A 135,058-nucleotide genomic window follows, 5' to 3' on the forward strand; every position below is an offset into this window, starting at 1 on the left:
TTCATCTTCAATTACTTGTCTATCACACATAATACAAAATCTCGGATATGTCTCAATATTATAAAATCGACAAGTTTCTATATTCAAACAGTGAGCAGATATATGCGGTATTTACAAATGAATGGTTTTATAAATATAATTTACAGCATGATCTTAATAAAATTGTTGGGGTCAAATACATCTATGCAACATACATTTAGGCGAGTCTTCAAAAAATAGTACATTTCACTATTAAAGCTACCGTTTAATCTATCTTTGAATTCAAATTAAAACAAATTCACTTTTTTTACACCCTGATGTAACCGTATTTTTAAAGTGTTGTCATCCGTATCAATAAATTGTTTAATAAAATTGAAGTGCATGAGTATTATTAACGTCTAGGATAAGTGTGAGATTTCTCTGTTGATGGGAATAAACAAAATTTAGCTGAATTTGTATTATTTAAATTAATGAAAAGGCAAGCTAGTGTGTGTTTGAAATGATATTGTTGAAATGGATTTATAGCATGAAAAATGTGTGTAACTGATTTTACGTTGACCTGGACTGCGAATTTGAAAATAATATATTTGTGAAATCACATTCTACAAGATGACATATTTTGTAAGTACGTTTAATATACTCTATAACCTTTCATTCTAATTATAGTATCTTTGAAATGCATTTTATAGCGGACTATGCGGTATGGGCTTTGCTCATTGTTGACGGCCGTACGGTGACATATAGTTGTTAATGTCTGTGTAATTTTGGTTTCTTTTGGACAGTTGTCTCATTCGCAATCATACCACATCTTCTCTTTTATATTTATATAGCTATTACTTGCAACTGCCACATGTACATGTTCTAGACTCGTGTCGCTGAAAGAGGTCTCCTTTCAAGTTTGAAAAGAGGTGGAAAAAAGCCACACCCACTTATAAGATATATACATGCTCTCAGTCTGACTGTTGCATTTTGAACAAACGAGTGAAAGTCCAGCGCCATGTAGAACAAAATAGTTTCAACATTCATTTATCATTATCATGATCTTGACCTGCATGGATCTATGCATTTAACTTGCAACTGTACGGTTAAACAAACCGGTTATTGATGGCTGCACAAAAATCTTTAACCTCAGACAAAACATGAAATTAACTGTTCAGGAAAAACGAAGTCCATCTAGTAGTAAAATACGGAAAAATGAAAATAAATATATGCAAAATTTTCCCCTGGATACTGTGTTTTGGACGTAAAGAAGCCAATGTCCCAATTTCCCGAAATTCCATTATGTTTGACAACGATTTTGATGTAAAACAAAACTTTAACCACAGACTGAACCTAAATGCTGAATTAGTCGGCGTGAATGCTGACGACGGAACCTTTATTTTTTACCAATTAATTAAATGAAATTGCGCCATATTTACCTGTAAATATTTTTTTACCTATAGCAAAAGAAAAGCAAATGGTATGTTGTCAGAGCTACCTTAAAAAAATAATAAATCCAGAGCTCTTCAAAATTGAAGAAGAAAACTAAGAAAAGAAAGATTTAAAATATGTGCGTCAGTAAATGTATATAGAGAGAAGAAAACTTCACCGGCTCAACTTAAATTCCAGCCGAATTTCACTGAATAGTGGATGCTATTGGTGTTGTTACAAACAAAGATGATGACTTTGTATTGTGTAACGATACAGAAAGCGGGATCATTTTATTAGGATGCAAAGCTAATTTAAAATTTAAAATTTCTGTGTACAATTTCAGAGGAAGTTTTTGCTGGTATCTATAAAATTTGTCCAAAATATTTCAAACAACTTTATACTATACATGCATGGCTTCAAGATAGGACATTATATATGTGTCTATTCTCAACTACAAATACCAGCCTTTAGTTTAAATGATGTACAGAGACATTTTAAGGTGTAACTGTGTATATTTATACAAGTGAACGTTTTAATTCAGCATATTTTTTGTTATTAAAATGACTTTAACTCCGCCAGTCGGTAAACTGCCGATCCCGAACCCAGATAAAGAAGGAGGGAAGTCAATCATTTAGTTATTTTATATAAATAAAAAAAAAATTGGCGTAATTAGATGATTATTTTATTGGCGCAAATGATACCTATAGTTTTGAAAATTAAGTGGCGCCAAAGAAGTATTGGCGCAATTAAGTTGTGGCGCAAATGAGTTACTTTTTGGCACAAATAGATATCGCCCGAAATAATAGCTTAAACCCTTTCAAACTATTCTATTAATCTCTCCATGCCATATGGCATAGGTTATGATTAGCCCTCGGGGAAAAACAGTCAAATGAATGGATAATTATTACAAGTACGTGTATTCCCGACAAACAATGACAATTACCAAATTCGTTCATTACGTGTAAATGAATGCATTTTGTAAAAACATTAAATCTGTATTTATATAACTGTACAAATCACCCATGCAGAAACATATATACACATGGAAAAAAGTATTGCAACACCTTAATTTTTTAAAACATGAAAAATTAGTCTCTTATTTTGGATGGAATATAATAAAATATTTGTAAAATAATATTGAAACGTAGTTAATGATAACATTGGCTTTAAATCGAACAAAAAATGTATGAAAAAAAAGGTTTTTTCGAACTAAAATTTTTATAACAAAATGAAGTGTTTTTTGTACAAAAAAATGCATTTTACAAGTTTTACTGTAGACGAACTTTACAATGTCAGACATTTCAAAATTAGTCTTTAGAAGATTGTTCACATCATGGTTGGTCGTTATACGCCAAAGAATTATTACTTTGAGCGCAGCTTCCATCAATACGACGAAAGCAAGCGATCCATGGTAAAAAAGATATTTAAAGGGCACATATTTATCTTTCGTCTGACAGCACGTATACACCGCAGTTATCGTGAATTATATCAACATATAAAAAAAAAAATAACATTATTTTTTTAAGACAAAACAGAGAAAAGAACTGATAAGTGCGGGTATTCCATGCGCCTTGTCTCCTTTATGTTTCGATATTTTAGAAATTAATTATTCTTTTATCTATTATAACACGTGAAAACTACACCGGCGAGTTCCATATATGTCTTCAACTTACAGCTGGTCCTGAAAATGCATGAAATATTTGCCACTGGACTTTTAACAACCAACAATCAATCACACTACAACTTAAAGTATATATAGTAGTGAAATACAAAATGAATATTATAATGATACAATTAGCAAAATAAATAGAATACAAATACACACTACTTTATTTAACTGACATAATTTAAAGGAATACTCTGTAAACTATATAAGTAGAGAAGCGAAAAGTTTCTTTTGAATACTTAACAAACTTCCGAACAGTTCATGTTTTTTTGCTCAATTTAAAATCTTGAAAACATAAGCATGTATATTAAAAACTGACGATCAGACATCACTAATACGTGTATACACAAATTCATTAATTCTTTATTAACGTTTAGCCCTACGGCACCTTTCTATTAAGAATGATGATGAGAGTAATTGTAATATATAATAGGCATGTACTTTCTTACGTTACGGATCATTGATTTTGTTACCTGTTGACCCCAGAGACATATATACACATGTGTATATATGTCTCTGGTTTAAGTTAACGCCATATGTATACTAAGTACAGTATACCTATCATATGGATTAGAAAATGCATATTATACGGTGATACTTTAACACTGTCCCGACAGAGACTGAATGAATGCAGTATGATGATCAGGTTTCGGGATCCGAGAAGTCTTTTTTCGAATTTCCGGATATCGGGAATATTTTTTTCCAACTTAAATAGAGTAAATCTCACTAAATTAATACACATGCAAACAAAAAGCAACAGCTTCAACGGTTAACTAGGACATATATCAACAGAAAATGAATTAAAGCAAATGTCATACATAAAACAAAAATATGCATGTGTTAATTTGCCTCCGGTGCATTTCTGTGGATCCTTAACTTTTTTAGGTTACGTTTAGGATTTTCCGTTACTAATCTTCAAATACGAAAAACATTTTCACCGGTGTTCACAGCATTTTAAGGTTTATGGCATACATTCTGGTGTGTATACAATTAACATACGTCCTTGCATTTAATTACCAATATACATTTATATAAACTAACATTTATTAAAAAATAAACAACATATATAGACGAATAATTTATTAGTTCCTCGACAAAACAAGAAAAGAAATAAAGAATCAACAGAAGATTTAATTTTTCTTTGTAATTAATCAAAATAATACTTCAAACAAATCCTAATATAAAAAAAACCATATATACAAATTAATCTAAAATGCATTATCGAGTAGAAGGGGCGCAACTCGTGTTATCAAACCGGTATACTAAACGGATCTAAACAGGGTCTGAACATGTTGAACGTAATTTTGTATCAATGGTCTGTTTTGGTCTGACACGGTCTTAACGGGTCTAAACAACCCGCTAGACGATTCAGTCTTTTCCGTCTTGATACGCCTTAACGAACTGATTTACCTGATGAGGCTATCGATCTGAACGGCGACTAAACGATCTGAAATATCTGGACGAATTTCTCTAGCGGTAAATCCAGTCAATCAAGATGTGATCAGACCAAAATGGCCGTTTCAGACTGAAATCGGGCTTCTAGTGCATTGTTATATTATTGTTCGTTTCTCTGTGTGTTGCATTTTAACGTTGAGTCGTTTGTGTTTTCTCTTATTTTTGAGATATTGAGATAAGACGTGGCACGGTACGTGTCTATCCCAAATTCATGTATTTGGTTTTCATGTTATATTTGTTATTCTCGTGGTGTTTTGTCTGATGCTTTGTCCGTTTCTCTGTGTGTTGCGTTTCGGTGTTGTGTCGTTGTTCTCCTCTTATAATTAATGCTTTTCCCTTGGTTTTGGTTTGTTACCCCAATTTTTTTTTGTCCATGGATTTATGAGTTTTGAACAGCGGTATACTACTGTTGCCTTTATTGATGGTTTAATAAAAGACACCACATGTAGAATACTCAATATTGATCTACATGTGGTGTATTTGATTAAAACATCAAAAGCTGCTGAAAGCGTAGATATATTAAATAGTTAATTTTATATGTTTATATAAATTTTAACACTCTATATAAAAACAAGAACATATTGTTTGATGTCATCGTTCAGCTTTCAACAATGATACAAAATAAAGGCAACAGAAGTATATACCGCTGTTCAAAACTCATAAATCCATGGACAAAAAACAAAGTTGGGGTAACAAACTACAACTGAGAGAAACGCATTAAATATAAGAGGAGAACAACGACACAATATTAAAATGTAACACACATACACACAGAAACGGACTAAGCATTAGACAAAATTCAATGAGAAAAACAAATATAACATCAAAACTAAATACATTAATTTGGGATAGATAAGTACCGCGACACGTCTTATACATGTTATAGTAATGTGAACTCACAATCAAAAATAAGACTAAACAAACGACACAACGGAAACACAACGCTTAAATGTAACATACACAGAAACGAACTATAATATAACAATGGCCATATTCCTGACTTGGTACAGGACATTTTTAAACCTGGTTTTGTGGCATGACAAACTTCCTCTTTTATGGCCATGTAAAATACATCATTAAAATGACAACACAGCATTACAGGACTACAATATAAATAATGGAGAAAACAATTGACAAAAAAGAACACGAATAATAGCTAAAAAAAGGCAACAAGTTTTAAATTTTTGTTACGCCAGAAGTTCATTTTGTCCACACAAGACTTACTAGTGACGCCCATATACAAAGTTTGAAAGCCGAAACAAGTACAAAGTTGAACAGCATCGAGACCAAAAGTTCAAAAAAGTTGTGCCAAAAACGGTCAGGGTTTTCTGTTAGATACCAGAACAACCCATGTCGTAAAGCAAGGAATAAATGTCCCCGACAAGGAAAATGTGATACAATTCAAACGAAAAAAAAAGAAAAATGGCTTGATGTATAAATAAAACAATAAGTGAAATACAAATATGATAGAAAATCATAAAATATTTTTCTAGTCCAGTTATAAAACAGGGTCGGATTTGTTCGGAATTACCTTACCTTAGTTTGTTGTTAGAAGATTCACAAGCTTGAAATTTGTACAAAGTAACATATTATTATTTTTTTCCAAAATAAACCATAGAATATATACATGTAACATTAGTGAACGTTACTTTTCCAAACTTAGAAGTAGAAAAATAACCACAACATTTGGCTCCGACAAAACTTATCACAAAACAGAATATTTTATTGCAGTGAAATGTAAGTATTTACAATAAAAGGTTGTTTAAATATCGCCTTATCTGAATTATAGTTTTATGACTTACACATATTGATTTCGTAAAATGTACTATATATCGTGTTTGAAAAGTTTATATGATACGTCCATGAACCCAAACCTGTTATTCAATTAAAAAAAAACGTAAAAAATTCATATGAGTTGAATAGTTTTTGGCAAAATTGTTTAAAGTAGTATATCTGTAAATTTTTATAATCTCATATGATTCTATTCTATTTGATATTCATTTTTTCAAATTCAAAGTTTTATATTATAGTTGGTGAGATAGATACTTTGGTGAAACATTGAATTGAACTGTTTTACTTATATACCATATGTCTTGAGGAAACGATGATAGTCCTACGGACGGAAACAATAAAGGGCTGACACGTTTTAAGGGAGAGCCATATATCTTGCACGTTAAAGTCACCCTTGTAGATTCCGAAAAAGAGTAGACTAATGCCACTACAAGGCAGCACTCGCACCCGCAAAGTGGAAAGGGATTAATTTTAGTTGCAAAACTTGTTTCCCAATCCACTATAGATAAATAAATTTAAGCTAAACTATCATATGACTGCATGCAGGACGAAAATGACACAATATTGCATATAAGATATTTATTGTTAGTGATGTATAAGGAAAACTGAAAAGGTATAAGAGAAACAGAAAACGTATTAGAGAAAATGAAAATATCTAAAATAAACTAAAAAAAACCTAAGAGACCTAAAAAAGTCAACGAGAAACTGAAAAAGTATAAGAGAAACTGAAAAAGTATAAGAGAAACTGAAAAAGTCTAAGAGAAACTGTAAATGTCTAGGAGAAACTGAAAATACCTAAGAGAAACTAAAAAAAGTCTTAGAAAAACTGAAAAATTTACAGGGAAACTAAAAAAGTCTAAGAAAAACTGGAAAAGTATAAGAGAAACTGAAAAAGTCTAAGAGAAACTGTATATGTCTAGGAGAAATTGAAAATATCTAAGAGAAATTAAAAAAGTCTTAGAAAACTGAAAAAGTCTCAGGGAAACTGAAAAAGTCTAAGAGAAACTGAAAAATGTATAAGAGAAACTGAAATGTGTAACAGAAACTGAAAAGTCTTTGAGAAACTATAAAAAGTATAAAAGAAACTGACAAACGTCTAGAAGAAACTGAAAAATAGTCTTAAGAGAAACTGAATATGTCTAAGAGATATTAAAAATGTCTTAGTGAAACTGAAAAAGTCTAAGTGAAACTGAAAATGTATAAGAGAAACAGAAAACGTATTAGAGAAAATGAAAATATCTAAAAGAAACTTAAAAAAGTCTAAGAGACCTGAAAAAGTCAAAGAGAAACTGAAAAAGTATAAGTGAAACTGAAAAAGTCTAAGAGAAACTGTAAATGTCTAGGAGAAACTGAAAAAGTATAAGAGAAACTGAAAAAGTCTTAGAAAAACTGAAAAAAACTCAGGGAAACTGAAACAGTCTTAGAGAAACTGAATATGTCTAAGAGATATTTAAAATGTCTTAGCGAAACTGAAAAAGTCTAAGTGAAACTGAAAATGTATAAGCGAAATTAAAAAAAGTCTAAGAGAAACTGAAAACTTATTAGAGAAAATGAAAATGTATAAGATATACTGAAAAAGTCAAAGAGAAACTGAATAGTCTAAAATAATCTGAAAATGTCTAATAGACCTGAAAAAGTTAAAGGGAAACTGAAAAAGTCTAAGAGAAACCGAAAAAGTATAATAGAAACTGAAAAAGTACAAGAGAAACTGAAAAAGTCTAAGAGAAACTGCAAATATTTAATAAAAACTGAAAAGTCTGAGAGAAACTCAAAAAGTATAAGAGAAACTAAAAAAGTCTAAGCGAAACTGAAAAAGTCTAAGAGAAACTATAAAACGTCTAAGAGAAATTAAAAAAAGTCTTAGAAAAACTGAAAAATCCTCAGGGAAACTAAAAAAGTCTAAGAGAAACTGAAAAAGTATAAGAGAAACTGAAAAAGTCCAAGAGAAACTGTAAATGTCTAGGAGAAATTGAAAATATCTAAGAGAAACTAAAAAAGTCTTAGAAAAACTGAAAAAGTCTCAGGGAAACTGAAAACGTCTAAGAGAATCTGAAAAACGTCTAAAAAAACTGAAAATGTGTAACAGAAACTGGAAAGTCTAAGAGAAACTGAAAAAGTCTAAAAGAAACTGACAAACGTCTAGAAGAAATTGAAAAATAGTCTAAGAGAAACTGAATATGTCTAAGAGATATTAAAAAAGTCTTAGAGAAACTGAAAAAGTCTAAGTGAAACTGAAAATGTATAAGCGAAACTGAAAAAGTCTAAGAGAAACTGAAAACTTATTAGAGAAAATGTAAATGTATAAGATATACTGAAAAAGTCAAAGAGAAACTGAACAGTCTAAAAGAAACTGCAAATATTTAACAGAAACTGAAAAGTCTGAGAGAAACTCAAAAAGTATAAGAGAAACTAAAAAAGTCTAAGCGAAACTGAAAAAGTCTAAGAGAAACTATAAAACGTCTAAGAGAAATTAAAAAAAGTCTTAGAAAAACTGAAAAATCCTCAGGGAAACTAAAAAAGTCTAAGAGAAACTGAAAAAGTATAAGAGAAACTGAAAAAGTCCAAGAGAAACTGTAAATGTCTAGGAGAAATTGAAAATATCTAAGAGAAACTAAAAAAGTCTTAGAAAAACTGAAAAAGTCTCAGGGAAACTGAAAACGTCTAAGAGAATCTGAAAAACGTCTAAAAAAACTGAAAATGTGTAACAGAAACTGGAAAGTCTAAGAGAAACTGAAAAAGTCTAAAAGAAACTGACAAACGTCTAGAAGAAATTGAAAAATAGTCTAAGAGAAACTGAATATGTCTAAGAGATATTAAAAAAGTCTTAGAGAAACTGAAAAAGTCTAAGTGAAACTGAAAATGTATAAGCGAAACTGAAAAAGTCTAAGAGAAACTGAAAACTTATTAGAGAAAATGTAAATGTATAAGATATACTGAAAAAGTCAAAGAGAAACTGAACAGTCTAAAAGAAACTGCAAATATTTAACAGAAACTGAAAAGTCTGAGAGAAACTCAAAAAGTATAAGAAAAACAAAAAACGTCTAAGGGAAACTGAAAAAGTCTAAAAGAAACAGAAAATGTATAAGCGAAACTGAAAATGTCTCAGAGAAACTGTAAAACGTCTTAGAGAAACTAAAAAAAGTCTTAGAAAACTGAAAAATCCTCAGGGAAACTAAAAAAGTCTTCGAGAAACTGAAAAAGTATAAGAGAAACTGAAAAAGTATAAGAGAAACTGTAAATGTCTAGGAGAAATTGAAAATATCTAAGAGAAACGAAAAAAGTCTAAGAAAAACTAAAAAGTCTCAAGGAAACTGAAAAAGTCTAAGAGAATCTGAAAAACGTCTAAGACAAACTGAAAATGGGTAACAGAAACTGGAAAGTCTAAGAGAAACTGAAAAAGTATAAAAGAAACTGACAAACGTCTAGAAGAAATTGAAAAATAGTCTAAGAGAAACTGAATATGCCTAAGAGAAACTGAATATGCCTAAGAGATATTAAAAAAGTCTTAGAGAAACTGAAAAAGTCTAAGTGAAACTGAAAATGTATAAGCGAAACTGAAAAAGTCAAAGAGAAACTGAAAACTTATTAGAGAAAATGTAAATGTATAAGATATACTGAAAAAGTCAAAGAGAAACTGAACAGTCTAAAAGAAATTGCAAATATTTAACAGAAACTGAAAAATCCTCAGGGAAACTAAAAAAAGTCTAAGAGAAACTGAAAAAGTATAAGAGAAACTGAAAAAGTATAAGAGAAACTGTAAATGTCTAGGAGAAATTGAAAATATCTAAGAGAAACTAAAAAAGTCTTAGAAAAACTGAAAAAGTCTCAGGGAAACTGAAAAAGTTTAAGAGAATCTGAAAATCGTCTAAGAAAAACTGAAAATGTGTAACAGAAACTGGAAAGTCTAAGAGAAACTGAAAAAGTCTAAAAGAAACTGACAAACGTCTAGAAGAAATTGAAAGTGTCTAATAGACCTGAAAAAGTTTAAGGGAAACTGAAAAAGTCTAAGAGAAACCGAAAAAGTCTAATAGAAACTGAAAAGTCTAAGAGAAACTGTAAATATTTAACAGAAACTGAAAAGTCTGAGAGAAACTAAAAAAGTATAAGAGAAACTAAAAAAGTCTAAGAGAAACTGAAAAAGTCTAAGAGATACAGAAAATGTATAAGCGTAACTGAAAAAGTATAAGAGAAACTGAAAAACGTCTAAGAGAAACTTAAAATGTATTAGAGAAATTGAAAAAGTCTAACAGAAACTAAAAAAGTCTAAAAGAATCTGAAAAAGTCTAAGAAAAATTGAAAAAGTATAAGAGGAACTGAAAAAAGTCTAAGAGAAACTGAAAAGTGATAAGGAAACTGAAAAAACTCATGGCAGGAGAGTAAGTCAACGTAAAGATAACCGAATCGACAATATACAAAACAAAACAACTAAAGACTTAGCAGCTCAAAGCCTACCAACGACTGGGGTAATTGCATGCACTCTGAAAGTGTTAGCAGATTCTGTCCCTAACATGAAACATGCTATTGTAAGTATAAATGCGGTATCTAAGGTCATTTGGCGATGTTACAAGCTAGGTAAAGAGAACGGCATTGTAGTAGTGACAATTCGAACCTTTATAGTATCAACTGTGATACATTATGGTCAATTATCACCGTTCAAGAGAGATGAAAGATAGCAAAAGGGAACTTTAAACTTATGAGTAGGAAGTTAACTGACAACGCCATAGCTAATAAACTGAAAAGAGACCAGCATACAAACAACAGTACACAAAACACAACATAAAATCTAAAGGCTGAGCAAAACGAAAACCTCAATGTCCAATATCTTATTTCATGCTATTTTGAACGTGTTCTCACCATCAATAATGAACTTATTATAAATAAAAATGTTTTACAAATCCAATTTTATCTTCCATTAAAGTGAGAAAAAGGACAAATTTTACTGAAAAGTATGAAACACAAAATACAATTTGAAAATATACAACCTCCGTAGAAAAATGTTAGTGGACTAGTGAAATCATTAAGACACAGATAGTTCATATTTATCATACTTTTTTTTAGTGAATCAAGGGTCGTACATCCTTTTGAATCAGAAAAAAAAACATAATCATTCTGGATCTTCAATATGCATATTTGGAAACTGGAATGCAATACATACGATTGACATTTTGTTTTCCTTCAAGAAGAAATATGTGATTTAAACTATTTTGTATCTAGACATATGTTTGAAACAGGCATGCTTATTTTCATTAACATTGGCAGAGTAGTAATAGTTTCGCTAGATTTAAAATTCGGCTCATTCTTTCTTATTGAATTGTATGTCCTCTATGTACAATACAAACGAATTCAATATAAATACCAAACTCCAAGCTAAATTAAAAAAGTGGGTATAATTCTATGTAACAATTTTATAAATGTTTTTCAGAGTATCGCTAAGTTAGCTTCCTTATATATGATTTTCACATGCATTATCTACTACCTAGATATTGGTAAAAGAGATTATCCGTCGACGTCATCCAAACTCTTTACCTACTCTGTTTATGACAATGACAATTAATGCTGATGAGAAACCAGGGTCATTAGAAAGAACCCATACTGTGATTGTGTTTGGAAATAAACCCAAGAAATTAGAAGATGGGATGGATATAATCGATGAAGAGTCAGAGAGAATGTTGAGATCTGTATATAGAACAGACATAATACACAGTCAATGTAATTTATTTGTTCATAATTTCAACATTAAACTACAGTTGAACTTTAGTTTTCTTCTCTTAAGTGAGGTTTTGATTGAAGACATTCTTTTCTTAGACAACACTGGACAAGACCTTAAGAATTGATATGTGAGTCTTCTATCAGAATGATGTTTATGAGAACTTTTACTGTGGGAGCTAGAACAAAATCTTGAAATACTAATGTAACAAAGCATGATTTATATTTGTATCAGTTTTACATGATCTCATTGTGAATATTGTTACAAGAAAACAAGTTGAACTTTGCATATTAATTCCCTGTTTAATTTGATTAGGCATATAAACAGTAATGTAAATAAAAATGGTTAATTGTAAAAATTGATTGTAACAATAATGTCAATTTTTGGATTATATTTCCTTACTTGGCTACATACTATAAAAGTGTACATTTTCCTGGTTTTGTATTTTGTCAATTCCGATCAACAATCTTTTGGTGTTTGGATTAAATTCACAAAATATAAACATCAGTAGTATTGAGTTGTGCTATGTATTCCATAAGGGGATATTTCAGGACATTTTATATGGTTAAAATGGTTAAAAAGACACCAAATTGCAATATTTATAGTATTTATTCCTTTTTCAGTTGCAATACGAAGATAGAATAAAAGACTTAGAGGCTCACCTTCACCTCTACAAGAGACCTGATGATGACTCACTGAAGGATTTTGACCACCCACACACAAGTACCTTGGCTGTACAGAGAGAGTTAGACAGTGTCAGGGAAAGATATAAAAAACAAGTCGCTGAACTGCAGGCAGAAAAAAATAACCTTAATAATAAACTCAATAAAACTAAAACGTCACAAGAAGGTAGGATATATGATAGTTAAAGAAATAGATAGAAGCTAGTTTTTGACATTTTCAAAATGCTAGAGTTTTCCAAATGAATAAAATGAATATTTTCAGTTGAATTTTAGTGAAAACTGAAACTCTTTGAAAAGAATAAAATGATGCTACATCATCTCCATAAAAAGTTTGTATTAGATTGTATTTTTGATTTCTTTGTGTTTTTACACCACTTTTTAGCACCTCTTTTTCATGGCAGCCACTATTTATTGGTGTGGGAAGCTGGATTGCCCAAAGAAAACCACAACCTTTGGTAGGAAAACTAATTAATCTCTACAGCTTTAAGCTGGGTTTGAACTCACAACCTCAGTATTGACTGGTTAGTGATTATAGCATAGACCACATGGCATCGAGGCCCAGTTTGTTTTACACATTTCCTCACTGACAGGGCTTCAAAGAAAAAATCCTTAACTAATTATTGATTAAAGTAAAAGTATAATGAAGTTTATTGTTATAAAGAGGAAAGATAATGTTAATGTGGCAAATGATCTATTTAAAATTGTATCTGATTTTAGTATCACTGAAAAATGAACTGAAGATGTCGAAGGATCCAGAGGCAGATTTAAAGAACCAAGTAAAAGTCTTTCGTGCAGAGATTGAGAGTAAAAACCATGACCTTCAAATCTTACAGAAATCCATAGAGAGGCTGAGGAAAGAAAAGCATCTGTACCTTGTCAATGGTTTTATCAATGATACAGGTAAACTTGAAATATATATTATTAAACTGTACTCTTAGAGTGCACTTGATTTAGATGAATAATGTCTCTACAGTGATGATTAAAAAAAAAAGAAAAAAAGCTAAGTTTATTTGACCCAACCAAAAGTTTTTAAAGGGTAACTGTTTTAAAAAAACTTAATTTTCTTTCTATTGAGTTTTTTCAATGTCTGGTCGACGTTATTATGGTATTCTAAAAGGCTTCTTTTGTACAATTTTTTTGTCAGCTAAACTACTGTTTGTCTTTTTATCATGTTTTTTATTTATTTTTTTATAAGATATTTTTTTGGGGGTAGGGAGAGGTTGTGAATGATTTTATGTTCTTTTTATACATGTAGTTGGAACAGTATGCCTTGAGCCAGATAAATCAATTGATTAGGTAATGTCCTCCGATCCTTTGATTTTTCAATTATCTAGTTTTAAAAAAAATAGAGATAAATGTTCTACAAATTGTTTCATTTTACATTGTATTTAAATATTTATAAAGATACTACTACAATATGTCTAATATGTGATACATTGCATCGGCCTTCCTCCTTCAGATAGCAACCCAAAAACAAAAACAAAACCCTGAATACATTTAAAGTGCAACTATGTGTTTTTTATTGTTAGATAAAAATAAGAAGATTCAAGGTAAAGGAAAGATGAGAAAGATGGATGAAGATGAAACAGAAGTTTTATCTGAAATGAATGGATTTTTACAGACAGAGGGAATGAAAAACAATATGAACCAGAAACATTTGCTGATAGAACTCATATATCTGATGTGATAAAAGAAAATGAAGTGTTAAAATCAAAGGTAGGATTTAATCTCTGAGCCTTCATGTATGATGTTGTAAAGTGAAAAATGAATTGAACTTGTCTCAAAAGTGAAGTTAGTGTTGCCTGACACATCCCAATGTTCACAATAGTGAATATGATAGCTGTTTTAAGGAAATTCGTGACCTGTGTGAAGAAATGAACATTGTGTCACCATTTGTTTCCAACTAACAACAAAGGGAAATAATCCATTCATTAAAATTTCGGGTAAACTCAGCACATGACCAACTCAAACCACGACAGGACGAAACTGTTTAACTAAAAATCATGTCACAAAAAATAAAATGAAAAAATAAAACAAAATGGAAATACTTACCTACCAACCCTATTTTGTTGTGGAAGTATGTAACCTTAAACAGACATATATTTTTTTTGGCCTTATATTTGCCATTGGATAAACAGCAGTTATCAATCATACAATGAACTAAAGTCCCTAATAATCACCAATAAATCTTGGCGTTTTTTAAAAGAAATCAGTTGGTATCTGATAGAATAACTGTTAATTAGAAATACTTTAAATGATCATTAAAAAAGCTGATTCATTAAAATATACAAAGAACGCCTCCGGGTGTGGGAATATCTTGTTACATTGAAGACCTGTTGGTGACCTTCTGCTGTTGATTTTTCTATGTTCAGGTTGTTGTCTCTTTGATACATTCCCCATTTCAATTCTCAATTTTATGAATACTTGATAGAATAAGAGTGTACAGAGTTACTTCTGTGACTTCTCACTCAGTTAAAGGGAAATTTCTCTTGATGCACTCATTCAATATAAGAAAATAAAACTTGCTTCCCTCATTTAGTTAAAGGAAAATTACTATTACTAACTAACAGAATGAATAAATTGTTATAATATATCTCTTATTAGGTTGATGAACTGCAGCTAGAGGTAGATACACATAGGATAGAATTACAGAAATATCAGGCTCATTTTGAAGATAAGAATCGTAAAACGAGAGAAAAATATGAAGAACAGGTACTTGTATATACATTTGTAGATTTATAAGAATGAGTTATTATAATCTGTGGAATTAGGGACTTTGTTTGGTAAAATGCAAAGTGTTTGTTAATTACAATGATTTTGTATCTTTTAGTATTTGATCCATATTGTGATTTAAAAGGGATTTGTTATTGTATTTTTTCCTTGTTCTTGTCCTGTAAATGTATGTTTTTGTCACATGACGTTAAACTGCCATCCAATCACCAATCAAAATTGAACTATTTGTTTTATATAGTTTAAATGTCTTGATATTTAACTTTTTACAGATTAGTATACTAAGATCTTCACACCAGAGGGAGCTACAGAAATTTTTGGCTGACAACGCTTTACAACATTCTGCCTCTAAAATGGCAGAGTTACAATCAAAAACAGATGCTCAACAGGTAAGACTTCAACAGAGTTACAATCAAAAACAGATACCCAACAGGTAAGACTACAACAGAGTTATAATCAAAACAGATGCTCAACAGGTAAAACTTCAACAGAGTTACAATCAAAAACAGATGCCCATCCAAGATACAATGATTTAAAAGTAATTAACTAAAGGTCAAAGTTATCTTAACCTTCTTTTCTGTTTTATAATTTTATAAAAAGATATTCATCATTCTGTGGTAATGGCTTGCACATTTGATGATCATGAATAAAGCAGTAAATTATTAAAATAGATGATCAAAAAATTCTTTTTTTCAGGTGATGATAAAACATTTAAAAGACCAGTTAAATAAATCACATTTGGATTCCGAACAGCTCTCTATACTGCGGATACAGAATGCCAGTTTAGAAAACCAAATTGACAGACTAAAAGAGGAATTACGAGAGGCAAAGAAATTCCACACTCCAGTAAGTAATCAATAAGAAAGCCTCTCCATCAGGAAATTTCTCTTTATAAAAAAGAAGATATTGTATGATTGCCAATGAGACAACTGTCTACAAGAGACCAAAATGACACAGACATTAACAACTATAGGTCACGGTATGGCCTTCAACAATGAGCAAAGCCCATACCGCATAGTCAGCTATAAAAGGCCCTGATAAAACAATGTAAAACAATTTCAAACGAGAAAACTAACGGCCTTATTTATATAAAAAAATGAACAAAAAACAAATATGTGACACATAAAACGAACAACAATCACTGAATTACAGGCTCCTGACTTGGGACAGGCACATACTTGAATGATGTGGTGGGGTTAAACATGTTAGCAGGATCCCAATCCTCCTCCTTAACCTGGGACAGTGGTAAAACAGTACAACATAAGATTGAACTATAAAAATCAGCTGAAAAAGTTAAGTTGCACAAAATAAAAGTGGTCAATTGGGACATTTGTTTCTACTTCAAACATGCCTAAATTAAACTGAAATAAATTGAATACTGATAAGAATTTAGGAAGGTATAGTTTTTCTTATAGGAATTCAATATAAACTTTACTACTCTATTTAAATATCCCTAGCATACCTTTCAAATGTTTGGGTTCTTGTAGTCCTATTGAAGGTAAATCACAAAAAGCTCTGTGAATGTACAAAATTTATAGTGTTATTTTCATAACTTACATTGGGTTGATATACCATTACTGGTAGACTGTAAATCCCATAGACTATTATCAGCACAGTAGTTAGTCTTTTGGTACTTTGACATGATTTATAACTAAATATATAGAATAGACTGCAAATCACCTATTTTATCAGCACTGTAGTTAATTTTTTTGGTACTTGGACATGATTTATAACACTTGATAAAATAATGCATTATTAAGAAACTAAGGTTTTTACTCCCTGAAGCACTGAAGTTGGCTATTCTTTTCATGTTATTTAAAGCTCTGTTAAGGTATTGAGACATTCCTGGCTTTGAAATGCTTTAGTTTTATGTGATATAAATATTTCAAGAACAAATTGAAGTATGATTGCTTCTGTATTTTAATCCCTTTACTATTAAAAAGATTGTCGACAAGAAGTGCCTTATCTAAATGTCACCTAGGAGTACCTTGTCTAAATGTCATCTCGGAGTGCCTTGTTTAAATGTCACCTAGAAGTGCCTTGTCTAAATGTCACCTAGGAGTGCCTTGTCTAAATGTCGCCTAGGAGTGCCTTGTCTAAATGTCACCTAGGAGTGCCTTGTCTAAATGTCACCTAGGAGTGCCTTGTCTAAATGTCACCTAGGAGTGACTTGTCTAAATGTCACATAGAAGTGCCTTGTCTAAATGTCACCTAAGAGTGCCTTGTCTAAATGTCACTTAGAATTGCCTTGTCTTAATGTCACCTAGGAGTGCCTTGTCTAAATGTCAACTAGGAGTGCCTTGTCTAAATGTCACCTAGGAGTGCCTTGTCTAAATGTCTCATAGGAGTGCCTTGTCTAAATGTCACCTAGGAGTGCCTTGTCTACATGTCACCTAGACATGCCTTGTCTAAATGTCACCTACAATGTAGGAGTGCCTTGTCTAAATGTCACCTAGGAGTGCCTTGTCTAAATGGAGCAATATGCGCAATTGTTATTCCATAGGCCGTAATGGTAGCGTTTTCTTCTGTTGCTCAGCCCATATCGTAAACTTGTATATGTATGATGGCTTGTTTCGAAGCTGAGACATTTTTACATATGTGGTTAAATTTTCGGGGTACGAAGTGTGATTCTTTTTTCCGTAATTTAGCAAACCCCGAGTATCCTTTTGCGATGTTGCTCCTCATGGTAAAAAATCCCAATTTTAACACAATAAGTTCTTTGAAATTTTAATACTTTGAACACATTTCATAGCTCCATGGTTTTTACACATTTATTCTGTGTTCCCTTATTTTCTAAATTAACACTAATGGTTCAGCTCAGTCATTTGTTTATCATAGAAATGTGTCAAATATCACTACACAGAGATTTTTTGTTTACACGTGACTTTTGACTCATTTCAAGGCGCATTAGGGGTATTGTCCCATATTGAAATCCATATTTCTGATTTTTCCAAATATTTTTAGGTGATCTTCATCGGTATGACATTCTGAATTAATCTGTGTATTTTTGTCCATTTCTGAAAAAAAGGCGTTTCAGCACTATATGGCAATGACACTTTTATCGCTATATTCATTTATTTTTAATACAACGTGTATGTATAAAAAATTTCTTCCAGTATACCTTTACTAGTCAAAACAAGGACAAAACTTCTGATGATAACCTTCAATTACAATACACAGACCCTTTTAAAGCATTCTATAACATTTTCTTGTGTCTTAAAGTGCATTTTGACAGAGACATTATGCAAAAATGTAGATTTCATAAAAAAAACCACACCAAAATAACTATTCTTACTAGTGGACATCTGGTATATAATACTGTGGAAACCCCTCAAAACTACTGGGAAAGTCATTCTTATCATGTAATTAGAGTGCAATGAAGTGCAAATTTTCAAAACTTGTCCATTCACATAATTCTATTTGAGAAAAAAGGCTTTTTACATGTATTTCAGTGAAAACCCTTTATCAGTGAGAAATCCACATGAGGTATTAAAGGAAACATTGTGACATCACACGTATTATGGCGTCATTAAATAATGACAGATCAAAATAGTGCTAAATAGAGTTTGCAGTGTTACATGAGAATCAGTTGCCGCAAGATTTAACTCGAAATGTTGAGTCGAAAAGATCAGTAACCAAGCCTTTTCATTTAATAGCAAGACCATAGCAACAGCTTTCATATAAGCATATTTCTAACATACTGACTGTAATTTCATTTGCACAAATACCATAAATAAATAATTTAGAGCTTACCTAATAAATCAAAATGCTTACCAGTTATTCAGGACCTTTTAAAACCTTTAGTTTGTCATCTCATATTTAAAAGTAATGATATGTCTGGAACTGAAATAAGACAAAAAAAATAACTCAAACTGTGTTATCATTTAATTTAAATACATAAGTATTATTGAGAGAGAAAAATCTAATTCTTGAAAGTTTTATCACAAAGAAAGAAAAATGCTTCTCCTTTGTGGCTTAGCCACCTTCATTTAAACTGTTTATATTAGAAGCAATGAGTAGTAGCTAACTAGCTTAATACATGTAGTTGAATAGCAATATTGTTTTCAAGAAGGTTTGACCCTCCCCCTTTTTCACTGAGAAATGACAATATCTTGTGTTTTGCTCGTGTGCATTAACAATAGTAATTCGTGATTTTCTTAATACATGTACATGTTGTTTTTTTCTGTTTATTTGCATATGATATCTACTGACCAGGGTCAAATCATTGGATAAAAGCACATGTATAATGTATCTCACTTTACTCGTGTGAAGTGTGTTATCTCCCTTGATTATCAGCTATTCCTGTAGACCAGAGTGATAATTGCATAACAAAGACTATATTGTGTCATGTTTACTTACAATTTATTTATATTACATGTAAGTTTTTTCTTGCCTTTTTCAATTGAATAAACAATTCATTTCGGATCTCTCGGGGGTAAACAAAGTTAAGATTGTGCCTAAAAAAAGTGTTCAGCCCCGTGCCAGTAATGCATTTAAAAGTGAAAATTTTATTGAATTTTTGCTGTTCTTTACCAATAATATTTATCTGAAATCATTTATGATAACTAGGTATAAATAAAAAACTACTAACCATCATTTTAACAATTTTCTGTGGTGTACAAGGTGAAATTAGCTTAAGATATCTCTGAATCCTCTCTCACAAGATGGGGCAATATGCGCAATTGTTATTCCATAGGCCGTAATGGTAGCGTTTTCTTCTGTTGCTCAGCCCATATCGTAAACTTGTATATGTATGATGGCTTGTTTCGAAGATGAGACATTTTTACATATGTGGTTAAATTTTCGGGGTACGAAGTGTGATTCATTTTTCCGTAATTTAGCAAACCCCGAGTATCCTTTTGCGATGTTGCTCCTCATGGTAAAAAATCCCAATTTTAACACAATAAGTTCTTTGAAATTTTAATACTTTGAACACATTTCATAGCTCCATGGTTTTTACACATTTATTCTGTGTTCCCTTATTTTCTAAATTAACACTTATGGTTCAGCTCAGTCATTTGTTTATCATAGAAATGTGTCAAATATCACTACACAGAGATTTTTTGTTTACACGTGACTTTTGTGTTCCTCATTTCAAGGCGCATTAGGGGTATTGTCCCAAATGTCACCTAGGAGTGCCTTGTCTAAATGTCACCTAGGAGTGCCTTGTGTAAATGTCACCTTAGAGTGCCTTGTCTAAATGTCATCTTAGAGTGCCTTGTCTAAATGTCACCTAGAAGGTGTCAGACCACCAATTAAAAAACCTATCTGTTCAACCAAATTTTGCAATTTTCACAGCTTTCTAAATATTTTACCTTAAGTTTAACTTCATAGAAACCAGGTATATCCTGAATTGTACATGTATCAGCATTCTACATGCCAATTTCACCATACCTTTAAAGCCTTCTAACAAATTAACTGACCATCAAACAGAGATACTCCAAAAAACAAACCTGGTTTTCTGAAAATCTAAAATTAGTATACCATGGAGCGCATTAATCCTCAATTTGTACTGGTGTCAGGAATGGAACTATTAACTAATCAAAAGTGCAGTCATGGTCATTTAACTGTTTTATTTACTATCAGTCAATAAAATTTAAGGTATAAAACTTTCATTTGGGATAATACATGAGATTTTTGTGAGTTTATGCAGTATTTATAGCAGGCTATGTTAACTGTCATATACATGGTATGTCGCAATGGTATAAGTGGTAAAAATCAAATAATTTCATCAATTTTCATGACGACAACTTTTTTTGGGTATTAATCAATTAGAAATTTTTAATTGATGTTTATATTAATGTTTCATGTTCTGTCCGACTCGGCTTCTGTTAAAATCATTATTTATTTAGGTGGACGATAAACATTTTATTACTAGATTTATTATGTCTGTGGTAGAGACGGCAATGTTTTCTTAACCGTCTCATGACTTGGTGCACGTGTTAAACTTTCAATCTTTGTCAGGTTTATTCAGTCAGTTGCATTGATAAGATAGTAACAGTATAGAAGTGCAAACAATTCAAATCAATATTACTAGTATTTGGTTATTTCATAACTGTTAACTACTTCTTAAAAATGCCGCCAGTTCGTAAAAAGCGTGTTTCCAGTAAGAAAAGTAAGAAAAGTGACACACCAGTTATACAGAATTCTAATACAGAATTGACACTTGACGAAGTTAAAGGAAAACTAAGAAAGCAAGGCATCAGGGCTCCATCAACTTTCACAAAAGAGCAGTTATTGGAACTATTAAATGAGAATTCAGGACAGGATAATACAGTTATGCCCGAAATTCCAGCATTAACTCAACTTACCACCAGTTTAAACAACATGGAGCAAACTGTTCAAAATCAAGGAACTTTAATTCAGTCGCTATTAGTTAGAGAATCAAATATCATTAGTCAACCTGCATTCGTGAGTGATATAAATAATGGAGTACATCATGATACAGGATCTTATCACACTACCAAGGTTTCCTCAGGCATGTTTCCGCATGTTCAAGCAGTGGCACCGAACGTTCGGAAGCAGATTTTAGAAGGCAAGTACATTAATCTGGCTACCCTTCTTAACAATCAAGAAAACGTACAAGATTACAAAACCGTTGATGAATCTGACGGGTCCGTATTGTTAATCAAACATCGCGATCCCCGCCTTCAAAGAAACTTGTCTATACAAGAGTTTCTAGAAGCTTTTAATATTTACAAAAATATTATCTGTGAAAAGCAAGACCGACGAATCGAATTCGATATGTATATTCAAGATATCATTGATATCTCTGCAAGATATAAAGGTCCCGTTTTCTACGAGTATCACAAGGCTTTCGCAAATAAGGTAGCTGCTATCAAACTGACCCATGGTAAAGTTGTAGATTGGTCCATCAGAGACGAAAAACTCTATTCATCCATCACAAGTGGACAAATAATTAAAGAATGTGAAACATGCGGTAGTCTTGGGCATCTCACAGCTGTTTGTCAAACGTTACCAAGCTTTGGTCAATCGAATAATCGACCGAAACCAACTTATAATCAAACTCATTTTCAGAAATCACAAGTTGGGAGTAACGATCGTGTTGATTCCAATACAGATATACGAGGACGCCCTGTTCTTTTCTTTCGTGGTCGGGAAGTGTGTAACAATTTCTTATCAGGAAAATGTTTCAAGGGGACAAAATGTTCATTCGCCCATGTTAATACTAGATCATCTACTGGTGCTACTCCGAACAATGGGCCGTCACAAGAACAAGCGCAGGCCAAGAATTGACTAGTGTCTACGCCTATTGATATCGATCAACTTGAATTTGAACTTACACATTATCCAGATAAAAATTTTGTTTTTAATTTAATTAATGGACTTCGATATGGTTTTGACACAGGCATAAACGTACTACCAAGTAAATCTTTGGAATGTAAGAATTTATTGTCTACCAAGAAATTTCCCGATGATGTTACGAAACTGGTAGATGACGAACTTCGTAAAGGATACCTTATTGGACCATTTACAAAACCTCCGTTTGATACTTATAGAATTAGTCCGATAGGTATTGTTGAAGGAAAATATTCAAAAAAGAAAAGATTAATTCTAGACCTCTCGGCTCCTCACAACAATGATGAGCATCACAGCATCAACGATTTGATAAATAAGGAAGACTATTCATTAACCTATGTAAGAATTGACGACGCTATAAATATAATTAAGTCATTAGGAATTAAAAGTCAATTATGTAAGTGTGACGTAACCGATGCATTCAAATTAATACCTGTACATAATTCTTTATGGCGATTTTATGGATTAAAATGGAATGACATGTACTATTTTTATACTCGTTTAGCATTTGGTTGCCGTTCAAGTCCCAAGATATTCGATACATTATCAGTGGCAATATGTTGGATCTTACAAAATAATTACGGTTTGCGGCACGTGTTACATTTGTTAGACGATTTTCTCCTGATTAACAATCCTTACGTAGATGCTACAAGGAATATGAACACAATGTTATATGTATTTTTAATAGTTTAAAGATTCCTCTCAGCGCTCATAAAACAGTTGGTCCATCTACTTCATTAGAATATCTCGGCATAATTCTCGATTCAATGCATATGATTGCTAAATTACCTGATGAGAAGCTTGTTAGAATTAAGGATATTTTATACAGCTATCTTAATAGACGTTCATGTACTAAGCGTGAAATGTTAAGTTTATTGGGTCATCTCAATTATGCATGTAAAGTAATTATACCAGGGAGATCGTTTGTGTCGTATTTATTGACATTAGCACACTCCGTTAAAGAACTTTATCATCACGTTACAATTACAAAGGGATGTAGAGATGACATGGCAATGTGGTTTAAATTCCTAAGTTAGTGGAATGGTATATCATTTTTTATCAGCGATAACGTTATTAATGCGTCCGATTTTCATTTATTTACGGATGCTTCATCAACAATCGGATACGGAGGTTATTTTAGGAAAAGGTGGTTTCAAGGCAGTTGGCCCGACGATTTTATTCGGCCCGATGAGGAGTCTTTCTCAATGGCTTACTTAGAATTGTATCCGATTGTTATATCTGCTATTTTATGGGGGCATGAATGGTCTACTAAACGCATTCTTTTTCATTGTGATAATATGTCTAGTGTGTACATTATTAATAAGGGTCGTTCAAAGTGTAACGTAATTATGAATCTTGTTCGCCGTTTAACTTGGTGTGCGGCTAAATTTAATTTTGTTGTACATGCTGTACATGTACCAGGGAAAGAAAATAACATAGCAGATGCTCTTTCTCGTTACCAGATGAAGCGGTTTCGACAATTGGCTCCAGAAGCTTCGCCAAATCCATGCACCTGCCCTCCTCATTCCGAAATTGTGTGGAGTTAGACCAAGCAGTCGACAGCTTATGGAATAAAAGTATCAACGTGAATACCCGCAATGTTTATTCAACAGGATATAAATGTTTTATTCAATTTTGTGGCAAGCATATCACTGGATTCAACTCAAGGACTTTCAATATGTCTAAGTTTCGGAAGATTTATTGATCTATTTCGTGGCCCATTGCCAATCAGTGTTAAAACTGAAATATTCAACAATCAAATTATATCTCGCTGGAGTTCGTTTTCATGGAGTTAATTTTGATAATGTGAACCCACTTTGTGATAAATTTGGTCATACATACCAACGCTTGCAAAATGTGTTAAATGGAGTTAAAAAATCTGAGAGTAAGCCATTACGACAAAAGTTACCAATAACGTTTAAAATTTTACAGGAAATAGTAACTTGTTTGCAATGTGGATTTTTCAATCATGATTATATGGATTTAACATTTCAAACAGCGTGTGTTCTGGCATTTTATGGTTTTCTGAGATGCAATGAGTTTACATGTAGAACTGTGTTTGATCCAGATTCAAATTTATGCGTTTCTGACATAAATTTCGTTTCAGAATGCGAAGTAACTGTTAATTTAAAAGCTACAAAGACAGATATATTCCGACAAGGTATTATAATTTCCTTGTTCAAGATAGAGGGCGTCGTTTGTTCGTATAAATTGCTATCCCAGCTGATGAGTGTAAGATTAAACCTAAACGCAAAGCAGAATGATTCGTTTCTCGTTGAAGAAACCGGAAAACCACTTTCCCGGAACTATTTTATAAGCAAGCTGAAAACAATACTCATAGCATTAGGATATAGTGACAAGGATTATAGCGGACATTCTTTTCGATCAGGTGCGGCCACAAGTGCTAGTTCTCAAGGTATTGAGGACAGCATGATACAAACACTGGGACGTTGGAAATCAGATTGTTTTAAACGTTACATTAGAACTTCCAAATTGGATATTAAATCCGCGCTGGAAAAGATTAAATGACAAGATACAATGCCGAAAACGTTTTTTACTATCGGTTATAACTTTGTAATTTGTCCTCCATCCTAGCCTTGTGTCTTTTCTTCTCACGTTGATCTCAATATTGTGGTTAAGGATTTTTATATTGACATTAATTTTTCTCTAGATCAACTTTAATTTTAACAAGACACAAGGCTTCATCAGGCACAACATCTTCAATCTTTTGGGGTTACTCAATATGCAACTTGGGCAGGTAACATAACGTTACATATTTCGTTTTGGGCTATGATATTTTATTTTGGCCAAATATAATATCGTTTCCCCAAAACATTTCTGAGTAGTTAGGGTGCCTACGTGCCTTAACGAGGAATAGTCTCATCTTGATTGCTCAACAGCTCTATTTCACGTCGGTCTATGCCCACAAAGATTTACTCTTATGCGGTACCACGTGAAAAATCAAGTAAGGCTATACCACTCGGGAACGGCTTGCTAAAGTACTCTGAGACAAGTAGACTGGTAGTCGTACACACACGTGTATGCAAATACCCCTATGGTGACGCATTTCTGTCAAAGATATGTGGCTAGCTCAGGCACAGTATTTAAGCGGCAAATTATCCTTAATTATCTGAGAACACACTATCATTTTATGTACATACTGTGTGTTTTGTGTCAACTGCAGGTAGCATGTAATTTGTTTTGTTCTTGATTTACAATATGACAGAACTGAGTGAATTACATGATACTAGAGAAAAAATATCCTCAAGCATTCACACAGTGTGCCGCGCACACTGCTCGGATAGTTAAGTATAATGTTGGCGTCAGTTAGTTTACATTCATCGCTTTTTATTCACTGACGCCAAGGAAGTTTTCTGTAACATAACGTGTTGCCCTTAAGCCCAAATATTTGTATAATAAAAATAATTATTTTATTATGTTTTATATTCTTTCAGTACTCAAACAATCAGACTGGGTATCTTGAAATACTTCCTGCTGGACGTTTACAGGCTTTATATCAACAATAACTACTTTCGTAATTATGGTATATTGTCTGTGATCGTTCTTATAGACGGTCATTAAAAGCTATCAATTATCTGCGGTCAAGGTTAATTTATATGTATTTGTACATATCTCTAATCATTGTTCACGCCTGTAATTCTCTTATCAAAGGTCTATTAAGGTCAACGCATTGAGGTTTTATTATAGTTAATTGGCTTTGGTCTGCTGTGTCGGTATTAACTTTGGATCATACGCTTGATGTGTATTTATTATGTTTGAAACATGTTGTATAAATTAGAAATTTTTAATTGATGTTTATATTAATGTTTCATGTTCTGTCCGACTCGGCTTCTGTTAAAATCATTATTTATTTAGGTGGACGATAAACATTTTATTACTAGATTTATTATGTCGGTGGTAGAGACGGCAATGTTTTCTTGACCGTCTCATGACTTGGTGCACGTGTTAAATTTTCAATCTTTGTCAGGTTTATTCAGTCAGTTGCATTGATAAGATAGTAACAGTATAGAAGTGCAAACAATTCAAATCAACCCTCCAGCCGCCCCAACACCGCCGATTATTATGAAGATGTTGTGCCTTTATGGTTCACGTTATGTTACTATAATAAATGATCAGGCCAGACATTTATGAACATTTTCTGAGTAGTTAGGGTGCCTACGTGCCTTAACGAGGAATAGTCTCATCTTGATTGCTCAACAGCTCTATTTCACGTCGGTCTATGCCCACAAAGATTTACTCTTATGCGGTACCACGTGAAAAATCAAGTAAGGCTATACCGCTCGGGAACGGCTTGCTAAAGTACTCTGAGACAAGTAGACTGGTAGTCGTACACACACGTGTATGCAAATACCCCTATGGTGACGCATTTCTGTCAAAGATATGTGGCTAGCTCAGGCACAGTATTTTAGCGGCAAATTATCCTTAATTATCTGAGAACACACTATCATTTTATGTACATACTGTGTGTTTTGTGTCAACTGCAGGTAGCATGTAATTTGTTTTGTTCTTGATTTACAATATGACAGAACTGAGTGAATTACATGATACTAGAGAAAAAATATCCTCAAGCATTCACACAGTGTGCCGCGCACACTGCTCGGATAGTTAAGTATAATGTTGGCGTCAGTTAGTTTACATTCATCGCTTTTTATTCACTGACGCCAAGGAAGTTTTCTGTAACATAACGTGTTGCCCTTAAGCCCAAATATTTGTATAATAAAAATAATTATTTTATTATGTTTTATATTCTTTCAGTACTCAAACAATCAGACTGGGTATCTTGAAATACTTCCTGCTGGACGTTTACAGGCTTTATATCAACAATAACTACTTTCGTAATTATGGTATATTGTCTGTGATCGTTCTTATAGACGGTCATTAAAAGCTATCAATTATCTGCGGTCAAGGTTAATTTATATGTATTTGTACATATCTCTAATCATTGTTCACGCCTGTAATTCTCTTATCAAAGGTCTATTAAGGTCAACGCATTGAGGTTTTATTAGTTAATTGGCTTTGGTCTGCTGTGTCGGTATTAACTTTGGATTATACGCTTGATGTGTATTTATTATGTTTGAAACATGTTGTATAAACCCTTGTTTAAATGTTTAACACCACAGAAACAACTTACTGTGCATTTATAACAATTTATAACATTTTTTATATGAAAGCATATTGTCAAGGTAGGAAAAGCTAAAAATAGCACACATTCAGGTTTAATGCTCTAAATTTGCAACTTGTGAATTTTTGCTCCAAAAAAGATTGAAATATGGCTTCTTTTATTTCAAATGATCAGTTAAGACCAAAAAATCAATTATTTTCTGAATTTTGGGTTTCACCGCATTTCTGTTAAGGGAGTACGCTGCTCAGGTTGATGTAATTAGAATGCTTTAAAATGGCATAGAAAATAAAGATATAACACTTTTTAACATGTTTTCATGTTTAATTAAGAAATCCATGACAAAATTTTTTTTTATCATACAATCAGAAAAGGGAGGTAATTCTTCCCATTTTCAATAGAAAAAATACCTTTACCTTTAAATAAAAAAAATCTCATATAAGTAAAACATAAAACAATAAATCAATTACAATTCATAATATTTAGTATAAATTCTTGTCAAATTGCAAAGAATTTAATACTTGTTTTGCAGAATGATGATAAATTTCAGCACCGCCTATAACATGGATTTTTCCAAAAATCCACACTTCTTACAACTTTTTAGGTAGTAAAAAATAGGAAATTGTAATTAGAACCATATTTCAATAATTAATAATTAAAAAGGAAGATCTTGTGATCTTAAAAACTGATACAAGAAAAAAATCCATGTTGGGATAAAAAAAAAATCTTCATTTCAATTTTCAAAAACTGAATTTTGCCCAAAATCTTCACTTTTCACGACCTTTAAAGGCTTAAAAAATAAGAAATTGTAATCAGAACCACATTTTAAAAATTAATATTTAAGAATGAGGTCTAATGATTCTTAAAACTGATTAAAGAATAAAATCCATGTTGGAATTCCAAAAAAAATCTTCATTTGAATTTTTCAAAAACTGAATTTTACCCAAAATCTACACTTTTTACAACCTTTTAGGGTGTACAAAATAGGAAATTGCAATCATAACCACATTTCAAAGTTAAGGGTTAAAAAGAAAGGTCTAATGATCTTAAAAACTGATACAAGAAAAATATCCATGCTGGAATTCGAAAATTTATAAGCATAATTGAGATTTTCAAAAACTAGATTTTACTCAAAATCCAGACTTTCTACAACCTTTAAGGGGTAAAAAATTAAAAAAATTGTAATTAGAACCATATTTTAATAATTAATAGTTAATAAGGAAGGTATTATGATCTTGAAAACTGATACAAGAAAAAAATCCGTGTTGGAATTAGAAAATAAACTGAATTTGAATTTTCCAAAAACTGTGGTTTTGCCCATATTTTGTTCAATTTCAGTAGTATTAATGCCTCATTTTACTTTAAAAACTTCATAAACAAAAATTAAAGTATATTTATGGAGCAAATTATCATGTGATGTTAGCTAGTAAACATAGTTTTCCAACTTTTTCCTTTTGTCAATCTGTAACACACAGTCATATGTTGACCATCACAGGAAGTTTCTGGAAAATAGCCAAGTTCAAAAATCCAGAATTTTGTTAAAATTTAACCCTTTAACATCATAACTGGAAAAATTAACAAACTTATCATGCATACCATAATATGATACAATTGTTATTATACCTCGAAAATGAAAGGGAATTAAAACAATTACATGTAAGGCACCATTCAGATACCAACGTTCCCTTACAATGTAAATATTGACAAGTGCAGTAAGAGGTCCATGACAATACTCAAAATTATCCCCTTTATTTTTTCAGAATAAATCATTTGTTATAGCTGATATATTTTTTAATTATCAAATAAATTCTTGCTCAATACAGTCCCTATGATCAATTTGAAATAAAGTATTTTCCAAAATATCAATAGAATTAGATGACTCTTCACTCTTGCTTAGACCAGAATTGCATGCTTCAGATAATAAATGGATAGAAAAATTAACATTCTCAATAACAAAAAATACCTGAACATTAATTTACATGCCAATTAGTTTTTTAAACAAAACAAATTTACACTCTGAAGACCATAGTCTATATAATAAATTTTGAATATGAAATAACCTAAAGCAAAATTGGAATGCAGTTCAAATTCGGATATACAAATATGAAAGATACATGCTAAAGTACATCACTCATCTGGTTTTAAACTTTTGAAAAAGTCTGATATGGCATCAACTATCTTCTTTGATTTGGTAACACGCACTTTTCCATTTACATCCTCCTCTTTCAGAACATCTTCTATTCCTTGGCGGCCATCTCTTGCATATGAAATGCGTAGGTGAGAAAAAGACATGCCACTTGCTGCTATTACATTTGCAGTTCTTAGTGTAATTACTTTCTTCTCTGTAAGAGGTGTCAAAGTAGGGAGAAGTAGTTTTGTTTTCTGGTTGTGGTCATATCTCCTTGCAGCTGAATCAATGGAAAAAGATGACAATTGTTTTGCTTCTGTTGATGGAGCCAAGTGATGGAAAAGACGACTCAAAGCAACAACGTCCTCCATTGAATCATGACCGTCATATGTTTCATTTAATACTGTATTGTAGAAATTTGATTGTGCATATGAGGTTAATCCAGGTAACAAAGATTTAAAAAGTTGTAGTGTGTCTAAAAATCCAAGAATGGAACATGAAAATTCATTCATAATTGAACAGTTATTTAAAGCACAAAACAGCACTGGTAAGTCATATGACTTGATGTTATGACCTATAATTACATTTTTCTTGTATTGTGCTAAAAATAATATTAACATCTTTAAAGCCTCTTTGATGCCAACAGATTTCACTTCCTTGTCATGGCAAAACATCTTGCTCCCTTCAACTTTGATCCCTGTTATTTCCTGTGCCTTAGGTGTTATTGGTTTCTTTGGAAGTACATATGTGTTGATAGAACCTTTGTCAGATGTTGCAGAAATCTGTGTTATGTGAGAGTTTCTTGCTGAAATATAAAAGGCATAACATTGCTAAATTACTTTCATGATAGGCATGTCACATGAACTAGCACTACTAGCCAACAGAATCATGCCAATAAGAATTGAAAAATGCATTTACTAGAAATTTTTTAAACTATACAAGCCCAAGCTTTTGAAGCCGGTCATTCATATTATCTATACTATTTGAATGCTCATCCGACCCTTAAAATTCAAATAGTCCAGTCAAACTAAGATTTAACCTCAAACTAATTGCAACAGAAAATGTTTCAGTTAATCTATAGCATTATGCCCTTTATATACACAGAAAAAAGTCCCATAAAATCTAACTTGAGGAAAACTCAAAATCAGCATTTCTAATTTCCTATGGAAATTTATATTGGATGGGGAGATAACTCTTGCACAAATAAGTCTTTTCTGGTCAGTTTTTTGTTGTTTTTCTAGAAATTTATGTAAAGTATGATACTTTGATGGGGTTATAAGTTTGTATTTGACTAAATTATATAATCTTCTGCTCCTGATATATACAAAACCGAAGTGTTCTGGATAGTTTTATTTTTTTCTTGCACCTTTATTAAAGAAATTGCAAATTTGAAGCTTTGTAATCATTTTGAAAAAATAATGTGAAAATTTGGTATTGTTTATATCTGTATATTATACTTAAAGTTGTTTGTTATACTCTAAAGACCGCTAAAAAGTCAAGAATCAATACATTCTGATGAATAGAAGCAGTAAAGATATAATTTTGTATCAGTTTTTATTGATATATCTGCCTTTTTTTGCAAGAGTTATCTCCCTTTTCAATGCAAATCTCCATAACATGGTGATTTTTTAGTCTTCCTAAAGCTAGATTTTATGGCACATTTTTCCGTGTATATTTGGGGTATGATGCCCAAGATTAAAAATTTAAAAATGTACTGTTGCAATTACTTTCAAGTTAAGGTCAAATTTATGCTAGATTGACTGGAATAAAAATTAGCAACACAGAAATAATTCCCTAAAAGATGGATCCTTTGGGAGAACATTCCGCTAATTTCAAAAAGCGTGAAAAGTTTAGGTACCTCGTTGACTTTAAATTTCTTCGTCTTTGTTTGAACCTATAAGTATTTGCTATCGCCTCTCTTTTCCGGTGTTGAATATCTCTTAGGACTGCCAAACGTAGAGTATAATATCCTGGGGATACAGACATGTTCTTGTTAACCTGAAATATAGAAATATCACATTATAAATAATCATTACTATTCATGTTATTATAGAACTGTCATTGTAGTTGCAATACTTTCATTCCTGCATATCAAAAGAGATATATTGTTTTGAAAATATTACAAAGGTAACACAGTTATCTGTGGACACAGCTTTCTTCAATCGACATTGATGTCATAAACAATCAGCCATAATAGATTAATAATTATATTTTGATATCTCCTGCACATAGGTACCTAATTCAACATGATAGATGATTACATTTAAATTCCAATCTTAATTAGTATAACTTAATTCTGATTTGTTTTTCATGTATTTATTCTTTTTTATTTGGGAGAGTGGTCTGTTGTCTTTGGTCAATTGATGTTTAATTTTTGGTTTGGCCTATTATCCTTTGTCTCATTTCTTTCAAGTAAGAATTCATCAGTTATGCTCTGACAAAATTAAATCATCAGTGGGATATTTCCAATTATCATTATCATGGTATTTGTGCAATTTATTATAATTAAGGAGAATAATTAACAGTAAAACCTTACATCTAATATATATTTATTCCCTTCATTCTTCTGAGCAACACAAGCCGCTATTCTATAGTTCAAGGAACCAGACGAACTGTAGTGTTGTTGTGATGGGGCCTTGGAAGCTACAATTCTATTACAAATTTCGTTTGCCTGAGTACTTCCTAATGACGAAAGTTTACCACTATTCTCAGCATACTTGGTGAACACACTCTTTAAATCATTCTGAAGGGCCCCATCTGTGAGTGGTTTACCATGTGGCAATGAGTTAAACTTTTCATTTGGGTTATCCAAGAACCTACACCAAGTGTTGTTACAACGCTCATGCTGTTCAAAAGGGTTACCAGAAAGAGCCAGTATACTTTCTTTTATCATGTCTGGATTTCCATTGCCTTGAGCCAGTATATAGTTGAAACAGCGTTGTAAATACTGAATAACTTTTATTGTCAATGTTTTATGCTTCTTCCTTATTTCATAAAGACTGTTTCCCAGCAGTTTTTTAACATGGTTTGAGTCCGACACCTTTGTTATATTCTTGTCAATATTTGCTCTTAGTCTAGCAATATTAGTGCTGTCTTCATCACCTACTATTGAGCTAACACTAACACCCTTTTTCCCCACATCTTTGACCATTTCTGTGACCACGTCTGCTTCCATACTCTTTGCACTCCCACACCAATTCATGTGACACTCGTGCACAGGTGGTGAGCTTTTAGATTTTTCTGCCAAAGAGCAAACTCTGCATGACTTTATTCGGACTGCATAATTAACTATTTTTCCAGTTTCGGTACCTATCATAGAACAATTACCTGAAAAAAATGCAGATTCAATAAACTGATAATAAATTTCTCACATTTATATAAATATTTTAAGAAGTCCATGAATGTCAGCATACATTTATACATTGTATATTCTAAAATCATAATTCATTACTTTTTTTATCTAGTATACATGTATATTTCCAAAGCAAAGGCATTCCATTCCCATTGTGGAACAATTTATAAACCTCATACACTACATGGTTAAATTCAGCATATTAAAGAACCCCAAGAATTCTAGAATAAAACCCCATGAAATTGGTCATGAAATAAGTAATTTATACAAAGTACACATTGTAAGATAAATATTGTTGTTGGCCCCTAATTCCTAAACAGTTAGGGCCATAGCACCGAAATCAATCTTTTTTTTTAGTGGAACCTTGTGGAACAAGATCCATACACTTTCACACAAGTTATTGTCTTGAAACTAGAAAAATGCTTTTTTTTATACCGTTTTTAGCTCACCTGGCCCGAAGGGCCAAGTGAGCTTTTCTCATCACTTTGCGTCCGGCGTCCGTCGTCGTCGTCCGTCGTCGTCCGTCGTCGTCCGTCGTCGTCGTCCGGCGTTAACTTTTACAAAAATCTTCTCCTCTGAAACTACTGGGCCAAATTTAACCAAACTTGGCCACAATCATCATTAGGGTATGCAGTTTAAAAATTGTGTCCGGTGACCACGCCAACCAACAAAGATGGCCACCATGGCTAAAAATAGAACATAGGGGTAAAATGCAGTTTTTGGCTTTTATTTCAAAAACAAAAGCATTTAGAGCAAATCTGACAAGTGATATTATTGTTTATAAGGTCAAGATCTATCTGCCCTGAAATTGTCAGATGAATAAGACAACCCGTTGTTAGGTTGCTGCTCCTGAATTGGTAATTTTAAGGAATTATTGCTGTTTTTGGTTATTATCTTGAATATTATTATAGATAAAGATAAACTGTAAACAGCAATAATGTTTAGCAAAGTAAGATTTACAAATAAGTCAACATGACCAAAATGGTCAGTTGACCCCTCAAGGAGTTATTGCCCTTTATAGTCAATTTTAACCAATTTTAGTAAATCTTAGTAATCTTTTACAAAAATCTTATCCTCTGAAACCCAATATAACGTATTGATGTTGAATTGGTATTTAAGAAATATTTGAACCATACCATTTACTTTACAAGAATAAAGACCATGTTTTCAGTGTCATGAGTTTTAGTTTGTTGTACTTTGTTGTTTAAAATTTTCTTTGTGGTAATAAGATATAGCAAAAAGAAACTCTTCAATGAAAAGTTAAAATTATACTTCATTTCCTGTTTGAACAGTCTGGAAGGTACAGGAATATATGTTTTGGAAGAGTTTGCAATAGTTTAAAAATATATAATGAGTACACACAAACTACTTAGTATTTTTAGATATGTAATTATATGAAAAATCTGATTAGCTAGCATTCTAAATTTAGAATGTAAAATTAAGGTATAAAATAATACTGATGACAGGGAAGAATACAGATAAAGGACAGCAAATAATATTAACATAATTGAAATAGTTAAGTGATTATTTTGCTGTTTATATTTATTTCACTGTGTTGTGCAGTTGAAAATAAAGTAGCATACAATTAAAAGTAAATGTATCTAATTAACAAACACATGTAAATTTAGCATTTTTTGCATGTTCCAAACATTGGCAATAAATTATGTCAACGTTGTTGATGAGAAAACATTCTTGTAAAAGAGAAGGATGAAGTTAAAACAAGTTTTCAATGGATTTAAATGTTTAATGAATTATCATTATAATTGCATTTAAAGAAATTAAAAATATTTTAAGCATTTGTGTTCTGTTGTAACTTGTGAACTGATATATATTGTAGCTCTATAAATTGAAAATTAAAAGATTTTCTTGCTATTATTTTTATAATTTCTAAAAATATTTGACTATGTAAAAATAGGATCTATTAGTGATAGATCAATGAAATTGTGTACAAAACGGATTGCTGTGATTTCTTATCGGTCATCCCACTGTCTATATTACTCTGTCCAGCTCTTAATATTATTCTATATCATGTCTTTGTGACGTCAAATAAGTTGACCCAGCCCTAATAACTTTGGCTCGGACATATCAGTAATGTCATAATGTTTGAACCGACGTTAATCACTTTGACCCGAACTTATCAAGTCATCTTTTGTGTGCTGGTGAAGCAAAGAAAACACTTCTGAAACACGCAAATATAGTCTAATAAATCGATGATCAAACCAACAAAGACGTGGGGGCCATATATTTTTACCATTGTCCGTCATTCCATCCACAACAAACCTTTCATACACAATTATACCCCCGCTTTAAAAAAAAGGGGGGGGTATACTGTTTTACCTCTGTCTGTCCGTCAGTCCGTCCGTCCGTCCGATGAATATTTTAGTCGCCTTCTTCTCAGGAACTACAATACAAGGATTTCTGAAATTTGGTTTCAGGGTTTATCTGAGTCAGCTTTACTGTGTGATGCGTTTACAGATTGATCACTTGACAACTTCCTGTTTACCGAACACTTGTATGATTTTACTCATGATAACCATGGAATTTCGCATGGAATTTCTTACCACAAAAAGTGATTTGTTCACTCCAGGATTTAAAAGAAACAATTATTTTCTTTAGATTTGAATTGCAACAAGATATGTTTGTCTGTCAATTTATAACAAAAAATGAAACTGTAAAAAAAATGCTTTCAAAATTTAGTTTAAATAATAAAATCAATCATATAAAAGATTTGGCCAAAGTTTCTTAAAATTCGATGCAGATTTGACAAATTAGTTCACGTGTAACCAACTTTATCCCTAGACTGTATACCTGCTAGTCAATCTACTAGTAATTTAAATGTTGACGCCTCTGACAAAATCTAGCATTTCTATGTATCACTTTCGCGACAATACTGTTGCAGGCTCATCAAAAATGCAAACCACATATTGAATCTCGGCAGATATTGATTGCTTCAAACAAATGGAAGTAGAACTAACAGTAGATTAAGACTTTGACAAAAAGTGAATAAACATATACAATCCTTTTTTTTTTAAAAGCAAATTTTATACAGTTAGTTACAATTAATAATCTTCCCTTCATATACATGGATACAATACAAGTAAAAAATAAATAATAATAATAATAAGAGAAAAAGCAAACATACTGTACAACATTTAAACACAATTGTATAGACATAATAGTTCAATGTACATGTACCATGATTAAAAGATATAAAATTGTTACAGATTGCATGTAGTAAATAGATATAATATACACATCATTTAATCATACATTCTAAGAGTAATATTTTTGACTGATTTCATATGTCAAAGTTCAAACTTCTGTACTCATACATATGAATGAAGTAAACATGTATTGTTTAAAACGTTTAAGGGGGCTCACGGGTCTAAATCAATTTTTTAATTTAATATAGGATTTCTCTATATTTTTCTATAAATGGACTTTATCTTATACTTAATAGAAAAATGAAATTAAAAAATGGGGTCACTGTTCATTTACGCTCACAATCTGTCTTCGAAAGAAGCCTACATTTTTAATAATATCCTTTTTTTCTGTTGAACTAATAGGAGAAATAGCGGTGATATCAAAAGAACTTAATTACAGAAATCGCTTAAATTTTACAATTATTTAGTTTATTTAGTTTATGTACAGCTTATTCAAAAACAACAAAAAATTTATGTACAGCTTATTTGAAAAAAAACAATAAATTTATTTATGTACAGCTTATTTAAAAACAACAATAAAAAATATAGGTCACCGATTGGTTAAAAAAGATATTTCAATTTTATTGACAAAAAATGAAATTTTTGCTTTAAAGGGAGATAATTTGGAGCTTTTTCAATGATATCTACATTTCAAAAGTCACCTGGGGCCTACATGAAATGATTTTTTGGAATGATTTTTGTACCATGTGATAAAGTAACAACTACTTTAACATGTTTAAGTAATGAATAAAGTTTGTAATAAAAATTTAATGTTTATTTTTTTTCTAAAAATCTTATACCCGCGAGCCTCCTTAAAACTAAATTTTACTCTATATGAACATTGGTGCATTAATGTTATCACCTTAATATGCCTTATAATTACTTGATTTAGGAAGTCTGTTATAATGAATATATAGATATTTTTAACAATACTGTTTAAATATGTACAAATGCACCAGCAGTACCAATTTCATAAAGCTATACATTTTTTTTACATTAAAAAAAATCCAACATAATATTGATCATTATTAAAAAAAGGACATAACATAACGTTTCCTTTATAGCCAAAGGCAACATGTTTAGCAACTATAATTGCACTTTGATATTTTATTTTATTCCAATACATGAAGCATATCATGCTGAGTTCAAACGTATTTCAAATTGGTTTACTGGCACTCCAAACATTTTAGTTCTAACCTCATTTCTCATTGAAATTGCAATACATGTCAAATTTGCCTTACTGTCTTAATGATGTTATCTTTTAATTCCTATTAACAAAATAGTATTTCTAATGCGAATTGGATAAAATGAATTAAAAAAGAAGAGTGGGTGAATGTGATTAGCGAATTAGATTCGAATTGAATGTACATGTGAACAAGGCATCAGTGTTCTAGATACATGTATAGGTATATCTATAAGTATGTCTTAACAAGTGACAAATCTTTGGCAGAAAACACATATTATATTCATGATATATTTAGAATTACTACTTATATTAGCTCTCATTATGCAATTGTTCATCCAGCCTTTCTTTTATTGCATTAAGCACTTGTAAAATTTTGTCCTCATTATTGTACATTATTTGAAAATTTTGCATATATGTATTTATAGATTTTTAAAGATGCCAAGAAGAAAAAATTGGAGGGTAGCAGAGGCTAAACGTGGTGTGAAAAACCCACAGCAACAGAGACTGACAGACTTGACTGGGGATACTGGCCCCATAAACAGTACTAGAATTGACCTTGACCTGGGTGATACTGACACCCTCAACAACAGTTACTCAAAAAATATGGGGGATGCTGACCTCCACACAAATATAAACAACAGTAACTCAAATAACATGGGGGATACTGACCTCCACTCAAATATAAACAACAGTAACTTGAAACTACTTGAAAAATCTGAATTGAATAAACTTGAAATATCTGAACCACATATACTTGAAATATCAGAATTAAATGAACTTGAAATATCTGAATTAGATAAACTTGAACTATCTGAGTTGAATCAAAACAGTAACAATAACTGTGCAAAAGAATTGAATCAAAACAGTAACAATAACTGTGCAAAAGAATTGAATCAAAACAGTAACAATAACTGTGCAAAAGAAACTTATCATATACAAACAGATTTTCTGTTAAATGAATTAAACAATAGTTATGCAAGAAAAGATTATCATAGTAATATCCAAACTGATCTGTTGCAAGACCAAAATGAACAACCTAGAAATAATTCAGAAGAGGTGCTATCAAAATTTGTCAATTCTTCTAATGCAAACTTTATTAAATTTGGAACTTTTGACCAGTATGCCACAAAATTTGCTGATCAAAGCAGGGGAAACCAATGTACTTGTAATTGCTTAGTTTTCTTATCACTCTCTACTTTAAATTTTGATTCAAACACACTGAACCTGGATTACATTTTAAATAAAGGAGATGAAATTTACAGGAAGCATGTTCAAGAATTAACAACACAGGGATTATTTAAAAATATGCTATTGAATTTTGATGAAATTCCTGTTAAAATTGAAATTCCTGAAGGGATTTTTATAATTAACAAACAAAATATTCTGTTTGGTATAGCTTTACAGTACCAAGAATTGACTGGATTTCTCACATTACAAGAAGCAATTCAAAATTGTATTAAGCAGTCAAACACATTTCTTATAATGATTGGAGCCATATGTTCGGCAGTTTATTATTATAATCATATATACTATTTTTTTGACACTCATTCTCATTCAGAATGTACACTGAATAATCCATTAGATTCCTCTGGCAAAAGTATTTTGATTGGATTTGCTGACTTACATGACCTCCTCAGTTACTTGTATGCTTTTTACACAAGTTTACAAATTGATTTAGACTCTCAATATGAAATTTTACCTATATGTATCACTATCAGTAGTAAAGATGCTGAGAAAGATGTGACCAAGCAGATTAAGAATTATTTCGATGATCAGAAACTAAGGAACATAAAACAAAAAAATAATTCTTACCAGTATATAAAGGTACCCAAATTTGTATATATGAAAAAGTACATGCAAAATAAAAGAAAAGATAAAAATTATAGAAAGACTGAAGCGGATAGAAAGAAGTCTCAGAGAGAAAATTCAGATTTAAGACAGATAGAAAGACAAAGAGAACTTGTTGCTAAAAGAGATGCTAGAAAGAATAAAGATTTCAATCAAAGAGAACTTGCTGCTAAAAGAGAGGCTAGAAAGAATGAAGATTTCAATAAAAGAGAACTTGCTGCTAAAAGAGAAGTAAGAAAGGATACAAATTATAGAAGGGCTGAAGCTGAAAGTAAAAAGTCTCAAAGAAATAATTCTGATTTAAGACAGATAGAAAGACAAAGAGAACTTGTTGCTAAAAGAGCTGCTAGAAAGAATAAAGATTTCAATCAAAGAGAACTTGCTGCTAAAAGAGAAGTAAGAAAGGATACAAATTATAGAAGGGCTGAAGCTGAAAGTAAAAAGTCTCAAAGAAATAATTCTGATTTAAGACAGATAGAAAGACAAAGAGAACTTGTTGCTAAAAGAGCTGCTAGAAAGAATAAAGATTTCAATCAAAGAGAACTTGCTGCTAAAAGAGAAGTAAGAAAGGATACAAATTATAGAAGGGCTGAAGCTGAAAGTAAAAAGTCTCATAGAGATAATTCTGATTTAAGACAGATAGAAAGACAAAGAGAACTTGTTGCTAAAAGAGATGCTAGAAAGAATGAAGATTTCAATCAAAGAGAACTTGCTGCTAAAAGAGATGCTAGAAAGAATGAAGATTTCAATCAAAGAGAACTTGCTGCTAAAAGGGAGGCTAGAAAGAATGATGTTTTCAAAAGAAATGAAACAGAAAAGAAAAAAATTGCCAGACAAGATGAAGACTACAGAAAACATGAGTCCGAACGGGACTCTCATAGAAAACAAGAATATAGATCACATCCGGAAAATTTAGAACATGAGCGATTGAAAAAACAGAGTTCTAGACAGAACAAATTAGATATAGACAGATGTTATGATAAGACAATTAAAAGTACTAAAAGAAAAAACATTGATTTCACAGATCATGAAAAAAAACTAAAAAAGAAAAGAGTTCAAGGTATAACTCTAAATGCTTGCATAAGAAATTTTAAAACAAAAATTAATGATGGTCCTACATATATATGTACTTCATGTGAACAAACTTGGTTTTGTGATTCTGTAGTTAATTCTAAAACTGTCAAAATGACCACTCCTGCTAACATGTCACATGTCTTTACTAATTTTAAATCTGTACAAGACATAGAATGGATATGTCATACTTGTCTCAATGCAATAAAAAAACAAAGAATTCCTCGATTTTCGATAGCCAATAAAATGGGATTTCCCCAAAGACCAAAAGAACTAAATTTGTATCCGTTAGAAGAGAGACTGTTATCATTAAGAATTCCTTTTATGCAGATTCGACAGTTGCCAAGAGGTGGACAGTTATCAGTTAAAGGCAATGTTGTAAATGTGCCTGTTGAAGTTCAACCTACAATAAATTCTCTTCCACATACAATAGAGAAATCAGGTACAATATCAGTTAAACTGAAGAAGAAGCTGGAATTCAAAAAGTGTGATTTTAGTGAAAATGTGAGACCTTTTGCTGTCATTTGTGCATTACATTATTTGATGAGAACAAGTGACTTGTACAAGTCTTCTGGCATAGAAATAAATGAGGATTGGATTACCGAAATCGCTAAAATAAATGAAGAAACACATGAAAATGAAAACAATAGTGCAGAAAAAGAGAATGACCAAGATCAGAATGATTCAGATAATGACTCCGATCATTTCAGTGAAGTAGATGAAAGTGAAACGCATGTTGGAAACACAGATACACTGTTAGATCACATTCCAGACGACAATCCACTATGTGATGCAGGTTTAACTTTTGCTCCTGGTGAAGGTCAACGACCAATTAGTCTCTACAGTGATCCTGATGCAGAGTACTTATCTTTTCCAACTATATTCTGTGGTCAACGAAGGCCAGATAACAAAGACAGGTCTGTCTCTGTTCACTTTACTGATATTGTCAAATGGGAACTAAGGTCCATGGATAGGAGAGTAGCACAGTCTGTACCAAATATATTTTTCAAGTTAAAAAAAATTCAGTTAAAAAACATAAGTGATAAGGTCAATCTTGCTCTAAGAAGGTGTCAATCAGAAGGAAAAAAATGGACAGCAAAAGATGTACTCAATCCTAACACTGTAAATGATCTTGTAAGATTAGATGAAGGTTATTATATCTTTAGAAGTTTAAGAAATTCTCCAGTATACCTTGAAAAGAGGAAGAAAGATTTGTTTGCAATGATCAGACAGTTGGGTCTTCCAACATGGTTTGGCTCTCTTTCATCTACAGACACTAATTGGAAAGATTTGTTACGAATTCTTGGCAAATTAAATGATGGCAAAGAATATACTGACAATGAATTGGAAGGAATGGATTGGCATCAGAAATCTAAACTTGTTCAGAAAGACCCTGTGACATGCTCTAGATATTTTGATTATCGTGTCCAACAGTTTATTAACTTGGTGTTGAAAAGTGATCATGATCCTATTGGAAAATTGACAGATTTTTTTTATAGAGTTGAATTTCAACAGAGAGGTTCACCCCATATTCATATCTTGATCTGGATTGAAAATGCACCAGTTTATGAAAGTGATTCAAATGAAGATGTTGTAGCATTTATTGATAAATATGTCTCCTGTTCACTTTTAGAAAATAATACTAATTTAGTCAATTTGCAGGTTCATAAACATTCAAAAACATGCAGAAAAAAAGGTCACCCAATTTGTCGTTTTGGTTTCCCCCTTCCACCTATGAAAGCAACAGTAATCTTAGAGCCTTTAAAAGAAAATGATGACATAGAAAAGTACAAAGCTATATATAAAGAAATACAAAACGAAATTAATACACTTCACAATTCTGAAGATATAGACCAGATGACATATGACATGTTTTTAGATGATGTGTTACAAATGGATGATGAAAATTATATTAAGGCCATAAGAAGCAACTTGAGTGGTCCAAAAGTTTTTCTCAAACGAAAACCATCTGAAGTCCGTGTTAATGGTTACATGAAAACTGTGTTGATAGCCTGGCAAGCAAATCATGATTTACAGTATGTTTTAGATGCATTTGCATGTGCAGTGTATATTGTTTCATATATAAGCAAGTCACAAAAAGGTATGAGTGCATTACTAGACCAAGCAGCAAAAGAAGCACGACAGGGAAATTTAGACTTGAAGCATCAAGTAAGGCACATTGGGAATTACTTTTCAAATTCTGTTGAAACAAGCGCACAAGAAGCAACATACTTAACACTACAGATGCCTTTAACAAAAGCTACAAGACAAGTCGTATTCATTAACACGTCTCCACAACACAAAAGAACTTTTCTCCTCAAGCAATCATCGGTTCTAGAAAAACTAGGCCCAGACTCTACTGAAATAGAATCAGACAATGATATTAAAAGGTACTCGCGTAGACCAAAACAACTGGAGAACTGGTGTTTAGCAGATTATGTATCTCAGCTTGAATTGCAGTATCCTAAAACTGAGTCCTCAGATGATCACGAAACAGAAGAAAAAGATCATGAATCTGATAATGAAAATGAAGCGGCAAATGCAGATATTATAGAAGAAATCAATAACAAAATCGACATAACCCTGAAAAATGGTATTCGAATATATCAAAGAAAAACACTTAAGGTTATAAGATATGTTAAATACAATTACAAGACTGACTCTGAAAACTTCTACAGAGAACGCTTAATGTTATTTTATCCATGGAGAAATGAACTTTCAGATTTGCAATGCGACCATGAAACATTCGAAAACATGTACTTGACCGTTGCAAGAATTTTAGAAAAAAAAGCTAAGCAATATGAAGGAAAAGTGATAGACCTAGAGAAAGCTATAGAAGAGGCAGAAAACGATTGTAATGAGAATGATCAAATAGCACCTGCCACACAGCAAGTAGAAATGGAAGATGCTGAAATAGGCCCAACAGAATCTGAACAGTATGTACATTTCAATCCAGATAGACCAACAGAACATAGACTGTATGATATGTCCCGTGAAGTTGGAATAGAAGCAAGAACAGTAGAATTGACAAATCATGCAAACAGAATAAGTGAGAGGGATTATTTTGATTTGATAAGATCCTTGAATAAGAAACAGTGGGAATTTTTCCAACATATTGTCACATGGGTTAAAACAAAACATGAACCATTTTATACATTTTTGACAGGTGGAGCAGGATGTGGAAAATCTGTAGTTGTAAGAACAATATTTCAAGCTTTACACAGACACTTATGTTCTATTGAAGGTGAGGACCCTGACGATATTAGAATTCTTCTTTGTGCTCCTACTGGAAAGGCAGCTTACAATATAAATGGTCTGACCATTCACAATGCTTTCCAGATACAACCAAATAAAGGACTTGACCAGTCATTGTCATGCGATGTTCTCAATACACTCAGAATGAAATACAGAAATTTGTCTCTGATTTTGATTGATGAAATTTCAATGGTTGGAAATAAAATGTTCTCTTTACTGGAGAGAAGGCTGAAAAAAATCAAGGGAAGCAACTGTTCATTTGGTGGCGTGAGTATTATAGCTATTGGTGACTTTTTCCAACTCCAACCTGTATTTGACAGCTGGATTTTCAATGATCTAAGCAAAGGATTAACAGCATTAGCTCCTAATTACTGGAAATTATTATTTTCTTTTCATGAACTAACTGAAATAATGAGACAAAAAGATGATTTGGAATTTGCTCAATTACTAAATAGGTTGAGACAAAATCAGCTGACTGAAAATGATTTTGCAGTTTTAAATACAAGAACTGTTTCAATCAGTGATCCAACATACAGAACTAATGCTACTCATTTGTTTGTTGAAAATGCTTTATAGTGGATAATTTTGATTTGCAATACATATCTAAATTAGGCTCACAAAAGGTTAAAGTTACAGCAGTTGACACAGTTTGTGGGGATTTACCAGCATCTGTAAAAACAAAATTACTTAGTTCTTTACCAGAAAAGCAGTCTGATACAGCAAACCTTGCAAAGGAAGTAGTATTAGCAATTGGGATGAAATATGATCTTACAGCTAATATTGAAGTCACTGATGGTCTCACAAATGGTTCAACTTGTGAACTTAAATTGATAGAGTGCAAAACGAAATCTATAAGACCAAGTATCATATGGGTTAAGTTTGAGGATGCCAGAATTGGTGCTAACAATAGAAGAAAATATTCACACTTGTTTGGAAAAGATGTTGAAATTACATGGACTCCAATGTTTGACATTAAAAGGTCATTTACTTATAAATATAAGACCTTTGAAAGAATTCAATTTCCTCTTCGTCCAGCAGCTGGAAAAACAATTCATAAATCACAAGGAGATACATTACAAGAAGTTGTTGTTAGTCTGAAATCAAAACGTAAAGGAAAAATTCCACATATTCACTATGTTGCACTAAGCAGAGTCACATCTTTAACTGGATTACAGATATTAGATCTCAATCAACAAGCAATAGCTGTAGCAGAGTGTGTTCGACAAGAATTACACAGACTAAGGACAGATGCAACTCTACAGTTGTGCTTTAAGCCATTGTATAATTTATCAAGTAACTATTTTAAAGTCGTTTTCAACAACTCAAGGTCATTGCATGCTCACTTTAATGATATAAAATCAGACCCTAACATCTTGGATGCTGATGTTATTGGTATTGCTGAATCAAGACTTATATCAACAGATGAAAATGGGGATTTTCATTTACCTGGTTTTGAACCACCAGTTCGGTTAGACCAAAAGCAAACAAACTTTAATACAAGACCACCCCATGGATTGGTATTATATTATCGAAATAATTGTATTCTTCACAATACAGTCACTTTCTCAACTCCATCTTTAGAGTTTGTTATAGCAGACATAATATCACCTAGCAAAGGTGTTTTTCAGATTGTCTTTGTTTACAAGGCACCAAACTGCAAATTGCAACAACTCAAAGATACTTTCCTTGCAAATCTTCTTCCTGATGTGTATTTAAGACTTCCAAAAATTATCATAATGGGAGACTTTAATATTGATTTAAACACTGGGAACACTTCTTTTTTAAAGTTCATGAGAGATTCATTTTGCTGTTCACAAATTGTGTCTAAACCTACTACATCTTCTGGTACACTGTTGGACTTAATTTTCCTAAATTTTGATAGTAAGATAAACTTTGAAACAGATGTTCTTGATTCCTATTGGTCAGATCATAAAGTTATATATGTAGCCATTGAAACACAATGATTCAGTATAATGATTATTTTATATGCCAAAACCAGCTTTGTTTGTAACAATGAAAATTAAACCCGCTTAAAAACATGACACATTTGGGGTTGCTGAAAATGCAACCTCAAATGTGCAGGAGTGGTTTTAAAGGAAAATGGGTTTCCACTCCAACAGATTTGCCTTTTCACAAGTAGGAATAGAAATGAGATGGCTTCAAGACTCCTGATATCCAGTTTTACCTGTATAAAAGAAAGCTTATTTACAAAGCTTTCTTCTTTATAGGTACACTGGATTAACGGTAGCAGAGGTAAATAAATTTGAAACTGTGTTGCTTTGACTTCCATAAAGCAGAAAGGTCCTTGGTGATTGATCAACCATTTTGCTATGGAGGAAAAGTAAAATTCCATTCATTTCAAGTCAGTAATGATTGGAGACATCAAATTTTAGATCCTCTACTACCTGAATGCTCATTGTATCAGTAGAGAGTTGTGTGCACTTTGCATGTGAACACTCCTGATATTTACCTGTTATTAACATGATTAATGTATATGTATACAATTCTTGAAATATTTGTTTTTGAATACAATCAAAAGCCATTGCTTTAATATAGATATAAAAAGGAGTTTTGAAGACCACAAGTTCCATGCCTCATTTCTCTTCCTACAAAATAATTAGATTTAACTGGCTGTTTGATGAACTATGATTAAATAATCAAAATGTTTATGAATGTTGAGATCCTTGCTGTTATTTCAATTATGTCTTATTCTAAGTACAGGTCTACCAAAATGTGTAAATCATTAATTTATGCAAAGGGTTAAATTTTGGAAAAAAATATCAAATATTGCATTAATTTGTCATTCTACTCAACTATGTGGTTGCTTATACATTTGATAAATATGTAGAAGTCATTTATAAAACAGAAACTAATGAACAATTTATGATAACATTTGCTTCATAGAGATGAAATTTGTGAACATTTGATTAATAGAGAAGAAAATTGTGACATTTGCCTATTAGAGAAGAATTTGTGAACATTTGCTTAATAGAGCAGAAATTTGTGACATTTGTCTGTAAGAGAAGAATTTGTGAACATTTGCTTAATAGAGCAGAAATTTGTGAAAATTGCCTATTAGAAAAGAACTTGTGAACATTTGCTTAATAGAGCAGAAATTTGTGATAATTGCCTATTAGAGAGAATTTGTGAACTCTTGCATAATAGAGCAGAAATTTGTGAACATTTGCTTAATAGAGCAAAAATTTGTGAACATTTGCTTAAAATAGAAGAAATTTGAGAACATTTATTGATGGTTTTATAATAAGCCAATGTAAAGAAATTCAGTAAACTAACTGCTGAAGAAAGAATCATATAGATTGTTTCGGTTGTTCTTATGTTAACATCATACAACAATTGATAAACATATGGAGTAAACTCTAGAATCTTACATTAAAGCAAATCCACCAGAACTAATCTGAATAAAGTTTAAAACAGAAATACTATGGACTATAACTCAGTATACCATGAATAGAAAGGAAACATAAATGACAATTACTTATAGTTGTTAAATGCTCAAGAGAAAATAAATTATATATAGAATCTAGACTCTTAAATTGAAAAAAAAATGGTGAATATTCTTCTTGACAAGTCTTTACAAATTAACTTCAAGTCATTTTGAAGGTTAAGCTATGGAAACAATAATCATATCATGATATAATTGCTGTGTTGCTTTTTATTATATATACTGTTTTTACTGTCATATTTTGACTTTGAAAATGTGTTGTTATAGAATGTAAATAGTGTGCTATAAGTGAACTGTTTTAATGCACAAACATATATAAAAAAATGTATAAGACAATGAATATTATAATGCATTATTTGAAGTATTTCATGTGTTCAAAGTTTTCATAATAAAAAATTAAATTTGATGTCTTTCAATATTTTTCACACCCCATTCATTTTATAAATTGATAAGAACAAAACCTTCAGTCAAAAAGAGAGAAAAAAATGAGTTGGAGACAAACATGGTCACAACCCAAAATGACAAACAAATAGCAGCTTCACACATGATAGAACTACTATAAAGGTATTCTCTATTTAAGCTAACAAAAACTTAGTTGTCTGAGTCTACCTTCTTGTTCAATTCAAGTAATACCTATTCATTTTGAATCTTAATTTAAAGGTCGGGTCACCACTCATTTAAGAATTAGATTATAATCTTGGGTCCAGTAAAAAGATTGATCTGTTGTCCTTCTACATAATGATCAGTAACTTTGCTGTCATAACCAATTGAACAACTTATATATGATGAACATGTCAAAATCAATTCAAGTTTCCTTGATGATTCTTGACCAGTAATGATAGCGTCTGGCGTATATACAAAATGTAGTCCTGGTATCGATGACGAGTTTATATAGAACAAATATATAGATATGTTTGTCAATGAGCATGATGAGAAAACAACACAATACTTGAAAAGTATGTTTTAGACTTCAAAACTGAAAATAATAAACTAGTTGAAAGTAGTTCAATCACAAAAAAGATTAGATATTGGTTCACAACGTTTCCGTTAACAAAAAGTTATTTCATGCAACAATTGTCAACAACAAATTTAAGGTGAGCGACACAGGGTCCTTGGACCCTCTAGTTTTTAGGCCCATAATTCCTAAACTGATGGGACCATAACCCCTAAAATCAATCCAAATCTGCCTTTTGGGATTTTAAACCTTGTGTTTAAATCTAAAATAGACCCATTCACTTAAACTTAAGTTATTGTCCGGAAACTAAGTATCTTCAGACCACACAGACAACGACGATGTGATACCAATATACAGCAGAAAATGGTTTTTGTTCTAAAAAAACAAAAGGATCATGAACTCTCCTGGAAACTATGAATCTATGAGTTGGCGAACAGGTTCTATCAATTTCTACAGTGTACACACGTTATTTATTAGGTGCATTAATTTTGAATTAAACACTGTTTATCCAGTCAAGTTCATTCATGTATGAATAGGGTCAATGCAGTCACAAAATTTTGCTATTCTATATTTTTTTGACATGTTTATGGTTTAAAAATCTAACAAGAGCAAAGTCAGCAATGGACATTTGCCCCTATTCATTATAAACAATGCGCATACTTGAAATTGCATTCATTGTATCGTGACCTTTGGTAATTCAGAGTTGTAGAAAGTAATTTTTTTTTTTGCAACATTTTAAAGTGGAAAATTATATGGAAATCTTTTATTTTATGACCAGTGGTTTGCTGTTTAACATAAATGTAATTGGTTGTTGTGTCATTAGATATAGGAAGATATGGTATGAGTACCAATGATACCTCACTCCCTCCAAATATTAATAACATCTTATTAAAGTAAACAATTATAGGTCAATATGAATATACGGCCTTCAACACAGAGCCTTTTCTTGGACTATTTATACAGACATCATTTAGAGAATTACCTACCAGACAAACTGTTATAAGACCTTCCACTGCCCCTCATTTGCCATCCCGCATCTACAGCAGCTGTTATACTATCTTGGTCTTTATTTCTGAAAGTAAAAAGATCTATTTCCATTACAGATTATAACACTGACAAACTATACAATTTTGTAAGCAGGTCTATAAGTGACACCAAAGGTGAAAGCAGGACTAGTACTCGCCCGTCAGTAAGGTTTCAACTTTTTTGGGATTATTTATTCCCTATTGAAATAACAATAAAAAATTAGCTATGAAACTCTTCTTTGATGAGTAACTGATCAAGTTCGCGTTTGTTTTCGTGGGCAGTTTTATTTTTTGGCAAAATTACTGCTTATGGAGTTTATTTTGAAAATTCCTCCATATAGCTTTTTTTTGGTATTTTTTTCTTAACAGGTTGTTTTAATTGAGCTGATTTTAAACCAGATGCCATTCGCCCGATCCGGCATTTATTAAAACATCATTTCTTATTTACTTATATTGTCTAAGCTATCAATCAAGTTTCATGAAACTTTATTCAATAGTTCCAGAGGAGAAAGAGATGAAAAGAATATATGTTAATTTGTTTCCCTACCAATGTGATGGAGCCATTAATATATAATACTAGTAAACATTTGTCTTACCTTTTAGTTAACTCTACTTCCTCACACAGGGCTTGATCTACTGTTTCTTTTGCTACTTCTTGTAGTGCAACTCCAACATCCTTTTGCCTAGCTGACATCATACAATGGCTCACAGGAGGAATATTTAAACCAGATAGTAATGTGTTCACTTGCCTTTCACCCAGTCCTGCATTTATTGAAGCTATTGAAAAAAAAACCATAAATAATAATAGTGAAGGCAATTCTATAAATCAAAAACATAATCTAATACAATATTTTTGTAAAGCATTTTCATTTAGTAATAACTGACAGTAAAATTCTCTATGTATACATGCCTTGGCCAGGACAGGGCATGTTTTTTACTGCCATTTGGCAACAATTTTGAAATTGCAATATATTTAACACTGATTATACTGCAATCACCTATTTTACTATACAGATAAAGCTATACGTATAAACATTAGCTTTACACGTCAATGCCCTCAATTAATCTATAAGCCCCGCCTTCTTACTGGAACTACTATATTCCATCAACAACGTCACGTCACGACCATGACATGTACTTGATTAATAACATTTGATAAACATGGTTTATAAATAACAATTTAAAGACATAACAGTTTAAGTTCATAAAAGATTGACCATTGTTACTTTACACTGTATGTATGTTATTAAATCAAATACCTGAAGCAAGCTTTACATTTGCATCCCATATTCTCTCCTGTCTTTTCCCAGTTGGTATATTATTGACATGTCTACACACTGTGTTAATACAAGGAATCTGCCAAAAAAGTTAAACCACATCTTTACATTTATTCCATTTTATTCATATATAATTACATTAGATGTGCTTCATACAAAATGTACTTCGGTCAATGCTTTTACACCCAAATGAATTTACAAAAAGAAGCATTCAATTCTTAAATATATTACACTAATTGAAGCAAAAGTCAGTCCATTTTCTACTGTAAAATTTTACAAAGCAAAATAAAGCAAAACAGAAAATAAACTTAAATCTAAAAGTTTAAATTTATCAAATTCATTTAATTTCTGAATGACTTAAAAACTTAAAAAAGGGGCAAAAGTCAGAAACAATGATTGAAAGTGATCCCACATTGGAACTATAAATTTCAAATCATTTTGATGATGCAACGTTAAGTTAGAAAACAGAAAACAATTTCTTAGGTACTGTTGCACCAACAGACATACAAGGGAAAAGTCTATTGACAGTCACACATGTTTCGACTTCAATTCGGCACCAAATTTTTCATCAGTATTATAACAACAAACAATTTCAATGATCACTCAGTATATTTTAACCTAGTTGTACCTTTAGAATAGCAGACAATCCACATGTAAGTATACTGGTAGTGTGTCCAAGTTGTAAAGGAAGTCCACATTTTGCACACCCACGCAATCCATCAGCAAGTATACCAAGCTCAACAACTCTTCTTCCTTCTCGCCATTGTGTAAAGCTTCTTGAATTTGGCACTTGAACCTCTTCTTCATGATCAACCCCAATTGGAAACACTAAAATTACAAAAAGTAACTTGAAGTTAAATAGATGTCATAAAATCTGTATTTGATTCTTTTACATAAGAATTATTTCTTGAGAATCAGGCCATGGAAAATTAATTGTTGGTTTCCCCAAACTAAGGAAAATTTTAAAGACCCGGCAGGCAGGCTATTTTTTTTTTAAATGACCCGATCGGGTTAGGGGAAACCATCAATTATTTTTCCATGGCCTCAGTTGTGATGATAGAGTAAGGAAATATTGTAAATGCCTTCCCTTTCAATAACAATTAATAGATCTAATAGACCACTTTCGAGTTCATCCTTTACCGGAAAAAACTCGTCAATTATACCCGCCTTTATAGCCGTCATTTGTGCGTTTAGGGGCGTCGTCACTTCCTTCCAATGTTGAGCGAGTGGTTGGAAAACTATAATTCTATATTGTACGAATTAATCGGCAAATTGAATTCTCAAAATTGACAATCAACACTGCTGTCATTAGGGAATTGCCAGTAAGTACCTACAGAGCAACCATTATTTCTAGTTTATCTTGCACAAAGACGATCACTAAGACGCTTGACGAACGTAAATAGTGCAGGGATACAGGCGAGCCCCTCTATCTGGTAAATGACGTCATAAAGGCGTGCATAATTGACGAGTTTTTGCCGGTGACGGATGAACTCGAAAGTGGTCTATTATATTTATATTTGCCGTACTCTAATAAACAATATATTAAATACATGTACTTTCTCCTATAATAATAAGCATCTACTTTTAGTTATTCCCAACTAGGAGTGCCTTGTCTAAATGTCACCTAGGAGTGCCTTGTCTAAATGTCTCATAGGAGTGCCTTGTCTAAATGTCACCTAGGAGTGCCTTGTGTAAATGTCACCTTAGAGTGCCTTGTCTAAATATCACCTAGAAGTGCCTTGTGTAAATGTCACCTAGGAGTGCCTTGTCTAAATGTCATCTAGGAGTGCCTTGTCTGAATGTCACCTAGGAGTGACTTGTCTACATGTCACCTAGTAGTGCCTTGTCTACATGTCACCTAAGAGTGCCTTGTCTAAATGTCACCTAGGAGTGCCTTGTCTAAATGTCACCTAGGAGTGCCTTGTCTAAATGTCACCTAGGAGTGCCTTGTCTAAATGTCACCTAGGAGTGCCTTGTCTAAATGTCACCTCGGAGTGCCTTGTGTAAATGTCACCTTAGAGTGCCTTGTTTAAATGTCACCTAGGTGTGCCTTGTCTAAATGTCACCTAGAAGTGCCTTGTCTAAATGTCACCCAGGAGTGCCTTGTTTAAATGTCACCTAGAAGTGCCTTGTCTAAATGTCACCTAGGAGTGCCTTGTCTACTTGTCACCTAGGAGTGCCTGGTCTAAATGTCACTTAGGAGTTACTTGTCTAAATGTCACCTAGGAGTGCCTTGTCTAAATATCACCTAGGAGTGCCTGGTCTAAATGTCAACTAGGAGTGCCTTGTCTTAATGTCACCTTATAGTGCCTTGTCTAAATGTCACCTTAGAGTGCCTTGTCTAAATGTCACCAAGAAGTGCCTTGTGTAAATGTCACCTTAGAGTGCCTTGTCTAAATGTCAGAAGTGTCTTGTGTAAATGTCACCTAGGAGTGCCTTGTCTAAATGTCACTTAGGAGTGTCTTGTCTATATGTCACCTAGGAGTGCGTTGTGTAAATGTCACCTAGAAGTGCCTTGTCTAAATGTCACCCAGGAGTGCTTTGTCAACATGTCACCTAGGAGTGCCTTGTCTAAATGTCACCTTGGAGTGCCTTGTCTAAATGTCACATAGGAGTGCCTTGTCTAAATGTCACCTAGAAGTGCCTTGTGTAAATGTCACCTTAGAGTGCCTTGTCTAAATATCACATAGAAGTGCCTTGTGTAAATGTCACCAAGGAGTGCCTTGTCTAAATGTCACTTAGGAGTGTATTGTCTATATGTCACCTAGGAGTGCCTTGTCTAAATGTCCACTTGAAGTGCCTTGTCTAAATGTCACCCAGGAGTGCTCTGTTTAAATGTCACCTAGAAGTGCCTTGTCTAAATGTCACATAGGAGTGCCTTGTCTAAATGTCACATAGCAGTGCCTGGTCTAAATGTCACCTAGGAGTGCCTTGTCTAAATGTCACTAAGCAGTGCCTGGTCTAAATGTCACCTAGCATTGCCTTGTCTAAATGTCACCTTAGAGTGCCTTGTCTAAATGTCACCTAGAAGTGCCTTGTGTAAATGTCACCTTAGAGTGCCTTGTCTAAATGTCAGAAGTGCCTTGTGTAAATGTCACCTAGGAGTGCCTTGTCTAAATGTCACTTAGGAGTGTCTGTCTATATGTCACCTAGGAGTGCCTTGTGTAAATGTCACCTAGAAGTGCCTTGTCTAAATGTCACCAAGGAGTGCTTTGTCTACATGTCACCTAGGAGTGCCTTGTCTAAATGTCACCTTGGAGTGCCTTGTCTAAATGTCACCTAGGAGTGCCTTGTCTAAATGTCACCTAGAAGTGCCTTGTGTAAATGTCACCTTAGAGTGCCTTGTCTAAATATCACATAGAAGTGCCTTGTGTAAATGTCACCAAGGAGTGCCTTGTCTAAATGTCACTTAGGAGTGTCTTGTCTATATGTCACCTAGGACTGCCTTGTGTAAATGTCCACTTGAAGTGCCTTGTCTAAATGTCACCCAGGAGTGCTGTGTTTAAATGTCACCTAGAAGTGCCTTGTCTAAATGTCACATAGGAGTGCCTTGTCTAAATGTCACATAGCAGTGCCTGGTCTAAATGTCACCTAGGGGTGCCTTGTCTAAATGTCACTAAGCAGTGCCTGGTATAAATGTCACCTAGCATTGCCTTGTCTAAATGTCACCTTAGAGTGCCTTGTCTAAATGTCACCTAGAAGTGCCTTGTGTAAATATCACCTTAGAGTGCCTTGTCTAAATGTCAGAAGTGCCTTGTGTAAATGTCACCTAGGAGTGCCTTGTCTAAATGTCACTTAGGAGTGTCTTGTCTATATGTCACCTAGGAGTGCCTTGTGTAAATGTCACCTAGAAGTGCCTTGTCTAAATGTCACCCAGGAGTGCTTTGTTTACATGTCACCTAGGAGTGCCTTGTCTAAATGTCACCTTGGAGTGCCTTGTCTAAATGTCACCTAGGAGTGCCTTGTCTAAATGTCACCTAGAAGTGCCTTGTGTAAATGTCACCTTAGAGTGCCTTGTCTAAATATCACATAGACGTGCCTTGTGTAAATGTCACCAAGGAATGCCTTGTCTAAATGTCACTTAGGAGTGTCTTGTCTCAATGTCACCTAGGAGTGCCTTGTCTAAATGTAAACTTGAAGTGCCTTGTCTAAATGTCACCCAGGAGTGTTTTGTTTAAATGTCACCTATAAGTGCCTTGTCTAAATGTCACCTAGGAGTGCCTTGTCTAAATGTCACCTAGGAGTGACTTGTCTAAATGTCACCTAGGAGTGCCTTGTCTAAATGTCACCTAGGAGTGCTTTGTCTAAATGTCACATAGCAGTGCCTGGTCTAAATGTCACCTAGCAGTGCCTTGTCTAAATATCACCTAGAAGTGCCTTGTCTAAATGTCACCTAGGAGTGCCTTGTCTAAATGTCACCTAGGTGTGCCTTGTTTAAATGTCACCTAGAAAAGCCTTGTCTAAATGTCACCCAGGAGTGCCTTGTTTAAATGTCACCTAGAAGTGCCTTGTCTAATTGTCACCTAGGAGTGCCTTGTCTACTTGTCACCTAGGAGTGCCTGGTCTAAATGTCACCTAGGAGTTACTTGTCTAAATGTCATCTAGGAGTGCCTTGTCTAAATTTCACCTAGGAGTGCCTTGTCTAAATGTCATCTAGGAGTGCCTTGTCTAAATTTCACCTAGGAGTGCCTTGTCTAAATATCACCTAGAAGTGCCTTGTGTAAATGTCACCTAGGAGTGCCTTGTCTAAATGTCACCTAGGAGTGCCTTGTCTGAATGTCACCTAGGAGTGCCTTGTCTACATGTCACCTAGGAGTGCCTTGTCTACATGTCACCTAAGAGTGCCTTGTCTAAATGTCACCTAGGAGTGCCTTGTCTAAATGTCACCTAGGAGTGCCTTGTCTAAATGTCACCTAGGAGTGCCTTGTGTAAATGTCACCTTAGAGTGCCTTGTCTAAATGTCACCTAGGTGCGCCTTGTCTAAATGTCACCTAGAAGTGCCTTGTCTAAATGTCACCCAGGAGTGCCTTGTTTAAATGTCACCTAGAAGTGCCTTGTCTAAATGTCACCTAGGAGTGTCTTGTCTACTTGTCACCTAGGAGTGCCTGGTCTAAATGTCACCTAGGAGTTACTTGTCTAAATGTCACCTAGGAGTGCCTTGTCTAAATATCACCTAGGAGTGCCTGGTCTAAATGTCAACTAGGAGTGCCTTGTCTTAATGTCACCTTATAGTGCCTTGTCTAAATGTCACCTTAGAGTGCCTTGTCTAAATGTCACCAAGAAATGCCTTGTGTAAATGTCACCTTAGAGTGCCTTGTCTAAATGTCAGAAGTGTCTTGTGTAAATGTCACCTAGGAGTGCCTTGTCTAAATGTCACTTAGGAGTGTCTTGTCTATATGTCACCTAGGAGTGCCTTGTGTAAATGTCACCTCGAAGTGCCTTGTCTAAATGTCACCCAGGAGTGCTTTGTCTACATGTCACCTAGGAGTGCCTTGTCTAAATGTCACCTTGGAGTGCTTTGTCTACATGTCACCTAGGAGTGCCTTGTCTAAATGTCACCTTGGAGTGCCTTGTCTAAATGTCACCTAGGAGTGCCTTGTCTAAATGTCACCTAGAAGTGCCTTGTCTAAATGTCACCTAGGAGTGCCTTGTCTAAATGTCACCCAGGAGTGCCATGTTTAAATGTCACCTAGAAGTGCCTTGTCTAAATGTCACCTAGGAGTGCCTTGTCTAAATGTCACTTAGGAGTGTCTTGTCTATATGTCACCTAGGAGTGCCTTGTCTAAATGTCACCTAGAAGTGCCTTGTCTAAATTTCACCCAGGAGTGCCATGTTTAAATGTCACCTAGAAGTGCCTTGTCTAAATGTCATCTAGGAGTGCCTTGTGTAAATGTCACAGAGGAGTGCCTTATCTAAATGTCAACTAGGAGTTACTTGTCTAAATGTCATCTAGGAGTGCCTTGTCTAAATTTCACCTAGGAGTGCCTTGTCTAAATATCACCTAGAAGTGCCTTGTGTAAATGTCACCTAGGAGTGCCTTGTCTAAATGTCACCTAGGAGTGCCTTGTCTGAATGTCACCTAGGAGTGCCTTGTCTACAAGTCACCTAGGAGTGCCTTGTCTACATGTCACCTAAGAGTGCCTTGTCTAAATGTCACCTAGGAGTGCCTTGTCTAAATGTCACCTAGGAGTGCCTTGTCTAAATGTCACCTAGGAGTGCCTTGTCTAAATGTCACCTAGGAGTGCCTTGTGTAAATTTCACCTTAGAGTGCCTTGTCTAAATGTCACCTAGGTGTGCCTTGTCTAAATGTCACCTAGAAGTGCCTTGTCTAAATGTCACCCAGGAGTGCCTTGTTTAAATGTCACCTAGAAGTGCCTTGTCTAAATGTCACATAGGAGTGCCTTGTCTAATTGTCACCTAGGAGTGCCTGGTCTAAATGTCACCTAGGAGTTACTTGTCTAAATGTCACCTAGGAGTGCCTTGTCTAAATATCACCTAGGAGTGCATGGTCTAAATGTCAACTAGGAGTGCCTTGTTTTAATGTCACCTTATAGTGCCTTGTCTAAATGTCACCTTAGAGTGCCTTGTCTAAATGTCAGAAGTGTCTTGTGTAAATGTCACCTAGGAGTGCCTTGTCTAAATGTCACTTAGGAGTGTCTTGTCTATATGTCACCTAGGAGTGCCTTGTGTAAATGTCACCTAGAAGTGCCTTGTCTAAATGTCACCCAGGAGTGCTTTGTCTACATGTCACCTAGGACTGCCTTGTCTAAATGTCACCTTGGAGTGCCTTGTCTAAATGTCACCTAGGAGTGCCTTGTCTAAATGTCACCTAGAAGTGCCTTGTCTAAATGTCACCTAGGAGTGCCTTGTCTAAATGTCAACTAGGAGTGACTTGTATAAATGTCACTTAGGAGTGCCTTGTCTAAATGTCACATAGAAGTGCCTGGTCTAAATGTCACCTAGCAGTGCCTTGTCTAAATATCACCTAGAAGTGCCTTGTCTAAATGTCACCTAGGAGTGCCTTGTCTAAATGTCACCTAGGTGTGCCTTGTTTAAATGTCACCTAGAAAAGCCTTGTCTAAATGTCACCCAGGAGTGCCTTGTTTAAATGTCACCTAGAAGTGCCTTGTCTAAATGTCACCTAGGAGTGCCTTGTCTACTTGTCACCTAGGAGTGCCTGGTCTAAATGTCACCTAGGAGTTACTTGTCTAAATGTCATCTAGGAGTGCCTTGTGTAAATGTCACCTTAGAGTGCCTTGTCTAAATGTCAGAAGTGTCTTGTGTAAATGTCACCTAGGAGTGCCTTGTCTAAATGTCACTTAGGAGTGTCTTGTCTATATGTCACCTAGGAGTGCCTTGTGTAAATGTCACCTAGAAGTGCCTTGTCTAAATGTCACCCAGGAGTGCTTTGTCTACATGTCACCTAGGAGTGCCTTGTCTAAATGTCACCTTGGAGTGCCTTGTCTAAATGTCACCTAGGAGTGCCTTGTCTAAATGTCACCTAGAAGTGCCTTGTGTAAATGTCACCTTAGAGTGCCTTGTCTTAATATCACATAGAAGTGCCTTGTGTAAATGTCACCAAGGAGTGCCTTGTCTAAATGTCACTTAGGAGTGTATTGTCTATATGTCACCTTGGAGTGCCTTGTCTAAATGTCCACTTGAAGTGCCTTGTCTAAATGTCACCCAGGAGTGCTTTGTTTAAATGTCACCTAGAAGTGCCTTGTCTAAATGTCACATAGGAGTGCCTTGTCTAAATGTCACATAGCAGTGCCTGGTCTAAATGTCACCTAGGAGTGCCTTGTCTAAATGTCACTAAGCAGTGCCTGGTCTAAATGTCACCTAGCATTGCCTTGTCTAAATGTCACCTTAGAGTGCCTTGTCTAAATGTCACCTAGAAGTGCCTTGTGTAAATGTCACCTTAGAGTGCCTTGTCTAAATGTCAGAAGTGCCTTGTGTAAATGTCACCTAGGAGTGCCTTGTCTAAATAACACTTAGGAGTGTCTGTCTATATGTCACCTAGGAGTGCCTTGTGTAAATGTCACCTAGAAGTGCCTTGTCTAAATGTCACCCAGGAGTGCTTTGTCTACATGTCACCTAGGAGTGCCTTGTCTAAATGTCACCTTGGAGTGCCTTGTCTAAATGTCACCTAGGAGTGCCTTGTCTAAATGTCACCTGGAAGTGCCTTGTGTAAATGTCACCTGAGAGTGCCTTGTCTAAATATCACATAGAAGTGCCTTGTGTAAATGTCACCAAGGAGTGCCTTGTCTAAATGTCACTTAGGAGTGTCTTGTCTTTATGTCACCTAGGAGTGCCTTGTCTAAATGTCCACTTGAAGTGCCTTGTCTAAATGTCACCCAGGAGTGCTTTGTTTAAATGTCACCTAGAAGTGCCTTGTCTAAATGTCACATAGGAGTGCCTTGTCTAAATGTCACATAGCAGTGCCTGGTCTAAATGTCACCTAGGAGTGCCTTGTCTAAATGTCACTAAGCAGTGCCTGGTCTAAATGTCACCTAGCATTGCCTTGTCTAAATGTCACCTTAGAGTGCCTTGTCTAAATGTCACCTAGAAGTGCCTTGTGTAAATGTCACCTTAGAGTGCCTTGTCTAAATGTCAGAAGTGCCTTGTGTAAATGTCACCTAGGAGTGCCTTGTCTAAATGTCACTTAGGAGTGTCTTGTCTATATGTCACCTAGGAGTGCCTTGTGTAAATGTCACCTAGAAGTGCCTTGTCTAAATGTCACCCAGGAGTGCTTTGTCTACATGTCACCTAGGAGTGCCTTGTCTAAATGTCACCTTGGAGTGCCTTGTCTAAATGTCACCTAGGAGTGCCTTGTCTAAATGTCACCTAGAAGTGCCTTGTGTAAATGTCACCTTAGAGTGCCTTGTCTAAATATCACATAGACGTGCCTTGTGTAAATGTCACCAAGGAGTGCCTTGTCTAAATGTCACTTAGGAGTGTCTTGTCTATATGTCACCTAGGAGTGCCTTGTCTAAATGTCAACTTGAAGTGCCTTGTCTAAATGTCACCCAGGAGTGCTTTGTTTAAATGTCACCTAGAAGTGCCTTGTCTAAATGTCACTTCGGAGTGCCTTGTCTAAATGTCACCTAGGAGTGACTTGTCTAAATGTCACCTAGGAGTGCCTTGTCTAAATGTCACATAGCAGTGCCTGGTCTAAATGTCACCTAGCAGTGCCTTGTCTAAATATCACCTAGAAGTGCCTTGTCTAAATATCACCTAGAAGTGCCTTGTCTAAATGTCACCTAGGAGTGCCTTGTCTAAATGTCACCTAGGTGTGCCTTGTTTAAATGTCACCTAGAAAAGCCTTGTCTAAATGTCACCTAGGAGTGCCTTGTTTAAATGTCACCTAGAAGTGCCTTGTCTAAATGTCACCTAGGAGTGCCTTGTCTACTTGTCACCTAGGAGTGCCTGCTATAAATGTCACCTAGGAGTTACTTGTCTAAATGTCATCTAGGAGTGCCTTGTCTAAATTTCACCTAGGAGTGCCTTGTCTAAATGTCACCTAGGAGTGCCTTGTCTAAATGTCACCTAGGAGTGCCTTGTCTAAATATCACCTAGAAGCGCCTTGTGTAAATATCACATAGAAGTGCCTTTTGTAAATTTCACCTAGGAGTGCCTTGTCTAAATGTCACTTAGGAGTGTCTTGTCTATATGTCACCTAGGAGTGCTTTGTCTAAATGTCACCTAGAAGTGCCTTGTCTACATGTCACCCAGGAATGCCATGTTTAAATGTCACCTAGAAGTGCCTTGTCTAAATGTCACTTAGGCGTGTCTTGTCTATATGTCACCTAGGAGTGCCTTGTCTAAATGTCACTTAGAAGTGCCTTGTCTAAATTTCACCCAGGAGTGCCATGTTTAAATGTCACCTAGAAGTGCCTTGTCTAAATGTAACTTACGAGTGCCTTGTGTAAATGTCACAGAGGAGTGCCTTATCTAAATGTCACCTAGGAGTGCCTGGTCTAAATGTCAACTAGGAGTGCCATGTCTAAATGTCAACTAGGAGTGCCTTGTCTAAATGTCACCTTAGAGTGCACTGTCTAAATGTCACCTTAGAGTGCCTTGTCTAAATGTCACCTAGAAGTGCCTTGTGTAAATGACACCTATGAGTGCCTTGTCTAAATGTCACCTAGGAGAGCCTTGTCTTCATGTCACCGAGGAGTGCCTTGTCTAAATGTCACCTAGGAGTGCCTTGTCTAAATGTCACCTAGGAGTGCCTTGTCTAAATGTCACCTAGGAGTGACTTGTCTAAATGTCACCTAGGAGTGCATTGTCTAAATGTCACCTAGGAGTGCCTTGTCTAAATGTCACCTACGAGTGCCTTGTGTAAATGTCACATTGGAGTGCCTTATCTAAATGTCACCTTAGAGTGCCTTGTCTAAATGTCACCTTAGAGTGCCTTGTCTAAATGTCAGAAGTGCCTTGTGTAAATGTCACCTAGGAGTGCCTTGTCTAAATGTCACTTAGGAGTGTCTTGTCTATATGTCACCTAGGAGTGCCTTGTGTAAATGTCACCTTAGAGTGCCTTGTCTAAATGTCACTTAGGAGTGTCTTGTCTATATGTCACCTAGGAGTGCCTTGTCTAAATGTCAACTTGAAGTGCCTTGTGTAAATGTCACCCAGGATTGCTTTGTTTAAATGTCACCTACAAGTGCCTTGTCTAAATGTCACCTAGGAGTGCCTTGTCTTAAAATCACCTAGGAGTGACTTGTCTAAATGTCACCTAGGAGTGCCTTGTCTAAATGTCACCTAGGAGTGCCTTGTCTAAATGTCACATAGCAGTGCCTGGTCTAAATGTCACCTAGCAGTGCCTTGTCTAAATATCACATAGAAGTGCCTTATCTAAATGTCACCTAGGAGTGCCTTGTCTAAATGTCACCTAGGTGTGCCTTGTTTAAATGTCACCTAGGAGTGCCTTGTCTAAATGTCACCTTAGAGTGCCTTGTCTAATTGTCACCTTAGAGTGCCTTGTCTAAATGTCACCTAGAAGTGCCTTGTGTAAATGTCACCTATGAGTGCCTTGTCTAAATGTCACCTAGGAGTGCCTTGTCTTCATGTCACCTAGGAGTGCCTTGTCTTCATGTCACCTAGGAGTGCCTTGTCTAAATGTCACCTAGAAGTGCCTTGTCTAAATGTCACCCAGGAGTGCTTTGTTTAAATGTCACCTAGAAGTGCCTTTTCTAAATGTCACCTAGGAGTGCCTTGTCTAAATGTCACCTAGGAGTGCCTTGTCTAAAAGTCACCTAGGAGTGACTTGTCTAAATGTCACCTAGGAGTGCATTGTCTAAATGTCACATAGGAGTGCCTTGTCTAAATGTCACCTACGAGTGCCTTGTGTAAATGTCACATAGGAGTGCCTTATGTAAATGTCACCTTAGAGTGCCTTGTCTAAATGTCACCTTAGAGTGCCTTGTCTAAATGTCAGAAGTGCCTTGTGTAAATGTCACCTAGGAGTGCCTTGTCTAAATGTCACTTAGGAGTGTCTTGTCTATATGTCACCTAGGAATGCCTTGTGTAAATGTCACCTTAGAGTGCCTTGTCTAAATGTCACTTAGGAGTGTCTTGTCTATATGTCACCTAGGAGTGCCTTGTTTAAATGTCAACTTGAAGTGCCTTGTCTAAATGTCACCCAGGATTGCTTTGTTTAAATGTCACCTAGAAGTGCCTTGTCTAAATGTCACCTAGGAGTGCCTTGTCTAAAGTTCACCTAGGAGTGACTTGTCTAAATGTCACCTAGGAGTGCCTTGTCTAAATATCACCTAGGAGTGCTTTGTCTAAATGTCACATAGCAGTGCCTTGTCTAAATGTCACCTAGCAGTGCCTTGTCTAAATATCACCTAGAAGTGCCTTGTCTAAATGTCACCTAGGAGTGCCTTGTCTAAATGTCACCTAGGTGTGCCTTGTTTAAATGTCACCTAGAAGTGCCTTGTCTAAATGTCACCCAGGAGTGCCTTGTTTAAATGTCACCTAGAAGTGCCTTGTCTAAATGTCACCTAGGAGTGCCTTGTCTACTTGTCACCTAGGAGTGCCTGGTCTAAATTTCACCTAGGAGTTACTTGTCTAAATGTCATCTAAGAGTGCCTTGTCTAAATGTCACCTAGGAGTGCCTGGTCTAAATGTCAACTAGGAGTGCCTTGTCTAAATGTCACCTTAGAGTGCCTTGTCTAAATGTCACCTGGAAGTGCCTTGTGTAAATGTCACCTAGGAGTGCCTTGTCTAAATGGCAACTAAGAGTGCCTTGTCTACATGTCACCTATCAGTGCCTTGTCTAAATGTCACCTAGGAGTGCCTTTTCTAAATGTCACCTAGGAGTGCCTTGTCTAAATGTCACATAGCAGTGCCTGGTCTAAATGTCACCTAGCAGTGCCTTGTCTAAATATCACCTAGAAGTGCCTGGTCTAAATGTCAACTAGGAGTGCCTTGTCTAAATGTCACCTTAGAGTGCCTTGTCTAAATGTCACCTTAGAGTGCCTTGTCTAAATGTCACCTTAGAGTGCCTTGTCTAAATGTCAACTAGAAGTGCCTTGTGTAAATGTCACCTAGGAGTGCCTTGTCTAAATGTCACCTAGGAGTGCCTTGTCTTCATGTCACCTAGGAGTGCCTTGTCTACATGTCACCTAGGAGTGCCTTGTCTAAATGTCACCTAGAAGTGCCTTGTCTAAATGTCACCCAGGAGTGCTTTGTTTAAATGTCACCTAGAAGTGCCCTGTCTAAATGTCGACTAGGATTGCCTTGTCTACATGTCACCTAGGAGTGCCTTGTCTAAATGTCACCTAGGAGTGCCATGTCTAAATATCTCCTAGGAGTGCCTTGTCTAAATGTCACCTAGAAGTGCCTTGTGTAAACGTCACCTTAGAGTGTCTTGTCTAAATATCACATATAAGTGACTTATGTAAATGTCACCTAGGAGTGCCTTGTCTAAATGTTACTTAGGAGTGTCTTGTCTATATGTCACCTAGGAGTGCCTTGTCTTAATGTCAATTTGAAGTGCCTTGTCTAAATGTCACCCAGGAGTGCTTTGTTTAAATGTCACCTAGAAGTGCCTTGTCTAAATGTCACCTAGGAGTGCCTTGTCTAAATGTCACCTAGGAATGACTTGTCTAAATGTCACCAAGGAGCGCCTTGTCTAAATGTCACCTAGGAGTGCCTTGTCTAAATGTCACATAGCAGTGCCTGGTCTAAATGTCACCTAGCAGTGCCTTGTCTAAATATCACCTAGAAGTGCCTTATCTAAATGTCACCTAGGAGTGCCTTGTCTAAATGTCACCTATGTGTGCCTTGTTTAAATGTCACCTAGGAGTGCCTTGTCTAAATGTCACCTTAGAGTGCCTTTTCTAATTGTCACCTTAGAGTGCCTTGTCTAAATGTCACCTAGAAGTGCCTTGTGTAAATGTCACCTATGAGTGCCTTGTCTAAATGTCACCTAGGAGTGCATGGTCTAAATTTCACCTAGGAGTTACTTGTCTAAATGTCACCTAGGAGTGCCTTGTCTAAATGTCACCTAGGAGTGCCTGGTCTAAATGTCAACTAGGAGTGCCTTGGCTAAATGTCACCTTAGAGTGCCTTGTCTAAATGTCACCTTAGAGTGCCTTGTCTAAATGTCACCTAGAAGTGCCTTTTGTAAATATCACCTAGGAGTGCCTTGTCTAAATGGCACCTAGGAGTGTCTTGTCTACATGTCACCTAGGAGTGTCTTGTCTAAATGTCACCTAGGAGTGCCTTGTCTAAATGTCACCTAGGAGTGCCTTGTCTAAATGTCAACTTGAAGTGCCTTGTCTAAATGTCACCCAGGAGTGCTTTGTTTAAATGTCACCTAGAAGTGCCTTGTCTAAATGTCACCTCGGAGTGCCTTGTCTACATGTCACCTAGGAGTGCCTTGTCTAAATGTCACCTAGAAGTGCCTTGTCTAAATGTCACCCAGGAGTGCTTTGTTTAAATGTCACCTAGAAGTGCCTTTTCTAAATGTCACCTAGGAGTGCCTTGTCTAAATGTCACCTAGGAGTGCCTTGTCTAAATGTCACCTAGGAGTGACTTGTCTAAATGTCAACTAGGAGTGCATTGTCTAAATGTCACCTAGGAGTGCCTTGTCTAAATGTCACCTACGAGTGCCTTGTGTAAATGTCACATAGGAGTGCCTTATGTAAATGTCACCTTAGAGTGCCTTGTCTAAATGTCACCTTAGAGTGCCTTGTCTAAATGTCAGAAGTGCCTTGTGTAAATGTCACCTAGGAGTGCCTTGTCTAAATGTCACTTAGGAGTGTCTTGTCTATATGTCACCCAGGATTGCTTTGTTTAAATGTCACCTAGAAGTGCCTTGTCTAAATGTCACCTAGGAGTGCCTTGTCTAAAGTTCACCTAGGAGTGACTTGTCTAAATGTCGCCTAGGAGTGCCTTGTCTAAATATCACCTAGGAGTGCTTTGTCTAAATGTCACATAGCAGTGCCTGGTCTAAATGTCAACTAGCAGTGCCTTGTCTAAATATCACCTAGAAGTGCCTTGTCTAAATGTCACCTAGGAGTGCCTTGTCTAAATGTCACCTAGGTGTGCCTTGTTTAAATGTCACCTAGAAGTGCCTTGTCTAAATGTCAACTAGCAGTGCCTTGTCTAAATATCACCTAGAAGTGCCTTGTCTAAATGTCACCTAGGAGTGCCTTGTCTAAATGTCACCTAGGTGTGCCTTGTTTAAATGTCACCTAGAAGTGCCTTGTCTAAATGTCACCCAGGAGTGCCTTGTTTAAATGTCACCTAGAAGTGCCTTGTCTAAATGTCACCTAGGAGTGCCTTGTCTACTTGTCACCTAGGAGTGCCTGGTCTAAATGTCACCTAGGAGTTACTTGTCTAAATGTCATCTAAGAGTGCCTTGTCTAAATGTCACCTAGGAGTGCCTTGTCTAAATGTCACCTAGAAGTGCCTTGTCTAAATGTCACCCAGGAGTGCTTTGTTTAAATGTCACCTAGAAGTGCCATGTCTAAATGTTGACTAGGATTGCCTTGTCTACATGTCACCTAGGAGTGCCTTGTCTAAATGTCACCTAGGAGTGCCATGTCTAAATATCTCCTAGGAGTGCCTTGTCTAAATGTCACCTAGAAGTGCCTTGTGTAAATGTCACCTTAGAGTGTCTTGTCTAAATATCACATAGAAGTGACTTATGTAAATGTCACCTAAGAGTGCCTTGTCTAAATGTTACTTAGGAGTGTCTTGTCTATATGTCACCTAGGAGTGCCTTGTCTTAATGTCAATTTGAAGTGCCTTGTCTAAATGTCACCCAGGAGTGCTTTGTTTAAATGTCACCTAGAAGTGCCTTGTCTAAATGTCACCTAGGAGTGCCTTGTCTAAATGTCACTTAGGAATGACTTGTCTAAATGTCACCAAGGAGTGCCTTGTCTAAATGTCACCTAGGAGTGCCTTGTCTAAATGTCACATAGCAGTGCCTGGTCTAAATGTCACCTAGCAATACCTTGTCTAAATATTACCTAGAAGTGCCTTATCTAAATGTCACCTAGGAGTGCCTTGTCTAAATGTCACCTAGGTGTGCCTTGTTTAAATGTCACCTAGGAGTGCCTTGTCTAAATGTCACCTTAGAGTGCCTTTTCTAATTGTCACCTTAGAGTGCCTTGTCTAAATGACACCTATAAGTGCCTTGTGTAAATGTCACCTATGAGTGTCTTGTCTAAATGTCACCTAGGAGTGCATGGTCTAAATGTCACCTAGGAGTTACTTGTCTAAATGTCACCTAGGAGTGCCTTGTCTAAATGTCACCTAGGAGTGCCTGGTCTAAATGTCAACTAGGAGTGCCTTGGCTAAATGTCACCTTAGAGTGCCTTGTCTAAATGTCACCTTAGAGTGCCTTGTCTAAATGTCACCTAGAAGTGCCTTATGTAAATGTCACCTAGGAGTGCCTTGTCTAAATGGCACCTAGGAGTGCCTTGTCTACATGTCACCTAGGAGTGCCTTGTCTAAATGTCACCTAGGAGTGCCTTGTCTAAATGTCACCTAGGAGTGCCTTGTCTAAATGTCACTAAACAGTGCCTGGTCTAAATGTCACCTAGCATTGCCTTGTCTAAATATCACCTAGAAGTGCCTTGTCTAAATGTCACCTAGGAGTGCCTTGTCTAAATGTCAACTAGGTATGCCTTGTCTAAATGACACTTAGGAGTGCCTTGTCTACTTGTCACCTAGGAGTGCCTTGTCTAAATGACACTTAGGAGTGCCTTGTCTACTTGTCACCTAGGAGTGCCTGGTCTAAATATCACCTAGGAGTTACTTGTCTAAATGTCACCTAGGAGTGCCTTGTCTAAATGTCACCTAGGAGTGCCTTGTCTTCATGTCACCTAGGAGTGCCTTGTCTACATGTCACCCAGGAGTGCCTTGTCTAAATGTCACCTAGGAGTGTCTTGTCTAAATGTCACCTAGGAGTGCCTTGTCTAAATGTCACCTAGAAGTGCCTTGTGTAAATGTCACCTTAGAGTGCCTTATCTAAATGTCACATAGTAGTGCCTTGTGTAAATGTCACCTAGGAGTGACTTGTCTAAATGTCACCTAGAAGTGCCTTGTGTAAATGTCACATAGAAGTGCCTTGTGTAAATGTCACATAGGAGTGCCTTGTCTAAATGTCACTTAGGAGTGTCTTTTCTATATGTCACCTAGAAGTGCCTTGTCTAAATGTCACCCAGGAGTGCCATGTTTAAATGTCACCTAGAAGTGCCTTGTCTTAATGTCACCTAGGAGTGTCTTATCTATATGTCACCTAGGAGTGCCTTGTCTAAATGTCACCTAGAAGTGCCTTGTCTAAATGTAACCCAGGAGTGCCATGTTTAAATGTCACCTAGAAGTGCCTTGTCTGAATGTCACCTAGAAGTGGCTTGTCTAAATGTCACCCAGGAGTGCTTTGTTTAAATGTCACCTAGAAGTGCCTTGTCTAAATGTCACCTAGGAGTGCCTTGTCTACATGTCACCTAGGAGTGCCTTGTCTAAATGTCACCTTAGAGTGCCTTGTCTAAATGTCACCTTAGAGTGCCTTGTCTAAATGTCACCTAAAAGTGCCTTGTGTAAATGTCACCTAGGAGTGCCTTGTCTTCATGTCACCGAGGAGTGCCTTGTCTTCATGTCACCTAGGAGTGCCTTGTCTAAATTTCACCTAGGAGTGCCTTGTCTAAATGTCACCTAGAAGTGTCTTGTTTAAATGTCACCCAGGAGTGCTTTGTTTAAATGTCACCTAGAAGTGCCTTGTCTAAATGTCACCTAGGAGTGCCTTGTCTACATGTCACCCAGGAGTGCCTTGTCTAAATGTCACCTAGGAGTGCCTTGTCTAAATGTCACCTAGGAGTGCCTTGTCTAAATGTCACCTAGGAGTGCCTTGTGTAAATGTCACCTTAGAGTGCCTTGTCTAAATGTCACATAGAAGTGCCTTGTGTAAATGTCACCTAGTAGTGCCTTGTCTTAATGTCACTTAGGAGTGTCTTGTCTATATGTCACCTAGAAGTGCCTTGTCTAAATGTCACTTAGAAGTGCCTTGTCTAAATGTCACCCAGGAGTGCCTTGTTTAAATGTCACCTAGAAGTGCCTTGTCTAAATGTCACCTAGGAGTGCCTTGTCTAAATGTCACCTAGGAATGACTTGTCTAAATGTCACCTAGGAGTGACTTGTCTAAATGTCACCTAGGAGTGCCTTGTCTAAATGTCACCTAGGAGTGCATGGTCTAAATTTCACCTAGGAGTTACTTGTCTAAATGTCACCTAGGAGTGCCTTGTCTAAATGTCACCTAGGAGTGCCTGGTCTAAATGTCAACTAGGAGTGCCTTGGCTAAATGTCACCTTAGAGTGCCTTGTCTAAATGTCACCTAGAAGTGCCTTATGTAAATGTCACCTAGGAGTGCCTTGTCTAAATGGCACCTAGGAGTGCCTTGTCTAAATGTCACCTAGGAGTGCCTTGTCTAAATGTCACTAAACAGTGCCTGGTCTAAATGTCAACTAGGAGTGCCTTGGCTAAATGTCACCTTAGAGTGCCTTGTCTAAATGTCACCTTAGAGTGCCTTGTCTAAATGTCACCTAGAAGTGCCTTATGTAAATGTCACCTAGGAGTGCCTTGTCTAAATGGCACCTAGGAGTGCCTTGTCTACATGTCACCTAGGAGTGCCTTGTCTAAATGTCACCTAGGAGTGCCTTGTCTAAATGTCACCTAGGAGTGCCTTGTCTGAATGTCACTAAACAGTGCCTGGTCTAAATGTCACCTAGCATTGCCTTGTCTAAATGTCACCTAGGAGTGCCTTGTCTAAATGTCAACTAGGTATGCCTTGTCTAAATGACACTTAGGAGTGCCTTGTCTACTTGTCACCTAGGAGTGCCTTGTCTAAATGACACTTAGGAGTGCCTTGTCTACTTGTCACATAGGAGTGCCTGGTCTAAATGTCACCTAGGAGTTACTTGTCTAAATGTCACCTAGGAGTGCCTTGTCTATATGTCACCTAGGAGTGCCTTGTGTAAATGTCACCTTAGAGTGCCTTGTCTAAATGTCACTTAGGAGTGTCTTGTCTATATGTCACCTAGGAGTGCCTTGTCTAAATGTCAACTTGAAGTGCCTTTTCTAAATGTCACATAGGAGTGTCTTGTCTAAATGTCACCTAGGAGTGCCTTGTCTAAATGTCACCTAGGAGTGCCTGGTCTAAATGTCAACTAGGAGTGCCTTGTCTAAATGTCACCTTAGAGTGCCTTGTCTAAATGCCACCTTAGAGTGCCTTGTCTAAATGTCACCTAGGAGTGCCTTGTCTAAAAATCACCTAGGAGTGACTTGTCTAAATGTCACCTAGGAGTGCCTTGTCTAAATGTCACCTAGGAGTGCCTTGTCTAAATGTCACATAGCAGTGCCTGGTCTAAATGTCACCTAGCAGTGCCTTGTCTAAATGTCACCTAGAAGTGCCTTGTGTAAATGTCACCTAGGAGTGCCTTGTCTAAATGTCAACTAGGTGTGCCTTGTCTAAATTTCACCTAGGAGTGCCTCGTGTAAATGTCACATAGGAGTGTTTTGTCTAAATGTCTCCTAGGAGTGCCTTGTCTAAATGACACTTAGGAGTGCCTTGTCTACTTGTCACCTAGGAGTGCCTGGTCTAAATATCACCTAGGAGTTACTTGTCTAAATGTCACCTAGGAGTGCCTTGTCTAAATGTCACCTAGGAGTGCCTTGTCTTCATGTCACCTAGGAGTGCCTTGTCTACATGTCACCCAGGAGTGCCTTGTCTAAATGTCACCTAGGAGTGTCTTGTCTAAATGTCACCTAGGAGTGCCTTGTCTAAATGTCACCTAGAAGTGCCTTGTGTAAATGTCACCTTAGAGTGCCTTATCTAAATGTCACATAGTAGTGCCTTGTGTAAATGTCACCTAGGAGTGCCTTGTCTAAATGTCACCTAGAAGTGCCTTGTGTAAATGTCACATAGAAGTGCCTTGTGTAAATGTCACATAGGAGTGCCTTGTCTAAATGTCACCTAGGAGTGTCTTTTCTATATGTCACCTAGAAGTGCCTTGTCTAAATGTCACCCAGGAGTGCCATGTTTAAATGTCACCTAGAAGTGCCTTGTCTTAATGTCACCTAGGAGTGTCTTGTCTATATGTCACCTAGGAGTGCCTTGTCTAAATGTCACCTAGAAGTGCCTTGTCTAAATGTAACCCAGGAGTGCCATGTTTAAATGTCACCTAGAAGTGCCTTGTCTGAATGTCACCTAGAAGTGGCTTGTCTAAATGTCACCCAGGAGTGCTTTGTTTAAATGTCACCTAGAAGTGCCTTGTCTAAATGTCACCTAGGAGTGCCTTGTCTACATGTCACCTAGGAGTGCCTTGTCTAAATGTCACCTTAGAGTGCCTTGTCTAAATGTCACCTTAGAGTGCCTTGTCTAAATGTCACCTTAGAGTGCCTTGTCTAAATGTCACCTAAAAGTGCCTTGTGTAAATGTCACCTAGGAGTGCCTTGTCTTCATGTCACCGAGGAGTGCCTTGTCTTCATGTCACCTAGGAGTGCCTTGTCTAAATTTCACCTAGGAGTGCCTTGTCTAAATGTCACCTAGAAGTGTCTTGTTTAAATGTCACCCAGGAGTGCTTTGTTTAAATGTCACCTGGAAGTGCCTTGTCTAAATGTCACCTAGGAGTGCCTTGTCTACATGTCACCCAGGAGTGCCTTGTCTAAATGTCACCTAGGAGTGCCTTGTCTAAATGTCACCTAGGAGTGCCTTGTCTAAATGTCACCTAGGAGTGCCTTGTGTAAATGTCACCTTAGAGTGCCTTGTCTAAATGTCACATAGAAGTGCCTTGTGTAAATGTCACCTAGTAGTGCCTTGTCTTAATGTCACTTAGGAGTGTCTTGTCTATATGTCACCTAGAAGTGCCTTGTCTAAACGTCACTTAGAAGTGTCTTGTCTAAATGTCACCCAGGAGTGCCTTGTTTAAATGTCACCTAGAAGTGCCTTGTCTAAATGTCACCTAGGAGTGCCTTGTCTAAATGTCACCTAGGAATGACTTGTCTAAATGTCACCTAGGAGTGACTTGTCTAAATGTCACCTAGGAGTGCCTTGTCTAAATGTCACCTAGGAATGACTTGTCTAAATGTCACCAAGGAGTGCCTTTTCTAAATGTCACCTAGGAGTGCCTTGTCTAAATGTCACCTAGGAGTGCCTTGTCTAAATGTCACATAGCAGTGCCTGGTCTAAATGTCACCTAGCAGTGCCTTGTCTAAATATCACCTAGAAGTGCCTTGTCTAAATGTCACCTAGGAGTGCCTTGTCTAAATGTCACCTAGGTGTGCCTTGTCTAAATGTCACCTAGAAGTGCCTTGTCTAAATGTCACCTTAGAGTGCCTTGTTTAAATGTTACCTAGAAGTGCCTTGTCTAAATGTCACCTAGGAGTGCCTTGTCTAAATGTCACCTAGGAGTGCCTTGTCTAAATGTCACATAGCAGTGCCTGGTCTAAATGTCACCTAGCAGTGCCTTGTCTAAATGTCACCTAGAAGTGCCTTGTGTAAATGTCACCTTGGAGTGCCTTGTCTAAATGTCAACTAGGTGTGCCTTGTCTAAATTTCACCTTAGAGTGCCTCGTGTAAATGTCACATAGGAGTGTTTTGTCTAAATGTCACCTAGGAGTGCCTTGTCTAAATGACACTTAGGAGTGCCTTGTCTACTTGTCACCTAGGAGTGCCTGGTCTAAATGTCACCTTGGAGTTACTTGTCTAAATGTCACCTAGGAGTGTCTTGTCTAAATGTCACCTAGGAGTGCCTTGTCTTCATGTCACCTAGGAGTGCCTTGTCTACATGTCACCCAGGAGTGCCTTATCTAAATGTCACCTAGGAGTGTCTTGTCTAAATGTCACCTAGGAGTGCCTTGTCTAAATGTCACCTAGAAGTGCCTTGTGTAAATGTCACCTTAGAGTGCCTTATCTAAATGTCACATAGTAGTGCCTTATGTAAATGTCACCTAGGAATGCCTTGTCTAAATGTCACCTAGAAGTGCCTTGTGTAAATGTCACATAGAAGTGCCTTGTGTAAATGTCACATAGGAGTGCCTTGTCTTAATGTCACTTAGGAGTGTCTTTTCTATATGTCACCTAGAAGTGCCTTGTCTAAATGTCACCCAGGAGTGCCATGTTTAAATGTCACCTAGAAGTGCCTTGTCTTAATATCACCTAGGAGTGTCTTGTCTATATGTCACCTAGGAGTGCCTTGTTTAAATGTCACCTAGAAGTGCCTTGTCTAAATGTCACCTAGGAGTGCCTTGTCTACATGTCACCTAGGAGTGCCTTGTCTAAATGTCACCTCAGAGTGCCTTGTCTAAATGTCACCTTAGAGTGCCTTGTCTAAATGTCACCTAAAAGTGCCTTGTGTAAATGTCACCTAGGAGTGCCTTGTCTTCATGTCACCGAGGAGTGCCTTGTCTTCATGTCACCTAGGAGTGCCTTGTCTACATGTCACCTAGGAGTGCCTTGTCTAAATGTCACCTAGAAGTGTCTTGTCTAAATGTCACCCAGGAGTGCTTTGTTTAAATGTCACCTACAAGTGCCTTGTCTACATGTCACCCAGGAGTGCCTTGTCTAAATGTCACCTAGGAGTGCCTTGTCTAAATGTCACCTAGGAGTACCTTGTCTAAATGTCACCTAGGAGTGCCTTGTGTAAATGTCACCTTAGAGTGCCTTGTCTAAATGTCACATAGAAGTGCCTTGTGTAAATGTCACCTAGTAGTGCCTTGTCTTAATGTCACTTAGGAGTGTCTTGTCTATATGTCACCTAGAAGTGCCTTGTCTAAATGTCACTTAGAAGTGCCTTGTCTAAATGTCACCCAGGAGTGCCTTGTTTAAATGTCACCTAGAAGTGCCTTGTCTAAATGTCACCTAGGAGTACCTTGTCTAAATGTCACCTAGGAGTGCCTTGTCTAAATGTCACATAGCAGTGCCTGGTCTAAATGTCACCTAGCAGTGCCTTGTCTAAATGTCACCTAGAAGTGCCTTGTGTAAATGTCACCTTGGAGTGCCTTGTCTAAATGTCAACTAGGTGTGCCTTGTCTAAATTTCACCTTAGAGTGCCTCGTGTAAATGTCACATAGGAGTGTTTTGTCTAAATGTCACCTAGGAGTGCCTTGTCTAAATGACACTTAGGAGTGCCTTGTCTACTTGTCACCTAGGAGTGCCTGGTCTAAATGTCACCTTGGAGTTACTTGTCTAAATGTCACCTAGGAGTGCCTTGTCTAAATGTCACCTAGGAGTGCCTTGTCTTCATGTCACCTAGGAGTGCCTTGTCTACATGTCACCCAGGAGTGCCTTGTCTAAATGTCACCTAGGAGTGTCTTGTCTAAATGTCACCTAGGAGTGCCTTGTCTAAATGTCACCTAGAAGTGCCTTGTGTAAATGTCACCTTAGAGTGCCTTATCTAAATGTCACATAGTAGTGCCTTATGTAAATGTCACCTAGGAATGCCTTGTCTAAATGTCACCTAGAAGTGCCTTGTGTAAATGTCACATAGAAGTGCCTTGTGTAAATGTCACATAGGAGTGCCTTGTCTTAATGTCACTTAGGAGTGTCTTTTCTATATGTCACCTAGAAGTGCCTTGTCTAAATGTCACCCAGAAGTGCCATGTTTAAATGTCACCTAGAAGTGCCTTGTCTTAATATCACCTAGGAGTGTCTTGTCTATATGTCACCTAGGAGTGCCTTGTTTAAATGTCACCTAGAAGTGCCTTGTCTAAATGTCACCTAGGAGTGCCTTGTCTACATGTCACCTAGGAGTGCCTTGTCTAAATGTCACCTCAGAGTGCCTTGTCTAAATGTCACCTTAGAGTGCCTTGTCTAAATGTCACCTAAAAGTGCCTTGTGTAAATGTCACCTAGGAGTGCCTTGTCTTCATGTCACCGAGGAGTGCCTTGTCTTCATGTCACCTAGGAGTGCCTTGTCTACATGTCACCTAGGAGTGCCTTGTCTAAATGTCACCTAGAAGTGTCTTGTCTAAATGTCACCCAGGAGTGCTTTGTTTAAATGTCACCTACAAGTGCCTTGTCTACATGTCACCCAGGAGTGCCTTGTCTAAATGTCACCTAGGAGTGCCTTGTCTAAATGTCACCTAAGAGTGCCTTGTCTAAATGTCACCTAGGAGTGCCTTGTGTAAATGTCACCTTAGAGTGCCTTGTCTAAATGTCACATAGAAGTGCCTTGTGTAAATGTCACCTAGTAGTGCCTTGTCTTAATGTCACTTAGGAGTGTCTTGTCTATATGTCACCTAGAATTGCCTTGTCTAAATGTCACTTAGAAGTGCCTTGTCTAAATGTCACCCAGGAGTGCCTTGTTTAAATGTCACCTAGAAGTGCCTTGTCTAAATGTCACCTAGAAGTACCTTGTCTAAATGTCACCTAGGAATGACTTGTCTAAATGTCACCTAGGAGTGACTTGTCTAAATGTCACCTAGGAATGCCTTGTCTAAATGTCACCTAGGAATGACTTGTCTAAATGTCACCAAGGAGTGCCTTGTCTAAATGTCACCTAGGAGTGCCTTGTCTAAATGTCACCTAGGAGTGCCTTGTCTAAATGTCACATAGCAGTGCCTGGTCTAAATGTCACCTAGCAGTGCCTTGTCTAAATATCACCTAGAAGTGCCTTGTCTAAATGTCACCCAGGAGTGCCTTGTTTAAATGTTACCTAGAAGTGCCTTGTCTAAATGTCACCTAGGAGTGCCTTGTCTACTTGTCACCTAGGACTGCATGGTCTAAATTTCACCTAGGAGTTACTTGTCTAAATGTCACTTAGGAGTGCCTTGTCTAAATGTCACCTAGGAGTGCCTGGTCTAAATGTCAACTAGGAGTGCCTTGGCTAAATGTCACCTTAGAGTGCCTTTTCTAAATGTCACCTTAGAGTGCCTTGTCTAAATGTCACCTAGAAGTGCCTTATGTAAATGTCACCTAGAAGTGCCTTCTCTAAATGGCACCTAGGAGTGCCTTGTCTACATGTCACCTAGGAGTGCCTTGTCTAAATGTCACCTAGGAGTGCCTTGTCTAAATGTTACTAAGCAGTGCTTGGTCTAAATGTCACCTAGCATTGCCTTGTCTAAATATCACCTAGAAGTGCCTTGTCTAAATGTCACCTAGGAGTGCCTTGTCTAAATGTCAACTAGGTGTGCCTTGTCTAAATGACACTTAGGAGTGCCTTGTCTACTTGTCACCTAGGAGTGCCTTGTCTAAATGCGCTTAGGAGTGCCTTGTCTACTTGTCACATAAGAGTGCCTGGTCTAAATGTCACCTAGGAGTTACTTGTCTAAATGTCACCTAGGAGTGCCTTGTCTAAATGTCACCTAGGAGTGCATTGTCTAAATGTCACCCAGGAGTGCCATGTTTAAATGTCACCTAGAAGTGCCTTGTCTAAATGTCACCTAGGAGTGCCTTGTCTAAATGTCACTTAGGAGTGTCTTGTCTATATGTCACCTAGGAGTGCCTTGTCTAAATGTCACCTAGAAGTGCCTTGTCTAAATGTCACCCAGGAGTGCCATGTTTAAATATCACCTAGTAGTGCCTTGTCTAAATGTCACCTAGGAGTGCCTTGTTTAAATGTCACCTAGAAGTGCCTTGTCTATATGTCACCTAGGAGTGCCTTGTGTAAATGTCACCTTAGAGTGCCTTGTCTAAATATCACATAGAAGTGCCTTGTGTAAATGTCACCTAGGAATGACTTGTCTAAATGTCACATAGGAGTGCCTTGTCTAAATGTCACCTAGGAGTACCTTGTCTAAATGTCACCTAGGAGTGCCTTGTCTTAATGTCACATAGCAGTGCCTGGTCTAAATGTCACCTAGCAGTGCCTTGTCTAAATATCACCTAGAAGTGCCTTGTCTAAATGTCATCTAGGAGTGCCTTGTCTAAATGTCACCTAGGTGTGCCTTGTCTAAATGTCACCTACAAGTGCCTTGTCTAAATGTCACCCAGGAGTGCCTTGTTTAAATATCACCTAGAAGTGCCTTGTCTAAATGTCACCTAGGAGTGCCTTGTCTACTTGTCACCTAGGAGTGCATGGTCTAAATTTCACCTAGGAGTTACTTGTCTAAATGTCACCTAGGAGTGCCTTGTCTAAATGTCACTCAGAAGTGCCTGGTCTTAATGTCACCTAGAAGTGCCTTGTCTAAATGTCACCTAGGAGTGCCTGGTCTAAATGTCAACTAGGAGTGCCTTGGCTAAATGTCACCTTAGAGTGCCTTGTCTAAATGTCACCTTAGAGTGCCTTGTCTAAATGTCACCTAGAAGTGCCTTATGTAAATGTCACCTAGGAATCCCTTGTCTAAATGGCACCTAGGAGTGCCTTGTCTAAATGTCACCTAGGAATGACTTGTCTAAATGTCACATAGGTGTGCCTTGTCTAAATTTCACCTAGGAGTGCCTCGTGTTAATGTCACATAGGAGTGTTTTGTCTAAATGTCACCTAGGAGTGTTTTGTCTAAATGTCACCTAGGAGTGCCTTGTCTAAATGACACTTAGGAGTGCCTTGTCTACTTGTCACCAAGGAGTGCCTGGTCTAAATGTAACCTAGGAGTTACTTGTCTAAATGTCACCTATGAGTGCCTTGTCTAAATGTCACCTTGGAGTGCCTTGTCTAAATGTCACCTAGGAGTGCCTTGTCTAAATGTCACCTAGGAGTGCCTTGTCTAAATGTCACCTAGAAGTTTCTTGTGTAAATGTCACATAGAAGTGCCTTGTGTAAATGTCACCTAGGAGTGCCTTGTCTAAATGTCACTTAGGAGTGTCTTGTCTATATGTCACCTAGGAGTGCCTTGTCTAAATGTCACCTAGAAGTGCCTTGTCTACATGTCACCCAGGAGTGCTTTGTTTAAATGTCACCTAGAAGTGCCTTGTCTAAATGTCACCTATGAGTGCCTTGTCTAAATGTCACTTAGGAGTGTCTTGTCTATATGTCACCTTGGAGTGCCTTGTCTAAATGTCATCTAGAAGTGCCTTGTCTAAATGTCACCCAGGAGTGCCATGTGTAAATGTCACCTAGAAGTGCCTTGTCTAAATGTCACCTACGAGTGCCTTGTGTAAATGTCACATAGGAGTGCCTTATCTAAATGTCACCTAGGAGTGCCTGGTCTAAATGTCAACTAGGAGTGCCTTGTCTAAATGTCAACTAGGAGTGCCTTGTCTAAATGTCACCTTAGAGTGCCTTGTCTAAATGTCACCTTAGAGTGCCTTGTCTAAATGTCACCTTAGAGTGCCTTGTCTAAATGTCAACTAGAAGTGCCTTGTGTAAATGTCACCTAGGAGTGCCTTGTCTAAATGTCACCTAGGAGTGCCTTGTCTTCATGTCACCTAGGAGTGCCTTGTCTACATGTCACCTAGGAGTGCCTTGTCTAAATGTCACCTAGAAGTGCCTTGTCTAAATGTCACCCAGGAGTGCTTTGTTTAAATGTCACCTAGAAGTGCCATGTCTAAATGTCGACTAGGATTGCCTTGTCTACATGTCACCTAGGAGTGCCTTGTCTAAATGTCACCTAGGAGTGCCATGTCTAAATATCTCCTAGGAGTGCCTTGTCTAAATGTCACCTAGAAGTGCCTTGTGTAAATGTCACCTTAGAGTGTCTTGTCTAAATATCACATAGAAGTGACTTATGTAAATGTCACCTAGGAGTGCCTTGTCTAAATGTTACTTAGGAGTGTCTTGTCTATATGTCACCTAGGAGTGCCTTGTCTTAATGTCAATTTGAAGTGCCTTTGTCTAAATGTCACCCAGGAGTGCTTTGTTTAAATGTCACCTAGAAGTGCCTTGTCTAAATGTCACCTAGGAGTGCCTTGTCTAAATGTCACCTAGGAATGACTTGTCTAAATGTCACTAAGGAGTGCCTTGTCTAAATGTCACCTAGGAGTGCCTTGTCTAAATGTCACCTAGGAGTGCCTTGTCTAAATGTCACATAGCGGTGCCTGATCTAAATGTCACCTAGCAGTGCCTTGTCTAAATATCACCTAGAAGTGCCTTGTCTAAATGTCACCTAGGAGTGCCTCGTGTTAATGTCACATAGGAGTGTTTTGTCTAAATGTCACCTAGGAGTGTTTTGTCTAAATGTCACCTAGGAGTGCCTTGTCTAAATGACACTTAGGAGTGCCTTGTCTACTTGTCACCAAGGAGTGCCTGGTCTAAATGTAACCTAGGAGTTACTTGTCTAAATGTCACCTATGAGTGCCTTGTCTAAATGTCACCTTGGAGTGCCTTGTCTAAATGTCACCTAGGAGTGCCTTGTCTAAATGTCACCTAGGAGTGCCTTGTCTAAATGTCACCTAGAAGTTTCTTGTGTAAATGTCACATAGAAGTGCCTTGTGTAAATGTCACCTAGGAGTGCCTTGTCTAAATGTCACTTAGGAGTGTCTTGTCTATATGTCACCTAGGAGTGCCTTGTCTAAATGTCACCTAGACGTGCCTTGTCTACATGTCACCCAGGAGTGCTTTGTTTAAATGTCACCTAGAAGTGCCTTGTCTAAATGTCACCTATGAGTGCCTTGTCTAAATGTCACTTAGGAGTGTCTTGTCTATATGTCACCTAGGAGTGCCTTGTCTAAATGTCATCTAGAAGTGCCTTGTCTAAATATCACCCAGGAGTGCCATGTGTAAATGTCACCTAGAAGTGCCTTGTCTAAATGTCACCTACGAGTGCCTTGTGTAAATGTCACATAGGAGTGCCTTATCTAAATGTCACCTAGGAGTGCCTGGTCTAAATGTCAACTAGGAGTGCCTTGTCTAAATGTCAACTAGGAGTGCCTTGTCTAAATGTCACCTAGAAGTGCCTTGTCTAAATGTCACCCAGGAGTGCCTTGTTTAAATGTTACCTAGAAGTGCCTTGTCTAAATGTCACCTAGGAGTGCCTTGTCTACTTGTCACCTAGGAGTGCATGGTCTAAATTTCACCTAGGAGTTACTTGTCTAAATGTCACTTAGGAGTGCCTGGTCTAAATGTCAACTAGGAGTGCCTTGGCTAAATGTCACCTTAGAGTGCCTTGTCTAAATGTCACCTTAGAGTGCCTTGTCTAAATGTCACCTAGAAGTGCCTTATGTAAATGTCACCTAGGAGTGCCTTCTCCAAATGGCACCTAGGAGTGCCTTGTCTACATGTCACCTAGGAGTGCCTTGTCTAAATGTCACCTAGGAGTGCCTTGTCTAAATGTCACCTAGGAGTGCCTTGTCTAAATGTCACTAAGCAGTGCCTGGTCTAAATGTCACCTAGCATTGCCTTGTCTAAATATCACCTAGAAGTGCCTTGTCTAAATGTCACCTAGGAGTGCCTTGTCTAAATGTCAACTAGGTGTGCCTTGTCTAAATGACACTTAGGAGTGCCTTGTCTACTTGTCACCTAGGAGTGCCTTGTCTAAATGACACTTAGGAGTGCCTTGTCTACTTGTCACATAGGAGTGCCTGGTCTAAATGTCACCTAGGAGTTACTTGTCTAAATGTCACCTAGGAGTGCCTTGTCTAAATGTCACCTAGGAGTGCATTGTCTAAATGTCACCCAGGAGTGCCATGTTTAAATGTCACCTACAAGTGCCTTGTCTAAATGTCACATAGAAGTGTCTTGTGTAAATGTCACCTAGGAGTGCCTTGTCTAAATGTCACTTAGGAGTGTCTTGTCTATATGTCACTCAAAAGTGCCTTGTCTAAATGTCACCTAGGAGTGCCTTGTATAAATGTCACCTAGGAATGACTTGTCTAAATGTCACATTTGAGTGCCTTGTCTAAATGTCACCTAGGAGTGCCTTGTCTAAATGTCACCTAGGAGTGCCTTGTCTAAATGTCACATAACAGTGCCTGGTCTAAATGTCACCTAGCAGTGCCTTGTCTAAATATCACCTAGAAGTGCCTTGTCTAAATGTCATCTAAGAGTGCCTTGTCTAAATGTCACCTAGGTGTGCCTTGTCTAAATGTCACCTAGAAGTGCCCTGTCTAAATGTCACCCAGGAGTGCCTTGTTTAAATATCACCTAGAAGTGCCTTGTCTAAATGTCACCTAGGAGTGCCTTGTCTACTTGTCACCTAGGAGTGCATGGTCTAAATGTCACCTTAGAGTGCCTTGTCTAAATGTCAAGTAGAAGTGCCTTGTGTAAATGTCACCTAGGAGTGCCTTGTCTAAATGTCACCTAGGAGTGCCTTGTCTACTTGTCACCTAGGAGTGCATGGTCTAAATGTCACCTTAGAGTGCCTTGTCTAAATGTCAACTAGAAGTGCCTTGTGTAAATGTCACCCAGGAGTGCCTTGTCTAAATGTCACCTAGGAGTGCCTTGTCTTCATGTCACCTAGGAGTGCCTTGTCTACATGTCACCTAGGAGTGCCTTGTATAAATGTCACCTAGAAGTGCCTTGTCTAAATGTCACCCAGGAGTGCTTTGTTTAAATGTCACCTAGAAGTGCCATGTCTAAATGTCACCTAGGATTGCCTTGTCTACATGTCACCTAGGAGTGCCTTGTCTAAATGTCACCTAGGAGTGCCATGTCTAAATATCTCCTAGGAGTGCCTTGTCTAAATGTCACCTAGAAGTGCCTTGTGTAAATGTCACCTTAGAGTGTCTTGTCTAAATATCACATAGAAGTGACTTATGTAAATGTCATCTAGGAGTGCCTAATCTAAATGTTACTTAGGAGTGTCTTGTCTATATGTCACCTAGGAGTGCCTTGTGTAAATGTCAATTTGAAGTGCCTTGTCTAAATGTGACCCAGGAGTGCTTTGTTTAAATGTCACCTAGAAGTGCCTTGTCTAAATGTCACCTAGGAGTGCCTTGTCTAAATGTCACCTACGAATGACTTGTCTAAATGTCACCAAGGAGTGCCTTGTCTAAATGTCACCTGGGAGTGCCTTGTCTAAATGTCACCTAGGAGTGCCTTGTCTAAATGTCACATAGCAGTGCTTGGTCTAAATGTCACCTAGCAGTGCCTTGTCTAAATATCACCTAGAAGTGCCTTGTCTAAATGTCACCTAGGAGTGCCTTGTCTAAATGTCACCTAGGTGTGCCTTGTCTAAATGTCACCTAGAAGTGCCTTGTCTAAATGTCACCCAGGAGTGCCTTGTTTAAATGTCACCTAGCAGTGCCTTGTCTAAATATCACCTAGAAGTGCCTTGTCTAAATGTCATCTAGGAGTGCCTTGTCTAAATGTCACCTAGGTGTGCCTTGTCTAAATGTCACCTAGAAGTGCCCTGTCTAAATGTCACCCAGGAGTGCCTTGTTTAAATATCACCTAGAAGTGCCTTGTCTAAATGTCACCTAGCAGTGCCTTGTCTACTTGTCACCTAGGAGTGCATGGTCTAAATTTCACCTAGGAGTTACTTGTCTAAATGTCACCTAGGAGTGCCTTGTCTAAATGTCACCTAGGAGTGCCTGGTCTAAATGTCAACTAGGAGTGCCTTGGCTAAATGTCACCTTAGAGTGCCTTGTCTAAATGTCACCTTAGAGTGCCTTGTCTAAATGTCACCTAGAAGTGCCTTATGTAAATGTCACCTAGGAGTTCCTTGTCTAAATGGCACCTAGGAGTGCCTTGTCTACATGTCACCTAGGAGTGCCTTGTCTAAATGTCACCTAGGAGTGCCTTGTCTAAATGTCACCTAGGAGTGCCTTGTCTAAATGTCACTAAGCAGTACCTGGTGTAAATGTCACCTAGCATTGCCTTGTCTAAATATCACCTAGAAGTGCCTTGTCTAAATGTCACATAGGAGTGCCTTGTCTAAATGTCAACTAGGTGTGCCTTGTCTAAATGACACTTAGGAGTGCCTTGTCTACTTGTCACCTAGGAGTGCCTTGTCTAAATGACACTTAGGAGTGCCTTGTCTACTTGTCACATAGGAGTGCCTGGTCTAAATGTCACCTAGGAGTTACTTGTCTAAATGTCACCTAGGAGTGCCTTGTCTAAATGTCACCTAGGAGTGACTTGTGTAAATGTCACCTAGGAGTGCCTTGTCTAAATGTCACTTAGGAGTGTCTTGTCTATATGTCACCTAGGAGTGCCTTGTGTAAATGTCACCTTAGAGTGCCTTGTCTAAATGTCACTTAGGAGTGTCTTGTCTATATGTCACCTAGGAGTGCCTTGTCTAAATGTCAACTTGAAACATTTTGAATCCATTCAGCAGAAGATAATTCAAATGGAGAAAAAACGTGAAACACGTGAACTTGAACTTCAACAAATTATAAAAAATGCCAAACACACAGCTTCAGTGGAAATGGACCAGGAAGCAAATAAATGGAAAGGAATCGTAGATTCTAAAAATAGCGAAATCCAAAGATTTAGAACAGAATTAGATTCTATATTAGATGTATTAAAATTACGCAAAAAACAAGGAGTTGTAATACCTGTCAGTGCAGCAGTGTCATAGCAGTAGCTCTTTAGTAGATTTATTAATTTAAAATTTGTATTTTATTCCGTCCTTTATATTTTTGAGATATTTAGTCTAAAATGATCTAAATGTCAACTAGGAGTGCCTTGTCTAAATGTCACCTAGGAGTGCCTTGTCTAAATGTCACCTCGGAGTGCCTGGTCTAAATGTCAACTAGGAGTGCCTTGTCTAAATGTCAACTAGGAGTGCCTTGTCTAAATGTCACTTTAGAGTGCCTTGTCTAAATGTCACCTTAGAGTGCCTTGTCTAAATGTCACCTAGAAGTGCCTTGTGTAAATGTCACCTAGGAGTGCCTTGTCTAAATGTCACTTAGGAGTGCCTTGTCTAAATGTCACCTAGGAGTGCCTTGTCTACATGTCACCTAGGAGTGCCTTGTCTAAATGTCACCTAGGAGTGCCTTGTGTAATTGTCACCTAGGAGTGCCTTGTCTAAATGTCACCTAGGAGTGCCTGGTCTAAATGTCAACTAGGAGTGCCTTGTCTAAATGTCAACTAGGAGTGCCTTGTCTAAATGTCACCTTAGAGTGCCTTGTCTAAATGTCACCTTAGAGTGCCTTGTCTAAATGTCACCTAGAAGTGCCTTGTGTAAATGTCACCTAGGAGTGCCTTGTCTAAATGTCACCTAGGAGTGCCTTGTCTTCATGTCACCTAGGAGTGCCTTGTCTACATGTCACCTAGGAGTGCCTTGTCTAAATGTCACCTAGGAGTGCCTTGTCTAAATGTCACCTAGGAGTGCCTTGTCTAAATGTCACCTAGAAGTGCCTTGTCTAAATGTCACCTAGGAATGCCTTGTCTAAATGTCACCTAGGAATGCCTTGTCTAAATGTCACCTAGCAGTGCCTGGTCTAAATGTCACCTAGAAGTGCCTCGTCTAAATGTCACCTAGGAGTGCCTTGTCTAAATGTCACTTAGAAGTGCCTGGTCTAAATGTCACCTAGCAGTGCCTGGTCTTAATGTCACCTAGAAGTGCCTTGTCTAAATGTCACCTAGAAGTACCTTGTCTAAATGTCACCTAGGAATGACTTGTCTAAATGTCACCTAGGAGTGACTTGTCTAAATGTCACCTAGGAATGCCTTGTCTAAATGTCACCTAGGAATGACTTGTCTAAATGTCACCAAGGAGTGCCTTGTCTAAATGTCACCTAGGAGTGCCTTGTCTAAATGTCACCTAGGAGTGCCTTGTCTAAATGTCACATAGCAGTGCCTGGTCTAAATGTCACCTAGCAGTGCCTTGTCTAAATATCACCTAGAAGTGCCTTGTCTAAATGTCACCCAGGAGTGCCTTGTTTAAATGTTACCTAGAAGTGCCTTGTCTAAATGTCACCTAGGAGTGCCTTGTCTACTTGTCACCTAGGACTGCATGGTCTAAATTTCACCTAGGAGTTACTTGTCTAAATGTCACTTAGGAGTGCCTTGTCTAAATGTCACCTAGGAGTGCCTGGTCTAAATGTCAACTAGGAGTGCCTTGGCTAAATGTCACCTTAGAGTGCCTTTTCTAAATGTCACCTTAGAGTGCCTTGTCTAAATGTCACCTAGAAGTGCCTTATGTAAATGTCACCTAGAAGTGCCTTCTCTAAATGGCACCTAGGAGTGCCTTGTCTACATGTCACCTAGGAGTGCCTTGTCTAAATGTCACCTAGGAGTGCCTTGTCTAAATGTTACTAAGCAGTGCTTGGTCTAAATGTCACCTAGCATTGCCTTGTCTAAATATCACCTAGAAGTGCCTTGTCTAAATGTCACCTAGGAGTGCCTTGTCTAAATGTCAACTAGGTGTGCCTTGTCTAAATGACACTTAGGAGTGCCTTGTCTACTTGTCACCTAGGAGTGCCTTGTCTAAATGCGCTTAGGAGTGCCTTGTCTACTTGTCACATAAGAGTGCCTGGTCTAAATGTCACCTAGGAGTTACTTGTCTAAATGTCACCTAGGAGTGCCTTGTCTAAATGTCACCTAGGAGTGCATTGTCTAAATGTCACCCAGGAGTGCCATGTTTAAATGTCACCTAGAAGTGCCTTGTCTAAATGTCACCTAGGAGTGCCTTGTCTAAATGTCACTTAGGAGTGTCTTGTCTATATGTCACCTAGGAGTGCCTTGTCTAAATGTCACCTAGAAGTGCCTTGTCTAAATGTCACCCAGGAGTGCCATGTTTAAATATCACCTAGTAGTGCCTTGTCTAAATGTCACCTAGGAGTGCCTTGTTTAAATGTCACCTAGAAGTGCCTTGTCTATATGTCACCTAGGAGTGCCTTGTGTAAATGTCACCTTAGAGTGCCTTGTCTAAATATCACATAGAAGTGCCTTGTGTAAATGTCACCTAGGAATGACTTGTCTAAATGTCACATAGGAGTGCCTTGTCTAAATGTCACCTAGGAGTACCTTGTCTAAATGTCACCTAGGAGTGCCTTGTCTTAATGTCACATAGCAGTGCCTGGTCTAAATGTCACCTAGCAGTGCCTTGTCTAAATATCACCTAGAAGTGCCTTGTCTAAATGTCATCTAGGAGTGCCTTGTCTAAATGTCACCTAGGTGTGCCTTGTCTAAATGTCACCTACAAGTGCCTTGTCTAAATGTCACCCAGGAGTGCCTTGTTTAAATATCACCTAGAAGTGCCTTGTCTAAATGTCACCTAGGAGTGCCTTGTCTACTTGTCACCTAGGAGTGCATGGTCTAAATTTCACCTAGGAGTTACTTGTCTAAATGTCACCTAGGAGTGCCTTGTCTAAATGTCACTCAGAAGTGCCTGGTCTTAATGTCACCTAGAAGTGCCTTGTCTAAATGTCACCTAGGAGTGCCTGGTCTAAATGTCAACTAGGAGTGCCTTGGCTAAATGTCACCTTAGAGTGCCTTGTCTAAATGTCACCTTAGAGTGCCTTGTCTAAATGTCACCTAGAAGTGCCTTATGTAAATGTCACCTAGGAATCCCTTGTCTAAATGGCACCTAGGAGTGCCTTGTCTAAATGTCACCTAGGAATGACTTGTCTAAATGTCACATAGGTGTGCCTTGTCTAAATTTCACCTAGGAGTGCCTCGTGTTAATGTCACATAGGAGTGTTTTGTCTAAATGTCACCTAGGAGTGTTTTGTCTAAATGTCACCTAGGAGTGCCTTGTCTAAATGACACTTAGGAGTGCCTTGTCTACTTGTCACCAAGGAGTGCCTGGTCTAAATGTAACCTAGGAGTTACTTGTCTAAATGTCACCTATGAGTGCCTTGTCTAAATGTCACCTTGGAGTGCCTTGTCTAAATGTCACCTAGGAGTGCCTTGTCTAAATGTCACCTAGGAGTGCCTTGTCTAAATGTCACCTAGAAGTTTCTTGTGTAAATGTCACATAGAAGTGCCTTGTGTAAATGTCACCTAGGAGTGCCTTGTCTAAATGTCACTTAGGAGTGTCTTGTCTATATGTCACCTAGGAGTGCCTTGTCTAAATGTCACCTAGAAGTGCCTTGTCTACATGTCACCCAGGAGTGCTTTGTTTAAATGTCACCTAGAAGTGCCTTGTCTAAATGTCACCTATGAGTGCCTTGTCTAAATGTCACTTAGGAGTGTCTTGTCTATATGTCACCTTGGAGTGCCTTGTCTAAATGTCATCTAGAAGTGCCTTGTCTAAATGTCACCCAGGAGTGCCATGTGTAAATGTCACCTAGAAGTGCCTTGTCTAAATGTCACCTACGAGTGCCTTGTGTAAATGTCACATAGGAGTGCCTTATCTAAATGTCACCTAGGAGTGCCTGGTCTAAATGTCAACTAGGAGTGCCTTGTCTAAATGTCAACTAGGAGTGCCTTGTCTAAATGTCACCTTAGAGTGCCTTGTCTAAATGTCACCTTAGAGTGCCTTGTCTAAATGTCACCTTAGAGTGCCTTGTCTAAATGTCAACTAGAAGTGCCTTGTGTAAATGTCACCTAGGAGTGCCTTGTCTAAATGTCACCTAGGAGTGCCTTGTCTTCATGTCACCTAGGAGTGCCTTGTCTACATGTCACCTAGGAGTGCCTTGTCTAAATGTCACCTAGAAGTGCCTTGTCTAAATGTCACCCAGGAGTGCTTTGTTTAAATGTCACCTAGAAGTGCCATGTCTAAATGTCGACTAGGATTGCCTTGTCTACATGTCACCTAGGAGTGCCTTGTCTAAATGTCACCTAGGAGTGCCATGTCTAAATATCTCCTAGGAGTGCCTTGTCTAAATGTCACCTAGAAGTGCCTTGTGTAAATGTCACCTTAGAGTGTCTTGTCTAAATATCACATAGAAGTGACTTATGTAAATGTCACCTAGGAGTGCCTTGTCTAAATGTTACTTAGGAGTGTCTTGTCTATATGTCACCTAGGAGTGCCTTGTCTTAATGTCAATTTGAAGTGCCTTTGTCTAAATGTCACCCAGGAGTGCTTTGTTTAAATGTCACCTAGAAGTGCCTTGTCTAAATGTCACCTAGGAGTGCCTTGTCTAAATGTCACCTAGGAATGACTTGTCTAAATGTCACTAAGGAGTGCCTTGTCTAAATGTCACCTAGGAGTGCCTTGTCTAAATGTCACCTAGGAGTGCCTTGTCTAAATGTCACATAGCGGTGCCTGATCTAAATGTCACCTAGCAGTGCCTTGTCTAAATATCACCTAGAAGTGCCTTGTCTAAATGTCACCTAGGAGTGCCTCGTGTTAATGTCACATAGGAGTGTTTTGTCTAAATGTCACCTAGGAGTGTTTTGTCTAAATGTCACCTAGGAGTGCCTTGTCTAAATGACACTTAGGAGTGCCTTGTCTACTTGTCACCAAGGAGTGCCTGGTCTAAATGTAACCTAGGAGTTACTTGTCTAAATGTCACCTATGAGTGCCTTGTCTAAATGTCACCTTGGAGTGCCTTGTCTAAATGTCACCTAGGAGTGCCTTGTCTAAATGTCACCTAGGAGTGCCTTGTCTAAATGTCACCTAGAAGTTTCTTGTGTAAATGTCACATAGAAGTGCCTTGTGTAAATGTCACCTAGGAGTGCCTTGTCTAAATGTCACTTAGGAGTGTCTTGTCTATATGTCACCTAGGAGTGCCTTGTCTAAATGTCACCTAGACGTGCCTTGTCTACATGTCACCCAGGAGTGCTTTGTTTAAATGTCACCTAGAAGTGCCTTGTCTAAATGTCACCTATGAGTGCCTTGTCTAAATGTCACTTAGGAGTGTCTTGTCTATATGTCACCTAGGAGTGCCTTGTCTAAATGTCATCTAGAAGTGCCTTGTCTAAATATCACCCAGGAGTGCCATGTGTAAATGTCACCTAGAAGTGCCTTGTCTAAATGTCACCTACGAGTGCCTTGTGTAAATGTCACATAGGAGTGCCTTATCTAAATGTCACCTAGGAGTGCCTGGTCTAAATGTCAACTAGGAGTGCCTTGTCTAAATGTCAACTAGGAGTGCCTTGTCTAAATGTCACCTAGAAGTGCCTTGTCTAAATGTCACCCAGGAGTGCCTTGTTTAAATGTTACCTAGAAGTGCCTTGTCTAAATGTCACCTAGGAGTGCCTTGTCTACTTGTCACCTAGGAGTGCATGGTCTAAATTTCACCTAGGAGTTACTTGTCTAAATGTCACTTAGGAGTGCCTGGTCTAAATGTCAACTAGGAGTGCCTTGGCTAAATGTCACCTTAGAGTGCCTTGTCTAAATGTCACCTTAGAGTGCCTTGTCTAAATGTCACCTAGAAGTGCCTTATGTAAATGTCACCTAGGAGTGCCTTCTCCAAATGGCACCTAGGAGTGCCTTGTCTACATGTCACCTAGGAGTGCCTTGTCTAAATGTCACCTAGGAGTGCCTTGTCTAAATGTCACCTAGGAGTGCCTTGTCTAAATGTCACTAAGCAGTGCCTGGTCTAAATGTCACCTAGCATTGCCTTGTCTAAATATCACCTAGAAGTGCCTTGTCTAAATGTCACCTAGGAGTGCCTTGTCTAAATGTCAACTAGGTGTGCCTTGTCTAAATGACACTTAGGAGTGCCTTGTCTACTTGTCACCTAGGAGTGCCTTGTCTAAATGACACTTAGGAGTGCCTTGTCTACTTGTCACATAGGAGTGCCTGGTCTAAATGTCACCTAGGAGTTACTTGTCTAAATGTCACCTAGGAGTGCCTTGTCTAAATGTCACCTAGGAGTGCATTGTCTAAATGTCACCCAGGAGTGCCATGTTTAAATGTCACCTACAAGTGCCTTGTCTAAATGTCACATAGAAGTGTCTTGTGTAAATGTCACCTAGGAGTGCCTTGTCTAAATGTCACTTAGGAGTGTCTTGTCTATATGTCACTCAAAAGTGCCTTGTCTAAATGTCACCTAGGAGTGCCTTGTATAAATGTCACCTAGGAATGACTTGTCTAAATGTCACATTTGAGTGCCTTGTCTAAATGTCACCTAGGAGTGCCTTGTCTAAATGTCACCTAGGAGTGCCTTGTCTAAATGTCACATAACAGTGCCTGGTCTAAATGTCACCTAGCAGTGCCTTGTCTAAATATCACCTAGAAGTGCCTTGTCTAAATGTCATCTAAGAGTGCCTTGTCTAAATGTCACCTAGGTGTGCCTTGTCTAAATGTCACCTAGAAGTGCCCTGTCTAAATGTCACCCAGGAGTGCCTTGTTTAAATGTCACCTAGAAGTGCCTTGTCTAAATGTCACCTAGGAGTGCCTTGTCTACTTGTCACCTAGGAGTGCATGGTCTAAATGTCACCTTAGAGTGCCTTGTCTAAATGTCAAGTAGAAGTGCCTTGTGTAAATGTCACCTAGGAGTGCCTTGTCTAAATGTCACCTAGGAGTGCCTTGTCTACTTGTCACCTAGGAGTGCATGGTCTAAATGTCACCTTAGAGTGCCTTGTCTAAATGTCAACTAGAAGTGCCTTGTGTAAATGTCACCCAGGAGTGCCTTGTCTAAATGTCACCTAGGAGTGCCTTGTCTTCATGTCACCTAGGAGTGCCTTGTCTACATGTCACCTAGGAGTGCCTTGTATAAATGTCACCCAGGAGTGCTTTGTTTAAATGTCACCTAGAAGTGCCATGTCTAAATGTCACCTAGGATTGCCTTGTCTACATGTCACCTAGGAGTGCCTTGTCTAAATGTCACCTAGGAGTGCCATGTCTAAATATCTCCTAGGAGTGCCTTGTCTAAATGTCACCTAGAAGTGCCTTGTGTAAATGTCACCTTAGAGTGTCTTGTCTAAATATCACATAGAAGTGACTTATGTAAATGTCATCTAGGAGTGCCTAATCTAAATGTTACTTAGGAGTGTCTTGTCTATATGTCACCTAGGAGTGCCTTGTGTAAATGTCAATTTGAAGTGCCTTGTCTAAATGTGACCCAGGAGTGCTTTGTTTAAATGTCACCTAGAAGTGCCTTGTCTAAATGTCACCTAGGAGTGCCTTGTCTAAATGTCACCTACGAATGACTTGTCTAAATGTCACCAAGGAGTGCCTTGTCTAAATGTCACCTGGGAGTGCCTTGTCTAAATGTCACCTAGGAGTGCCTTGTCTAAATGTCACATAGCAGTGCTTGGTCTAAATGTCACCTAGCAGTGCCTTGTCTAAATATCACCTAGAAGTGCCTTGTCTAAATGTCACCTAGGAGTGCCTTGTCTAAATGTCACCTAGGTGTGCCTTGTCTAAATGTCACCTAGAAGTGCCTTGTCTAAATGTCACCCAGGAGTGCCTTGTTTAAATGTCACCTAGCAGTGCCTTGTCTAAATATCACCTAGAAGTGCCTTGTCTAAATGTCATCTAGGAGTGCCTTGTCTAAATGTCACCTAGGTGTGCCTTGTCTAAATGTCACCTAGAAGTGCCCTGTCTAAATGTCACCCAGGAGTGCCTTGTTTAAATATCACCTAGAAGTGCCTTGTCTAAATGTCACCTAGCAGTGCCTTGTCTACTTGTCACCTAGGAGTGCATGGTCTAAATTTCACCTAGGAGTTACTTGTCTAAATGTCACCTAGGAGTGCCTTGTCTAAATGTCACCTAGGAGTGCCTGGTCTAAATGTCAACTAGGAGTGCCTTGGCTAAATGTCACCTTAGAGTGCCTTGTCTAAATGTCACCTTAGAGTGCCTTGTCTAAATGTCACCTAGAAGTGCCTTATGTAAATGTCACCTAGGAGTTCCTTGTCTAAATGGCACCTAGGAGTGCCTTGTCTACATGTCACCTAGGAGTGCCTTGTCTAAATGTCACCTAGGAGTGCCTTGTCTAAATGTCACCTAGGAGTGCCTTGTCTAAATGTCACTAAGCAGTACCTGGTGTAAATGTCACCTAGCATTGCCTTGTCTAAATATCACCTAGAAGTGCCTTGTCTAAATGTCACATAGGAGTGCCTTGTCTAAATGTCAACTAGGTGTGCCTTGTCTAAATGACACTTAGGAGTGCCTTGTCTACTTGTCACCTAGGAGTGCCTTGTCTAAATGACACTTAGGAGTGCCTTGTCTACTTGTCACATAGGAGTGCCTGGTCTAAATGTCACCTAGGAGTTACTTGTCTAAATGTCACCTAGGAGTGCCTTGTCTAAATGTCACCTAGGAGTGACTTGTGTAAATGTCACCTAGGAGTGCCTTGTCTAAATGTCACTTAGGAGTGTCTTGTCTATATGTCACCTAGGAGTGCCTTGTGTAAATGTCACCTTAGAGTGCCTTGTCTAAATGTCACTTAGGAGTGTCTTGTCTATATGTCACCTAGGAGTGCCTTGTCTAAATGTCAACTTGAAACATTTTGAATCCATTCAGCAGAAGATAATTCAAATGGAGAAAAAACGTGAAACACGTGAACTTGAACTTCAACAAATTATAAAAAATGCCAAACACACAGCTTCAGTGGAAATGGACCAGGAAGCAAATAAATGGAAAGGAATCGTAGATTCTAAAAATAGCGAAATCCAAAGATTTAGAACAGAATTAGATTCTATATTAGATGTATTAAAATTACGCAAAAAACAAGGAGTTGTAATACCTGTCAGTGCAGCAGTGTCATAGCAGTAGCTCTTTAGTAGATTTATTAATTTAAAATTTGTATTTTATTCCGTCCTTTATATTTTTGAGATATTTAGTCTAAAATGGTCTAAATGTCAACTAGGAGTGCCTTGTCTAAATGTCACCTAGGAGTGCCTTGTCTAAATGTCACCTCGGAGTGCCTGGTCTAAATGTCAACTAGGAGTGCCTTGTCTAAATGTCAACTAGGAGTGCCTTGTCTAAATGTCACTTTAGAGTGCCTTGTCTAAATGTCACCTTAGAGTGCCTTGTCTAAATGTCACCTAGAAGTGCCTTGTGTAAATGTCACCTAGGAGTGCCTTGTCTAAATGTCACTTAGGAGTGCCTTGTCTAAATGTCACCTAGGAGTGCCTTGTCTACATGTCACCTAGGAGTGCCTTGTCTAAATGTCACCTAGGAGTGCCTTGTGTAATTGTCACCTAGGAGTGCCTTGTCTAAATGTCACCTAGGAGTGCCTGGTCTAAATGTCAACTAGGAGTGCCTTGTCTAAATGTCAACTAGGAGTGCCTTGTCTAAATGTCACCTTAGAGTGCCTTGTCTAAATGTCACCTTAGAGTGCCTTGTCTAAATGTCACCTAGAAGTGCCTTGTGTAAATGTCACCTAGGAGTGCCTTGTCTAAATGTCACCTAGGAGTGCCTTGTCTTCATGTCACCTAGGAGTGCCTTGTCTACATGTCACCTAGGAGTGCCTTGTCTAAATGTCACCTAGGAGTGCCTTGTCTAAATGTCACCTAGGAGTGCCTTGTCTAAATGTCACCTAGAAGTGCCTTGTCTAAATGTCACCTAGGAATGCCTTGTCTAAATGTCACCTAGGAATGCCTTGTCTAAATGTCACCTAGCAGTGCCTGGTCTAAATGTCACCTAGAAGTGCCTCGTCTAAATGTCACCTAGGAGTGCCTTGTCTAAATGTCACTTAGAAGTGCCTGGTCTAAATGTCACCTAGCAGTGCCTGGTCTTAATGTCACCTAGAAGTGCCTTGTATAAATGTCACCTAGGAGTGCCTGGTCTAAATGTCACCTAGGAGTGCCTTGTCGAAATGTCAACTAGGAGTGCCTTGTCTAAATGTCACCTAGGAGTGCCTTGTCTAAATGTCACTTAGGAGTGCCTTGTCTAAATGTCAACTAGGAGTGCCTTGTCTATGTCAACTAGGAGTGCCTTGTCTTAATGTGTCCTGTTGTTAATGTAATACATTATATTTTGCTTTGAGGAAATGAAACATTTTGAATCCATTCAGCAGAAGATAATTCAAATGGAGAAAAAACGTGAAACACGTGAACTTGAACTGCAACAAATTATAAAAAATGCCAAACACACAGCTTCAGTGGAAATGGACCAGGAAGCAAATAAATGGAAAGGAATCGTAGATTCTAAAAATAGCGAAATCCAAAGATTTAGAACAGAATTAGATTCTATATTAGATGTAATAAAATTACTCAAAAAAAAAGGAGTTGTAATACCTGTCAGTGCAGCAGTGTCATAGCAGTAGCTCTTTAGTAGATTTATTAATTTAAAATTTGTATTTTATTCCGTCCTTTATATTTTTGAGATATTTAGCTCTGTGGTATCTTAGGGAAAACCCCTTTCTATAATAGACATTCTTTTTATTTAAATATCATACTGGATCAATTTCTTATGATCTGTTGTTTGAAAAGACAAACAAATTATTTTAGAATGTTCTGAATTTGCATAGATTTCTAAAATGTTTTTGTCAATTATTAGAGCAATGTCTTCAACTTCTTGTTCAGAATTATGAAAATGTTGCTGTTGTAAGAGCATCAATTATAAAATGTCTACACAATTTAACAATGTGGTGCATTCTATTTGTCACATGTGTTGTTTTGTGTTCCATGAAAAAAATGTTTTATAACTGTTAACATACCTCATTTAATGTTATTGTATAAAACATAATTTTGATATTGTTATCTTTCGATGTAAAATTGATCAGTTAATGCTAACTGATACATGATACTTTCCACTGAAATCTTTGTATTTTTCCTCTTGTCAGTTTTATTTTTAACATCAACTTTTTACTTAAACATAGAAATTTATTTTCTTATCCAGTTTAACATGCTGATATGGATTTGTATTTGCAAGAACATAATACTAAGACATTTCTTTGACTTGACATGAACAAATTTAATTAACAGTGTTTATTGAATATGGGTCAGGTCTTCTTTCAAACTTTTCCCTTTTTTACAAAATCTTATGAAGCCAAGAATCTTTTCTAATATATATATGTTGTATCCAAGATTGTTTAAAGAATTTACTGTAAAAGGGCAACACAAATTAGGAATGGATCTTCTTCCAAACAGCATCCACCAAACCTTATAAGTTTTATTTATTAGTTTCCCTTTTTATTTCCTCTAGAACCCCTAGATTTTTTTCTTATTTTAAAAAGTTATCAACTTTGTTTACCATTTGCAAGTACCAGATTTTTTAAAATACTTTTTTAAAGAATAATATAAAGTGTACTTTCGTATGATGTTTTACTTTACGAAACATATGAAAAAGCAACCTGATTAAAGGGAGATAATTTCTTTAAAGTTGTCTCCTTTTCAGTACTAGAATTATTTATTAAATATGTTTTTGAAATGAATATAATATTCAGCACTACTTCGATAAGGTTTTGTATGATGTTGTAAGACATACAAAAGTTGTTTTAGTTTTATTATTTATTTTATTTTATTTATCATTATCATTATTTTACATATTGTTCAAAATTGTATAAATAAAATGAAAATATTTTATAATAAATTTACAATTATATGTATTTTTTATTATTTCAGTGGAAATTTGCTTTGGCCTTTTTATATATGTCTTATTTACTTCAAGTGTCTGTATTTTTAAAAGATTCTGTGTCATTACTAAATATACTAAAACCATTTTTTTTTCATTTCCCTGAAAAAGGTTTTAGATCACATATATCACTGAGCTTATTTGTCATAGTAAGACCATTTTGGACAATTATAGCAAAGGTTCATATAAACAACTTTCTTGGTATTACTTATTGGAAGATTTTATATACACAGAAGTAGTATACCTAAAATGACAAAGTTGTTTTTTCATTTACCTGTATATTTTATGAAACCGGTTTTTTTCAACAGTGATGATTTTGTAAGGGATATTAAATATTTCGCGGTGGTGTCTTGCCATGGCTTTGTTTGGACTTCTTTGTTTGCTTTTGGCCTTGAATGTTTGTCCCTAGTAATTTTAGTAACTATGTATTTGCATTCAGGTATCGCAGATCAGATTTATTCCTGCATAGTGTGTTTATTTACGGTTTTTGATTGAGTTAAGCCTTCCAATTGATATTTTATCTTGTGTTTTTCTATGTTGTGATGTTATAGTCTTGTTTCAGAAAAAGGGAGAAGATTTGGTACCATAAAAACGTTTAATCCCGCTGCAAATGTTTGCACCTGTCCTAAGTCAGGAATCTAATGTACAGTAGTTGTCGTTTGTTTATGTAATGTATACGTGTTTCTCGTTTCTCGTTTTTTTATATAGATTAGACCATTGGTTTTCTCGTTTGAATGGTTTTACACTAGTAATTTTGGGGCCCTTTATAGCTTGTTGTTCGGTGTGAGCCAAGGCTCTGTGTTGAAGGCCGTACATTGACCTATAATGGTTTACTTTTATAAATTGTTATTATGATGGCGAGTTGTCTCATTGGCACTCATACCACATCTTCCTATATCTATATAAAGACACCAAGTTATATACAGTTGGAAAAAAGTATTGCAACACCAAATTGAAATTGAAATGAAAAAAACACTTTTGATTTGTGTGTGATATAATTTGGTAAAATAGAACTAGTTAAACATCTTTTAAGTATCACCTGAGTTTAATCAATAAATATCAATTAAAAATTGTCTCGATGTTAAACTTACATGTAATGATCAATTATTTTTTGAAATCCTGAAGATGAAGATCAGGACTTTGTCCATTTCTTATAGTATTGAAAAAAAATTAGAGAGGATAGAGAACATACATCTAAGCTTGAAAAAGAGGTTGAACAATTAGAAAATATTATGAATATGTCACCAAATGTTAATGCTCAAGCTACTTTATATGGGAAGAAACTAGAACTAGAAAATAAAAGGGAACACAAGATTGAAGGTTTACTCCTCAGATCAAGAGCAAACTGGCATGAAAATGGAGAAAAATGCTCCGAATACTTTTGCAAATTAGAGAAGAGTAATTTCATTAAAAAGACAATGGCTGAATTGATTGATGACCAAGGTAAACATATTTCTGAACAGTCAAGCATTCTTTTTGAACAACACAAATTTTATAAAACTCTGTATTCAAGCAGAAGATCTGACAGGGAAGATAACTCTTTTTATCACCATAATGTTAAACTCACACAGGAGCAAAGTGATCTGTGTGAGGGTAACTTGACATTTGATGAATGTGCTTTGGCACTGAAACATATGACAAATGGTAAGAGTCCTGGTTCCGATGGATTTACAGTTGATTTTTATAAATATTTTTGGAGAGATCTCGGTCCATTTGTATATCGATCTTTATATTTTGGGTATGAGCATAGAAATTTTTCTAGTTTTCAATATCAGAGTGTCATTACTTGCCTTCCAAAAGATGGAAAAGATAGGAGATATATGAGTAATTGGCGACCGATCAGTTTACTGAATACTGACATTAAAATAGCTTGAGCAGCTATAGCTAACAGACTCAAACCAGTATTGTCATTTATTATAAATGACACTCAGAATGGGTTTATTAAAGATAGTTCATTGGGGAAAATATTCGCTTATTATATGATCTTATGCACTATCAGTCTATCTGGAAGAGCATAATATGACTGGTTTACTGTTACTTGTTGATTTTGAGAAAGCATTTGATTCTGTTGAGTGGGATTTTCTAGTAAAAGCGCTAAAAAGCTTTAATTTCGGACCATCTATATGCAAATGGTTTGAGACTCTCTATTCAGAAGCTAAAAGCTGTGTAAAACATAATGGTAATTTGTCAAGTTTCTTCAATCTTAAGCGAGGCTGTAGACAAGGTGACCCCCTATCGCCATATTTATTTATTATAGGTGTAGAATTATTAGCTCTAAAACTAAAATCTACATCTGACATCCATGGTATTCCTATTCACAACAAAGAATTATTGTTGAGCAAGTATGCTGATGACACATTTCTTGTTTTAGATGGAAAGGAAAAATCTTTAGAGGAGACTTTACAATGTTTTGATTCTTTTCACAGGGTCTCTTGGCTAAAAATGAATGCATCCAAGACCAAAGCTGTTTGGATTGGAACCAAAAAATATTCAGACCATATCCTTTGTCCTAATTATGATCTTCAATGGACAAAATCAAATTTAAAACTTTTAGGAATAGATTTTTCATTAGATTTACAAGCTATGTTAGATATAAATTTCACAAAGAAAATCAAGGAAATGTCATCAATACTTAAGGCTTGGGAACACAGAAAACTTACATTGCTTGGTAAAATTACTGTTGTAAAGACTCTGGCATTACCAAAGATAATTCATTTACTCACAGCTTTACCAAATCTATCCCAGATTAAAATTAAAGAGTTAAATACTCTCTTTTATAACTTTATTTGGAATGGGAAATTAGAACGTATTAAACGCAATTCACTAATTGGGGATTTTATGCAGGGAGGTTTGAACATGGTGCATTTGTCATCTTTTAGTACATATCTAAAAATAAGCTGGGTTAGAAGACTTCTTTTGAATTTAGAGGGATCATGGCAGACATTATTACTGTCTGAATTAACCAAATTTGGTGGTGACAGAGTCTTTTCTTTACAAAAAGAAAAACTGCTAGAAATTCATGGCTATGTTAAGAATCCTTTTTGGAAAGATGTTTTATTTTGCTTACATACTGCAAAGCCTTATACTAAGGCTTGTACAAATGATATATTATCGCTAGATATTTTAAATTTTGTGCCACTTACAGATTACACTATTTATATGAAATGGAAGGACTTTGGTGTACAGTATTTAAAAGACCTTGTAAATGGTCAAAACAAAGACTTCTTTACATTTGAAAAGATTAGACATAAGATTCTTACAAATAATTTTCTGAAATATTACAGTCTAATCTCCATTATTCCAAAATTTATTAAAGATCACATAAAAGAATATTGTGATTCTCAACAGATTGAAAATGTCAACATCTCTGATGCTTTTTGTACTCAGATTATTAATAATAAGAAACCAAAATTTGTGTATAAGAGTCTTATTGATCATATATTTCAACCTCCCCTTGAAAAAATTCAGAAATGGGAGCAGTTGATAGACTCAGAAATTGAAAATTGGCAAAATATTTTATGCTTCTAAGGAAGTCTTGCAAAGATACCTACTTAAAAAGCTTTCAATACAAAATACTGCACCAAATAATTCCTACAAACTCTTTTTTGTACAAGATAAAGAAGAAAGATTCTAGTTCATGTACTTTTTGTAAACTTGATGACGAAACTATTGTACATTTTTTCTATGATTGTCCAATAACATATCAATTTTGGTCATCATTATTACAGCAAATAAGATTGTATAGCAGGGATTTTGCCATCAGTAAAAAGCAGATATTCCTTGGTTTCAATTCAGAAAGTTTATTCATAAATCTTTTATTTATAGTAGCAAAAAATTATATATATAAATGTAAGTTTAAGGAACTTACTCCTAATATTTTTGGTTTTAAAAATAGAATAAAACAATATCAGTCATATGAATATTATATTGCAAAGAAAAATAATAATGTTGATGTATATGAAAAATTTTGGACCCCATTACAATATATATTTCCACCATAGAGTATGATATTAATCTGTGAGCAAATTATTTGATTAGATTTTGTTTATTCTTTGATGAATATAATTGTAAACAATAATTATTTATTATTAAGTAATGTATGTGTGTATGTAAGTAAACATTGGAGTGTTTATGAGAGACTGAGAGAAAGTGAAAGTAAATGCAAGTGGTTCTCATTTCTTTTTTCTATTTACCACTTTACATTGGTATTTCCTGATATTTATTAAGATATTCATAAATTTTTACCCTTTCCTTTTTGTTTTTTTTGTGTTTTGCTGTCTTATTTCTTAATTACTTTTAGCGTGTTTTAAAGCTTATCTTAGTTATTTATTTTCATTTTATTTATTTATATTTTTTTTCTTGTGAGGGAGGAGTTAAAATTTAGTAAAATCATTTAAACATTTATTGCTTTCAAAAAGGGAGGGAAGAGAGAAGAAAGAGAAAAAGAACTGAAACTACTCTTGATTTAAAATCCTTAAAATCAAAAACTAAATAATATGTCATTCATGAAGAAGTGTTTATTTTTTGTTTGTTATATTAGACATTTATGTCGAACCATCTTTATATTTGTTAGCATTTAACTTACATGTAGTTATACCGGTATGTTATATATATATATATATATATATATTTGGTGAATATTAATAACAACCACTAACTCCTGTATATATAAATATCATTACTAATATTAACGAGGCCGGGATAAGGTACCGGTAATCGATGTTTTATACTAACAAATGTAAAGATTTCAATAAAATATATAAAGCCACAAAAAAAAAAAAAATATCAACTCGATAAGTTTTTATCTGCACATGCAGCTACTGTAACCGTAAACAGCAAAACAGATATCTTTATCCTCCTTGTTTTCAACACTTTAAAAAATCAAGTTTTTAAATTTATGTGATTGGCACCTTGTAATGGGTCTTCGACAACTCTTAACTGCAGCAAGATGGCAGATTATCAGCATAAGAGAAGCAACGGTACCACGATTTCCCTAGAACTACGAGAACAACATAATATCCCGAAAACAAGATTATGTATCGATTTTTAATTGTGTTATAGGTGTTTTTATTGTGTTTTTAATACTTTTTACAATAATAAAGAATACTAATAAGAGATAATACTCGTTTTTATTCAATAAAAATGCAATTTTAGGTCAAAAATTCGATTTCTATGTCTTGTATGCAAAATCCTTGTTGAACACAATATGGCGGACATTCTTAAGCAAGGATGTCGCTGTAACAACTGCACGTATTGTTGGTCATCACCATTCCCCTATAAGTCGTTTTGAGAATAAAAATCCGACAATAAACGCTGTTAAAGACCTTCCGAGATAATGAAGACTTCCCTATACCATTTGCTAGAGAAAATCAAGCATACTGAAGGTTGATCAGAAGGAAACCCATTGTATACAAGACAATCCTAAAAAGAGAGTGGCGGCCATACATGAGCCTTTTAACAAGAACTGTTCGAGATCAATTTATCGCTTCTGGTTATCGTGCGATAAGACCATTTCGGAGACCTTTGCTAACGAACAGACACACAGTTTTCTGTATCCAATGTAGTGCAGAGCTCGCCAAAGTTGGAAATTAGCATTGTGAAGGAAGATCCAATGTTCAAATGGTTCATCTTCCTTGGCCGGATCGTAGCCCGAATTTGAACCATATTCGAGCATATATGGGACACTATTGGGCAGAAAGTGCACAAAAGGACACACCAGTTCAAACACATCATGAAATAAACAATGCCCTTCATCAGAAATGGTTACTGCTACCTTAACAACATATTAGTTGATTTAGAGCAGAAATCAGAAGACGTTGAGATGCGGTTATTTGTTTGATTGGAGGCTGCGCACAAAGTACTAATTCTTTGGCGTATAACGACCAACCATGATGGGAACAGTCATCTGAAGATTAATTTTGAAATGCCTGACATTGTAAAGTTCAACTACAGTAAAAGTTGTAAAATGCATTTTTTGTACAAAAAACACTTCATTTTGTTATTAAAATTGTGGTTATATAAATCATTTTTTTTTCCAAACATTTTTCGTTCGTTTCAATGCCAATGTTATCATAAACTATGTTTCAATAATATCATACACATATTTTATTATATTTCATCCAAAAAAAGAGGCTGATTTTTCAAGTTTTAAAAAATCAAGGTGTTGCAATACTTTTTTCCATGTGTATAGATACTTTTTACAATACAGGCATATAATTAGTTATGTTCTCAGCAAATGATTAGGAATTTCCTAAATATACAAATGAAATTTATCTCATCAAACAGAACATTCATAGTAACAGATATCCATTTTTGTCACCTGGGTAACGTGTTGCAGGGGACATGGAAATATTGGGCGTCCGTCTGTCGATCTGTTCTTGTTAGGGCTCTCACGTGTACAATTCTTGCCAAATTTTTTATGAAACTTTTATCATAGGTTTATATCTGCACTGTCTGGACAAATTTGAAAACCAATGCCGATCAATAATTTTTAGAAGAGTTATGCCCCTTGGAAATATTAATCATATGGAAAATTGCCTAATGTACTCTATAATGTGTACAATGCTTACCTATACAGATGCCCTATGTTATAAAGTTTCCATTTACCGTATGTTCTTTGTCCTTAACCTCATTTTCATGGTTCAGTCAATGGTTTGAAAAAAAATATTTAATGTTTTTTGTCATTTGAATGTATCACTTATGAGTAAAAGGATGATATAATTTGGTTTATGGGATCCTTGCAGGTTCTACATGTCCGGCAGACATGATTCATATGACCTCGACCTGATTTCATTGATCAGTGATCAAAGTCAAAAGTCACGTGATAAGGTCTGTTTCTCAGAAACTATAAGCACTAGGTAAAATATATTTGGTGTATGGAATGATTGTAAGGTGTACATTTCAGAATGACAGGTTTCAATTTACCTTGAACTTATTATCATGGTTCATTGATCAATGTTTTGTGTTTTGGACTGTTTTATCAGATACAATAACTGATAGGTTAGCTGTGTCTGGTGTATGGAATGTTTATAGGGTATGCATGTAACTCTGGCAAGTGAATCTGACCTTGTCTTCATAAACATGGATGATAGATAAAATGAAGTTTGTTTGCCATTGGTAGTAAATCCTTCATATGAAAAACTTTCTACATTAGATCGATCATTATAAGTAAAGAAGTTTGTACCGTTGTTCCCCTTAACACGTGGAATGATATATTTTGGGAAATAATAGGACATCATTACAATACTGACAACAATAACTGTCTCGTCGGCCAAAATAATAAAGAAGCAAGTCTACAAGGTAAATTAGTCCTGTTGTTTTAAAGATATAAAAATGGTTTCACATGTTCACAAAAGCATGCAGATGTTTACGAAGTGATTTTTTAATGGTTTCTGTTGAAGACTTCACCCATGATATTAATATATGATGTGTCATAATATGTCCTTGTCCTATTGCTGTAAGTTAATTTGGATATTTAGTTTAAAGATTAGACAGTTCAAAAAATTAATATAATATTATGATCAGTGTGTTCATTAAATTGTTAATAAACTAAATATTTGACTTAACATGTCTACCATAGGCCAATGAATATGATGTGTTTCAATATACCAGCTAAGATTAGATTATCAAATAAACTAAACTTTGGTTCTCTTTTAATGTTGGGAAATAATAGAGAAGAAGATTTTACTGTAATATCCTATTTACTAACTGTTCTTATTTTTGAGCATTGTATGAATAGTTTTGAGGAAATTACCAGGTAATTATAAGCAATGAATGATTGAATAGTAACAGTTTAATCACTGTTTTTATCAATAACTTTTTTAAGAAAAAAACGATACAATTTCAAGATTACATGCAGGATGTTGATGCCTAAAAAAGACTGAATACACCAGAGACAATCAATGTCGTTTGGTTGATCGTGTGCAATAACTAATACCCAACATTTCCTTCAATCTTGTGATTGGCAGGATATTTCATTTAAAAAACTGTACAATCAATGCTGACATAAATCGACATGAGAAGTTAATTAACATTGCATTATTTTAATATTGCGAAATAAAAACTTGAAGCAAGTGTTTTACAATTTATAGTGTTCTGATTACTGTCCTTAAACCACTGCTATGCATTATAATTATATTGATTGTTTGTTCCATCTCTCCAATAAATGAACAAGATTTGTATGTTTTTCTCTTTTAGCAATACCTAATGGTGTAAGTCCTTTCCATTTATGGTTACAGTCTGCTTTATGCTTCAATAAAAATCCAACAATCTCTGCATGACCTTTATAACATGCTATAAATATGGGGGATGCTCCAGTATCTCTACACTTATTAATGTCTGCCTTATTGTTTATTAACATCTGAACTACTTCAGTATGTCCATTCTGACAAGCAACGTACAGAGGTAATTCTCCAGTATCTCTACACTTATTAATGTGTGCCTTATTGTTTATTAACATCTTAACTACGTCAGTATGTCCTTTATAACAAGCAATGTACACAGGTGATGCTCCAGTATCTCTACACTTATTAATGTCTGCCTTATTGTTTATTTTAACATCTGAACTACTTCAGTATGTCCCTGTTGACAAGCAAGGTACACAGGTGATTCTCCAGTATCTCTACACTTATTAATGTCTGCCTTATTGTTTATAAACATCTGAACTACTTCAGTATGTCCTTCCTGACAAGCAATGTACAGAGGTGATGCTCCAGTATCTTTACACTTATTAATGTCTGCCTTATTGTTTATTAACATCTGAATTACATTATTATGTCCATTCTGACAAGCAATGTACAGAGGGGAGGCTCCAATTTCTCTACACTTATTAATGTCTGCCTTATTGTTTATTAACATCTGAACTACTTCAGTATGTCCATTCTGACAAGCAATGTACAGAGGTGAACACTCTTCATTATCACACTTATTAATGTCTGCCTTATTGTTTATTAACATCTGAACTACTTCAGTATGTCCTTTATAACAAGCAATGTACACAGGTGATGCTCCAGTATCTCTACACTTATTAATGTCTGCCTTACTGTTTATTAACATCTGAACTACTTCAGTATGTCTATTCTGACAAGCAATGTACACAGGTGAACACTCTTCATTAACACACTTATTAATGTCTGCCTTATTGTTTATTAACATCTGAACTACTTCAGTATGTCCATTCTGACAAGCAATGTACAGAGGTGAACACTCTTCATTATCACACTCATTAATGTCTGTCTTATTGTTTATTAACATCTGAACTACTTCAGTATGTCCATTCTGACAAGCAATGTACAGAGGTGAACACTCTTCATTATCACTCTTATTAATGTCTGCCTTATTGTTTATTAACATCTTAACTACTTCAGTATGTCCATTCTGACAAGCAACGTTCAGAGGTGATGCTCCAGTATCTCTACACTTATTAATGTCTGCCTTATTGTTTATTAACATCTGAGCTACTTCAGTATGTCCTTTATAACAAGCAATGTACAGAGGTGATACTTCTTCATCATCACACTTATTAATGTCTGCCTTATTGTTTATTAACATCTGAACTACTTCAGTATGTCCATTCTGACAAGCAACGTACAGAGGTGATTCACCAGTATCTGTACACTTATTAATGTCTGCCTTATTATTTATTAACATCTTAACTACTTCAGTATGTCCTTGATAACAAGCAATGTACAGAGGTGATACTCCAGTATCTCTACACTTATTAATGTCTGCCTTATTGTTTATTAACATCTTAACTACTTGAGTATGTCCTTCCTGACAAGCAATGTACAGAGGTGATACTCCAGTATCTCTACACTTATTAATGTCTGCCTTATTGTTTATTAACATCTGAGCTACTTCAGTATGTCCATTCTGACAAGCAACGTACAGAGGTGATACTTCTTCATCATCACACTTATTAATGTCTGCCTTATTGTTTATTAACATCTGAACTACTTCAGTATGTCCATTCTGACAAGCAACGTACAGAGGTGATGCAAGAGTATCTCTACACTTATTAATGTCTGCCTTATTGTTTATTAACATCTGAACTACTTCAGTATGTCCTTTCAGACAAGCAATGTACAGAGGTGATACTCCAGTATCTCTACACTTATTAATGTCTGCCTTATTGTTTATTAACATCTTAACTACTTCAGTATGTCCTTCCTGACAAGCAATGTACAGAGGTGATACTTCAGTATCTCTACACTTATTAATGTCTGCCTTATTGTTTATTAACATCTGAACTACTTCAGTATGTCCGTTCTGACAAGCAATGTACAGAGGTGAACACTCTTCATTATTACACTTATTAATGTCTGCCTTATTGTGTATCAACATCTGAACTACTTCAGTATATCCATATGCAGATGATATGTAAAGAGGTGATACCTTATCAGTATAACGACAATGGTTTACATTACTGATGCAATGTTGAATACACCATTTAACCAGATCAATATCTCCTATAAAACAACACTGTATCAATGGAGTACTTTTGTCATTAATGTCATATGAACTGGCCAATTGTTTTTGTTGTGATATTGCTAAGCTTTGTATATGTAGAAGGAATCTTTGTCTGAAGATAAGATTGACCATATTGATGTTACAGAAAACATCTACAACCTCTCCTCTTGACCAGTCATCTACCATTCTTTTTATATACATTTGCTGATATCTCGTTGGTACAATAATTGTAAATTCATCATTTTTGCTTTTTCTTTCAAATAAAAATCTTTCACTAATAAATTGACTTGTAGCATTATTAATTAAACAATAAATCATTTCACTGCCAAAGTAAAAAGCAAGAAAATCAAATAATTTGTCATGAATAGTTCTGTAGACTTTACCATCCTTTATGATATATGTATATGTAAGTGAATCGAGTTCATTACGTAAAACCAATCGTGACGTCCCTTCAACAACTTTACAAGCTTCATATGTGTTCTTTATAACTGTTTTTATGTTTTCATCCACATGTTCAGTAAGCCATTCTTCCTTCAACTGATTGTTAAACATTACACATAGAGCAAGTGCACAGTATTTTCCATGTGCTCCCTCTGTCTGTAATTTATCTATCTCTTCTTTGTAAACTGTAAATGGATTTGTAAAGAAATCTACAATGTTCAGTTTTGAGTTTTTGCTGTATAATTGACACAAAAGAGGAAAACAGTCAAACATGTTATACAATCCACTGATCTCAGAAGCGTTTGTTTTTAGGTATAATTCAGCAATGGATTGTTTTTCTGATTTAGATAAACAAAAATCGGCAGACTGAAGATTGCATTCACACGCTTGAAAGAATGACAACGATTCCATTTGCCTATCATTATAAACCTGTAGTCTACAAGACATAATTAACTTAACTGGTTTCTTTTCTACTAATGCTTTAATTTCTTCCATCAAATTTTTCCACTTGTCAAACATCATTGGATTTAAACTATATGTTCCACAAAAATCATCCACTACAAACAATATCTTTTTGATTGGATTGTACCACTTGATGATATCCTTAGAATTTGATACTGGTAAGATCTCATAGCCTTCATTTTGCATCTGTAAAGCTACGTGTCGCACCATTGATGATTTTCCACAACCAGAACTTGCTGTAACAACTACACATCCATTTTCTTTGATATACCTTAGTACACGTCTTGCACCGTCGGTTTCTATAAAAGTTTTGTCATCTTCATTCCAGTTTTCTAATTTCTCAGTAATTTGTCCTAGAAAAAAAATAGACAATTTCTTTGAATACCTATTTTTTTTAAATATATATCATAAAAAAATTTACTTGACAATTTTAGACAATAAACTGGATCAATCCATGCTTTGTATAGGAAATGGCTTGATATTCAGTATGTATCATTTGCTTGTCAAATAGTATATCAAAATTTCTGTGTCATTTTGGTCTCTAGTGAAGAGTTGTCTCATTAGCAATCATACCACATCTTCTTTTTTATATAGACTAAAGGATATACATATGGTATTGACAAAAAGCATGACATATGAATACTTTGTATTTAGGCATACATATTGATAATTTGATTGAAAATTGGTATAGACAAACGCTTCAGTATGGTGTAGACAAATGGCTTGACCTACGATATAGATAAAAGGCTCAACCTATGGGATAGACAAAAGGCTCAACCTATCATATGCACTGGACCTAGGTTTGGTTTATGACAATTAGTTTGACAAATGTTATAAAAAACTCATAAGATTTCATAGATATAGGAAGATGTGGTGTGAGTGCCAATGAGACAACTCTCCATCCAAATAACAATTTAAAAAGTAAACCATTATAGGTTAAAGTACGGTCTTCAACACGGAGCCTTGGCTCACACCGAACAACAAGCTATAAAGGGCCCCAAAAGTACTAGTGTAAAACCATTCAAACGGGAAAACCAACGGTCTAATCTATATAAACAAAACGAGAAACGAGAAACACGTATATATTACATAAACAAACGACAACTACTGTACATCAGATTCCTACAATTGACACGCCAAATGGTATGGACCATTAACTTGACATATTGATTAGATAATTGACTTGAAATATGGTATGGATAATTGATTTGACATATGGTGTGGACAATTGGTTTGACATATGGTATGAACAATTGGTTTGACATATGGTGTGGACAATTGGTTTGACATATGGTTTGAACAATCTGCTTGGCATATGGTATACATAGAAAAAACATTAAAAATGTCATACAGATAACTGATATGACTTATGTTATTGACATTTGACTTAACATATGGTACATCTAATTGACATTACTTCTATAGGGTATAGATAATTGACTTCACATATATGATATGAAAAATTTACTTAACATATGATGTGGTATAAATTATTAAATTGACATATGGTATGGACAATCGACTCCACATGTGGTATGGATAGTTAGCTTTACATATGGTATGGACAATTAAATTGATATATGGTATATATATAATACAACTTATAGTAAAGACAACTGACATGTCACATGGTGTAGACAATAAACTTGACATATGGTATTCACAATTAGTTTAACATAATCGTTGACTTGGAATATGGCATAGATAATAGACTTGACATATCAAACAGATAATAGACTTAACATATTGTAAAGCCAAGTGGTTTGACAAAATATTTACACAGTTGACTTGACATATGTGTAGCTAAATGGCATCAGATTATATAAAGTCAGATTTACTAGACACACGAGGGTCGTAATGTGTGTACCTTCATGATGAATAACTGTAAAAAATCTTGCTAAATGACGTAAACGTTAAATTTTGGTGGATGACGATAAAAGTTCACTATCCTTAAGACGATTAAACATTCCAATGAATTTTTATCCCAAAAAAAGAGGTAACTTTAATTATTTGAGACCTCTGACAAATCACTATAAGAATATTTTGAGGAATCACAATAAAATTTAACCAATTAGACACTATTAGTAGCTGAAAATTACCGTTTGACGCATGACGGTAAAGGGAATTACTCCCCTCACATATGTGTAGCCAAATGGCTTGAGCTAAGATATAGACAAATGACTTGACATATGACATAGCCAAGTCGTTTGACATAAGGTATAGACAATTGTCTTAACATATAGTACAGAAAATTAGTTTGACATAATAATTGACTTGCTATATATGGTTAAGATAATTGACTTGACATGTCACAAAGACAATTGACATATGAAAAAGTTGTTTAACATGAGCAAGTGGCTTGGCATATGGTAAAGACAACTGACTTGACAAGTGGTATAAATAATTGACTTGACATATGATATGGACTTTTGACTTGACATATGATATGGACTATTGACTTAACATACTATATGGACTTTTGACTTGACATAAGATATGGACTATTGACTTGACATACTATATGGACTATTGACTTGGCATAAGATATGGACTATTGACTTGACATTTATGGACTATTGACTTGACAAGTGGTATAAATAATTGACTTGACATATGATATGGACGATTGACCTGACATATGGTATGGACTTTTGACTTGACATACGACATGAACTATTGACTTGACATACAATATGGACTATTGATTTGAAATACGATGTGAACTATTTACTTGCATTGACATATCATATGGCCTATTGACCTAAAATATGGTATTGACTATCGACTTGACATACGATACGGACTATTGACTTTACATACGATATGGACCATTGACTTCACATACGATATGGACTATTGACTTGACATACGATATGAACTATTGACTTGCATTTTCATATGATATGGACTATTGACCTAAAATATGATATGGACTATCAACTTGACCTACGATATGGACTATTGACTTGCATTGACATATGAACTATTGACTTGCATTGACATATGACATGGACTTCTGATCTAAAAAATGGTATGGACTATTGATTTGACATACGGTATGGACTATTGACCTGACATACGATATGAACTATTGACTTGACATACTATATGAACTATTGACTTGACCTACGATATGGACTATTGACTTGACATACGATATGGACTATTGACTTGAAATAAGATATGGACTATTGACTTGACATACGATATAAACTATTGACTTGCATTGACATATCATATGGCCTATTGACCTAAAATATGGTATGGACTATCGACTTGACATACGATATGGACTAATGACTTGACATACGATATGAACTATTGACTTGCATTGACATATCATATGGACTATTAACTTGACATACGATATGGACTATTGACTTGACATACGATATGAACTATTGACTTGCATTGACATATCATATGGACTATTGATTTGACATACGGTATGGACTATTGACCTGACATACGGTATGAACTATTGACTTGACATACGATATGAACTATTAACCTGACATACGATATGGACTATTGACTTGACATACGATATAAACCATTGACTTGCATTGACATATCATATGGCCTATTGACCTAAAATATGGTATGGACTATCGACTTGACATACGATATGAACTATTGACTTGCATTGACATATCATATGGACTATTGACTTGACATATGATATAAACTATTGACTTCACATACGATATGGACTATTGACTTGACATACGATATGGACTATTGACTTGACATACGATATGGACTATTGACCTGACATACGATATGAACTATTGACTTGACATACGATATGGACTATTGACTTGACATATGATATGAACTATTGACTTGACATACGATATGGATTATTAACTTAACATACGATATGGACTATTGACTTGACGTATGATATGAACTATTTACTTGCATTGACATATGATATGGACTATTGACCTAAAATATGATATGGACTATCAACTTGACCTACGATATGGACTATTGACTTGACATACGATATGAACTATTGACTTGCATTGACATATGACATGGACTTCTGATCTAAAAAATGGTATGGACTATTGATTTGACATACGGTATGGACTATTGACCTGACATACGATATGAACTATTGACTTGACATACTATATGAACTATTGACTTGACCTACGATATGGACTATTGACTTGACATACGATATGGACTATTGACTTGAAATAAGATATGGACTATTGACTTGACATACGATATAAACTATTGACTTGCATTGACATATCATATAGCCTATTGACCTAAAATATGGTATGGACTATCGACTTGACATACGATATGGACTAATGACTTGACATACGATATGAACTATTGACTTGCATTGACATATCATATGGACTATTAACTTGACATACGATATGGACTATTGACTTGACATACGATATGAACTATTGACTTGCATTGACATATCATATGGACTATTGATTTGACATACGGTATGGACTATTGACCTGACATACGGTATGAACTATTAACTTGACATACGATATGAACTATTAACCTGACTTACGATATGGACTATTGACTTGACATACGATATAAACCATTGACTTGCATTGACATATCATATGGCCTATTGACCTAAAATATGGTATGGACTATCGACTTGACATACGATATGAACTATTGACTTGCATTGACATATCATATGGACTATTGACTTGACATACGATATAAACTATTGACTTGACATACGATATGGACTATTGACTTGACATACGATATGGACTATTGACTTGACATACGATATGGACTATTGATCTGACATACGATATGAACTATTGACTTGACATACGATATGAACTATTGACTTGACATACGATATGGACTATTGACTTGACATACGATATGGACTATTGACTTGACATATGATATGAACTATTGACTTGACATACGATATGGACTATTAACTTGACATACGATATGGACTATTGACTTGACGTATGATATGAACTATTTACTTGCATTGACATATGATATGGACTATTGACTTGACATTCTACATTATGAACTATTGACTTGACATACGATATGAACTATTGACTTGACATACGATAAGGACCATTGACTTGTCATACGATATGAACTTTTGACTTGCAATGACATATGATATGGACTATTGACCTAAAATATGATATGGACTATCGACTTGACATGTTATATTGACTATTGACTTTACATATGGTATGGACAAGGAATTGACATTAGGGGTATAGGCTATTAATTTGACATACGATGAAGACAATGATTTGACATATGGTGTTGAAAATTGACTTGACATATGGAATGAACAATAATATTGACATATGGCATGGACATTTGATTTGACATATTGAATGGACTATGGATTAACATAGGATTATGGATATGGACAATGTAACTGACATAAGTATTGGCATTAGCATATTGTTGTAACATTTGAATGACATATGGAATAAACACTTGACTTGACATACGGTAAAGACAACTGACTTGACATATCGTATGGACTATGGAATCAATATTATTTATAAACAATATGACATATGGTATGGACTATCGACTTAACATTCATGCATATGATATGGACTATTGACTTGACATATGGTATACATAAGGAATTGACATTTGGTTTAGACTATTAACTTTATATATGGTATGGACTATGGAATCAAAATTATTTATAAACAATATGGCATATGGTATATATAGTTGACTTGACATCGCAATGAGATAATTTACTTGACATATAGCCAAGTGGCTAGACATTAGGTATTGACAACTGGCTTGGCATAAGATATGGACAATTGGTTTGACATATGGTATAGACAGTTTACTTGACAGATGTGATGGACAATTGGTTTGATATACAGAAAGAAAAATTTACTTGACATAGGGTACAGACGACTGGTTTGACAGAATAAACGAATTGGCATCAGGTATAGATAATTGACTTGACATATGATATGTCCCAAGTAGCTTGACATTAAATATTGACAACTGACTTGACATATGGTACGGACAATTTGGTTTGACATATATTGATTGATTTGATGTATGGTATGATCTTTTGAATTAACACATGGTAAGGACTATGGAATTACCCGATCAACATTATAACTCCACATTGCTGATCTAATTTGTAATATAAAAAAATATTTAGGGTTTTTTGTTTGCAGTCATACAATCCTGAAACTTCACAGCATAAGGCATCTTTACTAAATGATACAAAATAATTCAGCTATTTAATAATGTTAATATCCTTGTCTTACCTAAGTTGACTCTATCTACCTTGTTTGCATTGTTAATCATCTAAATGTCTTTCCTGTTTTAATTTATGCCTGGAACATGTTCAACTAAACTATCTAAACTACATGTAAATACGCTAAGAATGATTCTTGCAAAAACAAAATTCAATTGCTAATATTATTTCAGAGTATTATTTTCACCTCCTAATATTTATGATAAATCCAACATACAATGACGTAATCAGGTAATATTTTCAAAATTTTACTGGATTGAAAAATAGATGACGTGGAAAATATAGAAGAACTTCAAGAAGCTGTTTGTAGAAGGAACCCTGAATAACCAGTAAAGTACTACTAAATATGTTCTTGTAATACTATTATAATATATACCTCTTATGTTCCATGGTATTGGGTCTTTTAAAATCTCTGTGACTTTTGAGTGTTCAATTTGTAAAGTTCTTTGGGAATCCTTCATATCTATCAGATGTTTCGTAGTGTTTGAGTGTTCCATGTGCAAAGTACTGTACGAATCTTGCAAATCAGTAAGATTTTCCCTCATGGTAGAGTTTTCAATATCCATTGTTCGTCTCAGCTCCTTCATTTCTTCCTGTGATTGTTTAATTTCCAGCATAATTTCCTGGTTTGACTTATCTAAGATTTTCACTTTTAGTTCTTGGCACTCCTGATTCATTGGCAAACCACCCAATCTACTTACAGCCTATAGATAAATATTTTAGAGAGATACCATAAACAGAGTTGCAATCTTTACATATACATAAGAAGTAATTATATTTTGATTTGGGATGATTTAAATTTATGATGGTGAAAAAAAATCAGGTAAATGTCCCAGCATGAATAACAAAATATGCAAATATTTTAGTATATCAATTCAAATTGTGACTTATATATAATAAGAGTATTTCTTTGTACTGAATCCACTGGATGATTTGTACTGATTAATATCTTAGTCTGTGATACACGATTAGATGTATGTCATCTACTAGTTAATTATTATAAATTGCTATAATGTGCTTTCTTAAATCTTATGCTTTTTATAGTTAACTGTATGGTAAAGGTTTTGCTCATTGCTGAAACCATACTCAGACTTATTCTTTCTAGGAACCACACTGTAAAACATTATTACTTCTTTGAAGAATGTACTTACATCTGCTATATTTGCCCATGATGTATTGAAATCACCTGTTGGCATGGTGTTACTATCATGATGAGCCAATATATTTCTGTACCATTTAATCCTGGCAAGATCAGGACCAGGAGTTGTCTCCCTTGGTAGTGGTAGACAGTCGAAACCGTTGATTGGTTGATTGACAGGTGTCAAGTTTCTGATCAAACAGATCATCAACGTTACATCAAAAGTTTTGGAATTAGGAACACCTGTATAAACAAAAGACATTGAATGTCAACAGTAATTCATATCCCTAAACACAGATTTCACCCGAGTACATAATAATAATCAATACACCACCATTTATGTAATTAACATTTTATTGAAATACAACATCTACTACACCTAGGTGGACAATTTCTGCCAAGCAGTGTCAATTCATTATTATGAAAACGCTTTGACGTAATCTTTTCAAATTTAGATATGTTGTGTCCTGTGACTAAATGAAGGTCAAGTTCAATTTTCACGATTTGAAATTTCTTAGTGTTGGTATATATACCTTTCAGTACACCTGATACACTTTATCCTTAATTCTAGAAATATATGTATGGATTGATGGGAAAAAACATAAAGATGAATCCTACAACATTGTTCAAGACTTCGATAACAATGATCAGCATCAGTTTTAGTGTGGTAATGGTTATCAAAGGTACCAGGATTATAATTTAGTACGCCAGATGCGCGTTTCGTCTACATAAGACTCATCAGTGACGCTCATTTCAAAATATTTATAAAGCCATACAATTACAAAGTTGAAGAGCATTGAGGATCCAAAATTTCAAAAGGTTGGTAAAATATTTGCATCAATAAGCTGATGTAAAGCACTTTCGAAAAAATATTACATAGTCTCGTTCTGTGCTGAGAGTGATTGTTTTTCTATGTTTTTTAGTTAAAGTGTTATGTTTGGCCTACGAAGTTGTACATACATTATGAAACAACCTCTACTGTTAGATTATATACATGTCAAGTAAAAAATATAAAAGTATACCAGTTCTCTATATATTGAGCAGACACAATTTGTTACAGGCGGACGGACGAACGGACGGACATACTGGTCACTATAAAGCAACCCGCCACTAGGTGGGGCCCTAATAAATACATTGCAGATACAACTTAACATGAAGGGACCACAAGTGGTGCAGAATCTTCTTACGTTTTCAACGAACCTTCTATCCTACCCATTAAAAAGAAACTTCTTTTTTTTCCTGTGTTTTGCATACTGTTGTTTATTTCTTAGCTAATTAATTTGGGTGTTTTTGCCATAGCATTGTCAGCTTGTCTTTGACTTATGTTGTTGGAAACTTATAAACAAAGTGTTGTCACAACATGTGTATCTGTATCAATTAAAATACCTACTAAAACTACAACTGTAAACATATAAAATACGTACCATTTTTTGGAAACAAAAGATTCCACTGAGCCTGGTTCAAGATTCTCTTTTTAAACAAATCGTACAGTGTGTTGTAGTTTTTATTCAATGTTGATGGGAGATAGGTAGGTGAAAATTCCTTGTCAAAGAAAGTACGGACTGCTCTTGGTGACACTCCTTTCAATAACAAGGCTAATCTGATATAATTCTCTTCTTCTTCTAAAAGAGGTGCCATCATTCAAGAAATTCTTCTTATTGTCAATAAGAAACTACATCATTCTTACTTTATGGTCCATGTATACTGAAAAATATATAAGTCCTTTATAATTAACTAATGTATAGAATTTAAAATATAATCATTGGATATCAATTATAGTGTCAGATGGTCATTTATAGTGTCAGATGGTCATTATCTTTTTTGTAGCAATATAGAATTCTAGATTTGAAGCAATAAAACAAACACATCTGGACCTACATTCCCTATAAAACTTACCAGAACTTTACCATTTGCAAATTGGCAATACACACATGATGATGTTGATAGCTTTGCGATACATCCATAACATAAATAATTTTCATGAAAAAGATATTAAAGGAGCAGAACCAAATGTAAACTCAATCTGAAACATATCATAGTAGACTCACATACTAAAATTCATCTCAATATAAGTAGCCGTTTATAAAAAGTCTGTCTAACTGTTATTATCGCATTAAAATTCCAAAGCATGTATAAGTAATGTCCGCAAAAATCAGTTGAGCACAACTGAGCGTAAACTCGATCTAAAACTCATATAGACATACATACATGTATTAAAAAGCACCTCAATTACGCGAAAGCGTTTAGAAAAATGTCCACATTTATATTTGTTGTGGAATGATAGATTGACGGAATGACAAAAAAAAATATAAATATCCTAATTATTCAGGTACGTGCTCAAGTAAGTACATCTTTTGTAACATACTTTCAACATTTATTTCTATATACAAAGGCAATACTTCCAACAAGTGGTCGTCAGACGATTGCAACTATTCGACTTTTTGTAGATCTTGTCTTAGCGATATTTATGTTTTTCTCTACTATCTATCTTTTATACTTTTTCAGATATCATACCAAACTATATCAGTCCTATTCAGGACCGATAACTCTGTCGATAGTTATTGTCGGGTATACAATGTTGTTGAAATCAGAGCAATTGTATTATATGTCTCTGTTGAAATGTATACAATAACAATTTGTTTTAAACTTTATATCGATTTATTGGATGCCTGGAATATTGCTTAAAATATTGAATCAAAAAAATAAATAATAAAATCATATTCAATGAAATCTCGTTTAATTTTCTTTGGATTTTACAAAATCCATTGAAATTACAATTTGAATCAAAATGTTTCTTTAAAATACTTATAGAAACATAAATAATAATTTGATTATCTTTTAAAGCAAAAATTATTATTTTTAAGATATTTTTTTTATAAGATTCAAATTTGCTTTAAGATTTTTATGATACATACTTCTTCTGGTTTGACACGGGGAAGAGAATATATTTATTTGTACAGTTATGAAAACTTTTGTATGTATCACAAAATTTAAACTCTGGAGATACATGTATACACAGGATGTTTAATGTCACCTGGTTGCTTTTGGTTTGCACGTCTACCTGACAATATATTGTTATGTAACATTACATCCCAAGTCAGAGTTCACCTGTACGATTGCAATTATACGACTTTTTGTAGATCTTGTCTTGGTGATATTGTTTTTTACTCTACTATCTATCTTTTATACTTTTTCAGATATTAGAGAAACTCGAAAAAAACAATTGGTAGTTATCGTCTCTCAAATGGTAATAACTCCAATAAGATGTCATCACACGATTTCAAAAATGTCAACTTATTTGTGGAACCATCTTGTTGACCATTTGTGCTATTTAAAGTTTCCCCATATCTATAATAATTTTCATTATAATAGGCAAACATTTTAAAAGTAAGTAAAATTATCATTTAAGGGCAATAACTTCGATCAAAAAATTTGGCTGCCAGTTTGGAAGTATATGAAAAACTAAGGAAGATCTTATCTTTCCAAACATATCTGCCCTCTTCAGATTTTCTTTATTTATAGTGGTTTCAAGTTAATGGACAAAACCTTTATTTCAACTCTAAATTCTATTTTTAGCCGTGTCGACCATTTTGGTTGTCAAGCGGGGTCATCGGACACAATTTCAAACTAAATAACACAATGATTGTGATAAGTTTCTTTACATTTGGATTAGATGGATAGATGGATGGGTGGGTTGTTGTTCAACATCCAGCGTCAAATTGATATGCATATTAAGGACGAGAACATGTTAATTTTTTATGAATATTTACCCTGCTTTGTACTTGACCGACACTCTGAGTCGGTTATTTAACGTGCTAGCTCACAAGACTTTGACCTTCCCAGTTGGAGTAAGGGTAGTAGGTGGATTTTGAAAATGTATATCCTGGCCATGGCCTCCTATTAAAAGAGCTGAAAATAAATAACCGTTGCCTTCATATTTATTCTCTCTTTGTCTCGTAGTGACGGATTGTTCAACTCGGGAAACAAACTGTAACAACGCACACTATATAATAGTGACAGATTGTCCCATTCGAGGGATAGACTGCAACATCCCTCACTGTCTGGTAGTTACAGGCTGTCCCACTCGAGGGATAGACTGCAACATCCCTCACTGTCTGGTCACTAAGTTACAGGCTGTCCCACTCGATGGATAGACTGCAACATCCCTCACTGTCTGGTAGTTACAGGCTGTCCCACTCGAGGGATAGACTGCAACATCCCTCACTGTCTGGTAGTTACAAGCTGTCCCACTCGAGGGATAGACTGCAACATCCCTCACTGTCTGGTAGTTACAGGCTGTCCCACTCGAGGGATAGACTGCAACATCCCTCACTGTCTGGTAGACTACTGGTGACAGATTGTCTCACCGGATAACAAACTGTCCAAGCGCACTTTGTTTTGCAGTGACACACATCCCTATCCGGTGACAGGCTATAAGGGTGCATAATATTTGTAAATGTAAAATTTTTCGTTATTGCTTTATACTTTTATATCGACAAATAATCAGGTTAATATCTTTTAGTTCGTTTCAGAGATTTTTGGAAACACAGTATTTTTATGGACAGCTTGCATCTATCTACAAATGTACTTGAACGATAATCGTTTAAGTTATAAACGCCTTTCTCAATGTTTTCACGTTACATTACAATATTTTACATCGGATGAAGATAATAATTCTAAGAGAGATGTCAATCAATACCCTGCATTACCGTTACCATGGTTACATAATAGATTTACTGACATATTTTGACATCTATGTTAGTAACGTACGCGTATACATGTCATGTTACACTTCAAGTATTAGATACTTCAGTGTCACAATACGCTTGTTATCGTGTATATTAATTTTAGTACCTTTGAACGCAAAGAAAGTAGATTTAAATTAACAAAGAATGAGTTTAATTGTATCCACAAATCTTATCATATAAACTATTTAATGAAGTTACTTATTAACTGGAGTGGAGCTTAGCTCTTACAAAACATCTTATTGTTTGTTTCAGAGTCAATTAATCCATAATATCATGAATAGTATTTTCTGAAGATTTCATAGGATATATAACATGCATAATTGAACCAGTTGCAATATATATCCATGTCAGTTTTGCTACAATTGCTTTTGAATTTAGAATTTAGAATGTAAGCAAACAACTGCACTTTTAAACATATGTTTATTTTTTTGTGCAACATCGGTCATCATGGTCACGTTTGATAATATATCAAATCCCTGTTTATAAACTTTTAAGCACGATCGATTCCCTTACGACCATTACTAGTTTTGTAACATTTGGCCTTGTAGTTTCAGATGAGAATATTTTCAAAAACATTTTTGACACCGCGAAGACAAACGACAGACGACGACTGATGCCAAGTGATTGCAAAAAGCTTACATCAGTTTTTAGTCGAGGTGAGCTAAACGTTAATCACATCTGTCACAAACAATCTCAAGTATCAAAACGCTATAGTTTTACAAAAGAAACAAATATTTTTAATTGACGTCATAATTCACTGAAACTTAATGTTGGTATGCATGTATATAACCGATAGGAACGATTATCACATGCGTTTCTGCAAGTCACTTACAACAGTTAAATCTTTGAGATATCCTAAGGTGATATTGTTATTCAACACTTTTGTCTTAACCGTATATAAATAGATATTAAGCAGATGTTTAACAATTGATCTGTTGTTAAATGTGTGCTTGTCGTAGTTTTTACCAGATTAAAAAAGAAGGCATGTAAATGATGTGCAATATTTATTTCACCTACAAATTACTGAGTTGGAATACCCATATATTTATTACATTTAATGTATGTGTTGATTTAATTCAATACTGCAATGTTAATAATGCACAAGGAAAAAATGCTGGATATACAACAATTTGACAGGAATCAAGCGGCGTAAATAAACGATAAACATTAATTATGTAACACTTCAATTTTATTATTTTAAACTTGTAATTCTTTGGATGATATTTGCTCCTTAGTGGTGAAATTGAAATTAACCAAAGTAAAATAATAACTTTAATTTAACACAGATAAAAGTCGAATTTTATATCGGGTGAAATTAATAATTCTGGAAAGGATGTCCAGCAATACACTGCACTACCATTACAGTATAGATTTGCTAAAATATTTTGACAAATTGTTAGCAACGCATTTAAGTTGCACTTCAAGTGTTTTAAATTTTCCAGTTGCAAAATACACTTGTAATCGTGTACCTTGCCATTGAAAGAGAAAGATATTTAAAAATGCCCAGAGATCAAAGAATTTGTGAAATCTGTAAAAGTGGCGAAATTGAAAATGAACAGCACATATTGCTACACTGCAGCGGTTACTCCAGTATTAGAGAGACTTTTGCATTAAAAATGTTTAAAATTACAGGAAAAAGTGTAACCACATTGTGCGATAAAAATATAATAAATCTTATACTTAATAATACATCTTATAAGGCACTAAAATTATCTTCCTCTTTCATAACAAATTGTTTTAATGCAAGAAGTAATCTATTGTAATAGATTTTCATTATACCTTTAATCATTTATTCACATATATATATAATTGTTTGTATTTTACTACCATGTATAGCAAATTGTTTATCCATTCGGTCATTACCATTTATTGTAAATGCGTTTGTGCCAATGAAATATTGTCTATTGTCTATTGTCTGTATATTTTATTTCAAACTCCAATGAACACATAGAAAATTATTTAAAATTGACATAGAAGAAGTTTAAATCTATTTATGAATCATGACATATTTGCTATTTTAGGAAGTTATGCAGTTAGGTTTTCCCAATATACTACAAAACATCTTAATGGCCTTAGTCGGACTGGATATTGGAAATTCTGTTACAACATACCAAGCGAATTCCCTCGATAAAACAAAACGGTTTCACCGTAAATTTTGACCATATAATATATAAAAAAGGTGTTTAGGTTGCAGATAGAGATCGAAAGACGATCAATGGATATTGATAGTATTCTTACTGTTTAAGTAAATTAACATTGTTCTCTATTTCATTGGTGCTAAACGTATTGTTTATCTTAGTTGATAATTCTATAAATCTTTTCTGACACCAGTGTATTATATATAAAGTATGTAATGACTAAAAGATGTACTTCATCTTACCTGTAACTAAGATATGTCATGTGGTCTAGGAAAAGGTAGATAACTGCAAAATTTATATATGATTGACATACATTTTCACCCTTGCAAAAAAACAGTAGCAGAGGCGACACAAAAACTTTAATTAGAATCCCTTTATTAAGGTATAGACTATTTCCTTTACAAAATGTTTCATTAAACACGATAAAATGATTATTTAACAACACAATAAAATCCTATTGACACCCTCATCCCCTTTTTCATATGACAAATGGTCGCCCCTTAAGTCCTGGTCTAGAAATAAATTGAAAAAAGATAAAATCACATAATCTTTAAAAAACAACCCTTTTAATGCATATGATATTTTATGATCCAATTTGAAGTTTATAAAATCAAGCTCAAACTGAAAAATGAAGATGTAGTATACTTGTGCTTAAAATGAAAACAACATTTAGTCGCAAAAATTATTATTTCTATATATAAAAATAAAAGTATTGAATATTTTAGTTTTTAACTTTTCCGTCAACTTGTAACCTACAAGAACTATTGAACATGTATTTATATTGATAAGATAGAGAATGAAATTGGTTCAGCTTGTCACTTATATAGACCGCTTGGTATCTCCTTCATTTTCATTTTTTTTAAAACGTGAAATTCGAATTGATCGTTGTTAAAAACTACATACTTATACGCCAATTCATCTTCGCTAGCCAAGGGTTACGATCTACTCCCGCTCTCTTCACCCTTGGCGGATTGAGCCAACATTTGTGATAACAATGTTGCGCCATCTATCGGAAGATAAAAACCACGCCAATTCCGAATACATTAGTCTTGACCAATGGTAGCACTTGAACTCTTCAGCTTGGAGGTAAAAACACGGTAGCGTCTAGATGCTACACACTTGGTAAAGCCGGAAATGAAAGCATACGTCAACATTCATGCATTTGTGCATGAAACATACACAGGAACTTCCATTTGTTGATTAAAAACATTCAAGTTTTCACTAAATATAGTCGTATGTTTAGGGATGTAAAGGCTTGTTGCCCAAAAAACACGTGGCAATTGTTTACAAACACTTTCTACATTTACACGTGATAATGTTACAGGCGCATTGGATGCAGCGAGTTTTGACTGCAACCAATAAAAATCCTTACCTTGTGTCTCCGAAATTTTATCTCAATCCGCCAAGGGTGAAGAGAGCGGGAGTGGATCGTAACCCTTGGCTAGCGAAGATGACGCCAATTAGGTTCGTTCGAAAACTATTGATGGATTTGATGAAAAAGGCTTCTGTTTTCTTTTTCTTGTTTTCCTATTTAGCTTAACAAAGTCTGTGTGCCTTAAAGAAAGGCGAAATATACCACAAGGATATCACATTCAGAAGCCGAAAACAAACTTACGATATCATTGCAAAAATCAAACGTAAAAATGGCGAAAAGACAAACAGTACATAAACCACAACTGAGGTTCAACCGTGGACATACATCTATTGATAATAATTTAACAAAAATGTATTGACAATCATTAATTTTGAAAAACATATTACGTTTTCGTTCGTAGTTATTTTGTCAGGGTTATGTATATGACATTTTCATTCTCTATAGAAATTTAATTGGACTTTTAGACATCTTTAACATTGGTTATAAAGGTTTTATTCATTTCATATCTTTCAAAAATCTCTCAACATGTATAAATATAATTGATAGCTTTTCATACAAGACAAGTTGATTTAAATTTATTTGAATAGAAGTAATTTGTGTGTGAAAAAGATATAAAACTGAGAACCTGAGGTTACAATATTGACTTAACTTTGAAAAGTTTCAAGTGAAACATCAATGAATTATTTATTAAGTTCATATATCACACTTACGCAGAACTCGATTATGAAATGAATACGATGTATTGTATGGACAGAAAATCTCGCTTATCTTCCTTTACCCATATATTTTTTGGCAGTGACTATTTTGCCGGCTCTGATCTTCGAAATGAAAATGATTAGACTCTGGCACTATTTATCAGATATAGAATATGAATTTTGTAATTTGTACTTTATATGAGAAATTTTATTCTTAGCAAATTCCGATTTATCTTCCTCCAAATTTTATAAAGGTTTTTCTTTGAAAACAAAGCAAATAAAAGCAACAGTAATATACCGCTATCTAAAAGTCGTAAATTGATTACGCGGAAATAAGTTCTGGTCACAAACCAAATCCAGCCAACACATCCACTATAAGAGTATAAACAATAGAATAACAGAAACACTGAGCTGCTACAAAATCAAACGCCAACAATCATAGAGACAGAATATTTGATAAGAAATGCCGTATTCCTGACTTGATATAGGACATTTAAAGAAACATTTTCCTTTATTCCATTCTCAATTGTATACCATAGCATCGGTTGCTTTTTTCTCCGAGTTACACAGTTTGAATTCAAGAATCATAAGATCTAGAGCTGGACTATCCTGGTTTGATATTGATGTTTAGTTGATGTCGCACAAGGCACAAATCGTTTTTTTTCATATACTGTGGATTCATTTATTTTCGTGGTTACCAATTTTCGTAGATTGAGGAAAAGTTACATGTTCGTAGACATTTGATTTCGTGGTTTTGCCGAAGTCTGTATACAAGCCATTAGAAAACTTGTCATTCGTTGAATATTTAATTTCTTGGATCAACGGTTCCCACGAAATCCAGGAAAATTGATATCCAACGAATAATAATGAATCTACAGTATATAGTTATAAGAAAAATTTTATTATTTTATCAAAATCTGTGTGCTTCCTTTTTTGAATAATTTCTATCTACAGAACATATGTATTCGCTCAAAGGACCTAACGCCATGCATGATGGCATATTTAAAACGAGTTTGGCCAAATTCTTCATAAATCATAACTCGAATGGCGAGTGTATTTGGATTGTTTAGGTTTTTTGGCCAAAGCTGTCTTATCAGGCAATGTATTTGTATTTCATTGTATTTACTTAATATCAAAATTAAGTGTTTATATGCACATTCAATAACAATTAGGTAATTTCCATATGTTGTTAAAATTGTTTAATGAATCTAATTATAAAAATAAACATAGAACACTATCAATATAGTTTGATATGAAGTTGTTGAAAGGTTTTGAAAATTAAATCAATAGGTTTAAACGATTTATATACCGGTAGCTCAATATAAATGTTAAAAGTCCTTAAACCCAAACTTTGATAAGATATGTGCAGTAATGTAATAATTTGCGACTCAACTGTTGAATTGATATTTAGATGATATTTGAAATGAATATATTTTGAAACATACGTGTAGTTTTAAAATTATAATTCATTTAAACAATTTAATTGGATTTTAACAAAATGCAAGGTAAATGTTAAATAAAATGTTAAATAAATTTAGTAAATACAATTTGTATATGTTGTTTTACATTAAAGAAAGTGTCGTTTCAAATGATATAAATGGTGATAAAATTAGATATTCAAAGACGTTTTTTATGCGACTAAATCTAAATTCGTTTTAAAGCGGGAGTTCGGATAAAATCTAAAAGCACACGTGTTCAATTAATCTCCAAGGAAGGGGGGAGTAGTTTATAGGAATCACTTTACCCACCCATTAGTAGGGTAGACATAAATACAGGGTCATTTGATAAAAGTCTTTCAACCTTTAATCTGTGTTTTAAGAGAAAGGTTCGTCTCCTTTTTCCTTCTATCATAGGGTTACAATAAGTAGGAAAAGTGAGTGGTATTCAATAATGGTAAGGGTAATTCAGAAAAAAAGGCGGTTCGAAAATTATGAAGTTATTATAATTTACTGCTTTATTTTTCCTCAAGCAACGAACAACAATCAAAAGCCGTAATTATCATTATTTTTTGTTATAAAAGATTGATTATCTCGGGAATCATGTTGATTTATTACTTATTCTTTCTGTTCTTTATATTTTGTTTATTTGAATCGTGCGTAGGTTTACTGTAAACATGAGGAGTTTCTTATGATTGCCAATGAGACAGCTATCCACACAAGTTCAAATGAAGTGGATGTAAGCAATTATAGGCAACCATACGGATTTCAACAATGAGAAAACCCCATACTGTATATTCGGCTTTAATGAATCCGAAAAATATGAAACAATTCAGTTGAGAAAAACTAACCTGATGTATACCAAATATATTTACGAAAACAATAATGACAGCTATACATGACCAAACATATGTTTTCCTGTTGTTTACCCAACAAAGCTTTTTTTAACAACTGCATATATTCCAATTAAACATAAGTGCAAGAACAAACGTTTGACTTATAGCATCAGTATGAATTACACTATAAGTGATAATATCTAATGAGATTTTAAGTGAGCGAGTAAGCAAAAGTGTCGCTAAAAATTGTTATTGTACAATATTTCAAAACTTCGTAGCACGGGACCCTTTTCAATACTCGACAGTAAAGAGTCGGACTCAAAATGTTCCATGATGGAATCAAGAAACAGTTGCAGGGCTAAATATTTAATGAATTTAATAAAATAAAGAAAAAACTTATTTCTTTTTTAGGATAGTTTATAAAATGATAAGACGACGAAAAAGACCCAAAAGAAAGGAATTAAGGTTTCCAATTTTAATGCTGAATGTAAGTAAGACCGTTCATTGTAAAGAGAGATTTACTGATAATAACAAATACGTTTCATCATATACAACAGAGAAGCAGGAAACAAAAGAAACAACAAGTAACAGAAGACTGAACAAGAATGTCCCTTTGTGTTTGTCTGACAGGGGACCCAGACGAAAGCTGGACAGAGATTGGACACCATTATCTGTTATAGAAAAGCTAGATAACCAAAATGACAGTGAAGGACTTTATAGTAAATACGTGGACAGTTTATATCGGTTTATAACCAGACAAAATTCTATTATTTACCTTCTGTAGCTGCATCTAGAAGAGTGAAGGGAAACGTCTATGACGAAGATAAATTACAGGAAAAACGCTATGTTATGATGGATGCATTCCGGGAAGGTAAAATGTCAGGATTTGCGAAGGACCATTGTTATTTACCTTCAGTCTATAGTCAGTTTCTTAATTGTAAAATTGTAAAAAGTCGTACATGAATGATAAGTATATTGAGGAGTATAAGAAACGTAACTATAAAACTCTTACATGTTCAAATAGATTCGTGAATAGTAAAGTTCACTTTTGTGACGTACTGGGTAAACGGTGCTGTGCAACGTGCATTGAATCTGAAAATAGAGAATTTTCAAGGAGAATTGAAAACCGAATGCACAGCGCATTAACTGACTCAAAGTCAAGTTCATCAGATTTGTGCTCTGATTTTGGTTAATCGGTGTGATTTCATAGTACGTTTAAAGAATTTACAGAATTAAATACAATTTACATTGGATTTTTATTCATCATTTGGTTAATATGTGATTTTATGGGTCCTAGTTCTAATTGTGTTCCGTGATGGCAATTCATATTATGGGATCAAAACTTTCATCAGACTCAAAAATCTCTCCTTGTAAGAAACTTAGTGGTAAAAAATCTATACAATCATAGTTAGTTATAGCAATGGTTATGTTTTCCCCATGATGTGTAGTATTCACCTTTCTACTAGAATTTTCAAAACTGTGTTTTGCTGTCTGATTAGATATAAGATGTGGTATGAGTGCCAATTGGAAAACTCCTTCCATGTCACAATTCATAATAGTAAAAAGTTATAGATCAAAGCACTGTCTTCAACACGATGCCTTGGCTCACACGGAACAGCAAGTATAAAAGGCCACAAAAATTACTAATGTAAAACTATCTTATCAGGAAAACCAACGGTCTAATCTATATAAAACGAGAATAACTTATAAACCTCATCAACAAACGACAACTACTGAATATCAGAGTTAGGACAGGTGCAAACATATACAACGGTTTAAACATTTTAATATGTACCAACCTTCACCCTTATCTGAAACAATAGCATAATATAATAACATAGAAAGATACATTATAAAAAAGCAATTTTAAATTGCTAACCTTAACCAGAAGAAAATTAACACAAGTGAACATACACTGAACGAAAAAATTTAAACTATGATACAATATAAATACAAAATCTAAAAAATAAGGGGTGAATACATAAAGGCAACATTAGTATACCAAACAAATAAAACTCCTGAAAAAAGTAAACATTAAATAACAAACAAAACATTACAAATAGTATAATAGGTAAAATTCACAAGAAAGTAAGTGATTGTCTGTTTTACATGATTGCAATTTTTGTCCTACGGCAGAAGTTTTAGCTCTTAATTGGTGCACTTGGTTTTGTTCCCGTACAATATTTGATACAAAGATATAACACTTGAAAGTTCTTTACTAACCGAAATCCAACTAAATGTAAACATGGAATGTTAATACAAAGAATAGACAGCAAATACATGAACAAAAATAAAGATAACATATTCTTAAATTGGAAAATAATTGTTATAATCTTTCAAAGATTTACCATTGTTTTAACCTATAGTAAGTTATAGCAAAATTATAAATTATAATCCTGGTACCTTTGATAACTATTTAACCGACTTTTTCACAAGAAGAGTTACTTTTTATTGTTCTAGTGACATTTGTGTTGTCATTGTAGTGAACATGGTTGAATTTTAGCACAGAAAAAGAGTAGCTACAGAAAGCTAGTTCAGAGCCAACTACAACTTGTTTATCAACCATGATCTCCCAGAATTAAGTATCTATCAGTCAGTACACATCTTTTAATTTGACGTATATACGTCATAAACAGTGTGTGAAACGCATGACCTTGTGCAATGCGCTGGTGAACAATATGACCAATGTTTATATGTAACAAAGAATATCTCAAAACAACTTCAAATAAAATAATCTTCTTTTATAAGACTACGATTAATGCTTTAGATTTGTCATAAATACTAGTAGTTAATCATATAGACAAGGGAAACTTTCTAAAAGATTATTTCATTGATAAATAGTTCCATAATTTGAAATTTGATAATGAGGTATAATTAAGAATTTGAAAGTAGAAGATATGATAAGACTTCTTGTTTTGTACCTTGAATTCCAAAAAGAAATCCTAATCGCAATGATTTGAAAAAGATTTAGTAGAAGCAACTTATTCAACATCATTTATAGTACATTTAATCAAAACTGAACACCAAATGTTAAGCCGAAAATATGTCAATCCATGATCGATTTTGTTTTATTCAAGATATTCAATCAATTTATGAGTAAGAAAATATATTCACAGTGTACTATTTCTGCATTGTATAATGCTGCTGTACTTGAACTTGTATGTTCTTTTACATTATACAAGCATGGCTATGATTTCGTTTTTATATAGTTAAGATTGCACGCTATTATCTATGTGTTTTGAAATTCCACTGTTCAAAACAAATGAATTGTGTAAAAAACAAAAATTAATCTGACCTTTTGAACTTAACACTATTTATATTTTAATGTTTAAAAGAATAAGTTTCAATACTACACATAAGTAAAATGCCTCTTTTGAAAAAAAAGACTGTTTATATACAATATTGATTAATAAAATTGAGAATGCAAATTGGGAATGTGCCAAAGAGACAACAACCCGACCATAGAGCAGACAACAGCATTAAGCATGCATAAATGAAAAAGACATTTTGAAAGAAAAAAAAATTGAATTCACAAAATTGAGTGACGGAAAACAATAACGTTTATTGTTGTATCTATAAGTTGGTAACCAACAAGTCTGTCTTATTCGTTAGATACTACTTGATCATGTTTTATAAATAGCTGAATGCCAGAGGGTTTTAAATGTTCCTAATTCATAATCAAATTTTGATACTAGCGCACGTTAAGTATTTACATGATAAGAAAAAGCAATGTTAATCATTTCATAATCATTTCAAAGATGGAAAGCAAGAGCAATGAGAATGTTCTGTGATCACAAGAAGGATACATTTTTTAACTTAGAGATTATCCTTCTTCGGGTACAATCTAATCTTGTTTATCTTAAATTCCCTGATTTAAATTTTAAAAAACCACAAAATTACTTGAAAAAGTTTTTCTCAAATTGTATAATTAAGAAATAATTCATGGAAGCCATATATTGCTGGAAATTTACACATGGACAGGGCAGTGATATTCGAATTGTATCCTGAGCGTTAGCGAGGGATAACATTTACAAAAATGACGGCCCAGGCCATGTGTAAATTTCCAACAATCTATGGCTTCCCTGAACTATTTCGATTCTAATAGGACAAATACGGTCATTAAAATACTGAAGCTAGGGTTGGTTTGGTGTGTATGTGGCTGATCTTTTTACTCCCTGTTAGATAAAACTCAAATATCTTAATTAATTCGTAGCTTGCATGGGTTATTTTGTGAATAACTGCTAGAAAAAAAACCTGTTTAATTCTTCTAATTCTCAAACCCAACATTTGCCATTTTTAATTTACATGATTTTCTCGTAAGCTTTCGTCAAATCCAAAGTTGACATTTCGTAACTACGTAGCCACCATGTTGACTTGCTGAAATGAGTTAGTATGCAAATAACGCAATAGAATAGACAATAAAAATAAATCTAACTCAAAAATTTGTTTTTAACAATATTATACGAATTTCGATGGTTCACGTAATAGAAAACTTTAGCGGTTTCATTTGTATGACGTCATGTTTTGAAAAAGACTTTAAATGAGCCAACATGATTAATAGAATTTTGCGGAATTTCATTTCATTTTTATTTTATTGAATTCTCCGAGCGCTTGTGTATTACTGCTTTTTATTATGCATCCGAATAAGAATAACAGTTATTTTGTCTTTTTCTAATTGCACTTTTTAAAGCAATACAATCGGCAAAGGGTCTGCAAAAAGGTTCCAATACATGTAGATTTACGTGGGAAGTATATTGTAACAGCCATTAGTATGTATATCTCTGAGTCTGCGCTAAATATAGATATGTCGAGAATTTTATCACAGTGTTGTTTACAAAGCGAAAGAAGCACGTCATATTATGAATGACAAATAACGACAAATCTCTATCAATAAATTTTAGAATAGTTTGTGTCTGCTTGTTTTGATCATACATCGTTGTGAATATAAAGTAATTTGATGCGACTGTCGTACAATAAGAAATTAGCTAGCTTTAAAACCATGTTAAAGCCAAAATTTTTGACAGCTGTTATCCATTTGTTTGATTTTGCCAATTGATAAGGAACTTTTTGATTTGAATTTTCCTCGGAGTTCGTTTTTTTGTGATTATACTTTTTAACATCATATCTAGATGCATTGATTTTGAACTCTCCAATAAAATTAAGTTTAAATATTACATTCAAGTGTTTTGTCTACACCTTTACCCCAGTTCAATTATCTTTTTTTTTTTTTTTTGGGGGGGGGGTCTATGTTTGTACCCTCAAATAACATTTTCAATGTTTAAATCGCAACCTAAAAAACATGTTATAGTTCTTTTCTTCTAATAAAGGAACACCTATTTTTCGCAATCAATCGGTATCAAATGTTTATATCAATAAAACTTGGTCGGGGCAGGTTGTTTATGATATTTAATATAAACGGTGCTACTCAAACAGGAAACGTTTACCGTCTCTTTAAATCCGTTTTCGTCTTCTTAGTTCAATGACCATACAGTTATCAAAGGTACCAGGATTATAATTTAGTATGCCAGACGCGCGTTTCGTCTACATAAACACTCATCAGTGACGCTCATATCAAAATATTTATGAAGCCAAACAAGTTCAAAGTTGAAGAGCATTGAGGGTCCAACCTTTCCAAAAAAAATGTGCCAAATACGGCTAAGGTAATCTATGCCTGGGATACGAAAATCCTTATTGTTTCGAAAAAATCAAAATTTTGTAAACAGGAAATTTGGAAAATGACCACTTTATTGATATTCATGTCAACACCGAAATGTTGACTACTGGGCTAATGATACCCTCGGGGAACAGTCATCCTATCACAACAGACAAAATGTTAATATTCATGTCAACACCGAAATGTTGACTACTGGGCTGATGATACCCGCGGGGAAAAGTCCTCCTATCACAACAGACAAAATGTTGATATTCATGTCAACACCGAAATGTTGACTACTGGGCTGATGATACCCTCGGGGAAAAGTCCTCCTATCACAACAGACAAAATGCTGATATTCATATCAACACCGAAATGTTGACTACTGGGCTGATGATACCCTCGGGGAGACGTCATCCTATCACAACAGACAAAATGTTGATATTCATGTCAACACCGAAATGTTGACTACTGGGCTGATGATACCCGCGGGGAAAAGTCCTCCTATCACAACAGACAAAATGTTGATATTCATGTCAACACCGAAATGTTGACTACTGGGCTGATGATACCCTCGGGGAAAAGTCCTCCTATCACAACAGACAAAATGCTGATATTCATATCAACACCGAAATGTTGACTACTGGGCGGATGATACCCTCGGGGAGACGTCATCCTATCACAACAGACAAAATGTTGATATTCATGTCAACACCGAATTGTTGACTACTGGGCTGATGATACCCTCGGGGAGACGTCATCCTATCACAACAGACAAAATGTTGATATTCATATCAACACCGAAATGTTGACTACTGGGCTGATGATACCCTCGGGGAGACGTCATCCTATCACAACAGACAAAATGTTGATATTCATATCAACACCGAAATGTTGACTACTGGGCTGATGATACCCTCGGGGAGACGTCATCCTATCACAACAGACAAAATGTTGATATTCATGTCAACTTCGAAATGTTGACTACTGGGCTGATGATACCCTCGGGGAACAGTCATCCTATCACAACAGACAAAATGCTGATATTCATGTCAACACCGAAATGTTGACTACTGGGCTGATGATACCCTCAGGCAAAAGTCATCCTATCACAACAGACAAAATGTCGTATATGGAACGCTGTCAGTGGAAAGTGCATGCATAGTTTATGCCTAAGTTCGTAACATAAAAAAGCGAAAGCTACTTGTCAAGATACTCTTAAAAACTTTCGTGCATCACTGCATTGGTTGAATGTTAATTAGTCGACTTACTGTCAATCGGCAGCTCTACATGATCAATGTTTGTAATTTATTAGATTTATTACTTTTAAAAGGTCAAGTTTTACGGACTCATAAAACAATCAGTCAACACTCACACAAAGACTTAATATAATATCCAAACAAAGGCTGAATAACAATGCCAATTACAAATGGGACTGATACGTTACGGCAAATACATTGTCATACTTCATTGTTATAATTATTATTCATAAATTGAATGTAAAACGAGTAATTTGAAATCAGATATTAGTCTATATATATACATATAAGTTTTATAATATAGCCAACTCTGCTCAATCGATTAAATTACATTCAATATCTCTTTGTTTTCTGTCATTCATTTAAGAATGATCTTTAGAACAGGGTTTTGTTCAGTACGTATTTCTTGTTAACACAGGTAATTATCAACCAGAACATGATTTTCTCGGGTACAACTCTGCGACTATCAACGTGTGTCATTTGATTCAATAAATATGTATACTAAGTACTTTGATTGAGAAACACTAAACTATCATAATTTTTATTTTTCGATTAGTTTTCAAATAAACTCTACGTACTGAATAGCATACAAAACATATTGTTTTTCGATCGTTATTGTCAAAAGTCAAATTTTGGAACAAATGCATGTTCTTATCACGTCGTCCCTTAATTGACACAGTTTTCTCTCTGTTAGATGAGTGCCCGAATTGTTAGCGATAACAGCTTGAAATGACACCTAGTCGATTTGATAAAAGGTTAACAGTGTTATGGGGTACATACTGGCATTTTATAAATAAGGCCACACCATGCCCTCGAGAATGTTTTTTTTTTTTTGTGACAATTGCGGCAAACGTCACCTTTAATATTTGACTTGAATACAAGTAACAGGCAACAGTAGTTCACTGGTGTTCACATATCTCCGGACCACATGCATGTCGGCGTAAACCTTAAATGTTTCAGAACAGAGTTATCGGTACAATCTGCACGAGTAATGAGTAGTCGAATGTCCAATGACTCATTTAAAACAAACTATTCGATTTCATTATGATCCTTACCCTTTTCCATCTCAGTTTTATAATAGGTATTAACATCAGATGGGCTCTAGAAGAAAATCTATAATCGTATACTTCATACACATGTAGTATCAATTAATATATTTAACCTTGATCGTAATGAAATTCCTTATATCGCTATATATCATATTAAACATACATATATTGTTTTAAATATTCCAATCAATCTTAGTTACTTCGAAAAATTAGTACAGACAAGCAAAAGGATATAGTATCGATAGAAACGTTCTGTTAACAAAAGTGATTAGACAAACTTAAATAATCCTGTTTATAGATTTTTATATTCAGTAAATCAGCGTATGTTAGATTGTTCAATCTCAATATATTACCTTTGTGTTTATACCCATTCCGTTATTGATTCCTGCAATACACCACATAGTTTTATCCCTGCAATACAACAGATAGTTTTATTCAATATTTATATATATATATATCACTTACCGAATTAATGTAACTGAACGATATATGCTTTCAACAAAATCACAGGAATATGAATAAAAACAATCCCTAAAGTCTAAAGTTAATATAGATATTCAATTGTATACATGTATCTCTTTAAATAAAAAAGCAATCTACTGCGAGTGGGTCCACACAATGACGCTTTTGTTTAATGACAAAGACTTTAAATTATGTGAGCTTTTTGTTAAAGTTGACAAAGAAGAACATAAAAATACACTGTATGAAATATGTGTCGGATGAGATTTATACCATTGTCCTAGGTTCGGGAAGCGTATACAATATGTAATTGAAATAAAGCGAAACCCAATGATTTACTAATCATCTTCACACAATTACTGTCATTTTCTTTTATTTATACAAAACAATACATTGTTCATGTTTGGTTCGCTTTGTTTCAAACATAATTATAAATTATGTGATAAAAAAAATCTGGTTCAGTACATGAACCATGCCCTATTTATTAAACAAGGACAGTAATTGTGTAAAAATGAGGAGGGATTCCGTGGACATTTCGCTTTATTCTAATAGGTTTTATACTATTATAGGTGAAGGTGGTCGGATGAAAATATGTAAACATCCGTAGTTTGTATGTGTCTTACCCAAGCCATTAGCCTACCGTTCAGTTATTGTTGTTGGAAGCCAAATTGCTGATTATCAAATGTTGGCTAATAATTGGGAAAAAGATCCGACCATTTGTTTTTTTCCTTTTATATTGATGTTCATTTTTCATTGCTGACAGCTGTTGTCGACCTTTAGTTGCTTACATGTACGTAACCTGGTCTCAGGTGGTTAGTTATCTAATTATCATTGCGTAACCAGCAGTATCATCTTTCTTATTTGAATCCAGTAACTGTCCTGTGTACAAACTATGTTAGGAAATACAAAACCTAAACTACAACGTCGATAAAGATGTCACAAACAAGTCAAAACATTTACTAAATTTTATCATCGGTATAAGGAAATAATTCGTTATTATAACTCAACATACAAAACATCTCAAACGTTCAGGTATTTCATGTCCAATCTGTAATGGTTATATTCTTCACAAAGCACAACAATGTCCTCAAAAGCTAACAAAACCTTTTAACAGACTTATTAAGAAGGGATATAGTTACGATACTGTTGTCAGGTCATTAAAGATTAGAGACTTTAATATTTATTCACTTATAGGGTCTTTGCATCGAAATTAAACACATTTACTAGTATTTCAAAACCAATTATTAAAATGACACGGGTTATGTTCTTCTCATATATTTGATGGTATAATACTTACATTAGGGATTGTGCCTGGGTCTCATAAGATGGAGACATAATTTTTCAAACAGTTTAATTGAGATCTGTAACTGGCATGTCAGTAACTGCTAGTAGTCTGTTGTTATTTTTGTATTATTGTCATTTTGTTAAAAAAAAATTTGGTTTCATATTCTGACATCGGACTCGGATTTCTCTTAAACTTACTGTACGTATTGTTGTGCGTTTGTTTTTTCTACCTTGGATAGAAATATGTTTAACCCCGCCGCAATTTTGCGCCTGTCCCAAGTCAGGAGCCTCTGGCCTTTGTAAGTATTGTATGATTTTAATTTTAGTTTCTTGTGTGTAATTCGGAGTTTAGTATGACGTCTATAATCACTGAACTAGTATATATATTTTTAAAGGGCCAGCTGAAGGACGCCTACGGGTGTCGGAGTTTCTCGCTACATTGAAGAACTATTTGTGGCCTTTGGCTGTTGTCTGCTCTATGGTCGGGTTGTTGTCGCTGTGACACATTCCCCATTTTCATTTTCAATTTTATATTACATTTTGCCATAATCATACTGGAATATTTCTACATTAAACCCAACAAACTACCGCAACAATGGAGAGATTTTCTCTTGTTTCTTTGATTGTTAGCAGGACATTCATGTGAATTACTAAAATTTTCTATTTACAATTAATTGACTCTGAGAACCTAAACATTAAACATCATTATGAAAATAGAAAAAAAGTACTTTATTGATATCAAGTAGTAACAAAAAGTGAAAGTTAAGAGGGGTCGACTGAGCAAGTTTGTGTTGCTTTTCATACATCCTTCGCAATGTAAATGAAATCTAAATCAAATGTCACAATTAGGTAATTTACAGATCAGACACCTTTTCAGATATTTCAAGATCAAACATCAGACATGCATCGAGATACAGAATCATTATATTAGTCAAACAGTTTGTATTGATGACTGTCAACCTTGGAAAATCGTCAATTTAGCATTTCAATAGAATACAATAGTCATATTAAGTCTGATATTTTTATGATTGTTTTTTGCCGATATGTGTTA

At 35.2% G+C, this 135,058-nt stretch overlaps 4 protein-coding genes and 1 long non-coding RNA gene across 5 annotated transcripts; 1 reads left to right on the plus strand and 4 right to left on the minus strand.

Annotated features, from left to right (window-relative positions):
- Window positions 1-12,678: 12,678 nt before the first annotated feature.
- Window positions 12,679-93,042, plus strand: LOC134686020 (centrosomal protein of 162 kDa-like). The gene is made up of 7 exons (XM_063545724.1): window positions 12,679-12,857; window positions 13,409-13,591; window positions 14,221-14,407; window positions 15,296-15,403; window positions 15,694-15,810; window positions 16,118-16,267; window positions 92,693-93,042. Exons 5-7 carry the CDS (start codon window positions 15,775-15,777, stop codon window positions 92,963-92,965), a joined length of 459 nt encoding a protein of 152 aa, XP_063401794.1. The 5' UTR covers window positions 12,679-12,857; window positions 13,409-13,591; window positions 14,221-14,407; window positions 15,296-15,403; window positions 15,694-15,774; the 3' UTR covers window positions 92,966-93,042.
- LOC134686019 (uncharacterized) lies at window positions 18,003-20,539 on the minus strand. The gene is made up of 3 exons (XR_010101502.1): window positions 20,013-20,539; window positions 19,196-19,264; window positions 18,003-18,438 (listed from the first exon to the last, which is right to left on the minus strand). It is a non-coding gene; the product is annotated as an uncharacterized LOC134686019 (long non-coding RNA).
- On the minus strand, window positions 28,780-30,978 carry LOC134686358 (protein PML-like). The gene is made up of 2 exons (XM_063546032.1): window positions 30,949-30,978; window positions 28,780-30,839 (listed from the first exon to the last, which is right to left on the minus strand). The coding sequence occupies exons 1-2, from the start codon at window positions 30,976-30,978 to the stop codon at window positions 30,009-30,011; spliced, it is 861 nt and encodes a 286-aa protein (XP_063402102.1). The 3' UTR covers window positions 28,780-30,008.
- A 9,370-nt stretch (window positions 93,043-102,412) lies between the features above and the next one.
- Window positions 102,413-102,739, minus strand: LOC134687674 (protein fem-1 homolog C-like). The gene has a single exon (XM_063548132.1). It carries the CDS (start codon window positions 102,737-102,739, stop codon window positions 102,413-102,415), a length of 327 nt encoding a protein of 108 aa, XP_063404202.1.
- An 89-nt stretch (window positions 102,740-102,828) lies between these two features.
- Window positions 102,829-114,779, minus strand: LOC134687675 (ankyrin-1-like). Its single transcript, XM_063548133.1, has 4 exons — window positions 114,500-114,779; window positions 113,089-113,318; window positions 112,314-112,641; window positions 102,829-106,004 (listed from the first exon to the last, which is right to left on the minus strand). The coding sequence occupies exons 1-4, from the start codon at window positions 114,714-114,716 to the stop codon at window positions 102,829-102,831; spliced, it is 3,951 nt and encodes a 1,316-aa protein (XP_063404203.1). The 5' UTR covers window positions 114,717-114,779.
- Between the last annotated feature and the right edge of the window lie 20,279 nt (window positions 114,780-135,058).

The sequence above is a fragment of the Mytilus trossulus genome, chromosome 10 (assembly GCF_036588685.1).
Source record: "Mytilus trossulus isolate FHL-02 chromosome 10, PNRI_Mtr1.1.1.hap1, whole genome shotgun sequence".
NCBI lineage: Eukaryota > Metazoa > Mollusca > Bivalvia > Mytilida > Mytilidae > Mytilus > Mytilus trossulus.

Bases quoted from the DNA above. Each gene is read 5' to 3' on its own strand.
- LOC134686358 (XM_063546032.1), bottom strand. From the start codon at position 30,978: ATGAATGACCGGCTTCAAAAGCTTGGGCTT. The intron at 30,840-30,948 runs GTATAGTTTAAA...AAAGTAATTTAG, and splicing joins GGCTTCAAAAGCTTGGGCTT to CAATGTTATGCCTTTTATAT.
- LOC134686020 (XM_063545724.1), top strand. From the start codon at position 15,775: ATGGCAGAGTTACAATCAAAAACAGATGCTCAACAG. The intron at 15,811-16,117 runs GTAAGACTTCAA...TCTTTTTTTCAG, and splicing joins CAAAAACAGATGCTCAACAG to GTGATGATAAAACATTTAAA. The intron at 16,268-92,692 runs GTAAGTAATCAA...TTTTGCTTTGAG, and splicing joins CAAAGAAATTCCACACTCCA to GAAATGAAACATTTTGAATC.
- LOC134687674 (XM_063548132.1), bottom strand. From the start codon at position 102,739: ATGTTAATAAACAATAAGGCACACATTAATAAGTGTAGAGATACTGGA.
- LOC134687675 (XM_063548133.1), bottom strand. From the start codon at position 114,716: ATGATGGCACCTCTTTTAGAAGAAGAAGAGAATTATATCAGATTAGCC. The intron at 113,319-114,499 runs GTACGTATTTTA...TTGTTTATACAG, and splicing joins TCTTTTGTTTCCAAAAAATG to GTGTTCCTAATTCCAAAACT. The intron at 106,005-112,313 runs GTATATATTATA...TTTTTTTTCTAG, and splicing joins AATACCATGGAACATAAGAG to GACAAATTACTGAGAAATTA.